Source organism: Mugil cephalus, chromosome 23, assembly GCF_022458985.1.
Source record: "Mugil cephalus isolate CIBA_MC_2020 chromosome 23, CIBA_Mcephalus_1.1, whole genome shotgun sequence".
Taxonomy (NCBI): domain Eukaryota; kingdom Metazoa; phylum Chordata; class Actinopteri; order Mugiliformes; family Mugilidae; genus Mugil; species Mugil cephalus.
This window is the reverse complement of record NC_061792.1, coordinates 2,933,897-3,042,626: the sequence shown is the minus strand read 5'-3', so window position 1 is coordinate 3,042,626 and position 108,730 is coordinate 2,933,897. Positions and strand designations below refer to the sequence as shown.

The 108,730-nt window shown below is 39.1% G+C and overlaps 9 protein-coding genes across 11 annotated transcripts in view; 6 read left to right on the top strand and 3 right to left on the bottom strand.

Moving 5' to 3' along the window:
* Window positions 1-8,379: 8,379 nt before the first annotated feature.
* atp1b1b (ATPase Na+/K+ transporting subunit beta 1b) lies at window positions 8,380-14,791 on the bottom strand. The gene is made up of 6 exons (XM_047576647.1): window positions 14,598-14,791; window positions 12,335-12,463; window positions 11,215-11,370; window positions 10,686-10,870; window positions 10,009-10,092; window positions 8,380-9,923 (listed from the first exon to the last, which is right to left on the bottom strand). Exons 1-6 carry the CDS (start codon window positions 14,686-14,688, stop codon window positions 9,663-9,665), a joined length of 906 nt encoding a protein of 301 aa, XP_047432603.1. The 5' UTR covers window positions 14,689-14,791; the 3' UTR covers window positions 8,380-9,662.
* Window positions 14,792-25,552: 10,761 nt separating this feature from the next.
* Window positions 25,553-30,068, top strand: LOC125001166 (DDRGK domain-containing protein 1-like). Of its 2 annotated transcripts, none has more exons than XM_047577058.1 (8): window positions 25,553-25,755; window positions 28,435-28,593; window positions 28,704-28,825; window positions 28,926-29,027; window positions 29,106-29,228; window positions 29,474-29,512; window positions 29,599-29,704; window positions 29,846-30,068. In XM_047577058.1, exons 1-8 carry the CDS (start codon window positions 25,668-25,670, stop codon window positions 30,004-30,006), a joined length of 900 nt encoding a protein of 299 aa, XP_047433014.1. In that variant the 5' UTR covers window positions 25,553-25,667; the 3' UTR covers window positions 30,007-30,068. The 2 variants fall into 2 exon arrangements, with proteins under 2 accessions (XP_047433014.1, XP_047433013.1); XM_047577057.1 differs by having other exon boundaries at window positions 25,554-25,755; window positions 28,701-28,825.
* Window positions 30,069-30,806: 738 nt separating this feature from the next.
* Window positions 30,807-37,135, bottom strand: cars2 (cysteinyl-tRNA synthetase 2, mitochondrial). 2 transcript variants are annotated; one of them, XM_047577053.1, is made up of 15 exons: window positions 36,794-37,135; window positions 36,633-36,683; window positions 36,108-36,225; window positions 35,950-36,021; window positions 35,634-35,739; window positions 35,479-35,559; window positions 35,204-35,333; window positions 34,958-35,091; window positions 33,363-33,430; window positions 32,497-32,563; window positions 32,159-32,297; window positions 31,882-32,005; window positions 31,704-31,802; window positions 31,078-31,290; window positions 30,807-30,989 (listed from the first exon to the last, which is right to left on the bottom strand). In XM_047577053.1, exons 1-15 carry the CDS (start codon window positions 36,991-36,993, stop codon window positions 30,888-30,890), a joined length of 1,704 nt encoding a protein of 567 aa, XP_047433009.1. In that variant the 5' UTR covers window positions 36,994-37,135; the 3' UTR covers window positions 30,807-30,887. The 2 variants fall into 2 exon arrangements, with proteins under 2 accessions (XP_047433009.1, XP_047433010.1); XM_047577054.1 differs by having other exon boundaries at window positions 31,078-31,287.
* Window positions 37,136-37,138: 3 nt separating this feature from the next.
* atg3 (autophagy related 3) lies at window positions 37,139-44,723 on the top strand. The gene is made up of 12 exons (XM_047577056.1): window positions 37,139-37,350; window positions 37,620-37,661; window positions 37,789-37,838; window positions 38,771-38,841; window positions 39,418-39,525; window positions 40,516-40,571; window positions 40,790-40,871; window positions 40,958-40,992; window positions 41,723-41,875; window positions 42,120-42,247; window positions 42,824-42,892; window positions 42,990-44,723. Exons 1-12 carry the CDS (start codon window positions 37,279-37,281, stop codon window positions 43,069-43,071), a joined length of 948 nt encoding a protein of 315 aa, XP_047433012.1. The 5' UTR covers window positions 37,139-37,278; the 3' UTR covers window positions 43,072-44,723.
* A 473-nt stretch (window positions 44,724-45,196) lies between these two features.
* On the top strand, window positions 45,197-51,158 carry slc19a2 (solute carrier family 19 member 2). Its single transcript, XM_047577055.1, has 6 exons — window positions 45,197-45,385; window positions 46,385-46,921; window positions 47,032-47,278; window positions 48,001-48,193; window positions 49,008-49,149; window positions 49,272-51,158. Exons 1-6 carry the CDS (start codon window positions 45,263-45,265, stop codon window positions 49,428-49,430), a joined length of 1,401 nt encoding a protein of 466 aa, XP_047433011.1. The 5' UTR covers window positions 45,197-45,262; the 3' UTR covers window positions 49,431-51,158.
* Window positions 51,159-53,555: 2,397 nt separating this feature from the next.
* Window positions 53,556-58,337, bottom strand: arl6ip6 (ADP-ribosylation factor-like 6 interacting protein 6). Its single transcript, XM_047577137.1, has 4 exons — window positions 57,899-58,337; window positions 56,864-56,917; window positions 56,107-56,239; window positions 53,556-56,000 (listed from the first exon to the last, which is right to left on the bottom strand). The coding sequence occupies exons 1-4, from the start codon at window positions 58,086-58,088 to the stop codon at window positions 55,907-55,909; spliced, it is 471 nt and encodes a 156-aa protein (XP_047433093.1). The 5' UTR covers window positions 58,089-58,337; the 3' UTR covers window positions 53,556-55,906.
* A 3,140-nt stretch (window positions 58,338-61,477) lies between these two features.
* On the top strand, window positions 61,478-77,539 carry arhgap1 (Rho GTPase activating protein 1). Its single transcript, XM_047576323.1, has 13 exons — window positions 61,478-61,592; window positions 65,745-65,992; window positions 66,303-66,401; window positions 66,538-66,625; window positions 66,799-66,930; window positions 67,133-67,219; window positions 67,907-68,005; window positions 68,231-68,338; window positions 68,473-68,549; window positions 69,857-69,934; window positions 70,012-70,140; window positions 70,713-70,816; window positions 71,729-77,539. The coding sequence occupies exons 2-13, from the start codon at window positions 65,872-65,874 to the stop codon at window positions 71,894-71,896; spliced, it is 1,290 nt and encodes a 429-aa protein (XP_047432279.1). The 5' UTR covers window positions 61,478-61,592; window positions 65,745-65,871; the 3' UTR covers window positions 71,897-77,539.
* A 10,484-nt stretch (window positions 77,540-88,023) lies between these two features.
* Window positions 88,024-90,821, top strand: LOC125000613 (lymphocyte antigen 6D-like). Its single transcript, XM_047576149.1, has 4 exons — window positions 88,024-88,133; window positions 88,827-88,883; window positions 90,171-90,293; window positions 90,445-90,821. The coding sequence occupies exons 2-4, from the start codon at window positions 88,835-88,837 to the stop codon at window positions 90,543-90,545; spliced, it is 273 nt and encodes a 90-aa protein (XP_047432105.1). The 5' UTR covers window positions 88,024-88,133; window positions 88,827-88,834; the 3' UTR covers window positions 90,546-90,821.
* Window positions 90,822-97,835: 7,014 nt separating this feature from the next.
* The window catches only part of anos1a (anosmin 1a), a 20,246-nt gene continuing 9,351 nt past the window's right edge, over window positions 97,836-108,730 (top strand). The window contains exons 1-2 of the mRNA XM_047576702.1: window positions 97,836-98,082; window positions 102,010-102,057. Coding sequence (XP_047432658.1) covers window positions 97,873-98,082; window positions 102,010-102,057 — 258 coding nt within the window. The 5' untranslated portion in view covers window positions 97,836-97,872. The remainder of the gene's footprint in view (window positions 98,083-102,009; window positions 102,058-108,730) is intronic.

Below are 108,730 nucleotides of genomic sequence, written 5' to 3'. Positions count from 1 at the left end.
AATAAATATTGTTTATATGAAGATCAACTTAATACTGTGGGCGATATAAACAGCACTAAATTTTCTGAATTTTTCGGAAGATGTCCAACAGTGCCATCAGCTCAGATCTGGCAGTGGGACCCAGATACACCCATCTACTGTCTGGAGAAGTCAGCCAGAAGTGGTCTTCATGGAAGAGTTGCAGCCAAAAATCCATACCTCTGACATGGAAACAATTACCCCTGTACTGTTGTTGCTCCACTGGCTTCCAGTTCAATTTAGAATTGATTTTAAACTTCTGTAGTTTGTTTTAATGCCATTAAGGCCTGGCATCTTCATACTTGTCATTTTAACTATCTGCGATCATGGCAGTGCCCTGCGTTCTTCAGGTAAGCTTCTTATTAGAAGTCCCAAGGTTGAGATATAAACAGTGGGGTGACTTCTTTCGCTGTCGCTGCTCCCAGATTGTGGACAAACTGCTCAACCAGCTGAGTTCCTGTTGGAAATCTGTTGCAGACTGCCTGCTGGTTTAATCCCAGGAGACTATAGCATGACTGTGGCTGTTGATTTCCATTGCTGCTGGTGTGTTAACAAGCTGCTGACAGCACTGATCTGACTCATCAATTTCATTCATTACAGCCTCCCCACAGGAGCATCATGCCACGGTGACTCTTGCATCCTCCTTCTCTCATTCTTCCTCCTCCAAAGGCTGTTAAACACAGAAAACAAGGGAAAGTTCTAGCATTAGATATAACCCCATTTATTTGTAACAAAATGTTATCAAAATGCTCGAAAAGAATCAATGACTAACTCCCAGTGAGTTTAAATCATCATTCAGTATTTACGAGTTAAGGGTAAAGTATCTGAAACCTTTTACAAGGGCTTGTATAAGATTGTTGGCATTGTCACTGTCACTCACTGTGCCCTGTACTTTGCTGTGGTTTGTTGGGGCAACAGTACCAGCAAAAAAGACATCAGTAGGATCAACAAAATGATATGAAAAGCTGGACATGTAATTGGTAGGTAGTTGGAGTTGTTTGTCCCAGTGAGGGACAGGAGGACACTGGATAAATTCCTCTCTATTATGGACAATCCATCCTACCCACTACACCAGAGGGTCAGAGGAGCTCATTCTCCAGCAGAATGATTCAGCTCCATTACCATAGTGAATGCTACAGAACTTCTTTTTTCCCTACTCTGTCCAGCTGTATTCTTTAAGTAATAATTAAGCTGTTATGACCAAGCAATTTCTCTTGTGGATCATTAAAGTCTTTCTAAGGCTAATTCTGAAATGACAGATGTCACGTGTAGCATTAGAATGTTTCTTGGAGCTTTTCAATGCCAGAAAAGCGTGTTCATGTGATTGGATACCCTTGATGCTGCATTGCTGCCACCTTGTGTTCATAAGTAATAACACATATTAAATGAGCAAAAATATAAGTGTACATAACTAAAAGCAGCTGGGATTCAGGCAAACATCATGAGCAATAGTGATTAAACAGTGTGTTCGTGTTGCAAATGATCATCAAAGTGTGACAGAGGAACACACGGAGTACCCTTTTCCTCTTTTTGCTAGGTGACAGCCCAGCACGTATGTGTTCCATGATAAAGTATAGTCAGGAAAGATGGCCTTGTGATTGCTGGCTGTGTCTGAAATGAGATATGGTCCCTGCCCTGTCTTTCTGTTATCAGATTATAGAGCGTGACTGTGACCCTCTCAGTACAACATGCTGATGTGGTAATTTGGATGTAAAAGCTGCAGGGCTTTTGCAACCACTTGAAGTGACATAACACTCTGGTGAAGACCCACACATTGCACATGTACAGAAAACTCAAAAGCAATGTAATAATGTATTAAGTGTGGTTTCACTATCAAAGACCACGCCCTAGTTGATGCAAATAAGTTAATTGGTAGACAGGTAGTGAGAGAAATGGATGGAGGGATGAGAAGAGTCAAAGGATATGGGATGAAAAGGGGTTGAAGAGATGGGATGGGATGAAAATGGTCAAAAGGAGATGGGATGAAAAGGGGTTGAAGGAAGACATGAAGCGAGTGGAATGTGTAGACAGACAATGTCTACACATTATGCTTAGACATAAAAATTTTAAAAACACTGAGGAATTTAAGAGCACTGAGAAAACACTATCTCACCCTCATCACCTTGAAGTTGAGGAAACCTTAGAGACATAAAAAAAACTTTAATAACAATAATTATAATAAATAAATATAAAAATAAGTTAAAATTAGTTAAACGTCAGACTAAAAAGATAAAAGTAAATAAATAAAATAACTAGACTAAAAGTTAATAAGTAAAATTCAGTTAAAAGTCAGACAAATCATGATATATATACACACACACACATACATATACATATAGCCTACATACAAAATGATAAAATAAATAAAACTCAATAGATAACTACACTAAAAGGAAAATAAAATTCGGTTGAAAGCAAGACTAATAATGGTAGGTCTTCATTTTGCTTTTACAGCGCACATGACTCTCAGCTGCTATTTGAACTAAACATCCATGAAATCTAACTACCGCATGTTCCAGTGCTCCAGTCTGACTTGGGCCTTTCTGGGTGCATGTTCTCCCTGTGTCTGCGTGGGTTTTTGCTGGTTACTCCGGTTTTCCCCTGCCTTGCAAAGACATGCTTGTTAGGCTAATCACTGATTCTAAATTGACCCTAGGTGACCCTAGGAGCGTGAGTGTGAATGGTTTGTCTTTTTTGTTAGTAGCCCTGTGATGGGCCTGTCAAGGGTGCTGACAGGGTGCTCCAGCAAACCCCGCAACCCTAGTGAGGACAAGCAGTAGTAGAAGATGAGATGTCAGAATACACAGCAGGATGAAGTTGTTCTTGATGCTTACTGTGCCCCTTAGTATTAAGTGGAGTCGATAATTAAATTCAGCTAAATTTCAGAGCACACAAGTACAATCTAATCATGGTAGAAAGACTATATAGCTCCTTCAACATCTGTCGGTAGATGCAAATAGAGTCAACAAACTGATCCACAAGGCCAGTGATGTTGTTGAACTGGACTCTTTAAACACAATGTCAGCGAGGAGGATGTTGGCAAAAATGAAGACCATCCCTGACAACTCTTCCCACCCACTCCACTCCACACCACACTGACTAGTCTGAAGAGTACTTTCAGTGACAGGCTCATTCTACCCAAATGCACCACAGAACGCACAGCAGGTCATTTCTGCCTGTGGCCATCAGCCTTTATAACTCCTCCCACTGATTGCTCATCATTCTTAACATTTCAAACTTTCTTATTTATTGTAATCATTTATATATTGTAACCACATGTGCAGTATTGGTTTTAGGCATCTTACATCTTAGTTTCTATTCTTTATATTTTATATATTTTTTCTTACATTACTTTATACTCTTTGTATTTGACTCTGTTACATTGGAATTGTAACTTTATGGGAGGAACAGCCACAAAACAATTTCCTGTGAGGATTAATAAAGTACTGTGATTCTGATAAGTAAAGGCTTGATTACAGCAGTCTCAAAAAAGACTGAGGCACATACAGTTAGGTCCACATATATGTGGACACTGACACAAGTTTTGTTTTATTAGCTGTATACAAAAACATGTTATATACCCCTTGCTCCCGGTTTGTTTCCTTTTTAGTTGCTGCCCCCGAACTGTGGCCTTTGCACATGAGGCAGGCCGACTCCCTTCTTCTTTTCAAATCCTCTCTTAAAACACATTTTTCCTCTTTGGCTTTTAACTCACTTGTGGTCACTCACTGAGATGTTGTTTGTTCTTGTTGTTTTTCTTGTTTGATTGTTTTATGATTTCAGTCTTTTTTTATTTGTCCTCATCTCTGTGTACAGCACTTTGGTCAGTTGTGTTGTTTAAAGTGCTTCATAAATAAAGACTGATTGCTTGATTGTTTGATAGATATACAGGATACAGTTATATAATCAATATGGGCTTAAAGTACATACTCAGTACATATGTACATCCCATTTGGGTATTGTTTAGGAATTAAAGCTCAAATAGCTTTAATATGTAGCTGCCTCTTTTTCAAGGGACCATGTAAGATGTCTGAAGTCGTTTGCAGACCTACATCATGCAGTCAAAGGAGATTTTAATGAAATTATAAGAGACTATCCTTTGATAGCTAGAAAATGAAGAACTCCATCAAATGGATAGGAGAAATGTTAAAAAGCACACTGGTGAGCTCTGAAAATCAAAAAGGCCTGGCATGTCTACAGAAGACAATAGTAGTGGATGATTACAAGATCCTTTCGATAGTGAAGAAAAACTCTTCACAACATCCAAAAAACACTCTCCAGGAAGTAGGTGTATCATTATCTAATCAGTCTACAATGAACAGAAGTCTTTGTGAGAGTAATACAAAAGGCATTTAAAAAGGCAACTGGACTTTCAGGGCAGCTTCTTCAGTTCATTCTACAAGTCAAGTTGCCTTTTTTAAATACCTTTTGGATTACCATGGCCTAGATGACTGAGAACCTCCACAGACTGGGAGTAAATACAGAGGGTTCACCACAAATCATCAATCAGCCTCAAAAATAGAGAGGCCAGATTAGACTTTGTCAAAAAAAACAAAACAAAAAAAAAAAAAAAACATTAAAACACTCCAGTTCTGGAACAGCATTCTTTGGACAAATCAAATCAAGTCAAATCAAATTTGTATAGCACCTTTTATACAAATAAATTGCAACACAAGGGGGACAGAGACCACAGGGATAGAAAGAGCACAAATAAAATGAGTAACATGGCTAAGCTCCTCGTGCAACTGTCCACATTATAGGACCACCCCGGCCCAGTGACCGGTTCCTCCCATCGCACAGAGCGAGGACATCCTCACAGCATCGCCACAGCCAGAGCCAATTATATTTATATTTTTATGCCCATTGTAAATATATTATTATAAACACTAGATGATGTGACAGAAGACAGAAGATACTGGGTGATTTCTGAAGTGTATAGGGATATATTTTCTGCTCAAATACAGTCAAATGCTACAAAGTTTAAAGACTATTGATGGACACTGACCCAAAACATACTGAAAAGGCAACCCAGGAGCTCTTGGCTCTTCCTTTCAGTGGAGATTTTAAAGAAGTGGAATATTCTATGTCTGAATCAATCATCAGATCACAAGCCAACTGAGCATGCAATTCACTTACTTAAGACAAAACGTGAGGCAGAAAGATCCATAAAAAATGCAACACCTGAAGACATTTGCAGTAAAGGCCTGGCAAAGCATCACAAAGGCGAAAACCCGGCATTTGGTGATGTCCATGGGTTCTAGACTTAAGTCAGTCAATGCCCGTTCAACTTGAAAGATGAACATTGTATTCATGGTAGAATGCCTTTATTGTCCCATGAGGGAAATTATGTTAATTTGCCCAATAACCTTTGAGGCCATGAAATGGAACAGACTTTGTTTAAAAATGGTTGTAATTCCTAAATGTTTCATTCCCCTTGTATTGAATTAAGCCTGAAAATCTGTACTTCAGCTGCATCTTCATTTCAACTCCAATGTGGTGGTGTTCAGATCCCATCAAATCATGAAGATTGTGTCACTGTCCAAATATTTATGTATCCTGTTATTAAAGAAACATTTAACTGGTTTAATATGAGGTGTTAATTAATGTGAAAAAAAAACTTAATTGCTGTAATTACTGAAGTTAGCTCAGAAATATTGGAGCGAATATTGATTAGGTCCTACAAATATTTCTAATGCCTCTGTACTGCCGAAAATTTATTTGGTGGCTGATGTCTGTAATATGGCACATTGCACCAAAGTAAATAGTAAAGGAATCAGATTTCTTATATCATCATCAGATCAGGAACTTATTGTGGTGAAATTTCTTTCCTATTGCTGTGTAGTCAATTCTTCTAAATTAAAACATGATCAGAAAATAGTTAATTATGATCTTCTAAATCATTCTCTGTTTCTACCTGGCTGGCCTTCGGCAGATGAGTCCCTCCAAATGAGCTGTTAAAAGGGAGTTTTTGCTTGCCATTGTCGCTCCTCAGGCTTGCTCTGGAGGTTGCAGGCCGGTTTTTGTAAAGCGTCTTAGACAACTTGTATTATCATTGGCGCTATATAAATAAACTGAATTTTATCCAAATTGTTTCTTCACATTGTTAAAAAATGTTATGTACTTAATTACCACAGTTACGAAAACATTTTTTTAAGCTGACTGCCATTTTGAAATTAAAATGTTTCAATAAAATGTTTTCATTTGATTGCTTGTTTTTTTTTTTTTTTTTTTTTTTTGTCGTGTAGATTTAATAAATAAATTCATTCACCCACTAGCTTCCTAGCCTAACAGCTAAGAACAGCAGGTATTCTTAGCTTAGCAGACAAGCTAATAGTAGCTAGCTTCCTAGCCTCATAGTGAATAATAGCTCTTCTCAACTTCTTGGCGTCCCAGCTGATAGTAGTTCTTAGCAGCTTCCTAGCATTGCAGGCAATAGTAGATCTTCCTAGCTTGTTAGTCTCACAGGTAATAGTATCTAGGAAGAGCTATTATTAGCTGTGAAGCTTGGAAGCAAGCTTCACAGGTAATAATAGCTCCTCCTAGCTTCCTAGCCTCACAGCTAATAGTGACTAGGAAGCTAGTGGTACCTACTTACGGTTTATAATAGCTTTTCGAGGCTTTCTAACCTCCCATCTAAAAGTAGCTTTTCCTATCTTCCTAGCCTCACAACTCATAGTAGCTAGGTACCTAGCATCCCTGCTTATAATAGCCCTTAGCTCTAGTTTCCTAACCACCCCTTTAATAGTGTCCCACCTTATCTTCCTAACCTCCTAGCTAATGGTAGTGGTTAGATGTCCTAATTACTACAACTTAAAATGGAAAATCTCAGTCTATGCTGCACACAATATTTAGTTGATCTTAGTACCAAAAAATATTGTGTCAAGAGAACACATCAGATATTGTTATTGACCTAAAGGTTTGCATTGTTAAAAAAACAAAACAAAATGGAGTTGTTATGTGCCAAAGTTATGAGCATATATCTTTTTAAGCTGACCACCATTTTAAAGTTGCTCCAGTAAGATACTTTCATTTGTTTGGTTGGGGTTTTGTTCATGTAACTTTAATGAATAAATTATTTCAACCATATTAGCTCATAGCTTCCTAGTCTCACAACTAAAAGTAGCTCTTCCTAGCTTCCAAGCCTCCCTATATAATACTGGCCCATCCCAGCTTTTCTTCTCTGAGGGTTTTCATATACTTACCTATTTAATATCACAATTTCAATCCTGACATACAGGTTGCTGGAATTTACACTGATGCAACATTGTAATCGCTAAACTATGAATTAAGTTTATATTAAATTTACCTGCATGGCTGCATGCAGAAAATATCAGCATTTGCATAAAAGTTAGACACATACAGAATGAACCCAGCTGGTTTGGTCAGTCTTCCTGTGAGCTGGCAGTGCAATACAAGTCAAAATGGACCACTGTAACAATATCATCCAATCACCTGTAGATGTGCTGTTCATCAGCAGTAAAAGATTTAATAGTTGACTAGAATACAAATACTGCACAAAGCAACAAACCCCCTAGAAACCTCTAGATAACGAATTAGTCTAAGAGAAGACAAGATTCATAGTGTTTGGCCTCTTGTGTGAATAAATGTATTCACATTTGAAGCTGCTCCTTGATTTTCTCCTGCTCCCGACTTAATGCCCGATTTTAGTCAGCGCCTGAAACAACACCCCTGTGTTAGCTACAACACAGGCAGCTCCCTCCTGTAATTACAGAGGCATAATGTCGGCATCTGATCCCACTGCCGTTTCCTGCCTGCACGCTGAAAGCCTGAATGACTGAACAGTAACAGCAATTGTCCCCCTCTTGAGCAAACAACAGTTCATGCATTCATCTCTGGGGCCAAACCAGAAGAAGTTGATGGATTACTGAGACTGTTGAGTTACACAGTTTTATCTTTATATGTGTAGATCTGAAGTTCAACACGGAACACCACACAGTTCAACGCCACTCATCTAATCACAGTGTGATCCAACACTCCAAATTAAATGTGCAAATCCATGATGTCTTGCATAGCAATAGAAATTTATGCAGTGTTTCCAAATAAAAGGAGAAGCATGTATAATGGGAAGAGCACTGGTCCTAGCACAGAACCCTGTCAAACTTACTTTTGTAGTGGAAGAATCATTGTTGACATGGAAAAAAACTGGAATCGGTTAGACAAATCTACACAAGAGAAAAAAAGATGCATTGTACTGGTGTTAGCAGAAAATAGTTTCTCGTACTCTGATAAAATAGTACATGTAAATACAGAGTGCCACAGAGTACATAAAGTGTGTCAAACACAGTGGGCCTGCAGAGAAGTAGCCTTGTTAGTAAAAGAAAACACCAGAAAAACACAAAATAAAGGTCTATTATGATTTTTATTCATTCATGTCTGATTAAATGACAAAGGTGGATGAACTGATGAAAAATTGACTGATGTTGATATACAATATTAAAGCCAATTTCATCAGTCATCTAAAGCCACAGAGGTCTGCAAGAGTTTTTTTTTTCTAAAATGCATGAACATAAGATGGTCGTGAAAATAAACTACCTATTCATTGTACACATAACTGCATTCATGACCAAAACAAATGTCAAGATTTTTTCCATTTTAAAAGTTGCAGGGCAAGACACCAACTTTAGCACTTAAGACGAATACATCCTAGAAAGGAGTACTGCATTGCTTCAGATTAAGACTTTGCATGTCACTTTGGTATTGCATTTATACATTACAATATTCTGCAAAGAAACAAAATGTACAACTGCATAAATATAAAATTCTTCCACCATGTTTAATGGTTATAACATTCACGGTTGCCCCGCAATGCTTGATGCTGTGATAAATCCAGCAAAACAAAGAAAAAAAAAAAATCTTTAAAACATAGTTAGCACCATCGCCCTTAAAGCAGGCCAAAGTGTCTAACAGGCTGGACACACAAGTCTACATTCAAGGCAAAAATCAAAAAAGGCATGAAACCAAGTAATAACCCCTTCACACATTTAAGCAATTTAATGAAAAATAAAGAGTCTTCTGTGATCAACTGTAAGACGAATAAAAAGAGGAAAGAAGTTTCCTGGAGTGCAGTCTTTTCCCCGCGCATATCAGAACCGTGTCAGACTTTTTGAATCAGAAAGTAAATGGGAGTGTGTCCACATGTCTGACACACACGCGCGCAACTACAACTGCTGAAGCTTGCTCACACAAGACAATGAGGAAAAAGCATGATTAAGGAAGAACAGACTTTGCGACAACTACTACACTCCAAACCTAACTACTGGAATCACACAAGGCAGCGATATGCAGAGGGGACAGATACAGAGATGGAACTATACTTTACAGTAATCTAAGAACAATGTCCCATGGCTTGTGGAAAATTCTCCTTTACAGCAGAATAAATATTTTTATTGGGCCTATTGCTACTTTTCCTCTAAATCATACTATGGCTAGACGGAAGTGAGTAAGCTAGTGAAGGACAGATTATACATCTGCCCTCTAACAAGTTTTTTTCATTCAAGACTAGTTGTGATTGACTTAACCGCTACAGCCTACCCTCCCACTTATTATCTCCTACGACAGATTGGTATTTCGGGGGGGGAAAGTAGCAGGGCGTGTCAGGGCAGGATCTAAGTTCCTGGTGACGGTCATAAACTGTTAATGCTGATCTTGATGTCAAAGCGTCCCTGATAGCGGTCCTTCTCGCTGTAGTTGATGTTGTCTCCAAACACCTTGCACTCAATGCGCAACTCGGTGTTCAGAGTCAGGTTGGCAAACTGAAGAGCCACCAGAGGCTGCAAGTACTGAGGGTGAAGCAGCTTGCCATAGTAGGGGTAATATTGGAGAGGGAAGCCTCCGGCAATACCGTGGTACTTGATCTCACCGATCTTCCCAGCATCCTCCTCTTTCTGCAAGAATGAAGAGAAAGTTGAAGGGAATGGCAAAATTCAGACAGAAAATAATTCGCAGCATGGTCTAAAATAATGTGTGTACCTTGTTGGTGCAGTAAAGAGGGATCACATTGGGTTGCACCTTGGGTTGAGCCTCTTCAGGAATAGTTTCATTAGAGCTAGGAGGCTGGACAGCGAGAAGAGAAGTTAGGTCAGACTTGGAGTGAAATTTACAAAGATCAATTGCTTGTACCTATAATATTAACAACAGCTCATTAAAAAAAGAAAGAAAGAAAGAAGCTACAATTCTTGTAATTACAATCTTCACGGCAGCATTTATTACCAAAGTCTCCCCAGAGACTGCCACACTGTAAAAGGTGCTCTTTTTAATTTTCATCCTTTGAGAAATTTGCTCTTGAAAGAGTTCAAGACAGGATGTTTAATCGACAGTCATATTTTCATCTGGTAAGTCTCTGTTCGAGCATATTAAAAATTCAATATGTAATAGAATTGGCTGAGTGAGTGAGAACAGCTGCTAGCTCCATTATTCCACTGCCTTGGTGCTGAGATCTGACTGGTATAGGTAATATTGTACGTTTACTATGATATTATATCCCAGGCCATAGTGTTAGCTAGAAAAGGAGGAGGCCTTGACTGATAGTAAAGTAAAAGTTACAAGCAACTGGCTCAGTGAAGGGCATCATCAGCGCCTGATCTGGTGCTGCTCTTGGCCATATTTGAGCTTTAAGTCTGTTTACATGGAGATAGAATAAAAATTACCCTTGGACGGAAGTTAACAATCCTGTTGAGCTTCACAACGATGCAGGGCTTTCCGTCCTTGAAGCCAAAATGTGGATCCTCAAGGCCGGAGCAGGGACCCAACAAGTTCCTGGAGAAACGACAGGCCTTTCTGATGCCCACGTCGCTCTCCAAGTCACCCCGGTTCTTGTACTCCCCAGGTTCACCTTGAGGTAAGCATTCATTATTAAGAGCATGTAAAAGTTAGCTTTCAACATCTAAAACTAGATGGGCCACTGAAAAAGGCCTGTACTCATATGTCCACTAATCGCCCTTTCAATTTGACAATTCAACAACATTAAATTCTGTTTACAATCAAGTTTAGGTTAGAGCCCAACCAACGTTGCCCTAGTGACCAAAAAAAAAAAAAAAAAAAAAAAAGCACCTTTAAACCTCAAACACCTCAAATCTGCATTTAAAAATAGAAAGGTTGTCCTTCTATGCTCTCTTTTCTACTCTGTAACTTTCCAAAATGATGTAAGAAGAGAAGACTGCATGTCTGAAGCCCTACTTCCACAATCCTCGAACTTCATTTGGTCCTTCTGGTCATCTTCGTTGTACTTGGCCAGGAAATCCTTTAAAGCTTTGGTGTAAGGCAGGTAGGTCTCCATGTCATTGAGGTTGTAGGTCACCTCGGCTTTGTCTGAACGTGGGGTGTGCGTGAGGCCTGCAAGGACAACATCAGTTACTCAAGTATTAGTCATAATTCTGTCTACTTGGCCTGCAGTCCGACACACACTAAAGTCACTTCTGTACAAGAATCACGTTTTGAACCAGCACAAAGAGGAGATGAAAGAGATAAAACTTGACAAATTCTGTAAGTCTGACACTTTGGACATCACTTCAGCCAATTTCTGCAGATTGAAGCATCTGATAAATATCCATATCTTTCAGGAAAACAGATTGGGTTTCCTCCTGCTTCTGTGCTTTCTGCTGAGAGTTGCTGAGCAGAGTCTGTAGCGTCTGTGAACACTGACTCGGATGAAATCAATCTCATGACTATGCTATGAAAGCCAATGCTCCTTAATATTGCTTATTTGGGTCGTTTTAACCTAACCCATTAGGTGAACGTTTAGAACACCCTTGCACCTTGCTGCAGTCAAAAAGACGCTCACTGCCACCAGTTGCCATTCCATCCAACAATTGCCAAGCTGAACCCCACCTGGTCCTCCCTGCCATAGCAACCAGGGTGTGCTGTGTACACAGGAGAGGTTGCACTGGGGCCATGGTGTGCAGCGAAAACGTACCATGTACACTGTTATTTTAAAGGCACCACTTAAATCATTATCAGAAGCTTGTATATATATTTGAGTAGCCTTTTCAAATCACTGATACTGTGAAACGTAAACCTACTGTATCTTGGTTTCTGATAACTCTGTGTACATGCGATACCAAATTAATATAGTTAATGCGAATCTAATCTCATCTTTAGTTAAATCAATATTAGTTAAATCTACTTAAAGAAGATAACTGGATTCAAAGCTCATTTGTGGTCTCAAATACAGATACATTCAGGAGTAATTGGCCAATCTGATTTAGGAATTGTTGTCACCAGATCTTCTAACATGACCCCACCTGACTGATACTAAATAGTGTGATAATTCCGTTTCTTTCTGCGGATCTGTTCTTACCAGGGGGTGCAACTCTGTCCTGCCAGGTTGGCTTGTAGTCACTCAAGGTGAGCAGCATGGCTTGAATGGTGCCGATGAAGATTCCAGCCAGGCATCCGTAAAAAACAACGTAGAACAGGAAAATTTTGACTGTGGAGCAGATAAATAAAAAAAGAAAATTAAGAAAAAAAATAATAAATAAAAATTAGAACAATTCTGGAAAAACACCCATGATTTCACTGAATGACACTGTACAACTTATAGTACAAATACAAGTTCTGTAAACCAATAAGTTAGGGTCATATAATCAAACAGCTGATAACAGTTACACAACTGTTTCAATTCACAATTGTGCAACAGTGTACATAAAGGGTGTTTCCCATCTTATTCGATGGTCATGTTTCATTGCTAAAGTGAAAAATAGTAAAATCTAAAAAAATTGAATTAATACGGACAGCTGTTTTAGATGTCACATAGATGATGTCATTACAGCATTACTGATTGTATGCAAAATGCAAATTGTTTTTTTTTTTTTGGCCCCTAAAACTAAATGGTCTTCAAAAGCCATATGCGTAATGAGCAGTAGAAAAAAAGTCGGGCTCACAGAGTCCCAGGACACACATGTCAATTGTAATAAGGAAAAAGCAACAACAATATTCTCAATAACATTTCACATGTTATCCCAAAGTCATCACAATACTTGATGAGGTTACAGCTGATGATCTCATTTGGAGGACAATACTGGCACAGCTGCAGTAGATTCAGAAAGGGAGAGATATTTACCTGCAATCTGCAACGTCACCACTAGTTGCCACTAAAGACCACAAAGTGGACCTTTAATTCATTCCAAACTTTATATGACAGTATCAATGCAGGTGCGGTAGCTCAGATAACTACAGTCTCTGTGGATTTAAAGTATTGCTTGCATGACAAATCTATTTTCTGTACTGCAAAACCAATGAGGTGGAGCTTTAGTTAAACTTGCAGCAGGGGAACTAGATGTCCAACCTTTCCCTCTCATCTTTTTGCTGCATTAAGACAATGTCACAAGGTCACTCAGCAGCCTGAACCTGTTAATGCAAGACACGTCAGCCGAGCTCGCTTAGACTGCCGTGGCATTACCCACTATATCTATGGACAGTCTTTATTGCTCCAGAGGGAGATATGCTTTCACAAGTCTGACTACACAAACATACAATATGACCCTCTATGAGAAAACAGTCTGAGCAAGCAGGTCTGGGTTTGTTCAGCCCTGCTCTATATTGTAGCATCTTATCACAGAAAAACAGATGAGATGTGGCGTTAAGTCCGATAACAAAAACTAGATGCATACAAGACACATATGTATTTCTCTTCATGCAAACTTATTTGTTGAGATCAGCCCACATTCGGATGTCCTTTCATTCCCACCGTCAACATGGCACTGCGCATGGCATACTTGCCTGACGCATCAGCACTTTTAGATGACCTCAGAAGGACAAAAATCTTTGAGTCTGAGCTGCACATCAGCATCAGCCAGAGCTGCTGCTGCTGCTGATACTACTGCTGCTAAGACATCATGCCACTAAAACATCAGGCTACTTTTCGCCAGGTGTTCGTGTCTAGACCGGACTGAAGTGCTGTGACATTGAGAACAGGTACAAGGACATATACCGCTGTGCAGCTGCCAGAGAAACAAGAGAAGGAAGGTCGAACAAGTTAATCAGTTGTATTGTTCGTTAGATTACACCCGACATCTGATCAGAGGAACCTGACACGGATCGATAGTCCCCTCTCTTCGCTTTACGAGCAGGCCCCGTCACCTTGACTCACCTTGGGCTGTGATGCATTTTTAACCCTTTGACGGCCTTTTGCAAATTAAACAATTACTTTTCCCATAATAAGCCTAGGTCCGATCATTCCCCTGCCGCCTCACAGCACCCGTCCGACTTTAGAAATAAAAACTCCCGATCAGCTGCTAGGGCAATACACTACACATGTCGTCCGGTTTTAACTTTATCACAGAGGTTTTTAAAAAATAAAACTCGACATAACGCCAGTCCAGTCAGCCAGAGGCGGTGGATGTTTCAGAGGTTCACACCAACAAAGAAGACACGAGAGAAGCTTGGTGGGTGCATTAGTTACAATGCCGCAGTATATACACATAGATATATGTATTCTTTTTCCGGTATGCAGCAATGTCAAATCAAACAGGTGGCACGAAGCACGAGGAGACAGGTGGCGCGCTCTATCACTCGCGTGCGCGCCAGCCAAAAAAAAAAAAAAAAAAAAAAAGCGTACTTACACCAACTGCTTCCAGTGCGGCCGAGCAGCTCGCCTTTCTCCGAGTCCCACAGAAACTTCTTCCACCCGCCGTCGTCTGTTTTTGCAGGCATTTTTATGTTATTTTATTTTTATTCTCCCGTTTGTGAACCAAGTCCCGGCTAGTCGAAGAAGCACCCGGCTCAGAACACTGCACGGCTCCCCAATTTAAACTGTCGCTGCTCGACTCCGCCCGTCACTCGAAATAAGTTACTTTGGAGGAGGGCGTAGCGGCGCCAGCCAATCAGAGACCGGGTAAGCCGTGCGTAGAGTTGACGTCCGGAAGACGGACAGAAAGCCTATAGAAACAGGCTATACATATTTTGGCTGAGCTGTGCAGATAAGTGCGTGAAGGTAGAGAGTTAGCCCTATTCTCTACATATATACATAACCGTGACAGTAACAGTATAACAGTTCATTATATATATAAGATTAGTGTCAATGATTGTGAAATTAAAAATCAATTCGTGTGCAGTGAACCCTGATGCAATGGGACTCATATATCTAGGGTTAGTAAACTAACAGATTAAACATGCAAAGATCAGGCATAAAATTATGACCACTTTCCTAATATTGTGTGCCCTTGTACCTCCAATACATTTCTGACTCATCAAAGAAAGAACATGGACCTTCTGCGCGTATCCTGTGGTGTCTGGCAATATAATGTTGTTAGTGGGGGCCTTTGAATTTGGAGGCCAATTCAACACATTGTACTTTTTTCCATGCTATTTGGAGTTGTTCCTAAACCATTTTTATGCCTGCATCCTGCTGGGGATGACTACTGCCACCAAGGAGTGTCCTTGCAATGGGTGGGGTACCTGGACTGGTATAGGTGGGTGGTACATGCCTAAGTAACATCCACACAAATACCAGACCCCAACGTTTCCCATGATGTGATATCACAAGATGGTCACTGTTATTTACTTCCCCTGTCAGAGGTCATAATATTGTGGCTGGTCTGTGTATGTAAAATGCTGGAGTGGAGTTTTTCTTTATTCACAAACTTCTGCATTGTGCAGGATGTGGCTAAGATAATGTTTACTGGCTTTAATGGCAGTATTGCTGTGACAGATTCAGCTGTCTTTTTAGTTTGACAACCTGTAGGTTTTATTTATTTATTTTAACATAGGGTCTTTAAGGTTTTACACAAGTTCCCCTAAGTCTTGTATCTCAGCAAGATTCTTCAGGTTATGTCACTGCATGCCAACAATTATAAGGAGCACACACAAGGACAGATTACAGTGCACCAACCTACAATTCCCAATGATGTTGGTTCCTCTAAAACAGTCATTATGGCACAAACAATACAATCTTTTCATCCCTGTCCGCTGGCAGAATGGAGTTAATTCAGCTGAAGCTTGCGTAGCTCATATTGTTCCCAGTGTTACTTGGTGGGTGTCCTGAATTGCTGTGCACTGTGAACTCTTCCTAAAAGCACAGGGATAATAGCCTCTAGTTAAACAGCATTGCCAAGTATACACAGAGTTTCTTATATACACTACTGTATATGTTCTATCTTACCGTCTATAATCCCTCTCTCCCCCACTTTTCTATCTTAGAATGAGAAGCTCTTAATTGATGCTGCATTATCTGCCGATAGGTCATACAAAACAAACAAGGTTAAACAAACAAAATGTTTAACCCGTATCTTAACCAACCAATACTGTTCCTCAGATAGATAGCTGTACAACAGCACACAGACACATATATGTTTGTACGGGTATATTTGTGGGTGTCTAACCCTATAACCCTTCTCCTAATCCTAACCAAAACCTAATTGTTACCTTTACCCTAACACAAAGTTTTAATAGAAGAATAGAAGAAAAGTAGAAAATAACAACTGGCCAAAATGTCCTCACTCCAATGGTAGAAAACTAAAAACTGGTCCTCAGAAAGATAGCTGTACAATAGCACAAATACACACACACACTGAATACACAAACGTAGATATTCACAACTTTACATTCTTGTCTGGCTGTATGAGCTGTGTGTGTTCATGCATGCATGTCAAAAATTGCTCAGCAATGTGCTGCCATATGGGATTCTTGGGCTGTGCGTATTTGTTTGAATATAAACACGCGTGGGTGTAAGTGGGATTGGTCAGAATTTTGCTCATGGAGGTTTTGACCTTTAAATATTATCTCAAGGACGACACAAGTTGAATTGTTAATGTCTCACTGTGTGTCTGTCATGAAGGGAAGACACACCTGGCCTCTTTGCTCAAAGTCAAGTACCAAGTTTTCTGTTTTGTAAGACACCTTGCATAAATTAGTAACAGACAAACCTTCCCTGGTTCAGTTATGCTCAAATAGATTTTCTTTCCTTTATTTTTTGAATCATAAGATTTTGTTTATACACTAGTGCCAAATACTGGGAGCAACTTGCCCAAGGACACCTTGGCATGTGGCTCATGTGCTAGGATTCAAACTGCTATTAGGCTGGATTTTGTAAAATGTCTTGAAGCAATTTGTTTTGTTATTGACGCTATAATGTTAAAATTATGGTTCAATAAAATATGAACCGAATTAACCCTCTGGTTTGTCCTACTGAGCCACAGCCAACCCATGTGCAGGCTGATGGTGAGTTAAGCCTACAGTTATGAACACCTGACACTTAAACCATCTTTGAATGAATCTAAATCCCCTGGCTCAACACTGAATGACGGGATAACCCTAACCCTAACTACCACAACAAATGTAGCAAATGGTTCAACATAAAGGTCACTAAAACACATGTGGCGACATGACAGTTTTATGCATTGCAGTTTTATTAAACTGCTAACATCCATTTCTTACATCTTCTGTGGCATTTACATATTTGAGAATTTAGTGTTCACCTGATGGGAGAAGAAGGTTGGTGGCATTTGTAATAACAACAATATTACCAGGAAAACCCTTGTAATGGAGTTGGGATCTTTGGTAAAGGTGTCAAAGAGAAGGAAGTTGAAGAAAAGCACATTCTGATGTGGACCAAGACAACCAAGAACCGCCGATATATGTCACAAGAGGTCTTTCCTACTTATGGCCAAATGTATACCTCCACCCCCTTCAATACATATGTTGCTTATATCTCTTAATTGTCATGAAAGCATGTTTTAATTCTTGCGTTGTTCACTGTTACGGAATTAATAAAGCTCCACCTTATCTTGAAAGCTACACTGATTTCGTACAGATAATTCCTGTACAGTCTAGTTCCCACTGATCTCCAAACATGGTGAGACAAGGTCTAACAAGTTGGCTCTTTATGTATACTTGTCATAAATGAAAATTGGTCGTAAATTGCACAACCACAATGCTCCTGTATTTATATGACAGAGCTCATGTGAGGGGAAACCAGTGAGCTGGAATCCCAGGATCAGCTAGGCAGATAAAGCCTTAGTTTTCCTAATGATACAGTCAGGAGTCTGACAGGGACTACGCCCAGACTGCTGCCTTTTCACTACTTGTGTACACAGTAAACAGGTGTAGTGTGAAGGGTATATGTGGAAGGGTGGACTCAAGGTGAGAGGGACTCTTCCTGTTATGAGTCTGCACAGGTCCCATACACAAATTCAAGGTATCTATTCTTGTGAACTTTTTTTTTTTTACCTTTAGCTACCTAAATATCATAAAGCATGATGTGTTCCATCATAAATATCTTGCTTGAGGAAGCCCAATCATGCAGTGTCTTCAACTGTATCAGTTAATTTTAAAGGGAGCACACTGTTGACTTTGAAGGAACTTAGACCTTGGGGAATATTAGGCTTCTGCATGTTGACATATGTCACCCACTGAGACAATACCAGACACCCTCACCCCCTTACTGTGGTGTGTGGTGACCTTCCTCAGTGGTAAATGGTCTTCTTTTTATTTAGTGTGTGTGTATGTTTATATAGCCTTTCTATCTATTGGTAATCACAGTTGCATCTACCCATTCATTCACACACCACTGCCAGGCACTGGGAACAACTGGAGGTTCAGTGACTTGCTCAAGTGGACCTGTACTCCAAATTCACTAGAAGCTTATCAGGTATCTGTGGAATACACTAGAGCAACCCTGATCTTCAGAGGCCACTCCCCTCAACCCATAGGATCGAAAGGCCCCCAGTAACAACATTCTCTGATGAGTCACAGCTGTTTTAGAGGTAACATGGGAGACCAACATAATATTAGGAAGGTGGTCATAATGTTATGCCTGATCAGTATTCGCAACATGCTTATTATGTTAAAAGTGCAAGTGAAGTTGTCCTTGTCTGAGCAACCTATAATTCTGTGGGAGGGCCTCAGTCACATGTATTTAAAGGAGACAATCTACTGACTTCAAGGGCCCATCAACTCTGGATCAGTTTTGCATATTCATCAGTGTTCTTCAATTGCTCCGTTGTAAAAACTGACCCCCTGCTGCATCAGTCAAGATCATAAAGGTTAATTACTAATTAATTAAAACAATGCTGTGGATTATAAAACTTTCTTCCCCATTGCCTTACTTGTCACCAACAAGATAGAAATATATTACTGCTGCTTCCTCATGATATTGGTGATGTACTTAGGTAGCGGTTCCAGACGTTCTTATATTTCTCATATATCGTATATTATTGTTAGAACCAAGCGGCTCTAGCATTTTACTTTTATTTATTTAAGTTGGTAGTCTTGCCGAATTATGTGTGCTAGCATATGATTCAGTAACTGCTCACTATGCACATTACTTGGTATTGTTTCAGCTTTGTTTTACATGTTTATATGTCTTTTTTGTGCCTCTGTAACTGCAGCCCAAATTGCCATTTGGAGGGTAGACCAAAAAGAACAGAGTTACAGTAGTTGACATGTGAGGTGATAAGCATGCGGACAAGACTGGTGGTGGTGTTCTGTACTAGGGATGGGTGAAATCAATTGATGTTGCGGAGGTGGAAGTAAGCAGACCAAGTGATGTTGTTGATGTGAGCCTCTAGTAATAAAGTGCTGCCAAAGATGACACCCAGACTCTTAACCTGACGGAAGGGAGGTACAGTGTTGAGTGAGAAACTGTTGAATAGAGTGTACTTAAAACTGACAAGGAGGACAAAACTATCATTTTGTTATTCTGGCGGAAAGGTCATTAGCAAAAATGTATAGAAAATATTGCCAAGAAGAAGAAGGTAAATACTGAACAGTAATGGACCCAGAACGGAGCCATGGGGGGCTCCTCTGGTAACAGGTGAAGGGTGACATCTGAAGAGTTTAAGCTGGTGCCTATGATACCAGTGGAGGCAAGCTGTTTGAAGTTGTGAGAGATGGTATCAATATAGGTTGAAGAAAATCCAGAGTCCAGAGTCAGCTGCTATGGGGAGGTCAATAGTTTTTTACAAAAGCTGTTTCTGTGCTGTGGGAAGTGCGAAAAACAGATGGAAATTCTGTACTGTACTATGAATTTAAAAAGAAATTATCTCTTTTATTTTGACTTCAGATACAATACTTTGATTAACTCAGAGAATATTTCCTGCTCCTTCAACCACATTTTTATGGTCTTCCTCATATTCGATTCAATTAGTACATGTATTTCTTTGTGTGCGTAAGGTGTTGTAAAAGTTGAGACCGAGGGTAAAGGACAACCCTATGCACAGCAGTGAAATGGCAGAAATACTCAGCGAAGACAAACACAGGATCTTCTCCACAGTTAAGCTACTCTGTGTCTTGCTTCAACTTTGCTACATGGAATGTCTGAAGTCCCTTGTGTTAGTCACAAACCAAGGCCACGTCGTAATGCTGCAGAGGTCAATAATTGACAGAGGATCATAATGGAAAGTTTAAATGTCCACTTGCAAAGGCGCTGGTTAATGTGTAGAGTTGTGAATAGAATCAGTTGTTACATTTGACTTGTTGACCATGACCTAAAACTGCAGGGACTTCACAATCGATACATGAACTAAACAAGAAGAAAAGGAAGGAAAATTAAAATCACTGTGTAAAATATTTCATTGGAAATTAGTAAAAGCAAAACATATCAAATGCAGAAGCTGTCTGAATTTAGAAGTCACCTTAACCTTTGCTCTGGTGGTTTGCTTGTAGGATAACAACAAAGTGCATTTGATATACTGTAACTCAGGACAAATCATTATTTTCTGATTGTTGCAAAATGTACTCCCTGGTAAAAATAGCATACCAAATACTTGGTGTAAAAGAAGTTCTACACAGACAAGTGACTCTTCTAATGGATTATATTCAGAAGAACTGTAGCCTGTAACTGGAGGTGTTAATATTATGAAGAATGTGGGCACACATCAGTTGTGATTTCTACTGACAGAGAAAACAGTGATATGCTTTAGGCATGTGAGGGGGCATGCTGAATGAAGTTGAGGGGCATTGCCCCTGTGGCCCCCTCGTGGCCAACAATAACTCCTGGAGAGGTACACACACTGTAATGTATCTGACATCAGAATTCCTCCTGTGAGGACCCCATGAGTAACCATCCCAGCTGTTACTTGCTGGTATTGCATGACATCATCCACTACTCTAAGTAAACAGTGATCCTGATCCAAAGAGTGCTCCCTGAAGCATACGTTTGCTGAAAAACTATCCAAAATTCATGGTTGAGCTATATGCTGTTCTTCTGGGCCACACATTCCATGCTAAACTCTAGAGTAGTTTAATTAAACTTGCTGTTTGTAAGCTGTTTGCAAGATATATTCACTTGAATCCTTTGCAATTTGGCAATATTATTTGTAAGCTTTCAGTAAAAACACATTCCCTGTTACTGATTGGCCTGGCTGTGCATCAGTGTGTTGCTAATGCATTCGGCTAAGTGAATGTTTGACTTTGTAGGACTCTGATACCCAATCCCTTCCGTCCAGGACATGATGTCACAACGGAGTAAAGGTGGGAACTAGATAGGCCTGCTTACATTTCATCAGGTCCTCCACTTCACTATTGTGAGACATACTCGATAAACAGACTATAGCAGAATAAAGAGGGAAATATAACAGTAGGAATCTATATAATAGGAGTACTTAGCCTGACTGAGTAGTCTGAAGCTTTTGATCTAGTTGTCATGTGGCAGGAGTTGTAAAGCACACAACACATAAGGCCAGCTGCTGGTAACAAACACCCTCCCTATTAAACTTTCATTGTTTTTCCCTTTGCCGTGGACAGTCACCGTTCTCCAGAACCTGCCTGCCACTCTCCCACATTCGACCGGCCCTCCTCCCAATGCCATGACGAAACATGCGATCTTGCGAAACCTTGTGCTGGTTACAAATTAATCCGCATCTCACTCATATTTTGCTGCTGCTCACCCCAGTACAAAGTTGAGTACTCCTTCCTTCCAATAATTCATGTGAGGGTTAATATTTGAGCCAAATAGATAACTTGGCATCCATAATTAGACTTCGGCTCTTTGTACTTGGAACAATTAACTGCTACACAGTTGCAGAAGTTATGGAGCAAGGAGCTACCACTCAATCTCATTTCAGACTTGTTTCATATAGGAGACCATTCTTGCTGTTTGGGTTCAGATCTGTCTATAGTCTACAGAGAATCATCAACTAAATATCTTTTCCCAAATGTATTTCAGATTTAGAGAGTTTAGTAAAAGAATGGCATGTGAAAAAAAAAATTGATGAGAGCCAATAACAGTTTTGAACATTGAGCAATTCACTAGGTGACTGTGGGCGTGTGCTGACTGAAGGTCAGTGAAGAATTCAGTTTGATGGTTCCTAGAAAAGAGAAGAACGACATTCCCATGACTTTGACCACGACTATCCTAACCTTGAATTCACAACTTGGCCTGAAGCATTTCCCTTCCGTCTCACACGAGCGAAGCAGACGGCAGACCATACAGTCCCGGACGCAGCACAGTGACCTCATATTAACGTCTGTTGAAAGCTAGAACCAAAAATTTGGCCAAACACGAGAGACAAAGAGAAGCCTTTGAGACAACGCGAAGCCATGGTGGCGTCCTTCAAGAGCAAGGTGAATCCGACACAATACACCCTTTCGGAGCCTCTCTGACCTGCAGTCATATAAAACGCACAACTATTAACAGACTCTCTGCTGGACTGATGCTGTGAATCAGAGAGCAGCATTCATTTGTGCACTCCTGTACTCTGTCTTTGTAGTTTATTATAGCCAAAAACATGTCTTCATTCTTTGTAGTCATAGCATTTGCATCTGATTTCCCTTGTGTGAAATCAGACAGCGATGCCGAAAGCATATCAGGGCTCTATCTGTTTAACCAACAAAAGAGCCGCAGAAGAATCGGAGGAGCGAATTCAACGTCACCAGCTTCTATTGTGACGACAACAAACTCGTTGTTACGGATCACTAATCAGTCACACATAGTGTCAACAAAGTCCGGTGTTAAAGGGCAAGCTTGCCTGCGGCGTGCCCTTCAGCTGTCTGCTGCTGAAAATGGCAGCTGAAGGAGAAAATCTACTAGTTTAGTATTTTACTTCCACATGACAGGGTGACTAACAAGAGGGACACTATGTGAGGAACCGTCAAAAGCGAGGGTGCAATCGCTACCGTTATCATCCTCTGATGACACACCCAGTCGATCTGCGCTAAGTTTCTGTCTTTGTCAGCACATTGGGCTGACTCAAATGTCATTCTTTCAGTTCATGTTCTCCAAGGCCGGACTCACGTGAAGCATACTCTGACACAGGGCAGCAGAACTTCGGACTGTTTCCAGAATGGAATCTTCCGAAAGCAACAACAACAAAAACAAAAGTAGTTAAGGCGCCAACATTTTCATAACTCCTCCACTGCGAATGTGTCTGGATTTAATTTTTTTTTACTTACAGAAGCATACCATGTGCAGTTAGTTTCAAGACCACCTCCCTCATAAGAAGGTTCATACACACATGGACGTCTCCTCTGCAACCGAGTAAACCAGATGAGCTTTATTCATCTGGACTTAGACTTCGACTTTGATAGACTTTATTGATCCACAGAGGAACAGTTGTTAAATTAAATAAGAAAAACATTAACATGATTTGCACATGTTCAAATGTACAGGAAATTGGAACATAGAATAACGACATTGTCGTTTATAGTTAGCACCTTGTAAAATATTTTATATTCCTTTAATCTGACATACTTAAAAGGTAATATTAACATGTACTACTGTGCCATATAATGAATAACTTAAGATAAAACATTACATGTAAGGATGTTGTTTTTTTTGGCTTTCTGCAAAGCAATGCTAGGCTATAGCAGTGTCCTCTACTCAAAGGATAATGGCGACAATTCAAGCCAGTGCAGAGCAGTTTTTACCAAACATTACTCAAATATATATATGTATATTTCACTTTTGTTTGTCTTGTGTTGATCTTCCTGGCTGTCAAATTATGCAGTGCTCATCTTAAACAGTGCAAACTTTGCAGGTGAGCGAGGAGTCACCTTGTAGTCGCAGGACATCCCACTTTTTCTTGTCTTCCTTTTCCTGCCTCGCTGTCCGGCCCCCTTTCTTACTACTACTTCCTCTTTATGTCTGCATGACTGCACCTACGCTAAACTACACCACGTTTGCTGACGGGACAAACTGATCCTGGTGCGGCTGTTTTCAGGTCGCACCGAGGCCACACTGACCTCCAGAGGTTTGACATACACTGTGGAAACATCAGTCAAGATCCCGCATCCCTGTTTCATATATTGCAGTTTTTCCTCAGTCAGACCTTACTGTGAGAGGAGCTGCAGTAACACCCGCCCCCTCACAGATCACCTGAGCACCGAACCAGGAAATAAGGACTGCGGCAAGTCTCGTGTCCTTCCAGTGCTCACCTTCAACTTTAGACAGTTAGCATGCATTCTTTTAGAGCTACATGATGGCTGCTGATAGACTGATGGGTGGATCACAATGGGGATCAGCTCTTTGGCCAAATACGCTCACGCTTCTCTGCAAGCAGTAATGCACTCACAGCTCACAGTGACACAATATTAGTAACGCACAATCACAAGATGAAGGAGAAACAAATCAAAATCCACATTCTCGTCACAGTGAGGTCATTAAGTCCCACTGGACTGAGTCACTGTAATGAGTAGAGTAAATCCTGCAGATACACACACACACACACACACACACACACACACACACACACACAAACACACACAAACACACACAGGAGTAATGTTATTAGTGGCAACAAAACCTTTCCACGAACAAGATGGAACATAAAGGTACACACAGAGAGAGTAGAGAGAGAGAGAGGGAGAGAAAGGGAGAGAGTATCAGATTGCAGTTGGAGCTCCAGGAGGAGGACATGTCCTCCAGGTGTCACTGGTGACGGCAAAGTACCGTCACACCCACTGGAGCCTCACATCCTTCCGTGGGAGAAGGGATTAAATGATCATCCTTGCTTTCATTTGTTCTCTCCTTATTACATTCTGCTGCCGTTCCGAGGCAGAAAACCTGCTGACTGGGACATTATTTCAGGTCCTCCCGCTGCTGTACGAGCAGAAATGAGTTCAGCGAGCTATGTTTAGACACGACGCTTCATGTTGTATTTATACGATTTTGTTATAAATTGGCATCACTGTAACATTATCACACACCCAGGAAGCATACCTACAGTAGTTTTACTGGCTGGGAAGAAAAATATGTCATTTGAACAGTTGAACTTTACTACTGTAGGGTTAAACTACAATTTTAGTCAGCCATTAGTGTCCACATTTTTTTCATGTGGTTGCTCTTTCAGTGAGGGTTTTGCAAATAAATTCTTCTCCATGGCATTAGCTGCCGTGATGCCATAAGACAAGAAGGAGATTGAGAAGCTTATTGTTCGTCAGTGCAGTGGATGACTACTTCTTCATTTGCATATCATATGTTGAAATATAATATTTCTTTTTTGTGCTTGTGTGTAATTCATCGAAACGAATTTATTATTTGACTTATAATTTTTAAGCAGTAGTTATTTAGGGATCGAAACGGTTTTCACGTTTCTCCAGCAGGGGGTACTGGGCCCCTTTCACGGTATTCCACCAACAAACACGAAGAAGATGAAGACGTAGAAGAAGAAAAACAGGTCTTCACACTAGTTGGGAAGTGCTAAATACGCGAAGTGAACTTTAGGTTACTTAAGGCATATTCTTTTTTCAGAACAGCTATGGATATCGCCTTGTATTTGATAGCTGCCACTGTCCTAATTGTCCTGATTGTATTTGCATTGAAGGTCCGGAAGAAAACACAAGACGGTAAGAAACCTTAAAGCCAGCGCTGGACGTTGGGGAGCTAATGCTAACCTTTGGCATTGTATTTATCACGTTGTAGCAAAGCTATGCCATGTGATTTGAACGTTAAACATTTTCGAGCAGTCGGTGGGATGTTTGAGTAAATGCTTAGATAAGAGAAAGGAACGATTAAAGGTGGTCATTTTCCAGCTGTTTTGTTTCTTTCGTCATTATCATGTCAGGCAACGTCAGCACGCAGCTGTTAATCTGTCAGAAACTACGGAAGCTGCAGTGTGGCCAATCCGAAAGATTCCTCTGTTTTTATCGAACCCTTTATTTACCCGCTGGTTATATTAGTCAAACTAAAGCGGTTCCGTCTTATGTAAATAATTCCTTATCCGAAAGTCTTCTGCGTTGACGCATAATTATTTATATACTGTACATCAGTGGCAGGGCTATTTAGTTTGAAATTGTAGCCGGGCCGGACATGTTGGGCACCCAGTAAGCGGCTGGTAATGACAGATTTCAAACCAAAATATTAATTTATTTTTGTATATTTATTTTACATTGTTTTTTGCATTTAACTGCATGTAAAAAAGCACAACTGCCTGGGCACTATTCCTGTCATTAGCGCTAGCCAACTTCTAGACTTCTGACGTTCGCGAACGAATCAAATCTGCGTATGATTAAATATATATTCATGTTGATGGACATTTTGCTCTCAAAATGTAAAGTTTTTTGCGAGTCTGCTTCCCGTTTCCATAGAAATAAATGGGGCCTGACTAATACCCGTAAAACAATCAGTCACAGCAGTAGACTCCTATTTGTAATGGAACGTAGTTTACTACTCCAGCAAGTAGCCGGAGCCTTAGCAATGACCTAGCAACGGAGAAACTTTCTAGTACCGTCAAAGTTTATGGAGATCGTGGAGTTGCACTAACTGAATAAATAGCGCGTATATAAACACGAAACTGCTTTGTTAGTTTAGTCTTGTAGTGACTAACATGTCATCTGAAAAATATATTTTTTCCATAGACAGACTGGCCTCCTAATTTCACATTTATTTTGAACCCTGTGCCGTATCAGGGACTCACCGGAACAGCTGACGATCCAAACATTTCCATTAACTCCACAGAGTTGTAAAGCCCAAAAGTCAAAATGTATTGAACAAAGATCGATGGAATAATTTCCAACATGAACATCATATTTTTATCTTACGGAATATTCCTCTTCAGTCCATATTAGTCCGCCTTTAGCCTGTAAAAATATTTTCTCTGCGCTCACTGAACTGTTTGATCCCCGACGTGCTGCACACAAATGAGTTAGACCTTTATTAACAAGGCGTTCTAACAGATTGATAACACATAATATTTATTAAAGAAAGCTGAAATTGTAAATTCAGATGTATTACTTAATTGAAGTTGACTTAGAGTAGACTTATACATATTTGTTTACATGTTATAGATTTTCAGGACGTGACAATGTGGAGATGGCGGAGTGATATTTTTTGTGATGAGTCAGCCGTGCTGTAATGATTGAGCACGTTCTAAATGTCTTATTGACCAATCAGATTGCTCGGTCCGAACTACGTGTTCTATCTGGAATCCATATTTCAGAAGATAGCCCATCATCTGCCCTAAATTTTACCCAACCATTCCTCCCAGTAATTTATTACCAGATGTTAATAAGTTACCCCTAGACTGACATCTTCAAAATAAAGAAACATCAAAGGAATGGCTCTTTAAAAGGAATGGATCTACAAATTCTGGCCCTCTTTTAAGAACCATAAATCCCCATCTCTGTAGTAGCCATACTTCAAAACAACACGCTGCAAACCCTGTGTAAATATAGACGGCGTGTCCCCACTTCCTTGCACTGGCCAAACTGAGGCTATTTTCCCGAGGATAGAGGCAACGCCATCTTGGGCTTTGGAGTCTGTGCAGTACAGTTCAAGAGTGGAGCCCCGTTATTAATAGCCTGGCCACACTTCCTCACTCATGTTTAATTTCATCAACACTACACTCTGCTCTACACCAACCAGGTACAAGGAAATGCTGGATTATACACTGTACTTATTTTTAAAGGTTTTAAGTTTTTACAACTCTAGCAGTCCCCTGGACCACTTTATGGAGTCGTTGGCATGGCAACTTGTGGTCGTGATTATGTCACATCCTGTTTGTGCAACGTGAAATGACTAATTTAAACGGAAAAAAATTGATACTTGAACATGCATCAATATTATATTAACTGCCTAAAATGACTGAAACTCTACCATCCACTGGCATGGAGGGGGTGGAGTTCATGACCTATACTGCAGCCAGTCAACATGGGGAGCTGCACTTGGTTTGGCTTCAGTGTTGAGGTGCTGTTCGGCAAGTACAACATGTATCTCATAGTCGGTTCCTCATGACCTTGACCTGTGTCAACTTCAGAAAAGTCCTTTACAAGTGTCCATCTTTATACTGTCTGTGGGAAACACAAGAGGAAACGCAGAGATGCTACACAGAGTATTGCATTCATGGTCTGAAACACAATGTTTCTGGAATCTTGCAAGTTCACTTTAATTCAGAAGGGCCGCATGTGACCACTAATTGAATAGGTCTACCGTATGTTGTCATCCAAATATATCCAAAACTTCTTTGCAGTCATTGCAGTAATATGTGATGTGCACTGCATGGTAAACAGTATTTGTTGTCTCCTCAGCTGATGAGGAGCATCACCAGAGGGCTGCTGTCCGGGCAGCCAGGCCCCCTCAGCGGGCACCAGCACCAGAGGAGAGGGGAGCTGGTATGCCCCGCAGGAGGCGGACCCTTGCCGCCGCAATGACTAATAGACGTCCACAAGTAGAAGCTGTGGAACATGGTAAATGTAGCAAGTGTTTATATATTTGTGTGTGAACTTTGTGTTTAATGTTCTGTAATGAGCTTCTGGTGAGCTTGTGCTTGAAACCACTGTGCTGCTGATTTCAGCAGAGGAAGAGGAGGAGCGCTTTGAGGAAGAAGAGCTAGAGCAGAACATCCAGCTGACTGCAAAGGTTGGAGCCAAGAAACAGAAGAAGCTGGAGGAGAAACAAGCCAAGAAAGCACAGAGAGAGGTGAGAGAGACATACTGCTCTGCTCTGGTCTAAATTGAAATGCCTACATGCCTTTTAAGTTGTGTCATTTCATTCTGCATTGTATTTTTTTTTTTTTTAGGCAGAGATGGAGGAGAGGGAGGAAAGAAAAAAGATGCAGGAGGCAAGAGAACAGGAGAGACGGCAGGAGGACGAAAGAGAGCGGCTGCTGGAACAGAAACAGGTGCCTTGCTCTGTCCTCTCAGCAGATCTGTGAGTTCATGCGATAAGATGCTGACACAGTGTGCTGCTGTTTATACAGGAAGAGGAGGAGCGCCGGGCGAAAGAGGAGCAAGAGAAACGAGAGGAGGAGGAGTACTTAAAACTCAAAGCCTCGTTCATCATAGAAGACCAGGGAGAGGAGGAGCAGCTCTCTGAGGACCAGGTGAGATTTGCCACCTTGAGAGGGAGCTGCACCTTTTGGAACAGTTCCTTTTTAAGAGTGGTTCAAAAGACTGGCTCATTTTTTCGAATTTGTTTGTTTTCAAGATGCCAGACTGTGGATGACTTAATTTAGCCATTCAATAGATTTAGTTAATTCACAACTCTACTTAACACCATCTTGTTTTCTGCAGATTCTGACATCATAGTTTGTATAGTGTAATAAACATTTGTATTCTTTATCTTTAGTCACGCAACCTGCTGCAAGAATTCATCCAGTACATTGAGGTAAGACTGACTGCACACTTCCCTAACCTGTACTGTAAGTATCTGAACATAGAATTATTATTATTATTATTCTTACTGTCCTACAGAGTTCTAAGGTGGTTCTCCTAGAGGACTTGGCCTCTCACTTTGGAATGAGGACCCAGGATGCCATAGCCAGACTGCAGGACCTGTTAGCTGAAGGTTCTCTCACAGGTTAGTATGAATGAAAAGGTGGAAACACAAGCTACAGTCTCAGCTACAGAATTACTTCTGAGAGAGGAGCCCTGTCCAGCCAATGCGAGAGCATTCCATACATAGATACAAAGTTATATAATGTGCTGCATTTTGCTGCAGGTGTGATTGACGACAGAGGGAAGTTTATATCCATTACTCCGGATGAGCTGGACTCAGTGGCTCAATTCATCAAACAGAGAGGAAGAGTGTCCATCACGGAGCTGGCTCTGGCCAGCAACACTCTGATCAACCTGATGCCCGAGAGTCGCAGCACTGCTTGATCCTGAATGCCGGATCACGTCTTCAGAGACCGCTGGAGAATAAACTGTACTCACACAAGTGATATTTTCCATCATCATAATATCACGGCTCAATCCTCAAAGTGTCAACATTCATATGGAATGGGATTCATCTAAGGAGATCAGGATTTCAGGATTTCAACCTAGTTAAGATGAACATAAATTCTGATTCTCATATTTATCATGTTGACATGAATAACACTGTTTTGGAAAAAGTTGCATAAAAAAATTTGAAAAAATATGGTTTTCTTTTTGTTTTTCAGATTTATTGTGTCCTTGAGGTTGGTCTGTAGCATAGACTGTATAAAGATGGACCTCCTCAAAAGTGAAGCCAAAGCAAGTACAGCTCTCCTGGTGGCTAGCTACAGTATAGGTCATAAGCTCCAGCCCAGTGAATGGCACTTGGGGCAAACTAAATCACTAAAATACAAACAGTTTGTCTTTTCATGGATGGTTTCTGTGATTTAAGGTAGATAAGATAATGCTGGTGCATAGGCTAGTGCCCATCTTTCTGATAAACTTTAGTTTTTAGTTAGCTATTTAATGCTGCAAGCTGCCAAGCCAGCTGCTTCTTTAAGTGGTCTTGTAGCACCACACTGCATACTATGACTCCAAACTCACAAGATAGCAAAAGTAGCATTTTGGTCAGTGCAAGGATGTGGGGATGTGTTGTCCATATTTATATACAGTCTATGGTCTGTACTGGAACGTGAGTGATGGTAGTAACCCAATTAAATTACACTATGTTACTGTGAAACAAAATATATGAGACAAGTGGCAGGTTAGATTCTGTAATAAAATTATGAGTTTTATTTTTCCGTATTGAGTCTTTTAGTAGAGTCCACAAAGATGAAAGGTGAGTTTCAGTCGTCGTGATACGTCTCAGCTGGATGTCTCCTTGTGTTTATCCTGGACACTCTCTGCTGTCTGTCTTTTATCTCCCACGTAGAGGTGGCTCCTCTGTCCTAAAAACACATTAGAAAAGATCAGTCAGTCCTCAAGATAGTAAATATGGACTTCTACTATATTAATTTGTGAACCAACCGAGCATACCTTTATCAGCACGCCCAAAGGTGCCAGGTCGTCTCTGATAGTGTCACAGGCTTTAAGGAGGGGGATCCTCTCTGTGTACAGTCCAGGTTTCTTGGATTCGGTGGTTGAATCATCCTGATGAGTGAGTGCGAACGCTCGGACTTCTCTTCTAAAATGAGTCAGCTGTTCCACAACGGCCTGCAGTCTCCCGTAATTGTTGGCAGCATCCGCCTTCTAACAAATACAGAAAATTTCCTTTGTGCTGTGTGCAATACAAAGTTTGATTTCCTACTATAGTAACTACCTAAAATGACAGAAACTACCCTTGAAAAAAATATTTTTGTGTTTTAGTTTGGCCCGTAAAGTTTTTTCTGATTCAAGTTCCATCCACTAACATAGAGGAGGTGGAGCTTATGACCTATACTGCAGACAGACACAAGGGGAGCACTACTTGATAGAGAAGATTCTCCGCTGTCCCTTATTTACAGTCTATGGTTACAACACATAAGGGACACAGTGTTTTACTGGTGAAACACTTCGTTAACATGATACTTTATTATCGTGAACGCATTATAGTTGTAGTAGTGACTCCTACGTACACCCTACAAATCTGTTAACCTGTATATACATCATCCATCAGTCCTGACCTTGCTGTGCAGCAGATCGATCCCAAACACATCCAGGATGTCTCTGATGTAGGCGACCATTGCTCCAAATACAGCAGGGCTCCGGACCGCTACGTCAGACTGAACACAACCACACAGCGATGAAATCATTATTACAGCCATGGCTGGTTTAGGTTTTGAACTGAAATTGAAGTGTTACCCTAGAAACCGGCTGGAGTTGGCAGTTTCCGTGATAAATGAGATTCATCACACCACTGATTGCTTTTGGGGTATCAAAGTCATCTGCTAGAGCTTTCACTGTGCTGGATTTTGCCTCAGCTAACCTGAAGAAACACAAGAGGAGGGAAAAGTGATGCAAGCTAACACATAGAAGTTTGTTCTTTTGAGATTTAATGAGACAAAAAGTAAAAGGGACTTATACAAATACAATGAAGAAAATTAAACAAATAAGGGGAATCAGACTGAAGAGAAACTACCTCTCCCAGAGAAAGTCCTCCTGGACAGGTGAACACTGCACCTGACCCTTAATGTAGGACTCAGCATCACTGATGAAGGTGGAGATGGTTTCTAGAGAGGTCCGAGCCCCATGCATGCTGGCATCACTGTAGTCTATGGCTGTAATCAGGAGGAAACGTATATATACTTTTTTTTTTTTTACATTACATGACATTATGTGACAGAAGTTCTATTTTATCAGTCTTTACATTATGAATACAGCCATTTTCCGATTTTTCAGTTTTACAGACCAGAAAATGTAAAATGAATAAACAATCCTCCATTACATAAAAAAAAAAAATATCTTTGTTTTTCCTACCTGATCTGTATTTGGTCAAAAGACAGAACATACGGAATTCATTGGCAGAGTAAGACTGCAAAAAATCCTGTTGGAAGACAAAGGCAATGTTTTCACAAATACACAATATAAACAATATAGAGCTACATGTATTAGTATATTTGGTTAGAGAAAAAACGAAAAATAGATATAGCACAGCATCACAATAGGCAGACATGTACATTTTTTAATTGATGACTAGTGATATGTTGTTCGCAAATGAGCCGGCGAATAAGCAGAGCTGACTGCTGTCAGGGAAAGACAAATCTTTTGCTGCTCCTGCCTGAGAATCCATCAGATGCAGGCAGAGGGCAGAACTTTATTTTGATGGGCACGCTGTACGGCCAGTCACATATGAGCACAGAATAGGGTTATGTGGTACATGCTATTATGCGAATGAAAGAAGGGCTGCAGATGATCCAAAGTTAGTGAGTGTTGTACAGGATTTAATTGCAATTATTTTTTTTATGTTAAGAAATTAAGGAAAACAGGACCTTCAATGAGGTATCTGGTATTTCTGAATGCCAACTTGCACTTAAGACTTTCATCTAAAGTGTCATAATGTTAAGACTTTTATTCAAACAAACCATTCATAATAGCTAAATTAGGCTAAAATAGAAGGTCTCGAGTGAAACTAAATGAAAAGCAATTTAGGAGCCAAAACACTTGACTCGGGCCTCCTATCACTAAATTAAATCCTTTTGGCACTTGAATAATAAAATCAATTGTTTTTTTGGTCCAGTAGATAGTGCAGTTGAGTTTTTCTGTTTAGTTTTTCCAGTGCCCAAGTCAGCAAGGGTGACTGCTGTGTGTAGAAGCAAGTAGTGGCTAATTCACAAGGGTTTTACCTCGATGGTGATGAAGTTCTTCAAAGATTTTGACATTTTCTCTGCGCTGCCTTTCAGATGTAAGTGTCCTAAAACAATAACAGACAGTCAGGTGAAGATACTGTCAATAAGAAAACATGAAGATTACAACATTCACAGTTAGCTGTGCACCAGATTTCTTACAGATGGAAATCTGTAATCTCCAACTGTATTGTAAATGCTGTATAATTTATGTATACCATTACACATCATGACCTCCTGGCTAACATTGTGTTGGTCCCCCCTTTTGCGACCATAGCCGCACTGTTCAGTCAAGGTATGGACTCTTCAAGCTCTCTCAAGAGTTAGCTACAAAGTCCTGCAAGTTTCAAGGTAGGGCCTGGACTTATGGATTGGATTTACAGCACATCCCACACAAATCCTCAAATGTTTTGAGATCGGGGGAATATGGAGGCCAAATCAAGACCTCAACTCATAGTTGTGCTCCTCTAACCATTCCTGAACCATTTTTTATTTGACACACGGCAACAATGCTAAGGTAGGTGGTACTTAAAGGCTCTTTTACAGTGCCACCCAAATGCTAGTCGGTGCTGTCTTTTTTGCAGGTTGGATTAACAATGGCAACTAAAGGTTTTGCCAAATATGAGTCATGCAAATGTTTGTATCTCCAAACCTCCTCAGTTAACCTTACCGAATCTTTAATGATCCAAAACAATCAATTCAAAAATTGTGGAGATAGAGAAGCAGCCAGAAATACTAAAGTTGAAACACACTACTACCAAGAGAGCGCATTTTTCTGGGGAGGTGTTTGCATTGTCACCATAGCCTTGATGTCAACTTAACACGCAGAAGTATAAACCACCTATCACATCCACATGGATGGCAAGGCCCAAGGTTTTCTAGAAGAACACTGCCTAAAGCATAATGCTGCCACCACCAGCTTGCCTTCTTCCTATAGTGCATCCTAGTGTCATATGTTCCCCAAGCAAGCAATGACAGGCACCAGGCCAACCAAAAAAAAAAACACAATTAATCACACAGGGCCATTTTCCATTGCTCCATGTTTAAGTTCAGATTGTATCCACAATAGGTGATTTGGGAAGAGGAAAGGGTTCCGGTTGGAATTATTGGAAGCATTCTTCAGCCATTTGAGCTGAATATCTTCTCTGTTAGATCGGACCACATGGGCTGGGCTTCGCTCCCAAACATGCATCAGTGAGCCTTGGCTAGTTCACGACTGTTCCTTACTTGGACCATTTTTCATAGATACTGACCACTACAGACCAGAAACTCCCCACAAGAGCTCCAGTATTGGAGATGATCTGACTGAGTTATCTAGCCAGCACAGTTTGGCCCTTGTCAAAGTTGCCCAAATCCTTACGCTTGCCCATTTCTCCTGCTTCTAACACATCAGCCGTGAGGACAAAATATTCGCTTGCAGCTTTATATATCCCACCCACAAACCGTGATGAAGAGATAATCAGTGTAATCACTTCACTTATCACTGATCGGTGTTAACACAGTGTACAACAGAGCAGGAACGAACTCTCAGATTAAAAAATGTAAATGTAAAAACCTAGTCCAGCGTAATTTACTAGACCTTTATCAAGATTCACCTGAGTGGAGGAAGTAGTTCGCCCACTGTCCACACTGATGGTAGGCTTCACTTTGAGCAATCTCATTCTCGTGGTGAGGAAAGGCCAGGTCTATGCCCCCAGAGTGGATGTCCAGCTGGCTTCCAAACACACAACTGAGGCAAGAAAGAGCACAATGAAGTAGACTTTGTTCAAACTTATGATATGCTTCAATATATACTGTGAGAGTAAATAAAGCAGACATGGCTTTAAGCTTTAAGTCCAAACCTAGCGATTGTGGAGCACTCAATGTGCCACCCGGGTCTGCCTTTGCCCCACGGAGACTCCCAGAATGGTTCTTGAGGTTTGGATGGTTTCCACAAAGCGAAATCTCTTAAGTCTCGTTTATTTGAGCTGCCTGCAAAGAGTATTGTTGATCAGTACAGTGAACATATGATAGTATGTAAAAAGTTAAAAGTTATAATATCCAACCAGCAGAGCCCATAAGTAAGTGAGCATGCACCATTCTACCCAATACCTCTCCAGATAAAAAAAACACTTACCAGGTTCTCCTTGAGAATCCACTGGTGTCACGAACTTGCCGTAACGGTCCCCAATGGACTGGATGTCAAAATACACATCACCTACGACCAAAGCAGTTCAAGCATGTTGACTCAGGCGATGCAAGGACGTGGTCATTATTTCAAAAGAGATTTACCCTCTTTGGTGACGTAAGCGTGTCCGTTTTCAACGATCCGCCCAATAAACGCAACAATATGATGCACATTTTCAGTGACTCGTAGATATGCTGCAGGAGGAATCACCTCAAACGCAAGCAAAGAAGATGGAGACACATTTATAGTTAAATAAACATCTGAGTCATGTTCTTGAACCGTTAAAAGTGCGACAGGGATTGTACCTAAACACAACAATAATTTCTATTTTCTATTGACTTGTTTTTTGTTCCAAACTGTTTTACTGTCCACAATGGCCCTTAAGGCAGTCTTTCAGTGAAACTTAATACCCAAACACACCTTTAGTGACAACATATCCCTCTTGAATTCCTCCTCATACATTCTGGCTATGGTGGATGAGGATACATTTTCCTGCCAAACAAGATGGAAACCGATAATGTCAACAAACAGCAGCTGGAATCATCTGTTCTCCTCACAAGCTCTGAACAAATTTTTACCTCCAAGCTTCTTCTGATAATTTTGTCATCGATGTCAGTGATGACCATGGCGTGGATGACGGTGATTCCAAACAGCCTGGACAGAATCCTCTGCAGTATGTCAAACCTGACATATGAGCTGTGGCAGACAGAAGGAAAGTAGTTCAGCTCAAACACACTCACACGTGCATAAGAATGTATTAATTAGCAATGTGTCATTCGCAATCGAGCCGATTCTTTGTAGCGAACGAGAAGAGACGATTCCTGTCAGGGAAAGTCGAACCTTCTCATCTCATCTCATGACAAATCTAATTTTGGTGGGCAGCCCGTGTGGTCAATCACATGTTAAACAGAGTAGGATCATACCATTGTATCAAAAAAAGAAAGGGGCAAGGGAGGGCAACCATGCAGATACTGAAGTAATGGACAAAAACTGGGCATCTGGTATTTCTGAATGCCAACCTAAACTACTTTTATCTAAATTGTATCAGGGAAAGACCAGGGTCGTATCTTTTGACAACTGTGTGTTGATGTCTGCATAGTTACCATGCATGTCCCAGGTGTGCGTGGTCGTAAACGGTGGGTCCGCAGCTGTACCTAAGATGCAGCATAATCTTTGCGGGTTATTATGTAACGTCATGTTGGATATTATAACAATAATAAATAATAATATTAACAAACGAGTAGCTGATTATACTATTACGTACCAGGTAGCTACTCCCTCTCTGGGCAGAATGAGAGGCTCTTTCTGTTTGGTCAGGCTGTTGAAAGTCTTTAAACCCGTGTCAAACCCGCTGGGGGTCCTCCATGTCTTCCCTTGAGTATTGCAGCAGGATCCATTCGATCTAAATTTGACCGAGCTCGCTTTTGCTTTGGATATCAGCGACCTCGCCGAATGTCTCCACATCGCTATGTCCGACACAGTTCTCCTCGCTAGCCCAGCTTTTCCAATAAAGCGTGAACGCTGTTAATAATAGTGGCTTTCACTATCATCAGGACAGGCGAGGACTTTTTGCGAGTGTCGCTTCTCGCGAGAGTGCGATTCAGGAAGTGTGAGAAGAAGGAGTATCATGTGATTAGTTCTTGCTGGCTTCCTGAGCAGCTATGTCAGAGAAAAAACAACAACATTGAGATTTTTACAGGACCTTTCTTTAGTAGTAGCTCTGGATTAATTTAGGAGGAATTCTCCAAGATGCAAAACGTCATAAACACAGTGAAAGGAACAGCACTGGGAGTGGCGGAGTTTCTCACTCCTGTATTGAAGGTAAACTCACGTTACACGAGCTAGCTTGTTGATGGTCGTAGCTACAGTGAGACGACATAAACACGTAAACAGGTGATCAGTGCCGTCCGGTACGATACTCATTTCTGTCCTATTTAGATAGAAGCCAATACCCAAGACTATTAGAAGGTTAGCAGGATATCCAGCCAAAATTGTTCTTTGCACAGCTACGAGGTTATTCGCCGGTAAGCTATAACTGGAAGTGTTGGGCTTGCCTTCAAGATAAATTAATGTTTTATCATTAATCGCAGGAGTCCAAATTCAAAGAGACTGGAGTCATAACACCAGAAGAGGTAAGAATGCACATGCTGAAGACTCGAGCACATTTTTATGTATTTATTTATTTGTTTTGCTCATCTTTTTCATTTTACTGTAATCGCGGCACTGCAAAAGGTTTACTGTGGATTTTTTGCATTTTAGTTTGTAGCAGCTGGAGATCACTTGGTTCATCACTGCCCCACGTGGAAATGGTAAGTGCCGACTACTCATTCAACCTTGATTTATGCTACTGCCGCAGGCTGAGTACGTAGTACGGACTTGATTAACAGTATCACGGTACTCAACGTGCGTAGGGGGTTACGCAGCCGACAAAATATCCTATTTATATGTAATTAAGCCACCAGAGCTCTGGGCAGTGACTGGCCAGTTGTATTGATGTAAAGGTTTCGAAGATACAAACATTTGTTTGACTTGTCTGCCTGAAAGTGAAGTGGGAAGAGGAAGAAAAAGCAACAAAATAAAACAAACCAGAACAATTATAGCCATTGTGTCTGCGTTGCCCGCATGTGTAGTTGCATTTCTAGGGAGGTATACGTCAGGCTACGGCATCAGGTCTTGTGTAGGGTTCCCAGCGATGGCGTCAACGCCCAGTGGTACAATAAATTGGATTGCTGCCTTGTGAAGTTCAGGTTAACTTTTAATGTACACCAGGATCAACAGTGTTTAGTTTGTATTAATTTTGGTAGTGTTTACTATGTGCATCAGTACAGGGACAGTTTAATAGACTTGACTTTCAGCATTAAGTTTTATTTGTATTTGTGTAACATTACCGGACCTTTTTTAACAGCTTTTCTTGTGTCTTAAAGTGGATTTCACAGCATAGTGCAGTTTCACACTTGGAGAAACTCAAGTTGCACCACACCATGCGCTATGTGGTCAGCCAGAAATTGAGACATCAGAATTGCTTTATATTTTTTTTAGCTTTCAAGCACATTTTTAGTGTCAAACAAATTCCAAAAAGATATTTTGTGGCGTCTAAATTCGGATACCATATTGACGTTTTTATTAGAAAATCATACAATAGTCCAAACTATTACCACACCATTACCAAGACAAAAGCATAATGGACATTATTTAATATAAATATATATTTATATGTATTTTTATGTCCGTGTCCATTCAGGGCCACAGGAGAAGAACTTAAGGTGAAGCCATATTTGCCCCAAGATAAACAGTTTCTCCTGACTCGCAATGGTAAGAGGAGGATTTGACACTACACTGACCTCATACACTTTGTTACATTAGCAAGTTGTATGTGCTTCTTAATTGCATTCATAGCCTCAAAATTGATTAGCACTTTTTAGTATGTATTTTGAATACACACACACTGACACTGGAGTGTAACACAGGATACCTGGAAGGTGTTTCTGTTCTGCTTTTTTATTTCTGTTTCGATTTTGTTAAGATTGATTTTATTTCTGTTTCTTTCAGATTTGTACACATGCACATCTTGTACACCATTTACTTATTACTACTATTGTATTTAATTTATTGCATTATTATTAGTTTATTTTTATTTAGTCTTTACACCTATTTTTCCTTTTGCTTGTGGTTTTTAATGCTATTGGTTGTGGCAATATCAGATAGGTGTAATGTTTTCTTATTTCTTTATTGTAAATGTAGCTTTGATACATTTTATCAGCCACTAGAACACATCTAGAGTCGAGTATCGGAAAAATCCACTCCAGTTGCTTTATTGCTTAAATTGCTGACCAACTTGAGTGAGGTCTGATAAATTCCTCTGTTTTATACCTCTGTATGTTTTTGCAGTTCCTTGTTATAAGCGTTGCAAACAAATGGAGTATTCAGACGAGCTGGAAGCCATCATAGAGGAGGATGATGGAGACGGGGGCTGGGTGGACACTTACCACAATTCAGGTTGGACACCGTCTCTTGACATATCCGTATGTTCCAGTAGCAACCAACAACCTACAACACATGCACTTCCCCAATGACTCAGTTTCTCTGCATTAGCAAGCCACTCTGCTCCACCGAGTGAGCGGTGTTGGTAACGGAGGTGGTGTAGCAGTGACCGGTCAGCGCAAAGGTGTTTGAATTTCTCGAATTTCTCATACAATCAGTAAAGCATCTGTCTATCTAGAATCTTTTAGATATGGATATACCCTGATATCCTACCAAGAGACTATGTATTGGTGCGATGTCTAAGTTTGAGTGATGCTGATCCAGATCCTATCCTATTACAGTTCTTATTTCGAGGATAAAATGAGGTACCCCCAGGGTGGCATCTTAAAAATAAATGAATATCAAACTGACCCAGTCTTTTGAAGGGCTCTTTGAAAGGAACAGATCCACAAGATCCTTGTGAACTCACTTCAAAGAGCCATAAATGCCATCTCTATCGGAGACACTTAACAACGCAGAGGCAATAGAGTCATGCCAGTCCAGAAGACAACAGTCCCTCCACTGTGAAATATTTTTGTGCAAAGTTGCACATTTATTTTGCTCATGTTCAATTTCCTCATAACCTCTCTTGTCCTGTCCTCTCTGCACTGTGTAAATACAGTTTGCAGTTCAGCTAACTCGTCAGTCATGACATCTCATTAGTAAGAAGCACATAATATTTTAGTTTTTTACTGTATCTGGTTAATGCAAAGGTTTTTGTTTTGTGTTTCTGAGGTACTCTGAAAAGTTTTGTGGTATGAAGCCTTGTTTGGATTGGATTTAGATTGGATTGATATTATTTTTCTCACACACACGGATCACACATATAATGGACAACATAATTAGAAGAGTGTGTTGTGTTCTTAGATACATTTAAATAAATACATTTCAAAGGGTTTATTGACCTTATACCTTAATATGTTATGATGTTTCTGAAGTTTGAAAAATGATGTGACTGTGTTTCAGCAAGTGTGCTAGGAGTCACTGACGCTGTGCGAGAAATTTCCCTGGACAATAACAAGGTATGTCTATACCAAAACAAAGTCCCAGAATTCCAGATGTCGATCATAGTTTATGTGACAACTTTTTCGAATATTACAGTGTGAAATCAAGGTGACAGTCTGGAACTTTACTGTCAGTTTTCTAGCAGTTAAAAAATACTTTAAAACAGGCTGTCAACCATTTTTAAGTAGTGCTTAAAGAATGCGGTTAAAAATGCTTTGAATCCAAATTTCTTCAGGACAAAAACATGAATGCCACGTCTGCAGCATGTTGTGAAGATGACGATGAAGATGAAGATGGAGAAGCAGCAGATATGGAAGGTATTCATCTCTTACTCATGTCTTAGCAGTAACAAAGCTGTTATTTTATTTTTCTCAAACTCAACGTGTGGCTGTCTTCTTTTTAGAATATGAGGAAAGTGGTCTGCTGGAAACAGATGAGGTTTGTACAGAAATTTGAATTTATTGCTTTTAATGCATAGACTGTATATAAATATGGACAAAATATCCCCACTTTTTTGCATCGGCCAAACTCACACTATTTTCCCGGGACTTCGGCCGGTGACATTTTGTGACCCAGAGTGCAAAGTATGATCTGAGAGTGACGTCACACGGAGGCATGTTATCAATGACCCGTCCACACCTCCACCTGGACTCATTCATGTTTTTGTGTAATTAATACTGCACTCTCCTCTACCTCCACCAGTTACAAAGGAATGTTGGATTATCCAATGTATTTATTTATCCATTTATTTTTTCCAGCTGTCACGGTCCTACAGGACCACCTCATGGAGCGGTTGGCATGGCAGCTGGTAGTCATCATGATACTGCATCCCCTTTCTATAACGTCTAAAAGTTAACTAAGATGAAACTTCACACAAAAATAGGCACTTGAGTCTGCATCGGCATTATGTTAACTCCCAAAAATAAAAGAAATAATTCTTTATATTTTAGTGTTTTTATTTGGCTCAAGTCCCGCTAACTGGAGCTCATGACGTATACTTCAGCCAGCCACAAGAGGGAGCTCTGCTTGCTTTCAGCCACAAGAGGGAGCTCTGCTTGCTTTGGTTTCACTTTTGAGGAGCTGTTCCTTTGTCCATGTTTATTTACAGTCTGTGGTTTATTGTTTATGAATGTCCAGCGACAACTTGACTCTTCTCTCCTTCTTCTAGGCAACCCTGGACACCAGTAAAATGGTAGAAACTAAAGCCAAAGCAGAGCCTGGGAGTGAAGATGCCATCCTTCAGACAAGAACATATGACCTGTACATCACATATGATAAATACTACCAGACTCCTCGACTCTGGCTGTTCGGATACGATGAAGTACGCACCTGGAAAAAGGATTATGGTTTTATTCAAAAGAAACAAATCCATTGAAGATGGAATATAATACTTTATTTTAAGTATTTATTTTTTCGTATTTTATTTATGTTTTATAATTTATCTTACACTTAGTTTTCTATTTACTAGTGTTTTTTTACTACTTATTATGCTTAAACACAAATAGTTTACAAACATTCCAAGCCCAAACTAAAATTAGTTTGTTTGTGTCGCCATGTCTTAACAGGACAGACAACCACTGACTGTAGAACAGATGTACGAGGACATCAGCCAGGACCATGTGAAGAAGACGGTCACCATTGAGAACCACCCCCACCTTCCTCCACCCGCCATGTGCTCCGTCCACCCCTGCAGGTGAATAAGGCTTTTAAAAATATATATTTTAAAAATAAATAAATATCAAAGTGAGCCAGTCTTTTGATCTGCTCTTTAACAAGAACAGATGTACAGGATCCAGCTCCCTTCAAAGAGCCGCAAATCCCATCTTTTTTACATTTATGCCGTTATATTAACTTCAGTAACTTTTTGAAAGAAATTTCTTCCGAGTCGATTTAGTGCACCACATTTTTTACTTTTACTTGCCATTTCATTCGTCACAACTACATAGATGAGGAAGGAAAACACTGATTTGGAAATATCAGAATTTGTGAGTTATTTTGTTTTTGTTTTTTTATGGACTGCATAATTTCAAAAAATGAAACAAAACAGACATTACAATTAGCTATTCAGTACTTGAGTAGTCTTTTCACCTGATACTTGACTCTTTTTTTTTGATGACTGCTTTTTACGTCTTTGAGTAACAATAATAATTTGAAGTAATGCTACTCTTACATGAGTACAATTTTAGGCTACCCTTCCCACCACTGATTACCTCTGATGGTGTGACTGTGGCTCAGGTTGGTATTTGGCTTTTGTGATCTTTGCTTCCAGACATGCCGAGGTGATGAAAAAGATCATTGAGACCGTGGCAGAAGGAGGAGGAGAGCTGGGAGTTCATATGTATCCTTTCATGGCAATAACATGATCAAATGGAAAAAAAGTTATGGTGACTTACCTTCTTGTTCCTGTGTTTTTTTCTTAACTCACATTTTTTCAGGTATCTTCTGATTTTCCTCAAGTTTGTGCAGGCCGTAATTCCCACAATAGAATACGATTACACAAGACACTTTACCATGTAGCTTCATATGTATCGGCCTAATACATAATATGTACACAGAAAGATCAGAGATTAAATCTGCTCTGCTTTGTGGAGTGTTTGTGTAACTCAAAGATGCTTTATTGGGTACAGTACAAGGGATGGTTATGTATGTGACAAAAACTTGCAGTTGAAAAGACAGTCTCATTTTTTTTTTTTTTTTAAACATGCTTGTTTTCTACAAACCCCAAAAGAGAAGAACATCAGCATCAGTTTGATAGTTGTGTAGTACAATGTTCAATAAATTCTGATCCTCATTTTCATCAGATACAGTTTTTAGAATTGTTTTCCCTCTCTATTTCAGTCTTTGTTCTAATCCAAGCTAACCCTGTTTGTGGACATTTGTGCGCAGACACATATGAAACTGATGTCCAACTTCTCACATCACTTTGACTAAAGGAGCTTCTACAGTACTATGGGACCTTAACGCTGTAACCTATGCATGCAGCTGACGCTGGTGCAAGTCATTTAGACTTGTGTGAAACTTTCTGTGAAATTTTGGCCCAATTTTGATGGAATTTCGCCGAACACAAGTCATACAGTTGTCTGTATATCCAAATCTCCTCAATTAAACCTACGGATTTTTTCAACAAGTGGACCAATCGCAGCTCTTGCACTCTATGTCGCCGCAGCTCGTTACATTTTTGGGGAGGTGCATGTCAGTTGGCGCTTGCCTCCATGAAGGTTCTGCGTAGATGTCTGCATTGTCACTGTAGTCTATAAGACTGCAGTCAAGGCTGCGTCTTAAAACTCGCAATGTAACTCTGAAGCTTCTCGACAGGTTGAATGTTGTGGGATTAAATAAAGGAAATATGGACGTGCAAAGGAAGAAGTGGCTAGAAAATCGACATGTTCCCAGTATAAACGTTAAAATCTAAAATATATGGTCAACCTTTTAGTATTTGAAAATCTATTAAACACTGTTTTCTCCCCTTCCGCTGCCATCACTAGCATTCGTTTGTGTCCACCCAATGAATGTAAGTGCTATTTTCACACTCCGCTTATCTCTGCTCTGGTTCCCAACATCTACTTTAGCTAATAAAGTCTCCAGTTGTCCTTTTCTGTTTGTTCTTGGGCTACAAATAATATTAATTCGGGTGGCTGATGTGTGTGTTTTTGTTAACCTGTCTCTGAGCCTAACTAAGCCGAATTGATCTAAGCTTCTTGACTATTCAGATTGTTCACATGCGTCAGATTTTGTTATTGCTACTATACTGATGCACTTTGCAGGAGTCGCGGCTGAACCTCATCATTCTTAATCAGCTTTCCATACCAGTTTGTCTTAATGCATTGAATGTGTTGATGACGGGACATGTTCATCCTCTTGTTGTTTGCTTATAAGCACCCTTCTGTGTTTTAATTAAACTTTGTCCATTTTTCCCCCCAGTCTTGCTTCTACAAGGTTTGATGTATTAATACCTTCTGTGTCTAAGATGTCTATGGCCTCCATAGCGCAACGTGCAAAGATTCACAATTTGTTTCACAAAGCAAATAGAAAACGTAACGGTGTACGTAATAATACAATCCTTCAATATTATTGACTGCTTGTTTATAATATCGTGAATTCTAACCTATACTGGCTTATTGCAATGACATGTTTCAGACAACACAACAAAATAAAGCATCTAAATCAGTGATCTGCACTCTACTTTTTCTGTTGCTTGGGTAACCATTACCTCTGTACCTGTGCCTGTTAGCCTAATGATGTACATTCATCAAATAAAAGACTTCCCAAATATTGCAAACAGAATCGTGTTCTTATATTTGCTTATTCGCTGGTATAGAGGTGGTGAAGTGGTGGACAGTGTGATATTAAGTGGGCCAATAAAAAAAAAAAAAAGAAATTTCCTAAGAAAAATAAGTGCAATTTTGGGGACATTGCTGTCTTTTGTTTAGTCCTGGGTCTTAGTGTTGTGTTATTAAAATGAATGTGGAAGATGAATACAGATATACCATATTTATAATGAACATGCTATAAAATGCCTGCCTTATTTATGTTTTTTGAACAATTACTCTACACTGTCTATGGAACTAACTCAGTACCGGCTGTCGCAAGTATAAGTCGCAGGAGGCGGGGCTGGAGTAATCCACGTGACACAGCGGAAGTTACTCTAATACGTATTACCCTGCATGTGTATGTGCAGTGTAGGTCACGCTTGCAGTAGGCTCCCATCATGTCTCTGTTTTACCCGACACTTCTGCTCTGTTTATACGGTTTCTTTTCCAACCTCCGGCCATCGGAGCCTTTCCTGACAGCATACCTTATGGGACCAGATAAGAACCTAACGGAGACTCAGGTGAGTTAGCTTAACGTTCAGCAGTACACTCGTGCAAGGTGCGTCACATTTGAACTTGACTGATAGAATAGCTAAACGTAGACTTTGACAAACGTTTTATAATTTCTCAGATGTATTCCTCTTCTCGAAATAAGACAACATGTTAGGTGTAATTGATGTTAGCTTAGGGTGAGTTAGGTTAGGCGTCCCTGCAACAACACGGTTATCTGCGATTTATAGTACTGCGGCAAGCTGAGCCGTTGCTATATCGTTGCCTCGGACTCTACGCAGAACCCAAAGCTAACCTGACGTACCATTCTCCAGGAAAAAAAAAAAAAAACACTGGTCCGTAATGCATTTCCTTGCTCACGTGAACAGAAAAATGTTATCCTTTATTCAGGCTCATACACACTATCTACTTGGAGGTCTTCCTTGTTCTGATCTGTAGTGTTCTTAATGAACTCTAAATACACAACGGGTTTTAAGTTACCAGAGAACAGTCTCTTACAGATACATGTGGATTGTGTCATAATTATGTTGTAACTATTTTAGAGAAGTCTAAAGACATTGTGGAAGCTTGCCATAGCCATAGCTGCCAACTTAAAACACCAATATTTTCAAAATAAACTTGAGTTTTTGTTTTCAACTGCAGGTCCAGACATGTTTCCTTTAGACAGAAAAAAATCTTGTGAAATCTGAGATCTGTTGGAATTTCTGGTTAATCCTAAAATAATTACATTCTCCATGTTCTGGCATGCTGGCATCCTGACATAAACGGATTAATTGGAAGATTTCTGTCATTTTTATTTTTTATTTTTATTGATTTAAAAGTCCAGGAAGTAGACCTTAAAATACAGATAGGTGGAATGCTGTATATTTCTTTGACCTCTACTTTAAATCAGATTCTAGTGGTTTGATTTTAACAAATGCTGTATAAATGCTATTCTATAAAGCAGTTTTGATACTGAAGAAATTGTAATGGAGCAAACTAAAAAGAATTCTCAAATCTTTTATGTGCAGGTTGTCAGTGAAATCTATCCAATATGGACGTATTCCTACCTCGTTTTGCTTTTTCCCATCTTCTTGGCCACTGATTACCTCCGCTATAAGCCTGTGTTGGTGCTGCAGGCCACCAGCTTTGTAGTTACCTACGCTATGCTTTGGAAGACGAATGGCATAGCGGCCATGCAGCTCCTGGAGTTTTTCTTTGGGCTGGCCACGGCTTCAGATGTGGCCTACTACTCTTACATCTACAGCGTGGTAGAGCCAGCACAGTACCAGAAAGTAACTAGTTACTGCCGCAGCATTACTCTGTTTGGATCAGCTGCTGGATCTCTGATGGGTCAGCTTCTCCTTTCGGTGGCCAAAGTTCAGCTGCTCCACCTTGTCATCGTTACACTTGCATCGGCTGCTCTGGCCTTTGTTGCTCCCTGGTTTCTCCCCATGCCCAACAGGAGCTTGTTCTTCCACAAGAGTTCAGGAGTAGCAGAAGGAAGGATGGAGAGCGCAGAGGATTCAGAGAACAAGGAGCCTCTGAATAGGCAGGAAGTCTTCATGGTGAGTGACCCCCAACTTTACAAAAAAAAAATCATGTTCATGACAAGATTCATCTGTTAAACTATGAATGAATTCACAATCTCCTTGCTTGTCCACATTTCTCTTTTCAGAGGTCCAATTCCTCTGAGGCAGGAAGTCATAGTAGCGGTTTCGTGGAGGTGTTGCGGGGGCTGTTTCATGACTTTGTGCAATGCTATAAATGTCGCCCCCTGCTGGCCTGGTCACTGTGGTGGGCCCTGGCAACCTGTGGCTACTTCCAGATCATCAACTATGCTCAAGCACTATGGGAGAACGTTCGCCCATCCCAGGACTATGAAATCTATAATGGTTACGTAGAGACACTGTCCACTCTGTTCGGTAAGGCTGTTGGTTACAGTAAATTTAAAAATTTAGGTCAGTATAAGCTAAATTTGAGTTCTGGGTTAAAGTAATAATTATGACATTATTTTCTACATAATCTTGCCACTGTAATGACATATTAATCATCTTTCTTCTTTCAACTCTTTCCGAAGGGCACCTATCACAGTGCTTAAAATGATTGTCACAAACAGTCAAATAATTGAGAATCATCAACTTAGGGTCTGTTCAGATCTTGCATTAAGATCCAAAATGGGCTATCTGATCCCAAGTGACCAGTTTTAGGTACGTGTGTTCAGACTTGGCATTAACATGTGTCTCCAAATGCATCTCTAGATCCCAACTTGGTTTCACACTTTGTACACAAAATAACAACTCAGGATGCATTGCATTCACACTACCAAAGACATGTGACCTGTGTGGACACATATGAGTCAGACCCACTTCAAATGGGGTCAGAGATCGGATCGGATGTGTTTTACGTGATCGTCACCCAGATTAGATCTTAATGCAAGGTCTGAACAGGTCCTAATATTCCCTGCTTGTGACAATCCTAACTGTAGCTTTATCTTTAATTGCATCAATGTTGAAAGATGAAGTTTGTTCATTAGATGCACAATAACTTAGAAAACCCATAAAATTATTGAGCCAGATGTGTGATCAGAAGTGATACAATGTACGAATGTAAAGTATTTGTGACATTTGTTTTGCTGGTCTTATAGGTGCTTTGGCAGCTCTGCTGGTGGGCTGCCTGCCCGTATCCTGGGCTCTATGGGGAGAGCTGGTGTTGTGCGCACTCTCCTTGTTGATGGCTGCGTGCGTGTTTGTCATGGACACACTGGAAAACATCTGGCTGTGCTACAGCTCTTACATCCTATTTCGAACCGTTTACATGCTACTCATCACCGTGGCCACGTGAGTACAAAATGAATTACTGCAATATTACTTAGACTAATCAAAGACTTGGACATCAACAGGCATAAAGGGGTGAATCCAAAAAACAAGCAGGGTCTTGCACTTCTAGAATTTCACCACTCATCCAAGTAGTTTCTTCAGTTATAAAAGACTGGTGGGTAGTTGTGCCATAGCTTCGCAAGAAATCAGAAATCTGCATGCCTAGGATTTCTTAATCCAAGTTCTGTGTTCTGAGTTGGTTAACGGTCCGTGACAGGTAAGAATTCACTGTCATGTGTTGCCCTGTACCACCTGGAGAGAACTTGTGCATCATGCAGGCATAAGGAGAACATACAGAACATGTTAGAGCACAGAATCTTCTTGTTGTTAGGTATCAGGGTTAACCACGGCACCATTTACGTTATGTTGGATTTGGTCATTTAGTTTATAATTTCACATCTGCTGTAAATTACATGTTAATTCCATGTCATGTCCATGAAATACAGATTTGAAAACCAGGATTGATTCATTTGACTCTGCACTGTGTTTAGCTGAAGTTTGCCGCTTTCAGCTGTTTCTAGGAATCTCCCCTTTACACGGCTGATCACTGGCTCAAGAACTTATAAACTAAACCATTGTCATAAGTTGGGCCAGTGGACATTATTTGAGTATTTGAATGAATTGACTTCAGGCACTTTCTTTTAAGTCTTTACAGACAACTATAAAAAGTAAAGGGATGAGTGAAATCAGAAAACTTGTGAAATAGTAGTCCAGAGCGCAGAAACCGATGATTTACATGTCAAAACCTCTAAAGCCACTTCATGTCTGTGTGCAGGTTTCAGATAGCGACCAGTCTCAGCATGCACCGGTACGCGTTGGTGTTTGGAGTGAACACTTTTGTGGCACTGGTGTTGCAGACCCTACTGACTGTGGTGGTAGTGGATTCAGTTGGGCTTGGCCTAGATATCTACACACAGGTAAGGTGGCACCCCTTCCCACATTTTCTTTTTCAGTTGCTTTTGACAGCACACAGGTAAGTGTAGTGTACAGTTTCAGAGCATTTGTTGGATTGATGGGTGTCTTGTTTGTCTTCCCTCAGTTCCTCATTTATGGCAGCTACTTTGTGGTCATTTCTGTGATCTTCCTCCTCGCCGGACTTTACAAACTGGCCTCAGGGAGGCGCTCTAAGGGCAACAGCCTAGCAGAGGGGTCGGAGTCTCCTCCAGTGGTGCAAGCTCTTGTGGATGGCATGCAATAAAACACAGTATAGTACCAATCCAGTGTTCGGACACACCTTCTCCTAGAATGTTTTTTTTTTTTTTTTTTTTTTCTTTTCCACTTTCCCATATGAGATGGTTTAGGATGAGTTGGGTCACAGAGTAAAGGCTAGGCAGGCCCCATGTCTGGAAACTCTGTTAAGACTGCTGGTGAACCATTCCAGGTGACTACCTCGTGAATGTGAAGTCTGACAGATCCAAGATACACAATGCCATATATGTTTCCATAGATTTGATGTCGTCCATATAAGTCTACATAGTAGAAAATGACAAAAACAAAGAAAACCATTCAATGAGAAGGTGGCCCTGCACTTCTATAAGATTTTCTGCTTGAAACCCAAACTATACTGTGGCCACTAGGTGGTGAAAGACATGCAGATAGAGCTGACAATCATCAGCATATACATCAGCACAACTACTGTGTTTGATTTGTCAGTAGCCAAAAAAGTGCTGAATGTGGTTTTAGATTTAATATGTCTTTTATTGTATACATTTTGGATACCATAATTGACATAGTCTGAGTTTAAGTATCAGTACAGTATCTGTACCGGGCATATAACTACCTGTCATTAACATATTACAATTGTTTTGAAGCTTGTAGTGCTGTACATTGAACTAAACATTTGAAAATTTCTTCTTAGTTCATTCTTTCTGTAGCTGTTAACCTGATGTGTCCGCACATCTACATTACAGAGAGAATAGGAGGATTGTAACCGTGCATCATGTACACACAGAAGTGATTTGAAATAACATGAATAACATAAAACTGTTTAGTTTGTTTAATAAAAGAACAAGGTGTAGACCTGTTCTATAGGATGGGGCACCTCCCTATAATAATGGTAGGGAAAACACTAGTTATGTTACATGCTGTCCGTTATTGCTGTGATGAAAGTGCCTTAAAAGGTGAAGCTGCTGTTTTTTTTTGTTTTGTTTTTTTTTGTAGGAAGTGTCTCTTATGTCAACAATATCAATATTAACAATAAGGATGTGAGCACTTGCACTTGGGGGGGGGGGCAAAGACACTCCATTTAAAAAATAAAATAAAAAAAATAACAAGAAAAAATGGCACAAGTTGTTGATCTGGCCTCTAAATTCCCTAGATCCCAAACTGATCAAGTACCTGTGGGATGCACTGGAACAAGCCTGATCCACAGAGCCCCCTCTGTTCATCCCATAGAAGCTAGACGCCCCCCACAAGACACCCTCAGAAGGCCCATGTACATTTTCTGATGATTCACAACTGTTTTGGATGTACAAAGGAGGCCTGCGCAATATAAGGAAGGTGGTCATGTTATGCCTGATCGGTGTGTCTATATATGTACAGTGTATCCAAGTGTAGAATTGCTGACCAAAGTATTGTGTTGCTTAAACCAAATGCATGTTGCTTAACATCAGTACAACCTACTGATGGCAGCTCTAGTTCTTGGTAACTTTAACTCTCTTTCCCAGGAAGGCTTCTAAACTTTATAATGGTTACCTCAGTAAATGTCATTTGAGCCACAAAGTAGACTCTATGAGCGCATGTTGTCTGTGAATGTTGAGAATGTGTTCATTTGTATTGCTTAACATTGGTAATAGAGGAAATCCTGAATAAACAGTTTACTGAAGTATGGCACTGAAGTATATGCAAGCACTATTTTGCCTACTATTTTATATTTTTCATGTTGTAATGCTGCATCTTGAAATAAACTATTTTTAAATAACTAAAATGTATCCAAGGTTTTTGTGTTTCGAAAACAAGAGTAAGGAGTTAAAGCTGTGGTAATGAATGAAAGTTTGACCTGATTGCAAGATGAGAAGTTGGTATTACCATGGTCATTACAGTTCATTCTGAGGGGATGACGAATTAAGTGCATGAATTTAGTCTTAGTCTTCTGATTGGCTCAGATAATATTTCAACTCAAATAATCACTTGCTGTTGATATACTGGTGGAAGAAAGTAAACAGCATAGTACCTTCGGCTGCTTAGACACGTACTTCTTGTTTGGCTGGATTGACAACTGCACCACTTGAAATAATGATCTGAAAACATTTGGAAGTAAAGCCACGTACCATTTCCACCAACATGAGCACCACTGGCCCGCGAACACATGTGAGGTTCTTTACTACGCCAATAACTTGGTATTTGAAATCAACTTGCTTACCTGAGTAATCTAGCCTGCTGTTGCTGGTGGTGTAAGAGCATGGCGTGGTTTCCTTGGTAACTTAATGCTATTCAATCATACTTCCAGGATTAAAGATCTTGAACAATGCCACAGTCTTGTCTATCAGTACCGATAGACAGAAATTATGTTACACAGTGTCAACATGAAGCATAGAATTGAGACAGTTGAGATGTACCGAATCTACTGAACAGTTCCGAGTTTTTTTTGCTGTGTTACTGGCACATGGCTGGATGACCCCCACATGACCCCAAGGCATTCAGTTGATCTGACGTCAGCACTCGTCATGCCCTGCAGCCAGACACCAGAGCCCAAAAAATTGAAAAAGTAAAAAACCTGCTGCTACTCCCTCATTAATTATATTTGTTGAACACAAACACGGTATAACAAAAGGCCTTTTTTTAAAAAATAATAATAATAATTCTAAATACAAAAATTCAAAATACAAAAGAATTCTTCTTTAAACCAGTGTCTGGCTCTCTTCCCTGCTGTGGAAGATGTTTTGGACATATCATTGTTTGTCGATTTGGTTCAGATATATTGTATTTATTTTTTTAGGTCTTGTTAGCTTCAAATGGCTACATCTACAAGTAGAAAACTTTTTTAAGGCCCTTGTCCTGAAATCAAGTCTGTTTACTACAGTTTATATACTTCATAACAAAGATAATCATGTCGTAGATTCATCCTGCCACTCCTTTCACTTCACTGCAGCATCTAAATGAAGCTGCAGATCCCGTGTTCATTTTGTTAATCAAGGTCTTTTAAGACTTGAACACTGTTAGTCACCCTTTAAAGCATTTCTAGATAATGTGTCTAAAAATGAGTAGCAGCATCACTTAAACAATTTGAATCACAGCATTACTCAATGGCTGACATTAACCGTAGTTCATTGTTGTAGCGTGCACCCATCTGACATATGACCTTAAACCAAAAACTTAAGGCTATCAGACAAAAATTGATATGATGATTGAATTTTTGATAAAACGATCGTGTACTTACAGTTGTTAACAACTGTGTTAAAAACATATAAATGAGTAAAGCTCATAGACATGATGTGGTTTTCAAGTCAATTATGTGCTTTAGGCCCTTTAGGAGATGAGTGACAATCTTCACTTTGATGTTAAAAAACTAAATAAAACACAATCTGTATTTTATCTGTAGAAGTTCTGTTCAATGTATTTTTATTTGTGAAAATATATGTAATTACACGTGATATGAACTAGAGTAACCACCAACTAGTCAAGTTGCAGTGCACCTCCATCTCTGTCCATGACATGGTGAAAACCTTGAAGGTGTACTATATGATCCTCTTCCTATCCCTCTTTCTTTTTCTGGGTTTATTAAATGTGTTTATTGTTCAAAGGTTACTTACTTATAATGATAGCTCTGTATCAAATATCCTCCACTGTGACTGGAGAAGTACCAAGCACACTGACAACGTTGAAAAAACTTCCACAATACACTAATGATACAGTATGATACAGTAATATATTCAAATAGTGGACTAGTGGGCTCATATTATTCTAGAGTGCAATATAAGGAACTTCGAAAGGTCACTATCCCAGTACAAATTATCATCATGCATTACTTATATAGTTCAGGCTCATTCAGTTTGTTTTTGACTGACAGCAGCCAGTGAATGAGTAACTAGATTTGGTCTGGTTCACATTGTGCTATTATTATTACATATTCCGGGACTATATAACTCAAATTAAAATAAATAAAATAAAATAACAAAAAAGTTGGGGTGCTGTGTGAGATGTAATAACTTAAACTCTTTAGTAAATTGAATGTAAAACAACTGAAAACAAACATTTTGTGGCTTTTTGAAAAATAAATGTTCGTTTAAATAAATGAATCTACAGTGGAGACCCAACAGCATCTCTTCAAACTAGTTTAATCCAAACATGAACTTCCTGTTAAGAATGATCAAACCACACAGAATTGAAGGGAATATTTGTCATATTTGTGATAATTATTGAAGAAAAATATGTCAATATCAACACTAATGCTTTTAAATGCACGTTTACAGTCACAAACATGAGAATACAGACTAAAGAAATGTGAGTCAGACCAACACCTACACAACAAAAACAAGCACAACTTTTAGACACATGATTCATCTCGAATTCACCTTAAATATTGCACATGATAATTAGCTATGGTGTATGATAATATGTGGATAAGGATTTTATCAGCTCAGTGTAATGATACAAATAACACGTTCACCTAAATCCTGCCAATATGCTCAAACAGAGTCATATCAGATTAAATCCAGCACATACCATCCTTCAAAAATGATTAGATTCACAGTAAATTAAGACATTTCGGCTGTGCAGACAGTTTCAGAGTTTGAATGCCATCCAAACCTGTGCTGTTTAAAAATGATTGAAAAAAAGTCTCACGTTCAAAATGAAATAGATTTTGTCAGTCTCTGTCGTTGGTCGGACGTCACTGAAAAAGTCACTGGGAATCTTTGTTTTTTTAGAAATCACAGAGCCAAAGCTGAAAGCTGCTTTTTCTTATTTGTTTGTTGTAGAGTTTGTGTATTTTTGAATTTGTCTTGAATTTGTTGTAGCAACAGTGGAACCTCTGAACTCTACTGAGTTCTACTGAGGAACATCTCAATCAGGGTCAGAGGTCAGAGAATGTTAATAATATAAGGATACATGATGGAAAATATAAGTTATTTACCGTCTGTATTCATTGGATCTAATGTGGTTACCATTTTTGCCTTTCAAATATGTCTGGGCATTCAGTTGATTTAACTTAATGTTTTATTTTATTTCACGTGTGGAATAACTGTGTCTTACATTGAAGTTTAATGGAAGGGGATAAAATTAATCTCTTTTGGGCTAAGAAATCATGTTACAGAAAAATTCAGGGTAAAGTAAATTCAGTTCTCACACTAAATCCCCCAAGGAAGTAATAGTGTTGCAGACAGTTGTGGTTATTTTGTGTACAATGTATTGAAAGCCAGATATTTAGAACAAATCAGAGATGAGATGTTCTAATGTTCTCTGTTTTCAGTTTTATAGTCATATTATAAACTTGGCCTAAGGATGGAAAACAGTAGATACATAGTGACAGAGTGTTCTACAGCAACAGCTACCTCCACAATCTCCCTTCATCTCCATTTGGGATGGTTGAAATGTAGACATCAGTGGAGCAACACTGCTGTAGGTACCTGGCATCATAATCCTCCTGGGCAGATGAAACAATAAATAAGTCAAACTATCTATGTTATTTGTTTCCTTATTTATGTTTGTAGTACTTACCAATAAAAGTTTTGTACAGCCTCAAAGAATACTTCCTCTCTGACAGCAAAGTTGGGTTGAACCCTGTCATCCTTTGATACACATGTCAAACTCAAGGCCAATTGAATTATATCTATAAGCAGTGGCGCAAAAAGTGCATAAGTGCATACAAGCGAGCATGTGGAGCTGCATACTCGCGTGTACACACGTGTGCATAAGCGCACGCATGTGCATGTGGACACGCCCGTGATGCTTCTCCATCTAGCAATTTGATGGATGCAATTCCAACAACTCCATGCTTCCAGCTTTGTGGGAACAGTTTTGGGATGGCCCCTTCTCGTTCCAGTGCACAAAGCAAGGTTCATAAAGATATGGATGAGCAGTTTGATGAGGAAGAACTCGACTGGCCTGCACAGAGTCCTAGATTTTAAAAGATTAGAATGACAAGTTTTTACAAGTAGTTACAATGATCAGAAAGAAAGGTTTCAAGACACATCACACACAAACTCATTTTCACACAGAAACAACTTGATTTTCTTAATAATGACAGTTTAATGACAATTTCAGATGAGAACATGTAAGTCATGAAGCTCTACCTATTGTAAATAAAGGCTTCTGTGTGAAAATATGCTAAACCAACAGAGGTAAAAAAAAAAAAAAAAAAAAACAACAAAACACAATAATTAACCCATAGCAGAATTAATTTCTTGTAAAGTGTCCATGTTAAAACTTGGAGGGAATTCATAGGTAGATGAAGTGTCCTTTCAAAAGACAGAAACACAAGTTTTTGTGTGCTGTTGTACAGCTGCCTTTCTGAGGACCAGTTTTTAGTTTCATACCATCGGAATTAGGACATTTGTGCATTTGTGCCTCACTTATTTGCATAGGCACTTAGTTAAGATGGTTATTTTAAGGGTCTAGGGAATACATACATACATTGGTACAAAGAGAGGACATTTAAGTAATGGCAATGTCTTCACAAAGATAACCAGACAAATGTGTGTGTGCATGTGTGTGTGCACGTGTGTGTGTCCTTTCTCAGGAGAGGCTCCAGATGACGGTTAGCATTGCCATGATGCCATTAAGAACAGCTACGCCATAAGTCATGTGGAAACCGTGACCAGAATCATCTCTGGAAAAAAACCCACACAGACAGACAGAGAGCCATTGAACCACATCATCAAATGCATAATGTACACACTGTTTCAATATACTGGTGTAATAACACACTGTGGTACCTGATGTGGTGGAGTGTCAGCATCGTTGGAAACACCATGTCAGGCTGGTAAGAGTCAAGGTAGGTGAGAGTCCACGAAAAGATAGAGCAGATACATCCTACTAATACAGACAGCACCAGGATACTCCAGAAACCTGTTCAGAAATATTTGATTGTTTTTTTGAAAGCAAGAAAACGATATGCACTTAACGTGTTTATTAGACACCCTCAACAATTCGAACAAAACAACTAGTGTAAAAGTAACACCGCATTCCAGAAAAACAACATCATACCAATAGTAATAAATAGTACTGAAGTGAACTTGGGTTCTGCAGCAGGTCAGTGATAAAAAACACACCATTTAGTCCACCTCTAAATGGCTGAAGAAAACTAAATGAAGACTTTACAGTGACCTTAAAAAGGCAGGTCATGCTTGAAACCCCATCCAGTGTGGCTGAATTACAACAATTCTGCAAATATTAGAGCTCCACAGTGCTGTAAAAGACTGCAAGTTATCGCAAACGCTTGACTGTGCGCATGCTGTTGCTACTGATACAATGTGAGCTCTGCAAAGAAAGAAAAGTCTATCTTTTTCCAACTTTTTTTTCTGAATTTAGCTGAAGTCACACAGCAGAAAATCCTCTTTGTCTTTTCAGTAAACTACCTCACTATTTTGTGGCATTCTGACTGAATCAAAATCAAAATCGTGAATTCAAAACTAAAAAGGAACCCTTTGGAGCAGTGGATCTGTGTCAAAAGAGACCGATGTTCAAACTCACCCAGCAGCCTCTCTTCAGTCCCATCTTCTCCTATCACCTTTTCCGCACGCAGCTCTGAAAGAGTCGATAAATATCACTGCATTTTACTACACTGTACTGTCTGATGTTCCACTTAGTGCTCTTTTTATAATCAAAGGGCAGCAGGTGTACATATTATTTTATCAAACAACTATTTTCAGGGTCAAAATGAATTTTACACTGAAACTGTCTTACCTTACTTCCGTGAGGTCAGTCATAAAACTGCATTATAAAGATGCACCCAGTTTTTAACTTTACAGATGGGAAATTTCAAAGACTTAGCCAGTACACTCGCTGTCTTTGGACCGTCTGCCCCCTTCCTTCTTTCACATAATGGTATGATCCTAGTCTGTTATTGGCCATGTGCCCATCAACATAAACCCCCATCCCTGCCAATCCATGTATCATTCCTTTATTCGTTTTTCAAAACATATAAAATAAAATAATAATTAAAAAAACAAAAACAAACAAACAAACAAAAAAAAACAATGGATAACGACTTGTTTGTCCAAAAAGTTGAAATCTCGAGAATAAAGTCAAAATATAATGTTGAGAAAACAGTCAATCTACAAACCGGCAGTGCCATGCGGAAGACTATTTGGGCTTGCTTAATAATTAATAATACTTGAGGATATAACATTGTGTTGTGATTATTTTTTCAGTTATATGGTTGATATTGTACTATTGCATGGCAATAGCGGTGTGAATAATTACACACGCTGTTGCCTTGTCCACTGAAGGAGGGATTTAAACCCTATCTGCCCACAGAGTCCCGAAGTTTAGAAAAATGAATGAACGAATGATACACGGATTCTCTCATCTGCAAAGAAACGGCTCGTTCGCGAACGACACATCACTGCAGTACACTACTGTCACAATGAGCTGATTTCAACAAAAGCAGCTATAGTTGATCAGATTTTGCTACTCTGAGTAAATAGTAAGTTATATTTTAATACTTAAGAAGGGATTGCAAAGTAAAGATTGACACATATGGACACAGCCCGCGCGCACGCTTACCTTTAAATATAGGGTACATGAGCGCGCAGACAGAACCGAGAGCGGCCACAGCTACGACGGAGCCCAGTACCGAAAGGGCGACGGAGGGCCATGGTTTGGGGCCGTTCCGCCTGGTAAACGGCCGTCTCGCAGTCCCAGCATTACAAGACGTTGAGATGATTCTCACAGAATCTGACTCAGGATGTTGCATGTTCTCTGACGAACTCGACCGGTTGGAGCTTTCGCTAAAAAAACGTCCGTTGCACAGCTCGGAGTTGTCTTGACGTAACAAAACATAACTTTACTTAACTTAACATGGGACGAAAGTGTCGCGGACTGCACGAGTTAAAGCTGTGCACAGAATAAATCGACCATTTTGGACTTGTAGGAGGATCACTTGTAACCACAGATTTTCTACCTTTCCAGACTTCCGCAAACAAAAAATGTCCCTCGGGGGATTCCGTCAGTGTAGTCTAAACGTTTATTGTAGGCGCCAGCGTGTTTCTTTTCAACTTTGTTATTTTTAAACGACGTACACGAACCCAAACAGATTATTTTATTTATGTTACTGATTAACTACAAATTTGAGGATAGGATATTTGCAAAAAATGGGGTTCTTCCGAACTTATATCAAAATTATGTACGTAAATGGCAAGTCAAATGACGTGGAAGCTAGTGAGAAAACTGAGTTTATCATGAAAATTAATATGACTGAAAGATTTTTTTCTTGAATCCAATATAAAGAGATGTGTCTTACTCGTCCAGTGTAGTAGTACAATTCAAAATATGTTTGGAATTCGTGGATCACGGGACATGGAACATAAGTTCTAAAAATGCATACCTTCTTTTCAAATATTAGGTTCAAATTAATTAATTATACGCTACACATGAAATTAGTGTGCTATATGAGGACAAAAATGTATATTTTTTATTAATCATAATTCTGATGAGATCAACACGTTTGTTTTTGTAATTTCTTCTGCAATTTATTGACGGTCCATAAATGACACATCCGGAATGAATGTGAATATCCAAACCTAAAACTAACTTTGCCTTAGTGAAGGTGGTGATGTTGAATAGTGGACAGTACGGTTCTTTTCTGAGAGACGGCTCTTTTGCCACAGCTCCAAAAGAAGAGTTGACTCTTTCCATTCTTTCTTTAGTATTGTTCATAGCCTAATATTTTAGTCCAACACAGCAAAAACACATGGTACGCATGATTACACAATACACATGGTTTGTGTGTTGATAAGCCCCTTTGTATTCAATGTTTTTATGAGAAGCCGAATAACTGTCTCATTTTGGGCAGTTATTTTGTTGTAAAACATTCTTATTGTGGTTTAATATTTCTTTAACTTTAATTGCAAAAACAAATTAACAAAACACTGCAATCAAATCCACACAAGCAAAAACTGAATGAAACTCAGTAAACAATGTCCTTAGTGCATATTGGCATTGAGAAAAATCAGATGCAGCTTTGACGGGCAGATGCAAGGTCTTCTGTCTGTGAGTATCTGCAGCTACTGCTATCTGCTGTGAAATAATGGCCAAATTGCAACGGTAACATATTTTATATTAAAACAGTATATTACTGTCGATAATATTGCATTGTGGGTAATAATTACAGTTTCCTACAAAATATTATATTATACCATAAACTGCATTATATTGTAGGACAGCTATCAGAAGAACCAACAGAAAAAAATACCTTACAAATACAGAATTCTACTGTATCCCAGTACTGTTCTACTAGTACTGTAGAACAATACTGGGAAGCCACAACCTGACTTTCTATCAGCAATCATCTATGAAGATCCTACACTTTACAGAAAAATTAAATGAAAAGTTTTAACACGTATTTCTTTGATGACATCTGTTTCCTATTATCATCTTTCTTTTTCTTTTTTTTTTACCTTATCTAGCTAGATTACAGCATTTCTAGAATAGCTACAGAGGTAAAAACTCTTGTAATTTTCTAAAACCACCTACGGTTATTACACATTGACTACTTTTGTTTTTTTTTTCACTTGTTTAACTAAGTTGCTACTGGAAGCTTAACTGAGCTAATCTACTTGGTAGTTTGTCTTCACCCTAAAATTTGTACATTACTACCCATATGATTAAAAAGAAATTGCAACTCGTTGAGTTAAATATTGGAAGTGTATTCAAAGGTGTATGTTATGTTGCTGTCATCAACGAATCATGATGTGAAGACCACATCACAAAGTAACCTACTGTATTTATGTCTGTCCTTCATTATGTTCTTTTCAGGTGCTTCTTGGGGATCAATCCAGAAAGAGATTCATCATCATCAGACAAGGAAACCAGTTCAGGAGAAGTCCTGCACCATCATGTCCCACATATCCTCTTTTCTGAGGAAACTGGTTGACTTTAAATGGTATTTCGTAGGTTAGTGAATACCACTGGTTAGTTTCACTCATAGGTCGGTTTTACCCACAGAGTTTACCTATTTAAACCTCAACTTCCCCCCATCTCTTAGAACTGAAGAAGCTACTTGGATGAGTGGCAAAACATTAAAACATTATCCAATCATCATACTGTTGTTCTCTGGTTATATTCCATTTAAAAGGGATACATTTCATGTACAGTGCTGCAGATAAAAACTATATTATGTAAACTGTAAACAAAAAATCTGATTTATTTTAATTACAGCTTATCTTATCTGTGTTATACTAACCTAAATCATTTCATACAAATGTTGAAGAATGTCATAAATGTGCTAAAGTTATAGTGAAGAAATAGTAAATAGTAAAGGGCACTAGTATTTTAGTAATTTTCTGCAAAATATAGATCTAGGCAAGGTGTTATTACAGTATAATACTGTAAAGCTGATTTCCAACTTCCAACTTGCCATTTCTTTCTAAAATCCTGGAAAAAACTGTTGCATCTCAACTTACCTCTTATGTCTCCAACAATGACCTTTATGAACCAGTTCCAGTGAGGTTTCCATCCCCATCACAGCACTGAAACAGCCTTAAATAACCAATGACCTCTTTCTGGTAGCAGACTCTGGTCCCTTATCTATTCTCATTCTCTTTGACCTGACCTCAGCCCTCACCCTCCCTTTGGAATTCTCTTCCACCCAACATCTCATCTCATCTTCTGTCAGTCCATCGCAGGGCTAATGCAGAGAGACAGACAACCATTCACACTCACATCTATGGCCAATTTAGAATCACCAATGAACTTAACAAGCATTTCTTTAGATGGGTGGAAGCCATCAGGTTTGAACCCACCAGTGTTAACCACCATTTTTAAATCCCATGTCAAAACCCACCTGTTCTACCCACCCTGACCGTCATTCTCTCCAGATTTTTTCTTTTATACATTTTTAACCAAATCTTTTATTGTTTTATCTTATTTTCTGCAGTGTCTTATACTTTTATGTATGTTTTATGTATTTATTTTTCTGGTATGTATTTTAAACCCCGACTACATCTGTACACTGTCCTTGGGTGTACTGAAAGGTGCCTATAAATAAAACGCCTTATTATTATTATTATTATTATTATTATTATTATTTTACACGTAGTGCTTTTATTTTGACGGGACGACATAAACACAAGTTACTACATTTAACTTGAAAATACAAACCGGAAAAGATATTGACGCAGGTTTGTTGCTGTCAAAAGATCGACCACACAGACGCCAAAAGGCTCATCGGTGAATAGAGAGCAACTACACAACTATTGAGGTAAATAAACATCTCACACAGGTTGTGACCGCTGTTATATCCAAGAGGTCAGAGTTACGGAGATCGTGAGAGGCCGTGTGATCTCAGTTGTGTATCATCGGGCTAATTTGTTATGATAAACGTTAATTGTGTACACTTCGACGATGTGGTTTAGCTAAGCTAGGGTTACTCAAATCACTCTCTTGACTTGAGTGTCTACAGTGTCTTCCCACGCAGTAAAATAGCAATTTGTATAAAATGTATAAATGTAAATCGACAGGAAGACATCACGCTAAGTCAACCGGGCAGTTTGCTAATGCGTATTGCTTTGAAACATTGGTCAGCTAGTGTGGCTAAAATAGCCCGTTTAGCCTGTCTCCAGAGAGGACGAAAATCTTGTAAACATTCGCTTTAGCTGACTTTGTGCACAAACGTAGATGAGTTCAGTTACCTGGCTGTCTGGCTGCTCACTTGTTGCTTTTATCAGCGGACTATCAAAAGCTACATGGTTCGCTTCAGTTCCTTTGCGTAGCAACGATTTTAATATACATAACGTTACGTTCCTGTAATTGGTGTAAAATAAATAAATAATAATAATGATAATGCGTTATTTTTATTTTTGACCACCATGCTAATTGGATCCGCAGATTTCCTAAAATCGTCGCCCAAAGGTGTGTGTGTGTGTGTGAGAGAGAGAGAAAGAAAGAGAAAGAGAGACCATAGGTGTCAAACTTGCGGGCCGCGGGCCAAAAGCGGCCCACCAGAGGGTCTTATCTGGCCGGCAGGATGAATTTGCAAAGTGCGAAAATAGCATAACTGCTAACCCTCAATTTTCCACTGTTTTAGTCAGATTAGTGGACAGAACACAAATGAAAGAAATCTGGAGTTGTCGTGACGTACAGGTTAATATGCTATTATCTTACTGGTCCGGCATGCTTTAGATCAAATTGAGTTGTATGTGGCCTCCAAACTTAAATGAGTTGTCATAGACAGAGCAGTGTATTTGTGATATGTGTGATATGTATGCACTGTGAATCCTTTAACATCCGTTTTGAAACTACATCACCATAAGGAAGGTTTTAGACACCAGTACTTTAGCTGTAGAAGTGAGCAGTCATACTAGCAGTGTGTCCTGGTGCCATTTTTTCTGTAGGTTTAATTTGTAATGTGTGACTTCAGGATCGTTTCTTAAACTGCTCATGTGTGGATATTTATGAAAGTGTGTAAGCATGTTTGATGATGCAGGGCTGTACTGCAATATGATCCTCAAACAGTAACACCTGCAGATATGTGTTGTAGCTGGGTGGGGTTGGACAGAGCACAGGATGCAGGTGCCTTGTTCCACTGTAAATCCTGGAGGAGTCAAACTAGGATGATTATTTAACTTGGCATCTCACTGGAGTGAAATTGTTTGTTATGCCAAAATATGCCACAGATGGGTTTAAATGAAGATAGGGAGGGATATTGTTAAGGTTTTGTCTGATACCGGCACCAAACTGCTACTTCTGAAACATTGCCGGCCAGTAAAAAGTCCCCAAACTAGTGCATAAAGAATGGAAAACATACAAACTTAGTCCAAATATGGTGCCTTTTTATTTTCAAGGAATTTTGTGACGTGCAAGTTTAACAGAATATTAATTTAAATAATATAAATACAACTAAGACTAAGAAATAAATTAACCAATATAAAATAAAATTCACAACAAACTGTCATAATTATCATAATATTAACAGTGCCGTGGGGTCTCGCAGGTTATCAAAGATGGTACAGTTCTTGGCTTTTTTGTGTGTGATTAAACACTTGTTGCAGTTTGCTGAGTCTGCATCTTTTGAGGTGAATTACAGCCAGTGGTACCGAAATAAAGCACCGCAATCTGTGTTGCTTTTTCAATCTGGATGCTACTGTTTGCGTCAGCACTGGTGCAGTTATGGTACCGAGTATCGGTAAACATCCCTAGTCACAGGTTCTCAGACTGTTGAGCGTTTTCAAACCAGTCCCAAAAATATTAAATGCACAATTATATAAAACTGAGAATGTTGGGTAATCCCGGCATTTGAGAAGCTGGAACCTACAAGTATTGTTGTTTTAATATGGTAAATTAAATTTGGTAAGCGTGGTGGTTAAGCTGTTGACCTTGGGAGCAAAAATGTGGAAGAATAGTTTTAATTTGAGGTTGACTTATTATAGGTGGTTTAGGCTTTCCCCGCTCACTTTTTGTTGAAACTTTCAGCCGCCATCATTGACTGTGAAGCTGTAGGTAGAAACCAAAATGAATCTGACTGTCAGAAGTGATACGACATAGACTAGTGTTTGGGTGGAGTTGTTGCTTAGTGAGCCAGTCTGACAAGTATAATTTGTCAGACATTGACTACATGTGTAGGTTACGTGCGTCTATGTCCCGCAGTACCTTAAATGAGCCTTTAGTTTTGTGATGCTGGGTGTATGCAGTGCTCAGTTGCTGCAAATGATTTAGTGAGGCTAGTTATTACAACATTCACAAAACGTTGTTGTTAAGTTAAAAATATGATAAATTCCTGTATTAGTTTTTGTCGAGTCACAGCAGTCCTCTAAACTGTGACTATGGGCCTGTTCAGTCCAATCTGGGCCATCCAAGTGCAAGTGACCAGCCTTAGGTGCGTGTATTCTGACGTGGCATTAACATGCAATGAAGAAACGTGACTTACGATGCCGTTTCCTTCTTGGGTGATCATTTATAATAGCATAGTGTATATTTTGTCAGAATGAATGACAGGACTCCTGTTGAGAATAGGCAGCTTTTAATGCAACCCAGGGCGCATTGTGTTCACACCACCAAACGAACGCGGATGGGTCTTGAGCTGCTTTTATCCACTGTGCCTGCAGATCTTCAACACAACAGAATGGTGTTTAAAAGATTAGGAATCACAACTCCAACAAAACTCTCTTCAGTCTAGAATCTGTAGTGAAGAGCAACAGTCAAATGCTGATCTGTTGAGGGCAAACTAAAGAAGCAAGAGCTGCTTCTTGCATGTTTGGTTTTAACAGAAACAGTAGACCCCGGTCATATCTAGAAATTGGCTTTCAGTCATATTGTGTGACCTACACTGACCTGCTATCGGAACACAATTAGGTTGCATTCAGGAACAAAAAGAAAAGAGGAAGCTGTTACTGCCCACATCATCAAAATCTTTCCCTGCATCACCCCCACAACTAGGCCGACTGTTGGTTAGTAGCGATATTTATTTAAAGCAACATGCTGTCAGCCAGCATAACATCATATAGTGGTGAGAGAGCAGAGGCCGTATGTGTGTGTTTGAAAGAGAGAGCAGGGTGAAAAAGTGGGGGTTGGGAGACAAAAGAGGAAGCATGGTAAATGGGCGCAGAGTTAATACAGTATCTGAAAAGAGGAAAGAAACGCAGTAATTCATTTGAAACGGTTCCGTTATGCTTCTCACTTAGGTTAGGCTCACTCAGGTCTTAGGTTTATAAATGGCCCTGGTGTTTTTATTTAGTAGTTGGTATTATGCTGCTAAGTAGTCCATAAATGTGTTACAAATGTTCACTTGGACGTGGCGACAAACTGTACGTACATTGGTCAAGCATTTCGAACCATGGCTGTGCTTCCATATTTATAGCACCGATGTGGAAGAGCTTCTTAGCAATGCAGGCAATACAGAGGAAGTGTACCGCCACTATTAATTTTTTGACTCTTATTCTTATATCTATGTCTGGTTCATATATGTTCTTTGTTATCTAAGGAAGCTTGGACATGTGGGGATCAATAAAGTGATCTTGAATCTTGAGTCTTGAATCTTGAGCCATTTTATACTTGTACACTCATCAGTCTGGCTCGCTCGCTAAAAATGCCAGTCTATTTCCTGCTTCATTTTCAACAATGGCAACTGAAACATTTGTATCTCAAAAACTTCCTCAAGTTAACCTTTGCACAGTGTGTTCCATCTTCATTTATCCAAAACAATCAAGTTAAAAACTGATGGAGATGGAGAAGCAGCCAGAAATACGAAAGTGGTAATACGACTACCAAGTGGACCAATCACAGCTCTTGCTGTACAGTTACATTTCTGGGGAGGTGCACATCATTAGGGTCTGTGTTCCACCCATTAGTTGCTTGGCAAACAATAGTGCCATGCTTCATAAGTGCATGTGATTACGTACTTATTCTTGTCTTGCAGGTCACTGAAGTGTCTCTTGCAGGTTTCTGTCTCTTTACGGCCTTGTGCGTATATGTGCAAGCATATCCAGGACGCCACATTCCAGTGTGTGTGACGGTGCGTTTAGCGCCATTCTGCATCATATGTGATGTCTTCAGAGCTGCTAGTAGATTTAGAAGACCCGGCGGCCGCACAGCTGGGACAGCTGAAGCTGGCCACCATAGAGGACCAGCAGTGGCCGGCCGACGAGTCCACTCTGAGCAAGTCAGGTGAGGGGGGATTTAAGTACGGACACCTGCACACAAGATCATCAGATACAACTCATACATATATACAGACAGTGTGTCACTGTCCATATATATTTGGACAGTGACACAAGACAAGAAAGTCTGCGCTTCAACTGCATCTTAGTTGTTTAATTTCAAATCTAATATGGTGGCATGTAGAGTCTAAATCATGAAGATTGTGTCACTGTCCAAATATATATGCCTAACTGTATACCGTACACTCATGGAAAACCAAGAACAACCTGTCGATCGGAGTGATTTGAAACATAAAATGTGTGTCTGTGTGTTTCAGAGACGGACATTTCCCAGCGCTTCGATGCCGGCTCTCCCCACCTGCCCTGGGACCACCCTTTCTATGACATTGCTAGACATCAAATCATTGAAGTGGCAGGTCAGTTCTTTGATCACAAGCCTCTGTTGGTTTCTTCTTACTATACTATGACATTGTCTTTTGCTTTTATTGTTCAGCAATTAGTTTTGCTTTTGCTGTGTAGAAATGTAGGTGAATGTTGAATATCTGTTTGCAGGCGATGATAACTTTGGCAGAAAGGTGATAGTGTTTAACGCCTGCAGGATGCCCCCACAGCACCAGCTGGACCATCACAAGCTCCTGATGTAAGTAGTAATGTGACCTCATTGACTGGTCAGAACCACATATTGTATAAAGATGGATGAGGAAGTTGGGGATTCGTTGTCCATATTCCTATGCAGTCAGCACTTGCTGTCCCAGGCTTCTGCTCAGATGAGTGTGTGGTTTGAAATGTGTTTTAATGTATTCATTTTCACAGGTATCTTAAAGGAACTCTGGATCAGTATGTGGAGAGTGACTACACGCTGATCTATTTCCATCATGGACTGACCAGTGAAAACAAACCATCTCTCAGCTGGCTACGGGACGCATACAGGGAGTTTGACAGAAAGTAAGCTCAATAACTGTAATCAGTAGACGTTGCTTGCTATTCATAGCTGACTGCACTCGTTTCAGTTATTTACTTCCCTTTCCATATGAGAAGACCTTCTCATATCCAGTGCTGCTTAATTACCCCAAACAGCAGCTGATTTTCACAAAAGCCCTGACAGAAGACAAAAAAAAAACAGTCAAACAAATTGTTATTTTTTCAGGTATAAGAAGAACATCAAGGCCCTGTACATTGTCCATCCCACCATGTTCATCAAGACTCTTCTGATCCTTTTCAAACCTATCATCAGGTACTTATTTATTTACTGAACATAATTTTATGATCAAGCTATCCCACATTTAGCTATAAGTTACTGACAGCATGGTGATACAAATCTACCTTCAACTCACACACTATGAAAGAGAGTGCACAGAGGAGACATGCCAGCCATAGGTACAGTATAGTCAAATTTTTTTTCTGGTTTCATAATCAGAGTGATTTGACTTCCATTTCTTCAGCTTAAGAAATTGACTTCAATTTCTCAATAAGTTAAGATGAGGTAAGTAACCATAGTAGCATGAAAGCCATGGCAACTGCCACAACGGCAAAATGTATCATTAGTACTTAGAGGCAGTTGCACACAATGAACACTATCTTAAAAATGTAATAAAGTTATTTATATATTAAGCAAACATACTTTATAATGTTTCTTTAATCATATTACAAATGTTATACATATTGTTTTAATATATATTCTATCAGAAAGTAGGATATTGATCATTAATTTTTATCATGTTTAAGTTTAAGTTGTCAGTTCCACTCATATAAAGAATAATCTGCTCCTCAAAAGTTAGTGGATGGGACACTAAAATACACATATAAACAGATACGTTTCTTTCAAGGATGGTTATTATCTATCAACTGCTACATAATGTGAATACAGGAAATTAAAGAAAAGTAAAAGAGAATAAGTTAGTTGATTTTCTCTCTCTCTCAGTTTTAAGTTTGGCAGGAAGATCAACTATGTGAGCTATCTGAGCGAACTGGACGATGTGGTCAACTGTGAACAGCTGGTGATTCCGACCCGAGTTAAAGAGTAAGCGCTGACGATGGATTCTAGATCCAACTTGTGTTTTTTACTGCTGTCATTTTTCACACTGTTCAGTGCAGTTTCCTTTCTGTAAACTATAAACTGCATTTTGAACGCTTTAAAATATCTCAGAATGAGAATATTTCTTCACAAATATTCAACAATATTTGCAATGCACAGTTTGTCTTTAAATCTACTGTATCTAATAAGGTAACTTTGTGTCCGTGTCAGGTATGACAACAAATTGAAAGCCTCCCTGAAACCGGCTGCACCATCTCCCATGTCTCCTCCTCACAGTCCTCCCCTCCCTGACCAAGTGTTCGGGGTGCCATTGACATTGTAAGACACTGAATCTTGGATTCTTCCTTTACCAGATTGTCTTTTGTTTGTAGTGACATTTGCTTTAAGTGCTAGTTGACTAGAAACCTGTGGTCTAAGCTAAAAATGTGTGTTTGTGTGTGTGTGTGTGTCAGGCTCCGTGAGAGGGATCCAGATGGGCATCCAGTTCCTGTGGTGATGAGAGACACCATTAGCTTCCTTTCAGAGCATGGTAAAAAAAAAAAAAGCTATGATGTTTGCATTCTTCTGTTAATATAATAATAATTAATTGTACAGCACTTTTGCAAATCAACATCACAAAGCACTTTATAAAAAATAAAAAAATCTGCAATTTCAAAAACAGGCCAATAAAACAAATTTAATAAAAACTGTAAAACAGACACAATACAGTTACGAACTGGATTCAAATATAAATTAAAAGTTACTTAGAACTCAATTAAAGCGTTAAAACGGGTAAAAAAAAAAAAAAAAAAGCTGTTGCAGTAATCCAGAGATAAAATGGGACACATGTAAATGTTCCTCAGGTTGTATAGGACAAGTTTCGACTACAGTATCTTAGTAATATGAGACTCAAAACTTGATGCTGTTGCAGAGGGAACCAGCCAAGGGTGGAAGGTGGCAGCTGTTGAGGTCCGATAACAATGATTTCAGTTTTGTCTGAGTTTATCTGCAGGACAGAAACTTTCTTTTCTTCCACTTTTTGATGTCATGTTGTTAGCCCTCCTATTATCCTCAAATATTACACATTTTACCCTCAAGAAAACGATTTACATAAACTTGTTGACCAAGTTTTTGTGTCAGGCATTTTGTTTATTTGTTGACTACATAAATAACCCCTTGCTACCAGTGAGTTGACCTCCCCTCTACTGTTATTTTTTAAATGATGAACATTGATTGGGGTCAGATTGACCCCAAGGATAATAAGAGGGTTCGCTGTGCAATGAACTTGGGGTCCCCATGTCTGACGTATTAAAATTGGTAAATGTTGAGTGGCATTGTTTTTATAGCACTTGTACTCAAAGCCCTTTACAGTCACAGACACATCAGTGGCTTGCACTGGGACCAACAGTGTATTGCTTAAGGATACTTTAGCATGTGGCACATTCCAATGATCGAAACACTAACCCTTTAATTCGTAGACAACCTGCTGAATAAAAGGCAGGTCGATCTGAGTGTCGTCTGCATAACAATGGAAGGAGACACCATGCCTGCAATTTGTGTCCCGAAGGAAGCATGTGCAAAGGAAATATAATTGGTCCTAAACCCCTGGGGAACACCACACATCATATTACACACAAATGAATTACAATTATTCACAGCAACACAAAACCATCTACCTAATAGATGTGAGAAGAACCAGTCCCTGATATTCCAGTATCTCAGCCTGCTGAAGAAAATTTAGTCCCTCTCACATGTGTCTTACATGGCAGATTGTCATAAGTCCAGATTTCTACTCAGATGTTGGTTTCGTATGTTGACATGGTGTCAGTAAGAACTGAATTTTGCTTTGTCTGCTAGGTTTGGAGATTGAGGGTATCTTCAGACGGTCTGCCAATGTTACTCTGGTGAAAGAAGTCCAGCTCAAGTACAACACAGGTATGGTCACTACAGCTATAACCCACACATTTTTCATATATTTTTTTTTCCTCTGAATTTCTACGTTTGTTTTCTAGGTGTGACAGTGAATTTCAGAGAGATGGAAGATGTCCACTTGGCTGCTGTGATTCTGAAGACGTTCCTGAGGGAGCTTCCGGAGCCTCTGCTGACCTACCAGCTCTACAATGACATTGTCAACTTCGCCTGTATGTTCAGTATTATTCACATGATTAGAATTCTTAGGAACCACGTCTTCAGATTTTTGCTCAAGATTTGAGAAAGCAGTTCTAGGATTGGCGAGATTAGTATCAGCATGTTTCATAAAATGCAAGCTTGTAATATTTATATTGAGCACTTTGTGTACTTGTAGTTGCTGTGTCTAATGCAAGACATTTAAGAAACCAGCAACACAGTTTCAGGAATTGCTTTTTCATCCAGTTACCAAGAACTTCCATTAACTAAAAAATGTTAAAAAAAAAATGTCCACGGTAGTCTAAAGATCTACAAAGTTTATGCAGATTATTCCACCTGCGCATAAAAAAAGCATTCACTGCATCAAATATAGTAGTAATAGGTATTTTTTGAAGTAGTTGCAGCGTTTGAAGGGGGTCTATATACATCACCTGAACTGGTAACTATAAAAGTCAGACAAATGAAAGCTTTAAGGAAATTCTGTGCTCATGCGTTTGTATACTTACCAGAATTCCTGTGTAACCTGAGTAACCCACAGGATCTGGATGTAACTGAGCCCTTCACATTTTTGTTGGATGTTTTCCAGCTGTGCCCAGTGATAGCCAGGCGGACGTGATGAAGACACTGTTGGAGTCACTGCCAAAGGAAAACTACGAATCGCTGCGATATCTCATCAGATTCCTTGCACAGGTACAGCTAACAGACTACACATTCTGCCAACACACATTATAATGCAAATCTGAAAAGAATACAGTGCAAATCAGTATTAATTTAGCAAACTCTGAGGTTCATAGAGGTGTTTCTTATCTTTCTTGTATCTCCAAATCAACTGTTATAAGTACAGTAAATAGGTCTGTCATACCAAAAGTAGCATGGAGAGGACAACTCGTACCTTAGCTCTGCAAATTTGAGACGTTGAAACTTGTCTTTATTTAGAAATGGGTTTATCATTCCTAAACTCTACACCTCTCTCTGTAATATTTTTTTCGCTATGGTTTCCAGGAAACGTTTGTCTTCTTTTAAACGTAGCTTTCAGTGTTTAGTATTAGTTTAGTATTGAATGACCATCTTGTAAAACCACCTCACAAAACATCCGCATTGCATAATTTACACATTTTTGTTTGAGTGACTGTAATTTCGTACAGCATGTATAGTTATTTGTTTCTTTTTATTCGATTTTTTGGCAACTTTGATGCTAGCCAGCCATTACTAAGCCAGAAGAAGAAGAAACCGTGTTTTTCTTTTTTGGCAGCTTTGATCCTAGCCAACTGTCGCTAAAATAGAAGACAAAATAGTTTTCTTTTGGCAGCATTGATGCTAGCCATCTGCCACTAAAAAAGAAGAGTTATTTTGTGCAGCTTTGATGTAAGACAACTGCCGCTAAAACAAGAAGAAGCCAATCGCCATTTGTTATTGATTTGATATAAATAAAGTCTATTTCAATTAAATTAGGTATCCCTGATACTCAAGACGCTGCTTGAATGGTGAAGTTTCTTAAGAAACACAAGGACAAGTCCAGTAGATGTTGCTGTTCTCACAGACAACGTTTTTATATTCTATAGTCTCTGTATTATCAACAGCATCCTGTGTGTGTTTGTTCAGGTATCAAGCAACAGTGAGGTGAATAAGATGACCAACAGTAACCTGGCCGTGGTGTTTGGCCCTAATCTTCTGTGGGGGCGGGACAACGCCATGTCGCTCAGCGCCATTGGGCCAATCAACAACTTCACCAGAACCCTGCTGGATCAGCAGGAACTGGTCTTTACCTAACCACCATCCCTTCAGCCTTTCTCTTCCGGTCCAAAACTCTACTGAGAACATCATTCCCCTGTCTCATTTAGACTTTACTTCCTCTCAGCTCGTGACTGGAGAAATAGGCCCTTAAAAACGCCATACCGTTTAAAAAGATCACATGAACCAGTTGCATGTTATACTGTCTCACCAGTCTTTACATGCAAGCTGGCCTATTAGCGGTGTATTATATGTTAAGCAGTCCAGACTACATCCAGTTTCAAGTGACTCCAGATGTTAATGGATTAGATTGCAAGAAAATAAATCCCTAAACAGCAAGCACGACATGCATATACAGTTGACATACCATTCATTCACACCCCTTTAATAAGTCATCGGCACTATCTAACAAGTACTAATAAGAAAGCGGTAATAATGAGATGAAAGATAAAATCCCAGATTTTGTTACAGCCATTTGTCATGGTTTGTAAGTACCTCAAAGTTGCCGTATGGGCCGAAGAAGAAAATATACCGTTTTTGAATATGGCAAACCTCCCTGTATACCAGACTTCCAAATCAGCAGGCACCTGGTGTTGTGCTCAGAGACGACTAATTCCACGGTTTCCTCATAATCTTCTTAGCGAACAAGTTTGTAACAGGCTTTCTTTTGTACATTTGTAGCATTTGTAGTCTCCTAGTCAAGCTGAGAACTAGAATCCATGTGGAAAATTGGGAGAATGCCATGGTCCGGCTGTCTCTATGAACAACACAGTGTCAGACCGAATACGAGAAATGAAATAGCAAGTCATTCTGATCTGGGTAGCACACTACAAAGTACTGTAACTTAATGAGGGGATGTATCTTTCATAACTTATCATTATGTTGGATCATGTGTGAACACACCATGTAGTGTCATGGTTCATTTCTGAATCCTCCACCATTATTCCAAGCCAGTCCCTCATGAATCCATTCCTAAGTGTACGTGTTTATGTCTGTACTCCCATTTGTCTTGGGCCTCAACACGGTGGCCATTCACAAATGTCACCTAACGTCCTTTAATGATGTGAGAGGAGAGATGAAGAGAACGGAGGTGTGAGTTTGCATCTCCAGGAAAAGACTCAGGTTTAACTTCTTCAACAAACAATGAACCAAACATTGTGGACAATCTATTAAATGCTGTAATTTAAAAAAAGAAACCAGTAGAATAGAAGCTGTGTAGCTCTAGGAGCAGATTCAGACACGGCTGCTCAAGTGGACGAAATGAGTGCTGGACCTGGTGCAATTTGAGAATGAGGATTAATAGTTCTGTATGACTCTCCTTACTATATTTGACTTGAATATTTTATACTATCCCCCAGTATCTGCATTGTTAAAGTCTGTTGCCGCTATAGTAACTTTAATTTAGGCATGTATCTCCTCAGAGTAGCTGTGTTTGCTGGAGTTCAGCATCTTAATTCCATCAAATGTACCCCAGTGGCAGAGAGTAGCATTGAATATGCATGTTTCTGGCTTCATTACCAGGGACATCTGGTTACGGACGTTTAAAGCATCTTGAAGCAGTAACTCTAAGCGTCCATGTCCAGTGTTTGTCAGTGCACCTTCCTGATACCTGGTTGTATGAGGAGACACAATGGCATGACAGTGTTTTCTTTATTTATTTTCATTCATTCCACAGTCTACATGCCACAGAATGTCCACGTAAGCACTGGGCATCTCTGAAGGGTGTGTTTCATTCATATCTTTAGTTGCCTTAATGTTTTTGTCAAATGCTGTGCCACTAATGGAGTTTGTCCAAGTTGTATGATGGTTGTGTCAAGCCTGTGTTTGTGGCACAGGGTCTTTTCATAACCGCACGTGCCTGAGTGGTTGATCCCGCTGCTACAGCCCTTCAGACTTTCTTGCCACATGTATTTTCATGTTTTCATTTATTACATATACACTTAGAATAGCGATGCATGGCATGCACATCATGCTATTCAATTATCCAAGATTAAAGGACGCACTTTGACCCATCAAAATTCATTATTCTCTTTGGCTGCCACAGTTATACGCTTTGTTCACGTACAGCAGCAAGATCGTAGATCAGGGGTATCAGACTCATTTTAGTTCAGGTGGCCGCATACAGCCCAATTTATTCAAACCAGTAACATAATTGCATACTGTAATTAGGAATAGCAGTTACTTTTATTGAAAAGTTGCAGTTAAGGTCTTAGCAAATTCTTCCCATGTTTGACACCCCTGTTGTAGACAGTGTGACAAGAGATGATCTAGTTGTATAGCTGCCACTCTGCTAAAATAAAATAAAAATAAAAATATTAGGTCATTCAGGTACTAGAACTGGCCCTTTTTTATCTACATCAGTTCCTCTTGATGGAAGATGATTCAAGGTGAGGATTTGACGCAAAAAGTCAAACTTTTAGTTGAATTCTATAGCGTTTTAGTTTAAAAAAAATTAAACATCCTGCCACAAACCCAAATAACACACACTATTATCAGAATGTTTCTTGATGTTAATACCGTAAACACAAATTCAAGAAATTGTTGTGCCAATCATAGTCTTTATGTACTAAAAAGGTTGGGACCGGAGGGCTAAGGTACAGTAGTGATACACAGGACAGCTTTCTTGGCAGCTAGTAGGCCAGTTCTGGTGGAAGGTGTTCATTATTGTCACTACTATTAAAGTCCCTGTAGACCCAATATCTGTATTAAGCTTTATGTTCTTTTGATTCATAAGAAATTCTGTGTAAACAGACAAGATTCACACTTTTTTTTGACTTGATCATTCCATTCCTGTCATCCATCATCTCTCATTGTCTCTCCTGCAGTGATCACTACCACATAGTTTCCAGGATTAATAGTACACTATGGCGTACAACATAATGCTTCATAAATGCTTAAAAAAAAGCTTTATTTTTTACCTTCATTCTGTTCCCAGTATCTTAAGTTAAAGAACATTTCCTCATTTTCTGCCATTCAACGCATTGCACTCTACATCAAATTAAAATAAATCCATTAAAATAGAGCAGCTCTAAGTACTGTGACCTATAATTGTTAACAGATAATGTTGTATACTTTATGACATTGGCTGGAAAATAACCTTTTTTTGTCCTTGATCCTGTGGACATGCATTATCTGTGAAGACTCCCAAGTCAAATTATGCTGTTAATCTAGTTGTATTTTAATTTGTCGATGGCCAAAATCAGTGGTTAGTAGACATTAGTGTTGTATTGTTGCTATAACTCTTGATATGATGTGACTGAAAAGCACCAAAAAAATTAGAAACATTGTTTGACTGAAGATAAAAGCAAAAACAAAGAAAAAAACTGAACGATTTAATCTGTTGTGATGACTCCCAGTTATGTCAATGCATTGGTGATTAGTGTATATATGATTGTGTGTAGTTGCGTGTTTATCTGTAAACACTGACTCAGCTGAATATGTCTATTGGGCTAGACCATAGACTGTATATAAATATGGACAATGCGTCCCGAGAGGGAGAGAGAGAGGGAGAGGGAGAGAGAGAGAGAGAGAGAGAGAGAGATTACTTTATTCATCCCCGAAGGGAAATAAGGTGAATTAGAACTGCTTTATCAATGACACGCCCACATCTCCTCCAAATCCACTTGCATTTTCATTTAATTAATACTCTACCTCCACTAAGAAATGTTGGTTAAGCCTGTACACTGTACTTATTTCTTTATTTTGTTCCCCCACTCTCACAGTCTTATGGGACTGCTTGACAAAGTGGTTGCCATGGCAAATGGTAGTCATTTCAAAATGAAAATTATTAAAAAATATATATACATGAGTAGCCTATGCATCAGCATTACATTTATTACCTAAAATGGCAAAAAGCATCTTTTGGTTTGTACTTCAGTGTTTTAGTTTGGCTCAATCAGTCACCAGGGGGAGCTCTACCTGCCTAGGTTTGACTTTTGAGAAGCTGTTTGGTTGTCCATCTCCTTTTTTTATAGTCTATGGGCTATTCCATAGACTGTTTAAATATTGAAGTGGAATTGTTCCTCAAAAGTGAAGCCAAAGCAAGTAGAGCTCCCCCTTGTGGCTGGCTACAGTATAGGTCATAAACTCCACCTCCTCCATGTCAGCAGATGGGATTGGGGACAAACTAAAACTCTGTACACGCCAAATATTTTTTTTCAAGGTTGGTTTCTGTCATTTTAGGTATTTAATATAATATAATACTAATGCTTGTTTAAGTGCCAATTTTTGGAAAAAATTCAGCTTGATTAGTTATTTAATGCTATAAAGACAGGATGTGACGTAATGGCAACCACCGCTTGCCATGCCAACTGCTCCATCAAAAAATTATAAAAAAAAAAGAAAAAGAAGTACAGTATATAATCCAATATTTCCTTGTAACTAGTGGAGGTAGAGCAGAGCGCAGCATTGATTAAATGAAAACGCAAGTGAGGCTGGCAGAAGTGTGGTCTGGTCGACGATATTGTGGCTCCCCATTTCTCCATTCTCAGAAAGTACTGAGTAGGCTCTGGCTCCAAAAACGTTAGTTTGGCAAGAGCAAGGAAGTGGCAAGACATTGTTCATATTTATATACTCTATAGGCTATACATACAAAAAAAATAATAACAGAAATAAAAAAAATGAATAAAAAAACAACAACAACAACCAGGGCCTTGTCAGCTAAGGTGTGCACGTGTGTGTGTGTGTGTGTGATTGTTGTCAGGTGAAAACATAGTAACTGTAATATGGAGATTTCTGTTATTTGACATCATGAGAAAGATTATCTTTTTGCTTCTCATAAGCCTACTCAAAATAACAAAAAAAAACTGAGCAAAGTCTTCTTAGATTACGAAAAAAACAAATGTCTTTATTTGACAACAGCAAGGTGTGCATATTTGTTTGTTTGTGTGTATGTGTATGTATGAATTGTCTGCATGCTTGTGCCTTATTTGCCCACTCCCAGTGTGCCCATTCTCCCATAGATTGAAGTACCACGAGTGCATCTAAAGAGTAAATGTAGCGAGTAAGAGTAGAGTTTCATCTTCACAAATTAAGTAAAAGCACCAAGTATGGTGCCGTAAAATAGCTCTTCAAAAAGTTGCTGAAGTAAATGTAACGGAGTACATCTGATTTTCTTCTCCAAAAACACTTCATATTTAATTTAAGGTTAAATTTTTTTCTAAATTTCTCTGATATCAAATGAACCAGTAATAATAATAATTATAATAATAATTTAGAATTCACTACAGTAAGAAATAACTAATCTAGTCTAGCCAGACTCAATTCTGGCTTTGAGGCTAAGAATCAACTGTAGTGTGTGTAAAACTGTTGTGAGTCAGCACTTCATTTTGTGACCTGGTTAAATTAGAGGTAAAAGTGATTTTGAACCAAGTACAACTTAAGTGTATTTAATTTCCTGTAACGCTGTTTCTCTTCAACTCTTGTCTTATGGATCTTAGTACTGTAACTGTTGTCATGGTGACAGTGAACAATATTTCTCCCCAGGAGAAATGGTTCGGTTTTCAGGCCTATTCATTGATGCTTAGTGATTTTATTTTGTCAACTCTTTTTTTTTTCCATCCTTTACCTTTGATATATTGTGGATCTTAGTCTCATACAGTAAATGTATGATATAATGGTAATATAGTGTAATATCAATGTGTGCAAACAATAAACAAATGGTGAATAAAAGGTTTGGCTGTTGACTGTTGTGAAGATCTATCTAACATGACTTTCACATATGGTCACTCTTATAAAACCTGTGTGACACACACATAGAATGCCACTTGAGAAGGAAGGGATTCTCTTCCTTGTGCAGCTGTGCAGCAGAGAGACTTGCTTTGGGCTTGAAGAGATCTGACCAAAGTTTAATTTGATTCCACTTTTGTCTTTCCCTGGATTAGGCTGGAGATCATCTGTTTTAATTGAGTATGTAAGATACTGTGTCTGTTCCCATCTTCTTCCTGCACACTGATGCTTTTCAACTAACTAGAGGTGGGATTTACAGCTCTAATGAGGGAGCTGAATCATTTGGATCCATTCCTTTTGAAGAAGCTTATTTTGATATATGTTCATTTTCAAGATGCCAGCTTAGAGGTAAAGGTTGTCACATACTCTGCCAGAAGCAAGAAGTTTCTTCTCGGTTATCGGACTGCAAGAACATAATTATGTTATTTTGTTTTTCACAGTCCTTGTTAGGGAGTTCTCGCAGCTTGTTCTCGACACATAAGCTGGGCTGAACTTATGTCTTGTGTCATGTCCCACAACTATTGTAAGTGGTCAGAAATTGGAGTGGGCGTAGTAAAAGTGGAAATGCTAGCGGCCACTCTGCAGCATGTTGTGTGTGGGCGCATGGTGAATGAACGCCGCGATCTGACGGTCATGATTGTCAAAATGACATGCTGACATCTGAAAATAAGTGGGAGGGCCCTGTGAGTTTTTTGTGAAGTATAAATTACCTGCCCTAGGCCCTAGGAGCGAGAACTAATTTTCACTTCTTATTCAGTATGTAACAAGCTTAACTAATTTTATCTAGGAATTAATCACTTTGAGGAATAATAGGATAAGATTTGGAAGAGGATTATTCTTTAATTCAAACTGAATCATTCAAACTGTTCTATGGATGGGCTACCTGACTTTTATTATTCTGAAATATGGATACTAGATTCACTTAATTTATCTCATGGTGCTATGTAGCATTAAGTACAACACAAACTCTGGTCATTACAGTTTGTTTCAAAGAGTCATTCAATAGATTCTATTCGTCTGACAATGTCACAACTCTAGAACAAACAAGCAATCATTCTGGTAAGTTTTTTTGTACAAATGGCAGGCTATTTAGACAGTCATCCATTTCTTCTTCTGGGAATAATGTCAATAATGTCATCTGAATTTGCCTTTGTGGTCATCAGCAGTCTTTCTGAAAGTATGACATGCACAGCTAGGAGATGGCGCAAGTTTTTCTTTGAAGTCGTGATTGTCTTCTCAAGGCTTTACACAAGCACCTTGATTATTAATAGCCTCCCAAGGTTTCAGCAATTTTGAAGCATTTGTATTAAGTAACAACTCTACTCCCACATGGATTTTAGGGATTTCAATTTAATCAAGGTAAGGCCACTTTCTGAGTGTTGGCCCTACTCAACTGCATCACAGACTGAAACAACTGACATTCTTTTGCAAGTTGAGACACCCAAAGCTCAACTTCATGAGCTAATTTTTCCTTTAAGAAGTAGATTTTTTCCAGAGTGTTTAAAAAAAAAAAAAAAAATATGTAAACCTAAGAAAAGCCCTGGTCCGGAAATCATCGGAGGGCACCTTCTAAGGACTTGCGCAGAGCAATTAGGCCCCATTTTTAACTACATTATTAATTTATTGATTCATTTGAGAGCGTTACTTTAACCTCCGCGATTATGAAGCAGTTTCAGGAATGTATTTTGTCTGCCTTTCTGTACATTTTTACACAAATGACTGTGTAAAGAATGTACAAGAGATTCATCATTAAGTGTGATGACTGATGACTCGGTTATCGTCAGTCTGCTTGATGATGATGAAGCTGGCCATGGCCCAGTTGTCGACAACTTTCTGTTGTGGTGCAATGAAGCTTTCTTACAACTTAGTACCTCAAAAACAAAGGAGGTCTGTATTGATTTTAGGTGTACACTACAAATGGCTCAGAATAGTGATGTCAGTGGTCAGGCAGTTGACATTGTAACAAACTATAAATATCTAGGAATGATAATTGATGATAAGCTGAGATTTGACTTAAACACAAATGAGCTCTTTAAGACAAGTTGGCAACACCTTCATTGCTTGAGGAAATTAGCAAAAAAAAACAAAAAAAAAAACAGGTCAACAAGATGCAGATGAAAATGTTTTATGGTGCTTACATTGAATCCCTCATTTCCTTTTTGATTATCTGTTGGTAAGTAATCTGTGTATCAAAGATAAGAATGCCCTTGGGAAAACTGTGAAAGTGGCTTCTAAGGTGGCTGACATCCAACTGGATAGGCTAGATCACATCTTTAATAGACAGGTGCTCCTAAAAGTTCTGTCTATTTGCTCAAATGATACTCATTCTCATAATTCTGTGTACAGACTTCCATCTGGCCTTCACTTGGTAGGTCTTGCTAGGCACCACGAGCCACTAAAAACAGGAACAAATATTTCTTTGTTCCTGCCTCTATTAGTGCATTCAGTGCTGCTAAGGGAAGGTAGCAATGTCGAACATGTAGCTGCGGCTGCTACCGCATCTTGATTTTTGTTTTATATTTATGCTGTGACTGATACTTCCTGAGCGCCCTTGAGACACCTCCAAGTCTTGTGTCACTTTGTTCATTTTACTAGTCACCGTGCACACTTTACTATTTCTCCTGTGTTTACTTTAGCGTATCCTAGCTGACGCAGGATATTTTACTTTTACTTTTATGTACTCAGAGCCAACTGTCTTGTTGACTTGTGTGTGCTAGCATGTTCAGTAACTCCTATCTGTGCATATTACTTGTATGTTTATACGTCTTTTTTTGTGCCCTCTGGGACATCAATAAACTTTAACTGAACTCCTGAGTGCGACCTATGTGAACAGAATAATAAATTGTGTTTAGTTTCTTTTGCCTCCTTGTTTTGCAGTTTGTTGGTAGTTCGTGGTAAAGTTACCTCAGCGTCAAATGTCTCCAAAAAACTGGATCAGTCAAGAACTTGGCTCGATGTTCTGTGAAAAGCACAATATGTAAATTTGGTCTGTCTTGGTTTTGAATGGAACTTTTGAAATGACATAGTCACAAAGCAAGAAAAACATTTTAAGGCCAGTTGCGAACCTTTGAACATATCAGCTACTGTGATCTTTGTTTCACTGCCAAAATGTTCTTGCAGGAGAACTTAGGGTGCTTCAAAACCTCTCTGTGCATTGATATGAAAACAGCTTTGTATGTTTCGTTGGCGCCCTCTGGTGTAGCTTTACAGAAAATGCGAGGATCAAAAGCTGGGGTGAAAACTGAATTTTAAAGGGTCAAAACGGGTATTTTACTTGGTGGAAGTTGTATTGTCCTTTGTTGTTTTATAACAGATGCAGAAATCTCATTTCGTCTTTGTAGGATCTGTAGTATGGAGGAGTTATCATATTTTCAGTCAGTCGACCTCTTGTGACCGTTTTCCACAGATTTCATGGACATCATCACACATTTCCTATATTGTTTGCTTTTCAAATTAGGATTCCATTCCATTCCCTCTTGACTTCTCTATGTATCTGAGTCTTTAATCTCAACATCAACCTAGGCTTTCCTTACCCCCACCTTCCTTTGCTTGCATGGCCTCTTTGCAGCCTCCTCTCCTTGTCTTTTCATCAATTTTGGAAGGTAGTCCGGTTCTTGGTCATGTCACTGTTGTGACATATTTTCTTCACCTGATGATGACTGGCATCACTGTGTTCCATGATATATCTAGTGCCTTGGAAATTCTTCGGTACCCTTCTGCCGACTGATATATTTTAACAATGTGATCCCTCTGATGCTTTGGAAGCTCTGTGGACCACAGCTTTTGCGATAAGATGAGGAAAAGTCTAGTATATATATATTCAATTGAGTTTTACAGGTTATAGGTGACATTAAGGATGGTCCACTGTATATGCAGGTTAAATGGCAAATCATGAGGGGAAATAGAATTCCACTAAAGGTGTTTTATACAATCTAGTGTTATTCTAAACATCACATCTATCATTTCCTCAGGCGCTCGCATACCAACCAGGGTAAAAGACTTATTTATTTTTCTGACAGATATTCATTGATACAATTTTGATAATTTCTTTAAAAATGTGATTATTTTCATAGGTTTCAGACTCTAGGTCACCTAAAGGATCTTGAGACTAGTTGCTTTGTTATTGATGCTATATAAATAAAATTTTATTCAATATGTCGACTTTGACTCAAGCATTTAGAAACTGGAACACATAAGACCAGAGAATGCAATCTAAAAGTGAGACAAATGTCACAATTTAGACTTTTAAAGAATATTTTCATAAAAATAAATGAAAAATAAGTAAAAGTAAATAAAAATAAGTATAGCAAATTGTTGCTCTTTAAGTTTGCATCTATATAGATTTAAATATGTCAAACTTTTCTTTATGTCCCTTTGTGGAGTTAAATGGTACTTTGGCTATTATCAAAATGTAAGAATAAACAAGGCAAGTGCAAGGCATTTGCATTTGTGCACTCGTCAGTCTTGCTCATGCAGTACTTTAAATGAGCCTTCATAAATTCATGCAATTTACATGCCAGCACTCAGCTGTTCAAAACATCTGGCACCTCTTACATTACATTTGCAGGTAATTTTCAGTAATTAACCAATGTACCTGTTCACTTGAAGTGCACTTGCTGCAGTTTCAGCCTGAGTGGGGGCTGCTGACTTGGCAGACTGTGTGCTGCAGTATCATTAATGATGGCAGTGAAAGACAGCTGAGGACTCATTAGCTGCTCCTCCACCCACGATGTAGACAAGTTGAATTTTGGGCTACAATGCAGCATGTAATATTGTTTAACATTCTTCATACTTCACCGTTTACTGAAAGAATTAAATTGCTACTGGGGACGTGAATAAATCATCTTGCTATTGCGGGATTAACATTTTCAATTGGTGACATAAGATGATAAACAACACAAATTTTTGGAAGATGAGAGATTAAGTAGGAACCCACTACCTACAATATGTATTCTATATTAAACTCAGTCTAGTGCTTTTTATAAATGTACATTATTATCATCATTTTGCATTCAAAATGAAGCTATTCAAATAATACACAGATTCAAATATTAATTTTTTATTTTTAACATGTGCAACAGTAGGGTGGCCGTGCAACTGCCATAAACATAAACATAAACATAAACATAAACATACCAGACTGGTGTACACAATTGGCAGATACAGAAAGTAATTGACAGATTGAAGTTTTAATTTCACATGAATAGGCTCTTGGTCAATTGCGGGGAGTCTGACAGAGTCAGCATGTAAATAGGTCTATGTTGAAATTACGTCACAAAGTTCATTTTGTTTTTAGTTTAGTACTTTGTCATGCCTGGAAAATCAATAACCTCCCAACCTTACTATTTAGAGTACCCCGAGATCACTTCTGAGAAAAGTTGTATTTGTTGACCTCCGTTTCGTTATTCTTCACACAGCAAACATACTCCTGTTCGGAACATTGCCGTTTAAGTAATGTCTACTAAATGAGTCAGATGTTAAATAAAATATTTCAGCAGACATCAGAGATGAACTCTTTCTCACAAGATCAATAGGAGATGGACATTCAGTACACACACGCCCCTGGAAATGCATGTTAGTAACAAGAAGCATTTTTTTTTCCTACTGGTGTCCCCATTAGTTTATTATGGCACTCTTCCTCTAGAGACACTAACTACTCCTCTTGTGAGAAAACACTTTCCAACTTTCTAAGTCTAAATGCTTAAATTGCTGTACAAAACTTTTGAATTAAGTGTTTATCTCAACCGGTGTATGAATAAGGGGGAAGTTACACTATACACTTGACCCAGAACGCCTCAGGGAGTAAACATTATTACCTGGACAGTCACTGGGAAAGGCTGTTTTTATGAAATTCTGGTGTCCCCTCTGATACTCATTGCAACATACGGGAATGTGTACAGGAGTCACACTCTGACTATAAATGCTCAGTAAAAACGTTCCAGGGGGAGTTCTACGTACCCTTGTGGCAGCACAACTATTGACACAACTGGTAACTATTCATTTTCATTTAAATACTTTGTTGTTGTTTTTCTAATGGTCATTGACAAAATCTGCCTGATCAGTGGGAGTTATGAGTAGCGAGAGTGTGGGTATAGGAGCAGTAGGAAGATATGAACATGCGCAGGTGTCAAAAGAGGAAATGGACAGAAAGAGAGAAGAAAGTCTTTGATCATGACTGTAGTTGCTTATTAAGGGACTCCAGTTTGGGCACATGTTTGGCACATCTGGTGATATCCTCATGGTAAACTGTGTAAAATACTAATTTTCTTTTTGGAATTATTGTCAAATTTGAATTGGGAATTTACTTTGTGTCCGCCTTAGTTTTATTTTGTTGTTGTGTTTTTTTTTTACAGGAATGTAAGGGGTGTACGTTTAAGAAAGAAATGTTTTCTAAAATCACCATTTGGTTAATTTCATATCTTTGTGTTTAGCGTAGTGGTTGAATCCTGGTCTTGATTTTTTTTTTCTTGAGATCCTACAATCAAAGTGCACATTACCTAAATCACATATTCAATATTTTACAGTGACGCGCTATCAAGACAGAACAAAGAAGCAATGAAAGCCTTCCAGCTCGCCGCCATCCTGCTAATCGTCTGCATCTGCAGTTGTAAGTTGGAAGTATGGAAAGCAACAATGCTGCATGTTTTCCCCTTTTGTTGTTTTTATATATGAAATCATGATGAATTTAATTTGGCCTTTTTTTTCAAGAATTTGCAAGAAAAGCTTATTTTTGTGAAAACAGACAAATACAATAAGAACTCATGCCACTTGATTGAAATAAAATACATAGTCTAAATTATCGGTTCATCAGTATTCCTACTACAATTGAAAAATGGACACAAAACAGTCACAGCTGTGTGTGAGTTTGGCAAAGACATGGAATTCGCCCAAAACCATGTGGGAGACTCCAAGGTCAATTGCAAGAATGTCCTTTGGCGTGATGTGACAAAAATAGTCCGTCAAACTAGCTACATTTGGCGAAGCATGGTAGTGGGAGCTTCATGCTCTGGGGATGCTTCTCAGTAGAAGGCCACAGAAGGCTCGTAAAGGTATAGAGGAACATCTCATCTCATCTTCTACTACCGCTTATCCTCACTAGGGTTGCAGGGGTTGCTGGAGGCTATCCCAGCTGTTATCGGGCAAGAGGCAGGATACACCCTGGACTAGTCATCAGTCTATCACAGATAGGGGAACATGAATGCAGGAAAATATGTGTAAATCCTAGAGAATAATCTGACTCGGTCTGCAAGAGAAGTGCAACTTGGGGGAAGATTTATTTTCTAGCAAGACCCCAAGGATACAGCAAGGTGAATGCTCTTAAAGCTCAGATTGCAGTCCAGTCGAGAATCTGTGCTTATAAGCAGTGTCCAGATGTGTCAGCCTGACTGAGACGTATCCACGCAGACTCAGTGTTGTGACGGCGGAGAAAGGTTCATCTACTAAATACTGACCCAACTTATTTATGCAATCATTGACTTTAAAACCTCTGGTTTATTGCTTTAAGTGATAATAAAATACTTCTAAATCTAAGTTGTTCTCATAAGCACAATGGTAATTTTAAGTGTTCATAATGCTGTCTGTAACATTCAGTCAGCAATATTAACTTACAAATTACATTTAAACTCCTTTAGTAAATCTGTCCCTTACTGTATTTTATGCATTTTTTTTTTTTAATTATTATTGTTTTTTTGTTTTTTTTTTTACAGCGAAGGCTCTGAGGTGCAACCGTTGTGTTCCATATTCAGCCGGAGGCACATGCTTCAACACCGTTGAGACCTGCCAGAGAACTGATGAAGTCTGCGCAACTGCCACTTCTACATTTCCCAGTAAGTTAGGTCTCAGTTTTCCACATTAAAATTTGGAATCTAAGAACTTCCTCCATCCACTAACATGGAGGAGGTGGAACTTATAAAAATGACAATAAAAATGTATGAGAGATTTTGTATTTTCTTGTGTTTCATCTTGATCTGTTCTTTTCCACAGAGTACTCGTATTTCAAGAGGTGCATGAAGAGCTCAGATGCCTTTATTTTGCAGTCCAGTCCTTACTACCGAGTCTTCACATGCACCACTGATCTGTGCAATTGAAACCATGGTCTGAATTTAAATAATGTAACCAGAACTGGTTTCGAATGATTGTCGTAATTAAACTTTAATGTACAAATAATTGCATGTGTAAGCCTTCTTTTATGCGTTGAGTATCCTTCCGCATGAGTGTTTAACATCTTTTCATTCAGCCAGTTCAGCTAAGTTTCACGTAGTTTTCCTTGACAGTTTAATTAAGTAATGTGTAGAGCAATATCCTTGATTACTAAAGAGTGTATCTGACGTTTCCCAAGACTGTGCTGTGCGCAACTGACAAAACTGAATAAGTCTTTCAAGGAAATCATTTGGGAGCAAAACAAATAAACACATTAATAATTGTTTTCCAGAAGGCAATTCAAAGCACACAAATAAACAAGTGCAGTACATTTCATTGTAATGTTATAGCAAATTTCACTTCTTAAAGGATACTAAGTAATATCAGTAGTACAGGTTAGGACACACCTCATCTTTAACAGTAATAATAAAACTTCTATGCGTGATGAGGCTGTCTGCTAACATTAGTGTTAATGAATTCTCACAATAAATGATAAGTATGATTCACATGGTGGACACCCATGCCTTTTTGTTCATATGAATCAGTTTCAACATTTGATCATATCGTAACATAGTAGATGGATGTCTCATTGAGATGAAGGTAGCGCTGCGGGCAATCTTGGGATGAGGTGGAATTTCCTCACCAAATCTAGGTTTTCCTGGAAAGTGTGGCGTGAAAATGACTTTCTAAGAAGATCTGCAACCAACTCTACAGCCTGTCATCCTTCCGCCATCGTGCATTCAACAAATACCTATCAAACTGTTAATGTGATGATTTGGTTGTGCAGGTCGCAACAGATAAACTTTGATTGACCCTCCAATAAGAGGACACGAAAACGCCGACGCTACCTTAGGCCATAGTGAAAGCCTAAGAATACGAACTTGAAATGTGATTGGTACAGTGTCATTGTAATGTATTCCTAGCACTGACTGTGATTTCCAGCTTCAGCTGCCTGTAATTTTAATTGTGAAGGCCCAGGCAGATTTCTTTGACTCCAGCAACTCATGATGGCTGAAATATGATTAGATAAAAGCTCTAATGCAAAATTACACTGCTAGAAGCACCGCAACTAAGAGACAGACAAGCCATAAGACGAAAAGAACAAGCTTTTGGGAATAATTTAATATGATTAAAATATTAAAATGTAATTCAGTGATTTTGATAAAGCAGGGAAGGCTTTGCTGGCGGTGACGGCCCACCCCTTCAGCTAGATAAACATACGGGTCCAAGCAGTGACAACTAAATAACTCTGAAGACTAATCCGCTGCTTCACTGACAGAAACGTCTGTTATGTCGCAACCACCCCTGACTAAAAGCCATCTGTCAAATGATGCAGAACTGAAATTGCCTGAACCTGCACAACAAGAAATCCTTTGCCATTTTTCTTTGAATGACTGACTTCAAACAGTGATTATACAACAGTAACGACTTTGGAGGGCCAATTAATACAATTTAAAGAAAAAAAAGAAAAAAAACACAATATAATGTCAGCTGCTAAAGTTTTCAGTGTGGAAGGTGTGATTGTAGTGTATGAGTATGCACCACACAGGATTCAGCCACAGGCCTGCCTGACTTCTCTATTTACCACAGTGCAGCCGATCTACATTTGCATGACTAGAGTAAACTTTTTCAGAAAGCACATTGATCTGTTTAACCAGTTTCTTCACAGGGCTGTTTTCAGACGTAGGTCTGATCTTTGCCGCCTTATAAATATGATACTGTCCAGGTCTTGTTTCATAATCCAAATCTTAGGCTTCATTCTGCAATTTATGGTGCACATTTTAGCTGTATCAAAAGCAGTTTGAATGTGTTTCCCTGTACATATTAGGACAGAATATAGACCCTATATTTATTTATTGTCATTTAAATAGACAATAATGCTGTTTTTTGGGGGTTTTGACAACTTTTCCAGTAACAGATGCATGAGAAGGAAATTAGGGATTTCCCACAGTCCAGCAACCAAACATATTTTATTAATAAAGATTCTTTATTAATTGATGAAATGTTAATGTATAATAATTTACGGAATCTAGGAAGAGATACCATTCATAAAAAGGAAGTGATGAATGAAAGGAGTCGGTGTCCAGTGAAACGGGAACACGACTGAAAGTAACCGTGTCTTTGCATTATAATGAAAATGTCTTTTGCAAAAGTTTAAGTCTGCATAGCTTGATTAGGCTCTGCATGTAAACGCACTGAGTGATTGACAGTTGCCATATCCCCTGCAGGTCATTCTTTAAAAAAAACAACAGCTGGAAATTCCGTTTCTTTGCAGTCAGTCTTGAGAAATCCCAGAGAGCACCTCTCTTCTGGTCCATTGCGCAACCGATTTAAAAGAGACCACTGTGAAGCCAGCACTTCTATAATGAAGACGCAACTGAAGACACGTGTTTTACTTGGATCTGGCAAGGTAACAAAACCCTCTGCACTATACATGTAGACTGATCTTTCAGCTGCAAACTCAGTGACGAATCAGTTTCTTTCTTAATTTGGGTAAAATAAAAAGTGTGGTAACCACACTTTATGACAGAAACCACCTAAAACTAAAAAGGATACTATTGCAACTTCGAACTATTTAACTTAATTTACTATGTATTATGAACATAAACTTAAAGTAATCCGTAGGCTTGGACAGTACAGGAACAGACTGAATGAATTCCAAAGTGGCTGTTTTTGGTGGATCAAATTTTAATGTCTTCCCCTCTAAACTAAACTAACCCTAGATAAAATAAATGTCAAATTTATGTCAAGATGTTAGTTGAATCTGTCTGAAGTTTAGGTAAACTGTCAAATAAAATCAAACCATTTGACAGGATAAAATGAGTGTTCTTCAATGGATAATGTAACCATATGAGTTGTGTATGAAGTTAAAACAATGAATGATCATTAGTAATAAATTAGCCTTTTGAGTTGATACAGAGGTTTTCGTCAGGTTGAATTTACTAACATTTTAAAGGGAGCAGCAGAACTTTCGTTTCTCATTTTCACTGACTTGGCTTGATAAATTTGCTTTGATGGCTAAAAGTTCTGCCGGACATTTGGAACGCAGCAGGAAGTATGTATTTAACCCTAAGTGATTGAAATAGTTTTCTTTGATTTCTAGAACTAACAATGAAGACTACAGCATGTGTCATCATTTTCTTGCTGACTCTGTATCAGGGTAAGTGTGTTATTTGTGTTCCTTTGAACAAAATAAGATTACTTTATTCATTAAAATGGTAAAACTGAATGTTACAGCCAGTAACTCACATATTGATATTTAACAATAATAGAAATATGCGCTACTATACTGTATATACAACTATATTTAGGAGCATCAATTTATATAAATAGTTAGATAAAATATGTATTTCTGTCTCAATGCAAATTTGTACTGTTCAAGTCTAAATTGATTACAACCTAAATGTATATTGTGTGCTATGTGGTTATGCGTTGTTTAATAGGATATCCTTATCCTTATCATGTGCACATGTTCATTATGTGCCATATAATATATTAGACAATACTCTCTGCTTTTATGGAGCTGGTTGCAGGAAGTATTAATGAAATAGCCGACACAAGAAATTTTTTTATTTTTTATTTTTTTTTACTATAAATTTACTGCATATACAAGTAATTTAGGATGCACCACATAATATACAGTTCTTATATATACACTTCTTATACAGAAATTAGCTGCGAGTCTTCTATTATGTATGTTATAGTACAAAATGACAAATAGCATATAGCAAATAGCAAACAGCATGCGTACAACTTGTTCTATGTGAGGAACAGAAGAGACCAAAAGGATCAAATCTGAACTATCTGACCCTGGACTGTACAAACATGAATGGCAAAACTGTTCTTCAAAAGTGAAGCCAAAAAGAGTAGAGCTCCCCCTGGTGACTGGATGCAGTATAGGTCATAAGCTCCAGTTGCTGGCTGCATGCTGTACTACACTGCAGATCAGCTGTTGGATCAGTCTTTTAGCAATTTAGAAATGGCAAAAGAACATGATAAAAATGTTGGAAATATAGCATACATCATTATTATTAGTTGTAAATCCTTGCAAGGCTTTTAGTCTTTTGAACAAATGTAAAGCTAATCAAAGGAGGTTCAGTGAAAGTAAATAAATAAATAAATAAATAAAAATGAAAGAAAAATAAAATGTATAAACCCTGTGGGATGTTGGTTGTTGTTATTATACCTCTCTGTAAACAGCCATTTCTTTGACTACACTTTATTTTTTAATTCAAAATATTTTAATATGGATTTTGCAAGATTTTGCATGATAAGGTCAACTAGGGTTAGCACTGATGCGAAAAAGGTCTGGGTTGCAGTGCAGCATCAACATCACTTTGATTCTCTTCTTTCTTTGCTCCCATATATTCAGTAGCTGTATTTAGTCATTGCTTTTGCAAATGCTCTGAAATACATACTAACGTTTACAAGTTAAATCTGTTCCCAGGGGAGGCACTGAAGTGTAACTTTTGCTTCTCAAAGGGAGGTGACCTCTGTACTCCTACCAGCGTCCAGACTTGCTCTGGATTTGCTAATGCTTGTGCTGCTGTCATATTCCAGTACCCACTGAGTAAGTATAGCACCAAAAATATTTAATTGACACTATTAGTAAGCCATATGATAATTAGTAAGGGTCAAGACTCGATGTATGTGCTGTATATGTAATGCTAAATTCAAGCTAAAGAGTTTAATTGTGTGCACCTTTTGTTTAATTTCTCCAGACTCTTCGTTTCGTCAGTGCATGAACATGGCGGTGTGTCAGGGCTACATCACAACACCCGGCGTGTTCGCCCAGTGCTGCAGCACTGACCTCTGCAACTGAGTCTCTTCAGTCTTGCCACACATAATCTCCAATCATCTCATTTCTAATGTTCATATTATACTCTGCTGGCTTCCAACAGCTGCCAGTCGAAGTCTGTGGAAGGTGCACAGGGCTATAATCACAATGCACAATAAAAAGAAGATGAGTTGACTGCTGTTGACACTAGATGGCAACAGAGTATTCCGCAAAACGATGAGCTTCCACTCTGCTAAAGTCTGTGCTTTTAAAAAGAGCATTATTAAAAGACAAAAAAGTGACATTTTAAAACTCCCTTTACTTGGAGAGTTGGTCTCTTTCTTTATATAACAAATTTAAATTACATGTGAGTGTAACTTATCATTGACATAAGCAACAGTGTTTCACGTAAACATTAATAATGGTTTATGCATGCAGCAGATCACATGCAAGTGCACAGCTACAAAATCAGGTGAAAGCGAAAAAGATTTGTGGTCCTTTGTGTGTGCCATGTTTGCATGCATTATGGATGCCTCAGATAGTCACTTGTAAGAGTAAGTTCAGATCCAAAGGCTTTTAAACATGAATCAGACTGATGCAGTGTGAGTTAATGTGGAAAAAAAATACATTCAGAACAAGCTCTACAAAACCAATGACAGGCATGCTGTGTACTTAAGCAATAAAGCTTTTCAGACATGAATGAAAAGCACATTTTTCATTTAACTTCCCTCTAATGCCAGTAATCTCAATAAATTTATCTCTGTTAATTACTACGATACAAACGATTCAGTCCATCTAAGTAATTTTTCAATAAATTCTCCCTTGGTAGCAGTTATAGGTTTAAGGCTGAATGGAACAATTGAACACCGCAATTTTACTTGCTCTTCCTTTCACATTTGCTCAGGTTTTATCAGGCAGACGTTCTAGACTGTACACCTGATTTATATCTACAGTATGAGGGCCGGATGAATAAGAGAAATAGCTCAAAGTGAAAGGCAAAGCAGTTCAACTGCACCGTAAACCACTGTGCAAAATTATCAAAACCTTGAAGTTAGTACAGAAGAAGTACAAAACTTTAGAATCTTCCTGAGGGTAGAATTTATTGAGGGGCCGCTGTATGAGGCTGCATTAAGTTTTAGCTCAAAAGTGAAAATCCTCCAGTCTGAACAATGTCTATTACTGTCAAGGTTTGGGCATGCTTACACACAACAGGGAATAAGTGGTCCTTAATTCTCACATTGACTTGCCTTTGGTCCTGTTCTAATTATCATAACCATGTCAGCACTGTAAAGTTTTTGCATACCCTCTAGTCTAGGTTATGCGTTGACATCAATGCCAACCGGGGCAACAACTCCTCAGTGGCAAAAACATGGCGAAATGTAGAGAGACCGGGGAAAATCTGGATTATTAGATCAAATTAAGGACAGTTTGACCTGACAATAATCCATGAGTAACAAATAACAAATGGTCCCTGAACATTGACATAGAAATCAATTATCCTGATATTTATACATACAGGGTTTCAATGCCGGGAAAAACTATACTTAACCTATACTAAGTATGACCTCCTGACCGCCTGTGGGACGAATGACCTCCTCATCCTCTCCGTGGAACAGGACAAACAGCTCGATTATGGTGTTGTGTAGAGGGTGGTGGACATTACATTGCAACTGCCACCGATGTCAGGGACACCAGCTCTACCCCTAACTTCTGTATCAGTTTAGAACATGCCCAGCAGCTTCTAGCAGATATTAAACAAGCTTAGTCTCTGACCGTTTTTGTATTTAAAGGTCTGAACCATGTGTACATACTCCCCATTGATGGTTAGGGACTGGAAATCCACGAACATCTTTTTGGTCTTAGCTTCGCACCAAGTTGTTCACCAGTTCATCAGTTGTTCGTCCATCCCTGATACAGTGTCATCAGAGAACTTCTGTCCGAGGTCAACGGGGTGCATAGGATGGGATGAGCACAATCTCCCATGGTGCTCGGAACTGCTGACGATTCCAGATGTGCAGTTCCGCAACTTGAGGTAATCCCAGCGAGATAATCCACTATCCAGGCAGTAATGGTAAATGGTCTTGCTTTTATGTTGCAAGCATTTTTACAGTCTTCTACTCATTCGCTCACACAAGCACACACACATTCACACTGGGGGTTCAGGGTCTTGCTCATGGACACTTTAGCACATTCCAGGGGTCGAACCCTCTGGTTAACCATGGCTAACCTTCTGGTTTGTGGACAACCCACTCTACCTACTGAGCCCCAGCTGCACAGTGATGCGTGTCTATGGGTGTATCAATGTATTAAATTCAGAGTAAAGGAACCTTAGAAAATAGTTCTTTGGATCCGTGTCTTCAGCCTTGTGCTCTGGAGTGCTGAAGGCAAAGAGAGACCCTTTGTTTGGTACCAAAATTGGGATCTTTAAAGATTCCACAGAAGAGGAGAACGCACACCTCAAAAATCTGTCTGTGCCACAGACAAACAAAATGTTACAAAATGACAAACTGACAATAATTTTAATGTGGAACATTAACTTGATACCTTTCCTTGAATTATTATACACTCAACTACAAGACCACTTTGGTGAACCACTTTCTTTACCAGTGACATTTAAGAGAGAAAATGTAGATCTTGAATTGCCTTAAGCTGCCTATCAAAAAAGATTCTCCTGTGAACGAACACATGCAAACAAACCAACTTCTTCAATCTTCAGCAGCAATCAGCTTGACTTTTGGAGTGGACACCCCTCCTCCCCAAAACAACAGCACTTTCAATGAACCCACAGGGAAATGAGCAACCTCCTACTTTTTGAGGCGTACCTCATTAACTGAGGTTTCCCCTTCAATAACAACTACCCAGAAGCAGTGTGGAACTGTCCGCACAGCTGCCAATGCAGAGCCTGAAGGACCCCACACTAAAAAAGTGTGATTTCATCATGCACACACAAATACAGAAGCAATGAAAAACACATGATGAGAAATGTGGAGCAGGACTATATTGCTGTGTGTTTGTGTGTAGGGATACCACATATGCAAGAAAACTAAACAGATACCGACACATCCTTGAATTTAACTGCTGCTTTGTGTTCATTTGTGAACATTTGTGATTAAAAAAAATGATGAACTCTCTGAACATTTCAACACTTCAAATGGTTGTAAACAACACTTCATACAAAAAAGAATATGCAAAATTGACAATGAGCACAGCTGAAATTATATTAATAAAACATCATGTATATTTCTATCCTTTTTTTCTTGTGAGACTGAGGAACAATGAGCAACACCATCACACATTTAGAAACTGGAAGATGGGGGATCTTTATGTATTCACATGTACTCAGTCAATTGAGTGAAAGCCACTATCAAATCTGTGTTAAGTCTAGCTGGCTTTCCCATTTGAACTATACTTGACATTTAAAACAAAGAAAATCTAAACACACAATGAGTCTTTAAATGAAGTTATCATAACTTCCGGAACTACACTGAAACAAGACCAAGCCCCATCTATTTCAAAAATAAATCTATTTAAAAGTGTGTCCTAACCCCCTCTCTCTCTCTCTCTCTCTCTCTCTCTCTCTCTCTCTCTCTTTCTCTCTCTCTCTCTCTGTTCTCAACTCCAACGATCCCCATCCCTTACTTTTCTTTTCTTCCTCTTCCATCTTTTATTACAGGGAACCTCTACCATTACCGGTCTACACATTCCTCACCTCTCATGTCTTCCCCTGTACCCATCTCATCCCAGCCCATTGACTGCTTCTCATCCCATCTCCTCAACCCTTTTCAACCCATCCCACAACTCCTTTTCATCCCTTTTCATCCCATCCCCTACAACCCTTTTCATCCATGCCTCTCGACCCTTTTCGTCCCATCCCCTACGACTCTTTTAATCCCATCCCTATGACCCCATTTCATCCCTTCTTCTATTCCCCTACCTTGGCCCCTTTCAGCGCTTTTCATTCCGTCCTTCCGACCCTTTTTCATCCCTTTCCTTGACACATTTATTCCTCTCTTTCGACCCTTTTCATCCCTGTTCCTCCCATACCCCTTGACCCTTCTCATCCATTTCTCTCACAACCTGTCTACCAATAAAATTATTTGCATCAGCTGAGCCGTGGTCTTTGTGAAAACTTGGCAAGACAAACTGTCAGCATGGAGCTCAGAGGGATTTACTCCTTCCTCCTTCCTGTTGAGGGTCTACCACTAAGGCATTGACTCTTCGCTGATCTGGAGACATTCGCTTCATCAACACCCTATATTAGCAACGTTCCTAGCAGATACAAAGCAAAACCAAAGACACTTAAAAGACTTGCTGGTAAGTGTCATGTCACTTTCTTCACTAAGCACTGAGAATTGTTCAGTCAGCTGACTGAGACACATGCAATTCAGCTGGCTTCTAAAAACACCTTGTTGCCTTTTGTTCTAAGATGTAAAGATGTAATTGCAATGAACCTGCTACCTGGCTCGAATAGGTAGAAACTCTCTGCGGCAATAGCTCATTAGACCAAAGACAGTACTATAAAATCCTACAAAGAGCACTGAAGTATGAGTGGAAATGCAATATGGCTGGGAAAGATAGGCCCATCATTAACACTGCAGGATGCTCCAGCAGCGCAAGTGAGGCCCCTTATGAGACAACCGACAACCCGAGGAAGATCTCTTCAGAGTTTCCGAAACGTCATGTTTTTCTCCTTTCCCTGGGCAAGGAAACCAGCGGTGCTCTGCCTGTTTATGAGAGATATGTTTGTGGTTACTTTAATGGAAGAGACCATAAAAATGCTGTTGTTTTGCATCTACCACAAGCATTAGAGCTGGGATTCCCTGGAAATTAGATCGCCTGCAAACCCCCTGGATATGATTACACAGAGGAGAAAGCACTCTCACTCTCCTGGAAAAAAGTTACACCTGCGTGTAAAATCATGGATTCACCAACGTAAACACTTCCTCTGCATTATTAGAACAGCAAGAGGTGTGAGAAGGTTTACCGTGTTCTACTACATCTGGAAAGACGCTAAAAGGCTTTTGAACCATTATGACGTAACAAGTATTGCTCTTTTTACGGTATCACTGTTACTTAGCGCAAATAATAATCAGTTGCAACCTTTGCTGACGGACAAATGTAAAGACATGAGTAATTAAGAATTCTTATTGTGTCTGACAACAGACCTGTCTCTATACTTGTTTTGCTAGAACTTTGTGCTGCATTCAGCTTCACTGGTTAACATGTTTTACTGCTGAGACTGGAACATGGGTTATACGATCTGCACTTGACTGATTTGAATCACATGCACTTTCACACCTAGTTTGTTGTTCAAAATCTTGTAGCATCAATTGAACGTTTCCTACACGTAGCCTATATGAACAAGTGGTTCATATAAGACACACGGGACAGCAATAAATGACAGCAACAACATAGACAGTTAATTATTTCATAATTTCCCATAATTCAGTCCAAAAATCTTTCAAAATTATATCAATATAAATGATAGGTTTGCAAGCACATAGTGTGCAGGGCATGTCAGAACTTTATCTCATCATAACTGACCTCGAACCAAATCCAAATTAAATGCCACACTGTAACATATTGTATCACATTACTACTTGAAATGGAACAAAATATAGGTGTCAAAGTTTCCCGTTTATTTATGTAAAAGATGATTCTTGCACAAAAGTTGCTGAGGGAATTCCACAGGGCTCTCTGCTAGGGTTCATACTTTTCACCTTTTGCATGCTGCACTACAAAACTTTATTTCATTATTTATTTATTTTATTTATTTGTTTTTTATGCTGCAGCAAGGGCACTGACAGAAACTACAATGAGATATTTCTTCCTGACCATAATGCCTGAACTTCAGGGACTGCCTTTGACTTTTAGTTCGTAAACAACTATGAACCACTGTAATAATTCACAGGTTATGGAGGTGTTGCATCCTGACACATGAAGACAGGGCTCCAGACAAAAAAAAAAAAAAAAACAAACAAAAAGAAAACAAAAACTAAATTGACACTGCGTATAGCACTTTAAATATTTATGTGTCACTCAATCACATCTTCTCTGCTGTTCAGTTCTCTGCTGAGTTCAGCGCCAGTACATGACGCAATTAAGACAGGCCTGGTGTTAAGAGCTTGCAACTCGTACAGTCCATAACAGGCATTGGGAGGCTGTGCGTTTTTATACGATTATTACAATTGCAGTCACAATTATTAACTACCTTGATTGAGATGCGCTGCACAGACTTGCTGCCACATATGCTGCAATATGTGCTCTGCCTGACAAGAATATGTGATACTGACATCAACTACAAGCTTAATAAAACATGGCAAAGTAAGACAAATTAGCATTACAGTTGTGAACACTTCTTTGTTGCAAGAACACCCGAGTGCACTCCTCTCTTCCCTCTTGTCTGTACTTCCAACTGTGTGATCTAGTTTCTTTAAAGTGTTCACACTATTGGTGTATAGGCCTACTCTGGACACAATTTCCTTCTTGTGAGCCTACACTGTATGGCATATTGGCCTGATCCACTCGCTGGATAGTTAAAATGGCTAGCAAAGTGCTATTTGTTTCTGCATATGTTTCCGTTAATAATATCAGGTTAAGCCACCCCTGAGAGAAATCTCCAGCTCTGATTGATCAACTCCAATGGCCATGAGCAAGTACCACCCATAATTATGCATCAGCTCAACATGAAGAACAGCCAGGTGTCTGCTACCAGTTGCCAGGACTATTCAAGCTTTTTTGTAAATCACACAGAATGCAGCCTGACATAAACACACAAAAACGCTACAGGAACAATTCAGAAAAACACAAAGAACTGCACGAGGTGTTGACCTGGTCTCCAAATTCTCTGGATCTGAAACTGATCATGGAGCTGATGATCCCTCCCCTCAATCCATAGGACCAAAAGACCCACATTAACAACATACTGTTGCCAGACATCACAGGACACCCTCAGAAGGCCCATGTCCATGCCCTGATGAGTCAAAACTGTTTTGGAGACACAAGAGAGACTGATGCAGTATTAGGCAGGTCATAATAATATTTTCCTGATCAGTGTATATAAATGTGATGTAAAATATGAAAAAAGAAAAAAAAATCGTAATAGTTTTGTAGATTTCTACACTTCTAATGAATATTTTCTTTTCTTTTCAATACATCGGAAAGTGTTGTCAATAAATCGCATCGTGTGAAGTGTCAATTTGTTTCACAGCAAAGGCTCACAGCATCCTGACCCTAATGTGTATACTACGCCTAGATCTCATAGCTCCTCCCTTGGCTACATATATATATATATATATATTTGCGGGTTCAGCTGAGCTTCCATCCCCACAGCGTTTTATTATTGTTTCACTCCTGAACACGGGGAAAGAAGATGCGGACCAGAAGCAGCCTCTCTCTGTGGATTATTATTTTCCTCTACAGCTCCGGTGTATGCGCCAGGAAGCAGCACGCTGATCTCGATGGCGATGATGATGATGCTGATGATGATAATGAGTCCTGGCCGGAGAGTGTCTTCAGAGCGAGATGTGCGTCGCGATGCCTGAGCTTGCACAGCGTAACGGCGCTCTCCACACCTCTGCAGGTAAGGTTGGCACCGAAGTGCGCATGATTTGAACTGCTGGAGCTCGGTCATTTTTCCTCGTCACAATAACACCTTCGCATTCATTTGTATGACTCAGTCTCAGACTGAGTCATACAAACGCGTGAAACTTGTTTGAGGTTGGAAATCGCAGCGACATATAACAGAAAATGTGCAGTATCGTTGCGTTAATGGTGCTAATTGGTAAACAGACAGAAGGCAGACTTTTCGACTTTTTCAGACCTGTGAAAAAGAAGAAAGCTCCCATGACTTATGTCCCAAGTAAAAATAAATAAATCCTTCTCGAGGTATAACTGGCGTGAGCCAGTAATTGAAATTAATAGATAGCAATCATTTTACCACAGCTTACCAACCATGCCAGTCTAACACTCTCTAAAAATAGTGGCATTATGGAGTTGATTTTTAATAATATTATCAACATTCGCCTTGAACAGAATAAATGAATCCTTGAAAGTGCCAGACCCCTCTTTGGCGTCTTGCTCCAGGCTATAGACTGATTCGTGTGCACTCACTTATACCAATGATAAGTGCACAGGATGATGGTCAAGTCTTGAAAAAGAAAAAGGAAAGAAAGAAAGAAAGAAAGAAAGAAAGAAAGAAAGAAAGAAAGAAAGAAAGAAAATGTGTCTTTTCAACTGTGTGCTTTTATCTCAACTGAAATGGGAAATTAACTTCATCCTATACTAGTGGTGCCACTTTACTGGCAGACATATGCATATACGGAATTGGTTGTGTCATCTTATCTTTTTTCTCAACATTTTTTACATTGCCCTTTATGAAAAAGTTCCACAAAGTTTTCGACAAATAACTTTGTGAACAAATAGAAGAAAAAACAATAGAGGAAAAAATGTTTATAGTAAAGTCAACTGAAAGGATAACTGTACAGAGTAGCATGGTTAAAATCACAACCTAACCTTAAGTGCTGTAGTAACAGCTAATGTCACTGTGTGTTGCTCCTATATGGTAATATTGTCAGCCAATTTAAAGTTTAATCAAATTCCTCATGAGGATTAAAGAAGTCTTGTATAGTAAATATGTTCTGAACAAAGAGGACAGAGAGGATCAGCTGGATCAACACTGCTCAAAGGACAGAAGTCTCATCCAGTCACGTCTTCAGACTGTCCCGATAACTCATCCCTTCTGCATTGTGTATTGTGCACAGTTCCTCATTCTTCTACCGTACTTCAGATGTCAACTCTTTTGCTTCATCTTCTTCACCACTATCCACTGTTATCAAAGCTTCAGAGCTATATAATTCATGACTTTTAAATAAATAATAAGAACATCATGATCCCAATAGTAAACAGCAAGGGCAAACTTGACATCATGCATAGCAATAGAAAGGGTCCGAGGAGAATGTGCAGGGTGACAATGGAATAATGGCAAATATCTGCATGGACATGAATTAAGTTTAAGCTTGTTGAAGGGAATGGTTAAAAAAAAAAAAAAAAAAAAAAAAAGAAAAAGAAGAAGAAGAATTGATTGACAGTGCAATGTTTGTCCACCTCGGAGAACCTCTAGGTGGTGGGCTCTGCAGAACTGTATGTAAATAAACAACTGATGTTAGAATTTAAATGTAAATTTACATTTAATATGTTAAATAAGAACTTTAGATTCACTGAATGTGCTGAATATGTGATTTTACAGTTTTTGTACAGTGCGTTTCCTTTTTTTTAAGGTGTTTTATTATAATAATTCTGAATAAATCTGTAAGACAAAAGTTTTCTCGAATAAATAACAGTTTCTCTTGAGAACTTTTAGTTCTGTGATTTTGTTAAAGGTCTTATGATTGAGAACATTTGTTTAAATGCGAAACCTTAAATAGAAGTTTCTTACATAGAAGTTGTTGATTTTTCCAGATATTTGACTTAATTTATGTTTATTACTTAATTTCATCATCATTTAACCCTTTTAATTGATTACAGCGGCACTGTAGTTCTGTGGTTATTACTGATGCCTCCCTGGGTAGTTTACTTGTTCTCCCTGTGTGGATTTATTGTGGGTATTCCTGCCCGATGACAGCTGGGATAGATTCCAGCAACCCCCGCAACCGTTGAGTGGTTGAACATTTGTAGAAGATGAGATGAGTTTATTAAACTTATACGTTTAACATTATCATACATAATATGACAATGCTTTTATCTATCATAATTACCCATATACACTGATCCCATATAACATTATGATTGCTGACTGGTGAAGTGAATAACACTGATTATTTCTTCATCGCGGCACATGTTAGTGTGGGGGATATAATAGGCTGTAAGAGAACATTTTGTCCCCAAAGTTGATATAGTTGTAGGCACGTCGCTTACCTGTTGAAAACGCCAGGATGGTTTCTGCTGGGAAACCTGGATTTAGTACCACCTACCTAAACACTTTTGTAAACCATGTACACCCTTTCATGGAAACAGCATTAGCTGAAGGCTGTGGCTTCTTTCAGTGAGATAACACACAAATGGTTCAGGAATGGTTGCAGGAGTACAACAACGAGTTTGAGGTGTTGACTTGGCCTCCAAATTTACCAGATCTCAATCCAATCAAGTGACTGTGTGATGGACAGGACAAACAAGTCCAATCTATGGTGGCCCAACCTCGCAACTTACAGGACTTAAAGGATCTGCTGCGAATATCTTAGTGACCGATACCACAGTACTATAAAGGGTCTACTTTGTGGGGTCCATGCCATGACAGACCAGGACTGTTTTGGCAGCAAAAGTTGGGACCAACACAGTTTTATGCCTGATCAATGTATATTAGGTGATAGACATAAAGCATATACCACACAAAGTCTTAAAGGCAAAAGGCCTGCACTTCTCCACTATCACATAATGGAGAGAACAGCTGCTGTTGCAGTGAAAATCACTGAATACCCCTCAAGGTTTGTACATATTCATGAAAAAGCTGACACGCTGAATACTGAATGTAATCATGTGTCATCAGTTGCATTGATTTTCTCTATAAATCCTACAGTGTCCTTGGGGACGTGCACACATGGGTGACCTATAATGATAGACAATGGCACAGAACATAGACTCATCTGGGGAGGCACCATTGCAAAATCTTGGGAACATTTGGTTAATTCAACCAGTTTGATCAAACAGCATTTCACTTTTCGTCAATGCATCTGTGTTTACCTTTCTGATCATGAGTAATTACATGTTAATCAGTGTTGCCCAAGTAGAAGGTAGAGACGCAGCCTTCCACTGACCCTAACCCTAACCCTTCTCATTGTAAAGAACTCATGGTTTGTCAGCCCTCCTCTTGTCATTCTCATGCTATACTTGTGTGAACTGATGCAATCTTTTGGCCCCTTGTATTTCTACCATTTAACTTTTGTGTCATATAGTGTCTTTTCTGTGAGATTTTGTGATAATTACGAATCTAGACTAATGCCAACCATATCCCTCAGCATGGAAAATAAGGTTTGGGAATATCAAAAGATTAGGTTATTGCAGAGTCGGATGAGGATGAGTGGTTTTTAATACTTTCCATTGATAAGCTGTTCAGGTTAGTGAAATACAGCATCGTGTGTTTATTCAACACCAGTTGGTTTTTGGAGTCACACTGAAAAATAAATCTACTGTACTTCTATCACAGGGCCTGACCAGTGATCCTAGATCGACACTCATTATTTCCTAGCCTCAGGCTCTCAGCAGGGTGCCACGAGGACAGTTGCACAGACTACAGAGATTAAAAAAACAGTAATTTGTCTTCATACAAAAACACAACAGTTGAACTTGGAATGCTCTCTTGACTATCTGTAATTAATATTGCTCTCCTCTGAGCTGTGACTACAACTAACTGATTAGGGCATTAAAATGTATTCCTCTGCCCCAAATTTAATTAGACCAACTCATTCATTTGTGTTTGTCTTTTTTGTTTCCCTCTTTTTACTCTCTTCTTCAGGATAATGGATCCTTGGGCTGGTGTTATAATCACAGACTGTGCACAAAGGTAGGTAACCGGCTACCGTCGCCTTTTTCAAACACTGCAACACTTTCTGTTGCAATGACTGACGACAGCATCATTTTTGCCTTCCAACGATCTGGAAGGCCTTCCACATTTGTTTAGGTTTTGCACACTCTACCATACCTCAGTAGTTTTAAAATCAAAAGCAAATTGAATCCTGAATTATCAGTTTGTTTCATATATGCAATTAACTAAAGTGCTTCATTCCCCTTTACAGCCTAAATATAGGAAGCCATGTGGTACTTTAGCTGCTTTACAATATAATAATTCACTGCTCCTCAAAACTGAAGCCAAAGCAAGTAGAGCTCCCCCTGGTGACTGGCTGCATTATAGGTCGTAAGCTCCACCTCCTCTATGTTAAAGGATGTGTATATACAGGTCCACCTGTATATACTGATCCATGCTACTTTATGACACATTTTTGCCATCCATCACCAAATGTGGTTCTAAATGTCACAAACTATTGGGAATATGGCATCAACACTCATAAAAGAGGCATACTAGAATAGATGGAATGCATCCTTTACAGACTTTCCCTATGACATCATGTTCATATCAAATTTCCCAGGGTAACATTTATGAAATGATGCACTGAAAATTTTATTTCTTTAGTTCACATTTTACATCTGCTGTGAAGCTACTAATATTTTTTAGATATTTAACAGCGCCCGCAAGGAATATTGTCTGTCTTCTCGCCTTAGCAGCCTCTCACTTCTGTTACCATGCGATCCTTTTGAATGGTAATTGCGATGACATGTTAGGGTATTAGACGTCTCACCAGCTGCATTATTAAAAGCTCCTAAAGGCCATCTAATGAATGATCACAGGAAGGAAATGTTTTCATGTCACCAAGAATTAGTTTGATACTAGGAGCTGTCATTCTTTTTTTTTTAATTCTGCTGATGTTGATTTGATTGTTGTTTCAGTGGAAGATCATACATGTAATGGATGAAATAACAGTAATAATATATGATGACTTTGTCTTGCAGCCTCATGCTATCCCCTCTGACATTCTATATCTGCATCTTTTTCTTTGTCATCTATTTATTAATATACATTAATATGTGAATTTAATGTGGCAATGCTATAATGTATTAGTAATCTAGGTTCCCAATTGTAATAATTGAAGTGGTTGGTTACAGACAACCATTTTTTTTTTTGGTGAATAATGAAAAATAATGAAATTAATAAGCAGATAATGAGATTTGCATATGTACAAATGTACAGGAAATAGAGACAGAAGTAAGTATAGACTATATACATAGAAAGGATAAATGATGTTCAATAATATGGATCATTGGCCATATATTATCAAATAGGAGGCCCTTATGTGCCACAGAGACAGTGAGTCCTTTATTTGGGACAGGGTCATAATAAAAGACGTATTTGGAGCAAACTGTTTAGGGACTCTCCTCCGCTGCATCTTTCATATTGTAGCACAGCTATAGCCTTCATATATTCATCCAAACAGTATAATTACCAGCATGCAGCACCATGTCCCCAGAATATTCAAATGTGGATCTTTACAGATTGCTATTTAATATGAAAAAAAAGTGTTTGTTTTTTTGTTCATTGTGTTTTTACCATCCCATGTAGCATGTAGTTTTAAGTCGGTGAGAAACTGTATGTTGGTTGAGTTGGTTCAGACAAAGTAAAAAGAAAAGAACGTACTACAGAATTGTGTTTAATTAAAATTTAACTTGAAATCTTAAAGAAAAGGATGAGTTGTTATTTTATGTGTAGTGTTGTAGGCAGTTTAGGCTTCTGCATCTATTTGATGCGGCAGCTATGGTCCCTACGCAGACAGGAGCAGTGATCAGTCCGCTCAGTAGTAGCATGTTTCTGCTTTACTATTTGCGGCTGCTTCTTAACTGGTTAGCTGCGGAGGTTTGAAAATACAAACATCTGTATGATTCGTGGGCAAAATTTCGGTGAAATTTCAGCAAAAGAATGAGACTGATGACTGCAAGTATTACGGTGTAATATGTCTCGTACATTAATCACAAATTAGTACATTAGTCTTTAGGGGCTTTGCATATTATTCCATCCACATTATATTACTATTTAATAGTTGTTTGTTGATCTTGGGGCCTAGCTTTTCCTGTACTTTTCAAGATCCCCACTCTTGATTTGATTTGAATTCAGTAACTAAATATTACATTAGTTTTTCTGTCTTTACCCGGCCGGCCTTAGGCAGATGGGTCCTTCCTTATGAGCTGGGTTCTGCTCAAGGTTTCTTCCTTTTAAAACGGAGTTTGTCATTGTCACCATCACCTTCAGGCTTGCTCTGGGGGTTTCAGGCAAGATTTTGTAAAGCGCTATGAGAAAATTTGTATTGTTATTGACCCAATATATAAAAAAAATTGAACTGAATTCAATTTAACAGGCTAACAATTTATACAATAAATCCAGCTACTACAAGAACAAATTTAAAGGCTTGGCTTAAAGTCAGGTTTATTAATGCTAAAAGAACTAATAATTTGATTTTACTACCGCAAAAAATGAGAGACTCTCAAAAAAACAAAAAACTTCTCCAGAACTTTCACTACAGGCTATCAGTTGGCTGAGTGTCTTCTCCTGTTTATTGGAGCTTGATAAACAACTGACTGATACATTACTACCACTAAGTGTTTTTAAGCTATACTGTATAATTGAGTATCTCATGTATAACAGTAATATTTCTGATGTCTTCAGTTGATAACCAGTGCAGCCCACAGGTGCAAAACTGCTCAGTGCGAATTCAAATTTTCCTCAGTGTACTGGAGCAGAGCTTTAAATGTAGATGTGGTAAAAAGCTGTCAGAGCTGCCCCGAAATGACAAGCACTCTGTGAAGTATTACCACTGAACTCACAGTTCTTTCATCTCATCTGAAGCTTCTTTCATCTTGTCTGAAGCACTTTGTATTTGCGGAGCTGTAGCCTGATTACGTCAGAGGTGCAGTCGGTTTCGTGCAAATTAGATTGTCTGCATGCCATTCGTAATATTTGAGCTACTTTCAGTGTCAATTCGTGTCCATTGTTGTGCAGTTCATTAAAATCACGATGCAAGCTTAATTGGATAAACACAGATTTTAAAGCATATGAACACATTTTAATTTGACCACAACGCATTTACATTATGTCAGCATTTATCTATCTGGTCTAGCGGCACCACAAGTGCCAAATTTAGTTTGAAAAAAAATCCCATTTACATTATTCTGATTGAGTGAACTACTTAGGATACCACTTTGGATATAGACCGACCAGGCATAACTTTATGATATTGTGTAAGTCTCCCTTCTGTCTCCAAAATTGTTCTGACTCATCAGAGAATGGACATGGGCCTTCTGAGGTGGTCCTCTGGTGCCTGGCATCAGAATGTTGTTAGAGTGGGCCTTTGGGTCCTATGGGTTATCTTGGGAATTTGGAGCCCAGGTCAGCAACTTTTGCTGTTTTCATGTTTCATGTGGCTACTCCCATCAAGAAGTGTCACTGGTATAGGGCCGGGGTGCCTGGTCTGGTCAAGGTGGGTGGTACATGTCTAAGAATCATCCACATGAATGCCAGGTCCAAAAGTTTCTCAGCAGAACTTTGTATTATCACAATATGATCTGTGTTATTTAAGTCTCCTAAGTCACTGCAAACCTTGAGGAGAACCTGTTAGGCAGTATAAAAGCAGTTCTCTGCTACACTGTTGTTCTGCACAGTCAATCTATGAATGGATACTTCTCCAAGCTACTAAGCTTACAGAGGGCCTGATAAGAAGCTTGTTGATGACTGTTTCTGTGAAACACTTTGGCTTGAGGTCATTTGGCCCTATCTTGTCCTCATGGATCCTGGTAGTAATGAGTTCACGTTAATCCTTCCCATCACTATTTCCTCCAGGCAGATACTCATTTGCAAATGCCAAAGTTGATTAGCAAGACGCTCCCACACAGTCCGCTTCGATTCAGCTCTTAAAACAGGGATTAAAATGGCACTGTATCATTGGAACCATGGAGAGACATCAACTGACACTGGTGTCCCATACAATTGGCAGTGTAACAACCTTCTTTCAGTAGCACTTGGCAGTTATTAGCTTACTTCAATACTCCCAACAGTATTTTGTGATGTTTGACTGCCAGCCAAACATCTTTTTATTTCTCCCTTTTTCCTCAGACTCATATTTCCAAGCAAATGAAAGTACTTGTGAAATAATTTGCTTGCAGTTTGTTTCTTGGGAAAGGCTGAGGTTTGCCTGTTTAAAGGTCTGGAACTCTTTCAAAGACAATGCTAGCTGTTATATCACGAAGCCAGAGACAAACATGGGGACTGCTTCCTCTCCGAGGAGTTTGTCTGGGCAGTAAATCAAACGGTGTCAAGCCCCCAAAGAACAACATTTTGCAAGGTCAGCAGAGAAGTTGTCTGCTCCATTATCTCTGGTTGGAGCACGTCTACCGCCCAAAACCAGACAGACACCCAAACATACACTCACATATACACAAACATCGACACACATGTTTATTTGGCTATCTTTGTGATGGCATCCATTGACATAATATATTCCTAGCCCCTAATCCTAACCATCTCAACTAAGAATGAATCCTGAATCCTAACCCTTGCTCTAACCCTAACCATAGCCTAATTGTAATATTCTTTCTTAACCCTCAAGAAAACCTTGGCAATAAGTCTGGACTGACCAAAAGGACCTCACTTTACACAAATATCTTCACTCCAATAGTATAAAACTGGTCCTCAGAAAGATAGGTGGTCAAGAACACATACTACACAGTTACTGTGTGTAACTGTGTACATATTGTAGAATATGACAATACATGTCATATTCTGAGCTAAAGCCTTGGATCCAAAACCAGTTCAAGTTTGGTGTTGAATTCTCATGGTTGTCAGTGGGGACTGAGGTGCTTTTTTAAAATCTCTCTCAACCACATTTAAAAGTTCCCCAGAGTCAGCTTTATTTGTGGTGTAGTGGCACATGCTTGATTTGCGCTTGAAATGGGGCAGAAAAACTAACTGACGATGAGGTAGAAAGGGAATGGCGTGAGAGAGGGAATGTCAGCCTGGATTACTGGAGGAGTCCTCTTGCCGAGACCAGGGAAGGGAGATGGGAGATGGCAGGGCTGGGACAGGGCTATCAGACATGGTTCAAGACATTCTTCAGTGCATACCAGGAAGAACTTGCACTCCATGTACACTCAGTAGCCATTTAACAGCAACCTTTTCTTTCTCCTCTGCACTGTTTCTGTACACACTGGCCCTGAGGCAACATTGGTACATAATAGTGTAATTGTTAGTCTAGCTGTCAGTTTTGTTGGATATGCCAACATTTATTAATTTCATAGTAACTTGGTTACTTCTGATCTTTGTGAATGGGATCGGATGGCCTTTCTATACCTTGTTGCACTTGAAAATTTCCATAACTACAGTAAGTTGGAGATGAATTGAGAAGCGTTTGCCATAATTTTGTTGTACTTAACATCTCAAAATGCATGCATTACGCAGTTTGTTTTCATTTAATGTATTTAGTTTGACTTTGACAAAGGAAGATAAGATAATCTTTCATAGTTAACATTATTTAGAATTGACAGTGGTCTCTATTACTACTGTGTGGTGATGTTGTTCTAAGTACAGTTTGCCACTGGTGATATTGGCGTAGCCAAAATATACAGTATATAAAGCATAAATGAAAGAATGGTGCATATAGGCATGATGCAAACAAATGCCAACTTCATTTGAACTGATTTTTGTGACATGGTGTAGTGAACGAAAAACTGTCGGGAAGAATTTGAAAATATATTTCCTCCAAACCATACAGGTAGGAAAGGACTTCAGAAGCATGTTATTCCTCTTCATTTTTAATCGAGTCTGTAAAAGAAGACATTTAATCCATTGCAGATGTATTAGTACACGACAGAAACAATGATTTTTGCCTATGATATTATGATGTAAGACGAGTTGACTATACACACATGAGACATGACAGTGAGCTGGGTGTTTATAGATGTGAACAACCAGATGTTGTACTCAAAGGAGGGCCTCTTCTGCCAATTTCTTAAGAGTGTTCGACAACTAGGACCTTTGAATTTGGCCTCTGTCAAGAGCTGGGTGAACCGTATCATTCTTACCATCTGTTTAGTAGGCCGATAAATAAGAAATAAATATTCAAACTGCTGAGAGGTACAGTACTCTCCCCAGACCTCACTTGGTAAGCATTTACAGCACTTTGTGTAACTTTCAGATAACTTGTTATGCCTTTGCGAAACTGTACATCGCTCTCCTCCCTGCTGTTTCTCAAGACAGCATGAAATTGCATTCAGCGTAGTGTTTCTCCCCTGGACAGCTACTGCTTACTAGTGTGAGTTTCAGCTTTATGGTATAGCGGGGTGCACTGTTAATTCCTGACATGCTCCAGAAACAGCCTGTGAACCCAGGGCAATATTCATTAAGTTTCCTTTGTTTTTGATCGTGTTTAGGTATAGCGGGTCACCCGTCCTCTTGCACTACATTCGCAATCTCTTCTTGTCTCAGATTACAGAAGCAACTGTTTGCTGGACCGCTTCATTTAACAAAATAAAATTAAATAACAGTTATTGAGTAATTTCTGACTCTCTTCTGTTTTTGTCTGTGTTTTGTGACTCAAGTCAGTGTTAATCGGAATGCCTCAGTTTGACTTTTGACTTTT

Coding starts and splice junctions, on each gene's coding strand:
- atp1b1b (XM_047576647.1), bottom strand. CDS start 14,688: ATGCCTGCAAAAACAGACGACGGCGGGTGGAAGAAGTTTCTGTGGGAC. Junction 11,371..12,334: donor GGACAGAGTTGCACCCCCTG/GTAAGAACAGAT, acceptor TTGTCCTTGCAG/GCCTCACGCACACCCCACGT. Junction 10,093..10,685: donor TTGTTAACTTCCGTCCAAGG/GTAATTTTTATT, acceptor CTCGCTGTCCAG/CCTCCTAGCTCTAATGAAAC.
- LOC125001166 (XM_047577057.1), top strand. CDS start 25,668: ATGGATATCGCCTTGTATTTGATAGCTGCCACTGTCCTAATTGTCCTG. Junction 28,594..28,700: donor AGTAGAAGCTGTGGAACATG/GTAAATGTAGCA, acceptor TGCTGATTTCAG/CAGAGGAAGAGGAGGAGCGC. Junction 29,229..29,473: donor AGCAGCTCTCTGAGGACCAG/GTGAGATTTGCC, acceptor CTTTATCTTTAG/TCACGCAACCTGCTGCAAGA.
- cars2 (XM_047577053.1), bottom strand. CDS start 36,993: ATGTGGAGACATTCGGCGAGGTCGCTGATATCCAAAGCAAAAGCGAGC. Junction 32,006..32,158: donor GAGGACTTTCTCTGGGAGAG/GTAGTTTCTCTT, acceptor GTGTTTCTTCAG/GTTAGCTGAGGCAAAATCCA. Junction 31,803..31,881: donor AACTCCAGCCGGTTTCTAGG/GTAACACTTCAA, acceptor GGTTGTGTTCAG/TCTGACGTAGCGGTCCGGAG.
- atg3 (XM_047577056.1), top strand. CDS start 37,279: ATGCAAAACGTCATAAACACAGTGAAAGGAACAGCACTGGGAGTGGCG. Junction 37,839..38,770: donor CACTGCCCCACGTGGAAATG/GTAAGTGCCGAC, acceptor GTGTCCATTCAG/GGCCACAGGAGAAGAACTTA. Junction 40,872..40,957: donor AGAAGCAGCAGATATGGAAG/GTATTCATCTCT, acceptor TCTTCTTTTTAG/AATATGAGGAAAGTGGTCTG.
- slc19a2 (XM_047577055.1), top strand. CDS start 45,263: ATGTCTCTGTTTTACCCGACACTTCTGCTCTGTTTATACGGTTTCTTT. Junction 45,386..46,384: donor AGAACCTAACGGAGACTCAG/GTGAGTTAGCTT, acceptor TTTTATGTGCAG/GTTGTCAGTGAAATCTATCC. Junction 47,279..48,000: donor GACACTGTCCACTCTGTTCG/GTAAGGCTGTTG, acceptor CTGGTCTTATAG/GTGCTTTGGCAGCTCTGCTG.
- arl6ip6 (XM_047577137.1), bottom strand. CDS start 58,088: ATGCAACATCCTGAGTCAGATTCTGTGAGAATCATCTCAACGTCTTGT. Junction 56,240..56,863: donor GACTGAAGAGAGGCTGCTGG/GTGAGTTTGAAC, acceptor ATTTCTGAACAG/GTTTCTGGAGTATCCTGGTG. Junction 56,001..56,106: donor CTGACACTCCACCACATCAG/GTACCACAGTGT, acceptor GTTTTTTTCCAG/AGATGATTCTGGTCACGGTT.
- arhgap1 (XM_047576323.1), top strand. CDS start 65,872: ATGTCTTCAGAGCTGCTAGTAGATTTAGAAGACCCGGCGGCCGCACAG. Junction 66,931..67,132: donor TACAGGGAGTTTGACAGAAA/GTAAGCTCAATA, acceptor TTATTTTTTCAG/GTATAAGAAGAACATCAAGG. Junction 69,935..70,011: donor CCAGCTCAAGTACAACACAG/GTATGGTCACTA, acceptor TTTGTTTTCTAG/GTGTGACAGTGAATTTCAGA.
- LOC125000613 (XM_047576149.1), top strand. CDS start 88,835: ATGAAGACTACAGCATGTGTCATCATTTTCTTGCTGACTCTGTATCAG. Junction 88,884..90,170: donor CTTGCTGACTCTGTATCAGG/GTAAGTGTGTTA, acceptor ATCTGTTCCCAG/GGGAGGCACTGAAGTGTAAC. Junction 90,294..90,444: donor CATATTCCAGTACCCACTGA/GTAAGTATAGCA, acceptor TAATTTCTCCAG/ACTCTTCGTTTCGTCAGTGC.